Source organism: Salvelinus namaycush, chromosome 9, assembly GCF_016432855.1.
Source record: "Salvelinus namaycush isolate Seneca chromosome 9, SaNama_1.0, whole genome shotgun sequence".
NCBI lineage: Eukaryota > Metazoa > Chordata > Actinopteri > Salmoniformes > Salmonidae > Salvelinus > Salvelinus namaycush.
The window spans coordinates 23,731,328-23,875,506 of NC_052315.1; the positions used below are offsets into that span (position 1 = coordinate 23,731,328).

Consider the following 144,179-nt stretch of genomic DNA (forward strand, 5'->3'; position numbering starts at 1 on the left):
GGACCGTCGCTGAAGGCTCCGGACTGGGAACCCTCGCTGAAGGCTCTGGACTGGGAACCCTCGCTGAAGGCTCTGTGCCATGGATCATCACTGGAGGCTTCGTGCCATGGATCATCACTGGAGGCTTCGTGCCATGGATCATCACTGGAGGCTTCGTGCCATGGATCATCACTGGAGGCTCCGTGCCATGGATCATCACTGGAGGCTCCGTGCCATGGATCATCACTGGAGGCTCCGGGCCATGAATCATCACTGGAGGCTTCGGACCATGGATCATCACTGGAGGCTTCGTACGTGGAGCCGGAGCAGGTCTCACCGGACTGAGGAGACGTACTGGAAGCCTGGTGCGGGGAGCTGCCACAACACGTCCTGGCTGGATACCCACTCCAGCTCGGTGAGTGTGGAGAGCTGGCACGGGACGCACTGGGCTATGAAGGCGCACTGGAGGCATAGTGCGTAGAGCCGGCGCAGGATATGCTGGGCCGTGGAGGCGCACTGGAGATCTGGAGCGCAGAGCTGGCACAACACGTCCTGGCTGAATTCCCCCTGTAGCACGGCAAGCGCGGGGAGCTGGAACAGGCCGCACTGGGCTGTGCTGGCGAACTGGGGATACCGTGCGTAGAGCTGGCGCAGGATATCCTGGACCGAAGAGGAGGCCAGGAGCGCTGAGCCGGCACAATCCGTCCTGGCTGAATGCCCACTCTAGCACGGCAACTGCGGGGAGCGGGAACAGAGCGCACCGGGCTATGAATGCGTACTGGAGACACCGTGTGCATCACTGCATAACACGGTGCCTGACCAGTCACACGCTCCCCACAGTAAGCACGGGGAGTTGGCTCAGGTCTAAACCCTACCTCCGCCAAACTCCCCGTGTGCCCCCTCCCCCCCCAAACAAAATTGGGGGATGCCTCTCGTGCTTCCGTCGTTGCCTTGACTCCTCATATCGTCGCCGTTCCTCTTTCGCTGCCTCCGCCTGCTTCCATGGCAGGGTCTTGTCCCCTGCCATTACCTCCTCCCAGGTCCAGGATGTCCTCCACTCCCTTATCTCCCGGGCCCAGGATCCCTGCTCCTCCTGGCCACGCTGCTTGGTCATATTTTGGTGGGGTGTTCTGAAACGCTCGTCGTCGTAAGGAAGAGTGGACCAAAGCGCAGCGTGGAAAGTGTTCATGATCTTTATTGTCAAGACTCACTCAAACAAAAATAACGAATACAAAAACGAAAGCGAACAGTTCCGTCAGGCACAGAACTAAACGGAAAACACCCCACAAAACCCAAACGGAAAATGACAACTTACAGTGGGGCAAAAAAGTATTTAGTCAGCCACCAATTGTGCAAGTTCTCCCACTTAAAAAGATGAGAGAGGCCTGTAATTTTCATCATAGGTACACTTCAACTATGACAGACAAAATGAGAAAAAAGAATCCAGAAAATCACATTCTAGGATTTTTAATGAATTTATTTGCAAATTATGGTGGAAAATAAGTATTTGGTCACCTACAAACAAGCAAGATTTCTGGCTCTCACAGACCTGTAACTTCTTCTTTAAGAGGCTCCTCTGTCCTCCACTCGTTACCTGTATTAATGGCACCTGTTTGAACTTGTTATCAATATAAAAGACACCTGTCCACAACCTCAAACAGTCACACTCCAAACTCCACTATGGCCAAGACCAAAGAGCTGTCAAAGGACACCAGAAACAAAATTGTAGACCTGCACCAGGCTGGGAAGACTGAATCTGCAATAGGTAAGCAGCTTGGTTTGAAGAAATCAACTGTGGGAGCAATTATTAGGAAATGGAAGACATACAAGACCACTGATAATCTCCCTCGATCTGGGGCTCCACGCAAGATCTCACCCTGTGGGGTCAAAATGATCACAAGAACGGTGAGCAAAAATCCCAGAACCACACGGGGGGACCTAGTGAATGACCTGCAGAGAGCTGGGACCAAAGTAACAAAGCCTACCATCAGCAGGGGCATTGAAGATGAAATGTGGCTGGGTCTTTCAGCATGACAATGATCCCAAACACACCGCCCGGGCAACGAAGGAGTGGCTTCGTAAGATGCATTTCAAGGTCCTGGAGTGGCCTAGCCAGTCTCCAGATCTCAACCCCATAGAAAATCTTTGGAGGGAGTTGAAAGTCCATGTTGCCCAGCAACAGCCCCAAAACATCACTGCTCTAGAGGAGATCTGTATGGAGGAATGGGCCAAAATACCAGCAACAGTGTGTGAAAACCTTGTGAAGACCTACAGAAAACGTTTGACCTCTGTCATTGCCAACAAAGGGTATATAACAAAGTATTGAGATAAACTTTTGTTATTGACCAAATACTTATTTTCCACCATAATTTGCAAATAAATTCATTAAAAATCCTACAATGTGATTTTCTGGATTCTTTTTTCTCATTTTGTCTGTCATAGTTGAAGTGTACCTATGATGAAAATTACAGGCCTCTCTCATCTTTTTAAGTGGGAGAACTTGCACAATTGGTGGCTGACTAAATACTTTTTTGCCCCACTGTATATATGATCCCCAATCAGAGACAATGATAGACAGCTGCCTCTGATTGGGAACCAAACTAGGCAAAAACAACAAAGAAATAGACAACATAGAATGCCCACCCCAAGTCACACCCTGACCTAACCAAATAGAGAAATAAAACGGCTCTCTAAGGTCAGGGCGTGACAATAATAGAATTGTGTTATTTGACATGTCAAATTAAAAGCATATTTAACGCGTCAAATAGTGTTCATTGACGTGTATCTTTTTTGACACACAAAGACCCAAATGGGGTTCAATGTGCCTCACCCTAATAATTTGTTCTATTTTCACCTCTTAATTTCGCCTACTGTTCTAACTTGGTGGTGCACATGTAGCCTATAACCTGTTTTAGAGAAATGTTATCATTGAATATGTAAGAGCTTTCATTGTCTGCTTATACAGTGGGGAGAACAAGTATTTGATACACTGGCGATTTTGCAGGTTTTCCTACTTACAAAGCATGTAGAGGTCTGTAATTTTTATCATAGGTACACTTCAACTGTGAGAGACGGAATCTAAAACAAAAATCCAGAAAATCACATTGTATGATTTTAAGTAATTAATTTGCATTTTATTTAATTTTTTTACGGGCCCATGTTCTGAATTCTGTCGCTGCACATTTCAAAGTGCTGAACAAATAGTTATATCGACTACGTCCATCGTCACTCGCTCATTAATGTCTTAATGGAAATTACGGATTGCCTCTTATCCGCTTGTCGTCCCCTTATGCCATAGTTTGTACATCTCAATTCTCAGTAGAATCCACATTTGTGTTAAGCAAGTCAGCCATATCAGCTATGTTTTTTTAAAAGGCAGTAAATGAGGCTGAATGAACTGTTTCGCTGCCAGATAAGGCTCCGCTGATAGCCAGGTGTACCAGTAGGAAGGTATTTTTATTTATTTAATTTTATTTAACCTTTATTTAACTAGGCAAGTCAGTTAAGAACACATTCTTATTTACAATGACGACTGCTGTTGGGACTCTGCTGTTGGGACAGCTTTATGTAGGCCCCGCTTGTCACCGTTATAGTGCAATTAATGTTTTGTTTAGTGTTGTTTAGTGTAGTGTAGTGGGTTTTCTGGCATGCACTCCCCCCCACCCCCACCAAGATTTACATGCTAAAATTGCCACTGCACAGGCTATTTATTGAAATAGGAATATTAAGATTATTTGAAGTGTCACTCATGTGCTGCCCTGCTGTGTGCTGCCAGACTCCATTATTTAGGCTACTGTGTTCAAATAGGTTAAACCATAGTCTGTCACATCACGATGTCCTTACCATCAACGATGGCTGTCAAACATTGTCGATAGGCGATACTATCTTAATATCGCCCTGGTGTCAATAGACCCGAAGGCGAAAAGTTCAGAGATGCCATATAAAGAACATACAGTACCTGTGTAGCCAGGGCCTCAGAATGTGTACACCAAATCTGGGCATCTTTGAAAACGATATAGGGACTCTAGAGGAACCCTATCTGTGGAGGAAGGAAGGAATGTCCATATTATCATCTCTGGTGCTCTACACTGGCCAGCCTACTGAAACACAAGTAGTGTGAACTGAAAACACTAAGGGTGTTCAACAATCTGTTCAGAGCCTGTTCTTTGAAACAATTGGTTCATTAATCTTGTTAGTGTCACTATGCTCCACAGTGTGATTACAGGCTGCTAGCAGATTTTCACCAAGAACAGGAAGGAGACCTGGTAAAAACTTCCTGTTTTGGACTTGTACTTGCCCTGTAACAACCATGTTATCTGGGGAAATTCCATGCTCAACTTGGATAACGTGCTCTTTCCAAACAGATAGTAAAAGAACAGAATACAAAGAACAGCTAAATGTTGTGACTGTCTAGGACCTGGACTGGACACAGATGTGTTGCTAAGGGTCAACACAGTCTGAACTGAGGGCCAGTTAACTTTCACCCTCTTGATTTATAGATTGGTCATTGATTGGGATTGGTTTTAGCAACCCTAGTTGGTTTCCTTCAAACAATGTTATGGTCATTCAAGAATGGGTCATGGTCCTTGCGGTGTAACCTATAGGTGGAAGAACGTTTACACTTAACCTTCAAATCTGCAATTGCTTTTTTCAACACAACTTTTCCCATTGTTACAGCCCCAGTGCAGTCATAAACATGAGTTTTCTGAGTTTTATTTACATTTCTACACTGAGGTTGGAATAATACTGTGAAATTGTGAAAATTATGATAAGGCCCTTTTAGTGTGAGAGCTGTTTGAGAAGACCACCTGAAAATTCAGCCTGTTTTGGTGGGATGGAGTTTTGGCTTGCCTTGTGACATCACCAGGTGGTAAATTACTTAGGGTGTGTTCATAAATTCACTCTGGAGTGCCAGAGTGCGCACAAAGTGCGCTCTGGGCTTTCGTAAATTCAGAGCATTGTCAGATTGTCCATTGGTAAATTCAGAGTGTTTCACTCTCGGAGGATTCAGAGTGCACACAATGGATGCTCTGGCAGAGGAGCAGGGTTGATCTGCTAGCTACTTCCAGATACACTGTAAAACTCACACTGGCAGAGGTGGTTAGGCTGTTTTCATATTATCTAGACTAGAGTGTTGGTGACTAACTGTGCTGCTGGAAATAATAAAATTAGTTTTTTCCCCCAACGTTTATGGACACCAGTCATATTGAACGGGTGTTGCGCGTTTGTAAATGTATCAATTATTCTGTGCTCGGGCACACGCAGACGAGAGTGCTCTGAAATCGGAGTAGATACCCAGACTGAATTTATGCTACGCACCCTTTATAGACTTTTAAGAGTTTCAAACCTCTCTGCCAATAACAACTAGTTCAGTTCTCACCTCCCCACTCAGACCCCTCCCAGACAGTGTTGGCAAAATTCTTTCTTGAAAATTTGCTCTTTGCTAAGAAACATTTTTTGTGTCTTTTTGACCATTTTAATTGATAACAATCACATTAAGGTACTTAATTTTTACTCAGAAGTTATTTGATATCAAGATTTTTTTTAAACGGCTGTATTGGACCTTTTTAAGTTTCTCAGGCTTTTCTCAAGGTCCTGTCATTTTGTTCATTGCTGTAGCTGTGTGCAGCTGCTGTGAAGGTAATGAAACACAGAGTCCATGTGAAATGTCAGGTAGGTAGACCAGACATGACCTCAAACCTGGTGTTAGAGGAGAAACGGCTGATGGCTGAAGACCTGTGTCTTCCTTCTGCTCCCAGGAGCAGAGGTCACCTACCTACACCACTCATTATGGCTCTATGAGATTACTCCTGTTCAGTTTTGCATACATCCCTCTAATATGTCTCTCTCTCGTGCCTTTCTCTCTCCTTATTTGTCTCTCTCACCCCTATCATTCTCCCTTGTTTCTCTCCTATCTTTCCCAGGTCCTGAGTGATGTTCTGCTGGACCTGTACCGGGCCTTGAAGTGGGTGGTGCGGTCGGACACTGATGATGTCACAGTTCTCCATGCTCAGCTGGCTCTGGAGGAACTCGATGATGTCATGAGGAGGTTCATCTTCCCTGCGCAGAAGCTGGAAAAGAGGGTGGTTTTACAATGAGATTTCATGAACATGAACACAGCACACACACCAACCAACCAGTATTAGATCATCAAGGGGACCTTGGAAGTGTCTAGGAGTAAGGGATTGTTCAAACTGGGCACGACATTCCAACTTTTGTTCAGCTATTATATGATAGCTGAACTGTGCGTGAAACATGACTTTCTCAGCAAATTGGGCGCATCTCTTTCACAGTCTGTCTGAGGTGGTGACTGTTCACTTGGTAATTTTCTCCGTGTTTGCAGTACATGGAATTCCCCCCAGCCAGCCTGTGTCATGCTGTCTTTGTGACCAGAGGGGAAATTAAGAGTATTTTAAAACAATGACAGATCTAGGCCTTCGGCAGAGGCACCAAACTTTCCTTCTGGAAACAACACCTGCTTGTGCCTAGGAATCTTATAAACAGCATATTATTAGAGGTCAAAATGATTAGCTGATAACGTGTGTGCCTCTGAATAAAATCCCATTACAGTGAAATAAAATGAAGAGATATGAGTTTATTTTTGGTATGAACTAATGCATGTTCTGTTGTTTTTAGCAGTGTTCTTTGCAGTGACCTCAGGCTATTGTAGTTTGTTTTCTAGGCAGATAGCCCAATGGAGTCCCAGCTAGGGCTGTTGCGATGACCGTATTACTGCCATACCGGGGAGTTACTGCCATACCATGAAGGCAGTTAAATTCCATGTGACAGTTTAGTCACTGCTCTGATGCTGCTGCTGGTCATTAGTAGCCTACCAAACTTGCTAACTGCCTGGTACTCAGCACTCTATTGTCCCTCTAATCACTCTGACATCAATGCAAATGTATTCGAAAACCTAATCAAAAAATGTATTAGAGCCAATGATCTCATGTTGCGGGAGAAAAACAGAGTGATGGCCGCTAATAAAAAGATGAGGATCCCATCAGCTTTCTAAAGGCTAGGCATATGGTATTTATTTCTCAACTTTCCTAATATTAAGCACATTGCTTATATTTACAACAGGAATATAGCCTACCTGGTTGGCATGAAAATAAACCACAGGGCAAAGAGTCCTCCATTCACTATTTAAGTGCATAGACGACATGTATTTTTTCCGCTGCCCCTGTTTCGATACAGGTTGTTAGGTACTAACTAAACAGAGTAAAAACCCACAGACGATTATTAAAGCTCAAACCAAGTTTATTCACCCACTGGGTCACACAGCTGCATAAGACAGAACTGACCTCGGCCCAAATTCCTCACTTCTCCCCAACTCACAGCTGTTCTATTAACTTGTACCAGACTGTTGCCTTTCGCCTTTCCATAGGATACCTGGTTTCTAACAATAGACTAGAGCGTTGTTCTGACAGAATGTAAATGTTCTGCATTCCATTCTCTCTCCCTCAGTGACATGAATAAGGATATTTCATATTTTCAAGTTTATAAGTCAGAACCCATCAAGGTGCATGATAATAGTCCATTCTAAATCAAAACAAATGTCACACACAGTATTTAGTATATGTAAAGACAAGATTAAATCAAGAATAGTCTGATGGGTGACAATATTAGCCTATCACTTGTGAATTATATATTATCACTTGTGAATGATGCCCAGCGTATGAAACAATGCCTTTTTTGCGACTTTTTCAAATCATAGTTGCACACCTCATGTAGCCTAGCCTATCAGCCTAGTTTGTTTTAATAAGGTTTGTATCACAACGAAAGTGGCCAAATAACTATTTAAAATTAAGCATATTAATCCGCTTTACAAGGGGTGTAGAGCCTAACTGGCATACATAAGCAGCGCGTCAGTTTCAAGTTTGGGGAGATAATTTGCATATACTCCAGAATGTTATGTAGAGTGATCAGATGAATTGCAATTAATTGCAAAGTCCCTCTTTGCCATGGAAATGAACTGAATCCCCCAAAAACATTTCCACTGCATTTCAGCCCTGCCACAAAAGGACCAGCTGACATCATGTCAGTGATTCTCTCGTTAACACAGGTGTGAGTGTTGACAAGAACAAGGCTGGAGATCACTCTGTCATGCTGATTGAGTTCGAATAACAGACTGGAAGCTTCAAAAGGAGGGTGGTGCTTGGAATCATTGTTCTTCCTCTGTCAACCATGGTTACCTGCAAGGAAACACGTGCCTTCATCATTCCTTTGCACAAAAAGGGCTTTACAGGCAAGGATATTGCTGCCAGTAAGATTGCACCTAAATCAACCATTTATCGGATCATCAAGAACTTCAAGGAGAGTGGTTCAATTGTTGTGAAGAAGGCTTCAGGGCGCCCAAGAAAGTCCAGCAAGCGCCAAAACCATCTCCTAAAGTTGATTCAGCTGCGGGATTGGGGCACCACCAGTACAGAGCTTGCTCAGGAATGGCAGCAGGCAGGTGTGAGTGCATCTGCACACACAGTGAGGCGAATACTTTTGGAGGATGGCCTGGTGTCAAGAAGGGCAGCAAAGAAGCCACTTCTCTCCAGGAAAAACATCAGGGACAGACTGATATTCTGCAAAAGGTAAAGGGACTGGACTGCTGAGGACTGGGGTAAAGTCATTTTCTCTGATGAATCCCCTTTCCGATTGTTTGGGGCGTCCAGAAAAAAGCTTGTCCGGAGAAGACAAGGAGAGCGCTACCATCAGTCCTGTGTCATGCCAACACTAAATCATCCTGAGACCATTCATGTGTGGGGTTGCTTCTCAGCCAAGGGAGTGGGCTCACTCACAATTTTCCCTAAGAACACAGCCATGAATAAAGAATGGTACCAACACATCCTCCGAGAGCAACTTCTCCCAACCATCCAGGAACAGTTTGGTGACGAACAATGCCTTTTCCAGCATGATGGAGCACCTTGCCATAAGGCAAAAGTGATAACTAAGTGGCTCGTGGAACAAAACATCGATATTTTGGGTCCATGGCTAGGAAACTCCCCAGACCTTAATCCCATTGGGAACTTGTGGTCAATCCTCAAGAGGCAGGTGGACAAACATAAACCCACAAATTCTGACAAACTCCAAGCATTGATTATGCAAGAATGGACTGGCATCAGTCAGGATGTGGCCCAGAAGTTAATTGACAGCATGCCAGGGCGGATTGCAGAGGTCTTGAAAAAGAAGGGTCAACACTGCAAATATTGACTCTTTGCATCATCTTCATGTAATTGTCAATAAAAGCCTTTGACACTTATGCAATGCTTGTAATTATACTTCAGTATTCCATAGTAACATCTGACAAAAATATCTAAAGACACTGAAGCAGCAGACTTTGTGAAAATTAATATTTGTGTCATTCTCAAAACTTTTGGCCATGACTGTAGCCTGTGAGAACGACCCGATCACATGACAGAGAGTGGTGTGAGTCAGAGACTCTTGTGCAGCAGACTCAGGGATATGCAGCACAATGCAGCACTCCAGGCCGCAAAAGGCATGTCTTTTCTTAGGTTGCATTACGGCCACAAAGGGTTATCCCGCCATGACATTCGAGGCATTATCAAGTACTTGTCAAATTGTGAATTAGAGACTATTGGAGTATGTACAGCATGCTCAAAAAACAAAGCAGAGCTCATGCCTTTCAAGCACCTTTCTTCAAATCATCATTAGAGTCTCATCATGCAGCCTTACAATGCATTAAAAATCCAACCATATATACCGACGTTTGTAGAACAACTAAAGTTACATTTATAACTCTAAATTTAGCATATTGGAGTACCTATTTATTTGTTAACTGCTCAACACGAAATAGTCGCATGTGCGCACTCCCTCAAATAGTTTGGAGAAAATATAAATATTTTATTCAGCTTTGTAGGTGAAATTAAGAGGTGTAATAGACCAAATTATTAGGGTGAGGCACATGGGATACTAACATCTTACTAGACAACATACACTTAGTATTACTTTCTTAGCTACAGTATGCATATCTCCCTGGCATATTACGTAATTTATACAATACATTTTTGGACTCACATCGTTGTGCTCGGGTCACTTGAACAGGAAGGTGGCGCGGCGGTCCTCCGAGTTAACAGTTGTTTTGACAGCATGGCCAATGTTGAATGTTTATCACTTTAAACTTGGAAAAGATCCCCTTAATCCCGGATTTGGAATCACACAGCCATTGTTACTGATTCCTTCCAAACCATTCGTTGAATTTGAGATTTCCAACTTGTTGTGTTATGTCCAATGGCCGATGAGCACCAATATGTTTTATCTATAATTTCTCTTCATTATTTCTCTTCATATTTTTATTTATTTTATTTCACCTTTATTTAACCAGGTAGGCAAGTTGAGAACAAGTTCTCATTTACATTTACAATTGCGACCTGGCCAAGATAAAGCAAAGCAGTTTGACACATACAACAACACAGAGTTACACATGGAGTAAAACAAACATACATTCAATAATACAGTAGAAAAAAAACAAGTATATACAATGTGAGCAAATAAGGTGAGATAAGGGAGGTAAAGGCAAAAAAAGGCCATGGTGGCGAAGTAAATACAATATAGCAAGTAAAACACTGGAATGGTAGATTTGCAGTGGAAGAATGTGCAAAGTAAAGATAGAAATAATGGGGTGCAAAGGAGCTAAATAATTAAATAAATACAGTAGGGGGAGAGGTAGTTGTTTGGGCTAAATTATAGATGGGCTATGTACAGGTGCAGTTATCTGTGAGATACTCTGACAGCTGGTGCTTAAAGCTAGTGAGGGAGATAAGTGTTTCCAGTTTCAGAGATTTTTGTAGTTCATTCCAGTCATTGGCAGCAGAGAACTGGAAGGAGAGACGGCCAAAGGAAGAATTGGTTTTGGGGGTGACCAGAGAGATATACCTGCTGGAGCGCGTGCTACAGGTGGGTGCTGCTATGGTGACCAGTGAGCTGAGATAAGGGGGGACTTTACCTAGCAGGGTCTTGTAGATGACCTGGAGCCAGTGGGTTTGGCGACGAGTATGAAGCGAGGGCCAGCCGACGAGAGTGTACAGGTCGCAGTGGTGGGTAGTATATGGGGCTTTGGTGACAAAACGGATGGCACTGTGATAGACTGCATGCAATTTATTGAGTAGGGTATTGGAGGCTATTTTGTAAATGACATCGCCGAAGTCGAGGATTGGTAGGATAGTCAGTTTTACAAGGGTATGTTTGGCAGCATGAGTGAAGGATGCTTTGCAGCGAAATAGGAAGCCAATTCTAGATTTAACTTTGGATTGGAGATGTTTGATGTGAGTCTGGAAGGAGAGTTTACAGTCTAACCAGACACCTAGGTATTTGTAGTTGTCCACATATTCTAAGTCAGAACCGTCCAGAGTAGTGCTGTTGACCGGGCGGATAGGTGCAGGCAGCGATCGGTTGAAGAGCATGCATTTAGTTTTACTTGTATTTAAGAGCAATTGGAGGCCACGGAAGGAGAGTTGTATGGCATTGAAACTCGTCTGGAGGGTTGTTAACACAGTGTCCAAAGAAGGGCCAGAAGTATACAGAATGGTGTCGTCTGCGTAGAGGTGGATCAGAGACTCACCAGCAGCAAGAGCGACATCATTGATGTATACAGAGAAGAGAGTCGGTCCAAGAATTGAACACTGTGGCACCCCCATAGAGACTGCCAGAGGCCCGGACAACAGGCCCTCCGATTTGACACACTGTACTCTATCAGAGAAGTAGTTGGTGAACCAGGCGAGGCAATCATTTGAGAAACCAAGGCTATCGAGTCTGCCGATGAGGATGTGGTGATTGACAGAGTCGAAAGCCTTGGCCAGGTCAATGAATACGGCTGCACAGTATTGTTTCTTATCGATGGCGGTTAGGATATCCTTTAGGACCTTGAGCGTGGCTGAGGTGCACCCATGACCAGCTCTGAAACCAGATTGCATAGCGGAGAAGGTATGGTGGGATTCGAAATGGTCGGTAATCTGTTTGTTGACTTGGCTTTCGAAGACCTTAGAAAGGCAGTGTAGGATAGATATAGGTCTGTAGCAGTTTGGGTCAAGAGTGGCCCCCCCTTTGAAGAGGGGGATGACTGCAGCTGCTTTCCAATCTTTGGGAATCTCAGACGACACAAAAGAGAGGTTGAACAGGCTAGTAATAGGGGTTGCAACAATTTTGGCAGATCATTTTAGAAAGAAAGGGTCCAGATTGTCTTGCCCGGCTGATTTGTAGGGGTCCAGATTTTGCAGCTCTTTCAGAACATCAGCTGACTGGATTTGGGAGAAGGTGAAATGGGGAAGGCTTGGGCGAGTTGCTGTGGGGGGTGCAGTGCTGTTGACCGGGTTAGGGGTAGCCAGGTGGAAAGCATGGCCAGCCGTAGAAAAATGCTTATTGAAATTCTCAATTATAGTGGATTTATCGGTGGTGACAGTGTTTCCTGTCCTCAGTGCAGTGGGCAGCTGGGAGGAGGTGTTCTTATTCTCCATGGACTTTACAGTGTCCCAGAACTTTTTTGAGTTTGTGTTGCAGGAAGCAAATTTCTGCTTGAAAAAGCTAGCCTTGGCTTTTCTAACTGCCTGTGTATATTGGTTTCTAGCTTCCCTGAAAAGTTGCATATCACGGGGGCTGTTCGATGCTAATGCAGAACGCCATAGGATGTTTTTGTGTTGGTTAAGGGCAGTCAGGTCTGGAGAGAACCAAGGGCTATATCTGTTCCTGGTTCTAAATTTCTTGAATGGGGCATGCTTATTTAAGATGGTGAGGAAGGCATTTAAACAAAATATGTATATATATGACAAGGATTAAAAAGGATTTGCCAGTAGATTGTCAGTAGATTGTCGACTTGATTCATGACAATGACTGCTAGCTAATATTTTGAAAGTAAGATGATGACGTGATCAGTCCAATCAAAGCTACTGTACATATAACGTGATTTGATGTAATTTTATCTGTGGCCAATGAACTTGAGCCTTCTTGGAAGGGCACTTCTATGGCAGCAGCCGAAGGGATATAATTTTCAAGGTCTGCTCTTACACTTGGCAATGACATAAAGTCCCCGTGAGTTACAGAACAGTGAGCTAGTGACGATGCAACACTCCGTATTTCCACCACAGAAAGCACTGAGCTAGGCTGAAACACCTGCATTTTGGAGCTGCCTTACTCAAGAAAACAAAAAAGAGACCATGTTTGTATGTGGCTTTATTAACTCGATTATATATAATATTTTTACATTGTTTGCAAACTGATATGTGACACGTATTTATGCCAAAATAACATGCAAAACAGGCAAGCCCTCCCTAAAAATATATAGACATTTTTTTGTTATTATTTTTTGCTAAAAAGGTGGGGCTCAATGTGGGGCTCTGCCCCACCTGCCCTGAATGACGGGTCACCACTGGCCATTTGGCATAGCCGTATCAGGACCTAACATAAGCACAACTCAGAGTATCAGAGTATGTTATTCTTTTCTTCTGAAATAGACAACGTTTTCTTCAAGCATGATTCTTTAGACCTATATAAAATAAATAATGGATTTATTGTGAAGATGTAGAGGCTATATTACATGGATTTATTAGACTTTTTAAAATGGCTTGTAGGCTATGTATGGAAACCAGGTGATGCTAAATGTGTTAATGTTAAGTAATTACAGTGAAACCGACAGTTATTTGCTTGACAGTCACCGGCTGACAAAATTTTGTGACCGCCACAGCCCTAGTCCCAGCTGAAAATAGCACTGAAGCAGGGATTCAGAGCCACAAGGGACTAACCATGAACTCACCAGCACAGCACTTTTAGCTTCCAGAAACTATTACATAGGGAAGTAAAGTCACAATGTACTAACACATTCATGATCATACTCAAGGTCAGTTATTGTTAAACAATTTGCTAGTCATGCAAAGCTTGGAGTTGTAAGTTCATTAAATTGAGGACTAAACAGCAAATAATTTAGATATATGCATGCCATGGAGATTAATGTTTTCTTTATGGTCATGTTGTCGTGAGGCATTTCATCAAAGGGCAAAGTTGATCAAAATCAGATTTAGAAACCATAAAAATATACCTTATGGAACAGCGGGGATTGTGTAGAAAAAACACACAGGCACAGACACACATGCACATAAGACATAAACTCTACACAAAGTTCTACGTGTTGTATTGTAAATATGTGATAGTGGAGTAGTGGCCTAAGGGAACAAAGTAAATGTTTTGGGTAAAGTGTAATGAAATGTATTGTCATGTAATATTTTAAATGGTACAGTTGGAAGTTTACATACACCTCAGCCAAATACATTTAAACCCAGTTTATCACAATTCCTGACATTTAATCCTAGTAAAAATTCCCTGTCTTAGGTCAGTCAGGATCACCGCTTTATTTTAACAATGTGAAATGTCAGAATAATAGTTGAGAGAATTATTTATTTCAGCTTTTATTTCTTTCATCACATTCCCAGTGGGTCAGAGGTTTACATACACTCAATTAGTATTTGGTAGCATTGCCTTTAAATTGTTTAACAATTTTTTGGTAGCCTTCCAACGTTTTTGGTAGCCTTCCACAAGCTTCCCACAATAAGTTGGGTGAATTTTGGCCCATTCCTCCTGACAGAGCTGGTGTAACGGAGTCAGGTTTGAAGGCCTCCTTGCTCGCACACACTTTTTCAGTTCTGCCCACAAATATTCTATAGCATAAGGTCAGGGCTTTGTGATGGCCACTCCAATAACTTGACTTTGTTGTCCTTAAGCCATTTTGCCACAACTTTGGAAGTATGCTTGGGGTCATTGTCCATTTGGAAGTGTCATGCCCTGGCCATAGAGAGGCTTTTATTCTCTATTTTGGTTAGGCCAGGGTGTGACTAGGGTGGGCATTCTAGTTTCTTTATTTCTATGTTTTCTATTTCTTTGTGTTTGGCCGGGTGTGGTTCTCAATCAGAGGACGCTGTCTATCGTTGTCTCTGATTGGGAATCATATATTAGGCAGCCTTTTTTCCTTTCACATTTGTGGGTAGTTATCTTTGTTAGTGGCACTATAGCCCTTCTAAGATTCACGGTTGTTTCTTCGTTTCTTGTTTTGTTGGCGACATTTACAATAAAAAAATAAAATGTACGCTTACCACGCTGCACCTTGGTCTCCTTCCGACGACGGCCGTGACAGGAAGACCCATTTGCGACCAAGCTTTAACTTCCTGACTGATGTCTTGAGATGTTGCTTCAATATATCCACAAAATTTTCCTACCTCATGATGCCATCTATTTTGTGAAGTGCACCAGTCCCTCCTGCAGCAAAGCACCCCCACAACATGATGCTGCCACCCCCGTGCTTCATGGATGGGATGGTGTTCTTCGGGCTTGCAAGCCTCCCCCTTTTTCCTTCAAACATAACGATGGTCATTATGGACAAACAGTTCTATTTTTGTTTCATCAGACCAGGGGACATTTCTCCAAAAAGTATGGTCTTTGTCCCCATGTGCAGTTGCAAACCGTAGTCTGGCTTTTTTATGGCGGTTTTGGAGCAGTGGCTTCTTCCTTGCTGAGCAGACTTTCAGGTTATGTCAATATAGGACTCGTTTTACTGTGGATATACTGTAGATACATTTGTAACTCTGTCCTCCAGCATCTTCACAAGGTCCTTTGCTGTTGTTCTGGGATTGATTAGCACTTTTTGCACCAAAGTATGTTAATCTCTGGGAGACAGAGCGCGTCTCCTTCCTGAGCGGTATGATGGCTGCGTGGTCCCATGGTGTTTATACTTGCGTACTATTGTTTGTACAGATGAACGTGGTACCTTCAGGCATTTGGAAATTGCTCCCAAGGATGAACCAGACTTGTGGAGGTCTCCAATTTTTTTCTGAGGTCTTGGCTGATTTCTTTTGATTTTCCCATGATGGCAAGCAAAGAGGCACTGAGTTTGAAGGTAGGCCTTGAAATACATCCACAGGTACACCTCCAATTGACTCAAATGATGTCAATTAGCCTATCAGAAGCTTCTATAGCCATGACATAATTTTCGGGAATTTCCCAAGCTGTTTAAAAGCACAGTCAACTTAGTGTATGTAAACTTCTGACCCACTGGAATTGTGATACAGTGAATTATAAGTGAAATAATCTGTCTGTAAACAATTGTTGGAAAAATTACTTGTGTCATGCACAAAGTAGATGTCCTAACTGACTTGCCAAAACTATAGTTTGTTAACAAGAAATATGTGGAGTGGTTGAAAAATTAGTTTTAATGACTTTAACCTAAGTGTATGTAAACTTCCGACTTCAACTGTATATAACTGCCTTAATGTTGCGGGACCGCAGGAAGCTGCCTTAGCAGCAGCTAATGGTGATCCTTAATAAATACAAATTCAAAATTTGAGAATTAATACTATAATGAATTTGCATAACAGGGGATACAGTACCTTTATAAGAAACGTGCGGTTCACGTGAGTTACATTAGTGAACCCGGACACAGAAATTGCGGCAATGGTGTGTGTGCCAGCCAGCCAGGAACTGTGTCTCCTCAGCTTGACTGCCAAGGACATTCTTACAGTGAGAGAGATGCTCAGATACTGTGATGCTATGCTCTGTTTCTTCTTGGCTCACCACGTGACAGTTACCAACACTAACTGAAACACACAGCCAGCAAGGTGTCATACACAAAGTAGATGTCCTAACTGACTTGCCAAAACTATAGTTTGCTATCCATGAAATTGCTATCCATGAAATGGCTATTAATGTGTATGCTTTTGTGTGTATATATGTGTGTATATACAGTGCATTCGGAAAGTATTCAGACCCCTTCCCTTTTTCCACATTTTATTACGTTACAGCCTTATTCAAAAATTTATTAAATCCATTTTTCCCTCATCAATCTACACACAATACCCAATAGTGACAAAGCGAAAACAGGTTTTTAGAAAAGACATCTTTGCTCATTTATACTTTCATATGTATTCAGACATTTTGCTATGAGACCCAAAATTGAGCTCGGGTGTATCCTGTTTCCATTTATCATCCTTGAGATGTTTTTACAACTTGATTGGAGTCCACCTGTGATAAATTCAATTGATTGGATATGCTTTGGAAAGGTACACATCTGTCTGTATAAGGTCCCACAGTTGACAGTGCATGACAGAGCAAAAACCAAGCCATGAGGTCAAAGGAATTGTCCATAGAGCTCTGGGACAGGATTATGTTGAGGCAAATATCTGGGGAAAGGTACCAAAACATTTCTGCAGCATTGAAGGTCCCCAAGAACACAGTGGCCTCCATCATTCTTGGAATCAATTTGGAACCCTCAAGAGTAAAGTGTCTGAATACTTATGTAAATGTGATATTAGCTAACATTTCTAAAAACCTGCTTTTGCTTTGTGATGATGTAGTATTGTGTATAGATTGATAAGGGGAAAAAACAATGTAATCCATTTTAGAATAAGGCTGTAATGTAACAAAATGTGGAAAAGGTGAAGGGGTCTGAATATGTTACGAATGCACTGTGTGTACAGTGGGGTGAACAAGTATTTGATACACTGCCAATTTTGCAGGTTTTCCTACTTACAAAGCATGTAGAGGTCTGTAATTTTTTATCATAGTTACACTTCAACTGTGAGAGACGGAATCTAAAACTAAAATCCAGAAAATCACATTGTATGATTTTTAAGTAATTAATTTGCATTTTATTGCATGACATAAGTATTTGATCACCTACCAACCAGTAAGAATTCCGGCTCTCACAGACCTGTTAGTTTTTCTTTAAGAAGCCCTCCTGTTCTCCACTCATTACCTGTATTAACTGCACCTGTTTGAACTCGTTACCTGTATAAAAGACACCTGTCCACACACTCAATCAAACAGACTTCAACCTCTCCACAATGGCCAAGACCAGAGAGCTGTGTAAGGACATCAGGGATAAAATTGTAGACCTGCACAAGGCTGGGATGGGCTACAGGACAATAGGCAAGCAGCTTGGTGAGAAGGCAACAACTGTTGGCGCAATTATTAGAAAATGGAAGAAGTTCAAGATGACAGTCAATCACCCTCGGTCTGGGGCTCCATGCAAGATCTCACCTCGTGGGGCATCAATGATCATGAGGAAGGTGAGTGATCAGCCCAGAACTACACGGCAGGACCTGGTCAATGACCTGAAGAGAGCTGGGACCACAGTCTCAAAGAAAACCATTAGTAACACACTACGCCGTCATGGATTAAAATCCTGCAGCGCACGCAAGGTCCCCCTGCTCAAGCCAGCGCATGTCCAGGCCCGTCTGAAGTTTGCCAATGACCATCTGGATGATCCAGAGGAGGAATGGGAGAAGGTCATGTGGTCTGATGAGACAAAAATAGAGCTTTTTGGTCTAAACTCCACTCGCCGTGTTTGGAGGAAGAAGAAGGATGAGTACAACCCCAAGAACACCATCCCAACCGTGAAGCATGGAGGTGGAAACATCATTCTTTGGGGATGCTTTTCTGCAAAGGGGACAGGACGACTGCACCGTATTGAGGGGAGGATGGATGGGGCCATGTATCGCGAGATCTTGGCCAACAACCTCCTTCCCTCAGTAAGAGCATTGAAGATGGGTCGTGGCTGGGTCTTCCAGCATGACAACGACCCGAAACACACAGCCAGGGCAACTAAGGAGTGGCTCCGTAAGAAGCATCTCAAGGTCCTGGAGTGGCCTAGCCAGTCTCCAGACCTGAACCCAATAGAAAATCTTTGGAGGGAGCTGAAAGTCCGTATTGCCCAGCGACAGCCCCGAAACCTGAAGGATCTGGAGAAGGTCTGTATGGAGGAGTGGGCCAAAATACTTGCTGCAGTGTGTGCAAACCTGGACAAGAACTACAGGAAATGTATGACCTCTGTAATTGCAAACAAAGGTTTCTGTACCAAATATTAAGTTCTGCTTTTCTGATGTATCAAATACTTATGTCATGCAATAAAATGCAAATGAATTACTTAAAATTCATACAATGTGATTTTCTGGATTTTTGTTTTAGATTCCGTCTCTCACAGTTGAAGTGTACCTATGATAAAAATTACAGACCTCTACATGCTTTGTAAGTAGGAAAACCTGCAAAATCGGCAGTGTATCCAATACTTGTTCTCCCCACTGTATATATACAGTACCAGTCAACATTTTGGACACACCTACTCATTCTAGTTTATTTTTAATTTTTACTACATTGTAGATTAATAGTGCAGACATTAAAAGTAGCCACCCTTTGCCTTGATGACAGCTTTGCACACGCTTGACATTCTCTCAACCGGCTGCACTTGGAATGCTTTTCCAACAGTCTTGAAGGAGTTTCCACATATGCTGAGCACTTGTTGGCTGCTTTTCCTTCACTCTGCAGTCCAACTCATCCCAAACCATCTCAATTGGGTTGAGGTTGGGTGATTGTGGAGGCCAGGTCATCTGATGCAGCACTCCATCACTCTCCTTCTTGGTCAAATAGCCCTTACACAGCCTGGAGGTGTGTTGGGTCATTGTCCTAATAAAAAACAAATGAGAGTCCCACTAAGCGCAAACCAGATGGGATGGTGTATCGTTGCAGAATGCTGTGGTAGCCATGCTGGTTAAGTGTGCCTTGAATTCTAAATGAATCACTGACAGTGTCACCAGCAAAGCACCGCCACATCATCACACCTCCTCCGCCTCCACGCTTCAAGGTGGGAACCACACATAGCGGAGATCATCCGTTCACCTACTCTGCGTCTTGGCCCAATCAAGTCTCTTCTTATTATTGGTGTCCTTTAGTGGTGGTTTCTTTGCAGCAATTCGACCATGAAGGCCTGATTCACACAGTCTCCTCTGAACAGTTGATGTTGAGATGTGTCTGTTACTGTGTTATTTCATAGTTTTGATGTCTTCATTATTATTCTACAACGTAGAAAATAGTAAAAATATAGAAATGCCCTTGAATGAGTAGGTGTGTCCAAACTTTTGACTGGTACTGTTTATATATATATATATATATATATATATATATATATATATATATATATATATATATACACTGCTCAAAAAAATAAAGGGAACACTAAAATAACACATCCTAGATCTGAATGAATGAAATATTCTTATTAAATACTTTTTTCTTTACATAGTTGAATGTGCTGACAACAAAATCACACAAAAATTATCAATGGAATGGCAGTCAGGCTACCTCTGGCGAGCACATGGAGGGCTGTGCGGCCCCCCAAAGAAATGCCACCCCACACCATGACTGACCCACCGCCAAACCGGTCATGCTGGAGGATGTTGCAGGCAGCAGAACATTCTCCACGGCGTCTCCAGACTCTGTCACGTCTGTCACATGTGCTCATGTGCTCAGTGTGAACCTGCTTTCATCTGTGAAGAGCACAGGGCGCCAGTGGCGAATTTGCCAATCTTGGTGTTCTCTGGCAAATGCCAAACGTCCTGCACGGTGTTGGGCTGTAAGCACAACCCCCACCTGTGGACGTCGGGCCCTCATACCACCCTCATGGAGTCTGTTTCTGACCGTTTGAGCAGACACATGCACATTTGTGGCCTGCTGGAGGTCATTTTGCAGGGCTCTGGCAGTGCTCCACCTGCTCCTCCTTGCACAAAGGCGGAGGTAGCGGTCCTGCTGCTGGGTTGTTGCCCTCCTACGGCCTCCTCCACGTCTCCTGATGTACTGGCCTGTCTCCTGGTAGTGCCTCCATGCTCTGGACACTACGCTGACAGACACAGCAAACCTTCTTGCCACAGCTCGCATTGATGTGCCATCCTGGATGAGCTGCACTACCTGAGCCACTTGTGTGGGTTGTAGACTCCGTCTCATGCTACCACTAGAGTGAAAGCACCGCCAGCATTCAAAAGTGACCAAAACATCAGCCAGGAAGCATAGGAACTGAGAAGTGGTCTGTGGTCACCACCTGCAGAACTACTCCTTTATTGGGGGTGTCTTGCTAATTGCCTATAATTTCCACCTTTTGTCTATTCCATTTGCACAACAGCATGTGAAATGTATTGTCAATCAGTGTTGCTTCCTAAGTGGACAGTTTGATTTCACAGAAGTGTGATTGACTTGGAGTTACATTGTGTTGTCTAAGTGTTCCCTTTATTTTTTTGAGCAGTGTATATATATATATATATATATATATATATATATATATATATATATATATATATATATATATATATATATATATGATGTGTGTGTGTGTGTGTTATATGGTAATTGGTAACTTGTTGTTCAGGGTATGACTTGAGTAGTGTATTTGATTACAGCATGTATTGATTGTGTGTCAAAGCTTGCTGGAGTTTCTTTCTCTCCCTCACTCTACCAGCCTGTGTTGGACCTGCAGGCTGTCGGCAGCACCGGGAGAGGAGGGGTGGGTAAGTAAATAAGCCCATAAAGGATGCTTTGAGCCAGGCAGTGTGGAGGAGAGAAGAGGGGGTCTGTCTGAACAGTCCTGAGTCTTGTTGGAAGCTGGCTGCACTGCAGTGAGCTGGGACAGGGAGGGGGAGAGGACAGGAGAGGAGGGTGAGCTAGTGTGAGGGTAGAGGGGTCTTGAAGAGGAAAAGCAACGTCAGTCTGGGCAGCTATGCACCGAGCCAGGACAGTGTGACAGAGGAGAGGGGAGCAGGGATTTGGGCTGTGCTGCAGAGGGATGCAGAGAGGAGCTGCCACTGCAGTAGGAGAGAGAGCCTGAGACAGAGAGGGGAACTGAAGGACGGGCACCAGCCAGGAGGCTACAGAGATCCATTCTTAGACATCCAACCTCTACCACATCGTGGCCTGGCTACTTGCCCATGGGAGAGACCTGTGAGCAGGCATGGACTTCAGCCCAGATGGGCAAGATTCTGCCAGGACTAGGGATGGGATCAGATCATCTGCTATCCTCCTGTACATTTCTCCCTGCCTAACACCCTCAACTGCTGGCTGAGATACTGGGATCTGAGGGCCTTCATGCCCCAGGACAGTCCAGGTAGATAGAGGAGAGGGAAAGGAGGTGGGACAGGGGAGACAGAGGAGAAGGTGGAGGCGGTAGCTGTAGTTTTTGATGAGGGACTCCTAAATTAAGTGAGTTGGAATAAAGATGTAGTGTGATTGGGAAGCAGAACAAGGAGTGTGCTGTGCTGCAGAGTGTGGTGGAGTGGAGTGGGGCAGACCGGGAGCTGGGTGGACTGACAGACACACTGACGGAGCTGCAGGGGTAACTCCAGAGGGGAGACGGAGGCCGAGTTGTACTCTGGGTCAGGAAGGTACGGGACAATATATACTGTGTTTTATATGTGCATGTGTGCGAGGGAACATAAAACCATTGTAAAGGATGTCTTGTGTGAAGCAAATGTGTGTAGTGTTATGTAGAGAAAATTTGTTTCCTCTCTGTGCCAATGGCCAAAACAGGATATTGGTAGTAACATTTGGCTTAAAACAAACCTTCTCAGAATATATTAATGTTTATTGTATGTGAGTAGTAGAAATAGAGGGAGTATGTGGTGGGGTGAGAGTAAATCACATTCTGTTCATGGGTAGATGAATGTGTCTATGTGAGTGTTTTGTGTCAGGTTAGTATTTTAAGTGTGTGGTATAGGCTTCTGTATTTCGTGGCAGAGCACAGTGGTTAGTTCCCTGAGGCTGGTGCAATGTTAGAAAGACAGACCGACAGGAACTAACGCCTCAGAATTCCATTTGAAGATGTGACCTGTGCATGGAAAACGTTGCCTGTTTGACGTTCCATGGGATCACTGGTTGACTCCAGATTTGAAGGCCCTGTTGGGTTTTGTCAGCAGACTAAAACAGGCCTTAGGGGAAGTGGTGCTACTCTAGCTGCTCATACATTCTATTTGACTAACAGTCAGCCCCAGAGTGTACAGTTACCAGCAACCTCAGTCTGCCAGAGAAGGGCTTTAGCTCTGCAACCATACACCTCTTTGTATTGGGGAATGAGAGAGATGCCTTTCAATCACGAATAGATTCAATCATTCTAAAAAAAGTACACCCGTTCAAATAAGTGGATTTGTCTATTTCAGCCACACCCACTGCTGACATGTGTATAAAATCAAGCACACAGCCATGCAATCTCCATAGACAAATATTGGCAGTAGAATGGCCTTACTGAAGAGCTCAGTGACTTTCAACATGGCACGGTCATAGGATGCAACCTTTCCAACAAGTCAGTTTGTCAAATTTCTGCCCTGCTTTAGCTGCCCCGGTCAACTGTAAGTGCTGTTATTGTGAAGTGGAAATGTCTAGGAGCAACAACTGCTCAGCCGCGAAGAGGTAAACCACACAAGCTCACAGAACTGGACCACCGAGGGCTGAAGCACGTATGCCATAAAACTCGTCTGTCCTCGATTGCCACACTCACAACCAAACTCCCTCTGGAATCATCGTCAGCACAATAACTGTTTGTCGGGAGCTTCTTGAAATGGGTTTCCATGGCAGAGTAGCCGCACACAAGCCTAAGATCACATTGCACAATGCCAAGCTTCGGCTGGAGTGGTGCAAAGCTCGCCGCCCTTCTCTGGAGTAATGAATCACACTTCATTGTCTGGCAGTCCAACGGACAAATCTAGGTTTGGTGGATGCCAGGAGAACGCTACCTGCCTCAATGCATAGTGCCCACTGTAAAGTTTGGTGGAGGATAAATAATGGTCGGGGGCTGTTTTTCATGGTACAGGCTAGGCCCCTTTGTTCCAGTGAAGATACGTTTTTTTATTTTACCCCTTATTTCTCCCTAATTTCGTGATATCCAATTGGTAGTTACAGTCTTGTCCATTCGCTGCAACTCCCGTACGGACTCGGGAGAGGTGAAGGTCGAGACCCGTGCGTCCTCTAAAACACAACCCGGCCAAGCCGCACTGCTTCTTGACACAATGCTCGCTTAACCTGGAAGCCAGCCGCACCAATGTGTCAGAGGATACAACGTACAACTGGCGACCGTGTCAGCGTGCATGTGCCCGGCCCGCAGGAGTAGCTGGAGCACCATGGGAAAAGGACAACCCGGCCGGCCAAACCCTCCCCGAACCCGGGCGACGCTGGGCCAATTGTGCGCCGCCTCATGGATCTCCCAGTCGCGGCCGGCTGCGACACAGCCTGGGATTGAACCAGGATTTGTTGTGACGCAGCTAGCACCGAGATGCAGTGCCTTAGACCGATACGCCACTCGGGAGGCCCGTGAAAAGAAAGCTTAACGCTACAGCATACAATGACATTCTAGACGATTCTGTGCTTCCAACTTTGTGGCAACATTTTGGGGAAGGCCCTTTCCTGTTTCAGCATGACAATGCCCCCGTGCACAAAGCCCACACAGAAGGTCCACACAGAAGATTTGTCGAGATGGGTGTGAAAGAACTTGACTGGTCTGTACAGAGCCCTGACCTCAACCCCATCGAACACCTTTGGGATGAATTGGAACGCCGACTGCGAGCCAGGCCTATTCACCCAACATCAGTGCCCGACCTCACTAATGCTCTTGTGGCTGAATGGAAGCAAGTCCCCACAGCAATGTTCCAACATCTAGTGGAAAGCCTTCCCAGAAGAGTGGAGGCTGTTATAACACAAAGGGGGGACCAACATCTTATTAATGCCAATGATTTTGGAATGAGATGTTTGACGAGCAGGTGTCCACATACCTTTGGTCATGTAGTATATGTTGTGAGATTGAAAGAGAGCCTTCTAGTGGGGAATAGATGTGGATTGTTATACTGAAGATTAGATAATATAATATTCTTACTCCTGGTGACAATGTTTATATAGACATACTGTAAGCAGCTGATTCTTATTTTCATGGGAAGCAGAAAGATCTCTGGCCCACTGAGTTTATCATTGTAATTTGCAGACACTGTGCCCTGGCTCCAGAGCTTTGATTCACAGGCTTGGTGGAAAACTATGACTCATTAAAGCAAGGCTGTGGAAGTTACAGTTAGATTGATAAAGAGTCAAGTTTAAACCCAGCCAGCAGGAGACTCCACACACTTGCCCCATCGCTCTCCCCCTTCACACGGTCATCCACTCCCCCTCCTTTCATCTTTGGTTTCTCACCCCTCCCTTCCTCCCTCCTTCCCTTCTTCTGTAGTCACTGTAAAAGTGCCTGTCCCACAGCCAAAATGCTCATTCAGTCTGCACCAGCCTGCCATTACACCTGAGAATAAAGTCCATTCAGTCTGCTGGAGGGAGGCATTACACCTGAGAATACCTGCCTGGGACCCACCTGGGAATAGCTACCTGTGCCTGTGCTTGGATCTCACTTGAAAATACCTGCCAGCCTCTCCTCTGTGAATGCTGACTTGCAGCTCGCCTGAGAGCCGCTGAATTGCAAAGCAGATTCTTAATGTGAATGGGAAATCCAAGCCAGAGGAGATACATGTACTACACCAGGATATGTATGTTTAAGTAGCATGGACAAAGCTTTGATCATGAGATGATACCCTACTCCTCCAGGTGTGAGCCAGCTATCACATCTACCACCACAGTGAGTACTGGGCTTTGACCATTCACTACCATGGAGACTGACTACAGTATTGTTCAGATATAGCCTTAAGTGGTGATGAAGGGTTACCGTCTGTGCTGGTTAGTGCATTGTATAGTAGTGGAAAGGTCTCTCTCTCTCTCTTTCTTTTTGAGGAGATGTTAATTAGAGGGTTTAGTGCAGAAAGGTATGGTGGTTATAGAATTGATTTTGTGATCGTTTTGGCGGTGACATTTCAGAGGCTGGAATTCTATGGGTTTTTGCATCAGTGATCAGTGACACTGTTCAACTTCTCTACTTTTTCATGATGCCTTAAAAACAGCAACAACTAACGTTACTCTTCATTTTATTTATTTATTGTTTATTAATTGGCTGTGCAGTTGAACTTGGAAGTCCTAGTTTCTACCTGAAACATGATTTTTAGTCCATAGAGTTTGACATGGAGCCCCCTCTCTATTCTTTTCTAATCCTGACTGCTAACAGCCCCCCAATGAATGTGGCTCTCTAATTAGGGTCAAACAGACCCTGTCCCTATCTGTCTGCTTGCCTGTCATCTTCTCTATGCCCAGGGGGCATTTAGAGCATGCTGGCTGCCTCGCCCCTCTTATTGCCTCCCATGGTCCATGGATCATAGACTGGCCTTCAGAGGGGAATAGTTATGTGTTGTCAGTAGACACTGAATTAATCTGCACTCACTTTCCAAAAACAATTCTAGATACAATACCAGGCATGGTGGAATACATTTGGAATAATGTGATATCCTGGAAATTGAGTTTGGGTAGTGTACTACTTATTCTGGTGGTGTACCATATTTACTCTAATTACAAGTTGCTTAAATAAAATAAAATCTACATGTTATTCGTCACATACAAAGTTTAAAGTAGGTATAAAAGGTGCAGCGAAATGCTTATGTGCTAGCTCCCTCAACAATACAGTACATTAATCAATATAAATAACAATGAAAGAGTCAAGTCAAAAATAACAAGTATTAATTAAGAGAGGTAGTATGCATAGTAATAATGGACTTTATTTACACTGTATTTACAAATATAAAGTGGGTAGTGACTTGGTCACGCAGTAGAATAAGTAATATATACACCAAGGTTGACTGTGTGTGTGTGTTACAAGTTCCTTAGTGTATTATTATATTGAATGCGGGTCTCATAGAAACATGATGAGAGAATGTACTGTATGTGTGACAGTGCCAGGATGTAAATCCACTTTGTGAGTAGTTAGTTACATTTCTGCCAGTGTTTTCCAAAGAAGTGTATGTTATGATATGAGGGCTGTGAATGAGCGCCGTCTTTCTCCAGCCGAACCGAGAGGGGTGCACAGGGAGGTAATTTAATCAATGAAAGGGGGGGGATTGTTCTCCATTCTGGCCACTCCTGAGTGTCTGCCAAGCCCTGCCTCGCCTTTAATTAACGTCATTAACCTGGGAGGAGAGAGAGAGTCTGACTGAGTCTGAAGACTGCTGGAGATGCCAGACAGAAATTACTCTAGCCAGTTGTTTCTGTCTGTCAGGAAAATTAAGGCCAACTGATGAACTAGGCATCATTTCCAGAGATTGTTTAAAGGTTGTAAATGGCTATGTTGTTTCTCCATGTTTATTCTGCATTTTTTAGGTGATGTCTTTCACATTCTATCATTTGGAAAAATGTGGGTATTGCTTGAATCTTAATCTTTACTTTTCGACGTAGCCAAAAATCCCATTATTTTGTGTTATGAACAGTGGATAGCCTAGTTAGTGTATGTTTCAGAAGAGTACTGGTCGTTAAGGGTGTGACAGAAAAGACAGGAAATTACAATTACATTTACCGAAATAAGGGAGCAAATAAACATGTCTACACATGTAAACCTGTGAACTCATCATCTGCCTGCAGTTCCTAGGAGCTTATCAGGGCAAGCCTGTGTGAGCTAGCCCTGGGTGTTCTCTATCACTGTATAGACAACTACTGATGTGGGCAATATCAAATAGATTCACCACTAAACAAACCCAACCACATGTATTTATACATTTAAGGCCTGGTAAAAAAGGGTATTTGATGGATTCATATAAGGCATCTCAAAGTGTATTACCTGCTTTGGATTTTCTTAAACACATGTGGTTTCTTGTCTGCCTCCCTCCAAACCCAGCCTGAGCTCTGTCTGTCCTCCAACATTTCTGTCTGTCCCCATCCTGACTCCTTCCCCTCTCCTTTCCCCCCCAGATGCCCTCTCGCTGTAGGACTGTGCTGCATATCGTAACCACCACCCTCTTCGCCGCGGTGGTCCTGTTTGGGATCCTGCTGGCCTATGTGACTGGCTATCAGTTCATCCACACAGAGCAGCACCACCTGTCCTTCGGCCTTTACGGAGCCATCCTGTCCCTGCATCTTTTCCTCCAGAGCCTGTTTGCCTTCCTGGAGCACAGACACATGCGCAGCCCCGCCCGGCCCCAGCACCTGCGGCCCTCTGTGGCCCTGTGCATCGCAGCCTACCAGGAGGACCCAGACTACCTGAGGAAGTGCCTCTGCAGCGTGCGCCGCATCTCCTTTCCCAGCCTGAAGGTGGTGCTGGTGGTGGACGGGAACAGGCCAGAGGACCACTACATGATGGACATCTTCCAGGAGGTGATGGGTGGAGTGGACCAGGCTGGCAGCGTGGTGTGGAAGGGGAACTACCACAGTGACGGGGGTGGAGGGGTGGGCAGAGGGGGGACTGGAGCAGCGTCCCTGCATGCGCAGGAGGCTGCACGTGTGGCCAGGCTAGTGAGAGGCTGCCGCTACTCCTGTATCATGCAGGAGTGGGGAGGGAAGAGAGAGGTGATGTACACAGCCTTCAAAGCCCTGGGAGACTCTGTGGACTATATGCAGGTAAGTCTCTCTGTGTTTAAATTTTGCATCTCTCAACGGGTCCTCTGTCCTGCTTGATATATATAGGTAACCTTATCTCCTTGTGACTGAGTCTCCACAGACTTTGGCACAAGGCCTTGTATCGATGCTCTTCCATTACAGAGCCATATTCCAAAGCTGCGAACACACACACACACACACACGCGCACACATACATACGCACACAGAGGTAATCCCATTACTCAAAGGCCAGTCACGAACAGCATTTTATCCCCCTCCCAAGTGAGTACTCTTTTATACCCTCTCAAGTGTTACATATTATAGCAACTGATTGAAATGTCTGCATTTCTCCTGGGCTTGCATACTGTATACATAGAGCAATAATACAGTATATTACTGCATTGCCAGGGTCAATGTTCAGTTGTTCAGCTGGATCTCTTCTGTATGCTTCTTGAACACCTGTGTGCTGTCAGAAGTCTCTAATTTCTTCCAGCTAACTTGAGTGGCACCTGATGAAACACAGGGGACCTGAAACACCTGCTGTGGCCCTAAGCCTTCATCTTGGGTCTTTCGCAATCATTTATAAACACTTAATCACTCATTTATTAATGTAGACCACATCAGTGTGTATTGCACACATATCCTCCCTACAGCAATCATAGTAAGATCAATAGCTGATTGTGTGATGGGATAAGTCAATTAGATTAATCCACTGTCAAAGCCAATCCCATTACCACCAACTTGGCTCCATGTCAGTTGTATTATAAGGATGGAAATAATGCACCTGTGAATGTGTGGCTTTGCAGGTGTGTGATTCAGACACAGTTCTGGATCCAGCGTGCACCATAGAGATGCTGAAGATTCTAGAAGAGGATGCAAAGGTGGGCGGAGTAGGTGGAGATGTTCAGGTGAGAGACTTCTTTCTCCAAGAAGACCCTTCACATTGTTGTTATTGTCATCCTTTCTAAATGTACTTACTAGTTCTACTGAATCACCAGTAACAGTTTCTCCTCACTTGTCTCTGTTTCCCTTCAGATCCTGAATAAGTATGACTCGTGGATCTCCTTCCTGAGCAGTGTTCGTTACTGGATGGCCTTCAACGTGGAGCGGGCCTGCCAGTCCTACTTTGGCTGTGTGCAGTGTATCAGTGGTCCCCTGGGCATGTACCGCAACTCCCTGCTGCAGCAGTTCCTAGAGCCATGGTACCACCAGACCTTCCTGGGCAGCAAGTGCAGCTTTGGTGACGACCGCCACCTCACCAACCGCGTGCTGAGCTTCGGTTACAAGACCAAGTTCACGGCCCGCTCCAAGTGCCAGACTGAAACGCCAACGCGCTACCTCCGCTGGCTCAACCAGCAGACCCGCTGGAGCAAGTCCTACTTCAGAGAGTGGCTGTACAACGCCCTCTGGTTCCACAAGCACAGCCTTTGGATGACATACGAGTCTGTGGTGACGGGTTTCTTCCCCTTCTTCCTGGTTGCCACAGTGATCCACCTGTTCTACCGCGGGCGCCTGTGGAACATCCTTCTCTTCCTGTTGACAGTGCAACTGGTTGGCATAGTGAAGGCCACCTACGCCTGCTTCCTGAGGGGCAGTCTGGTCATGATCTTCATGTCTCTCTACTCCCTCCTCTACATGTCCAGCCTGCTGCCAGCCAAGATCTTTGCCCTGCTCACTATCAATAAGGCTGGCTGGGGCACATCAGGGCGGAGGAAGATTGTGGTGAACTTCATAGGGGCGGTGCCCGTCACGGTGTGGGGGGCTGTGCTGCTGGGTGGGGTTGCCTACACCATCTACTGTGAGACCCAGGAGCCCTTCAGTGAAACAGAGAAAGCGCTTCTCATCGCTGGGGTCATCCTGTACGCCTGCTACTGGCTCATTCTGCTGGTTCTCTACCTGGCTATAGTGGCCAAGCGCTGCAACAAGAGGGAGGAGCAGTACCACCTGCCGTACGCAGAGGCATAAGACATGGATCCTTGTTCAGTCCTTTGTGGTGCTGCTAGAACAACTGAGCCAGTCTGTGGCCCCACCACTCTGTCTCCATGGTGCTAAACCTCTGGGACCTATGGGGCATGAATGTGTTGTAGAATGACAATGGACGGACAGTTCTCACATTAACCTGGGAGACTTGGTTAAGTAGGTTACAAACCTTTTCTACAGTACAGAGTCCTCTACCAGTGGGCCTGGTGCTTACCATGGATATAAAGCACATTATCATACAGCCCGTTTGGTCATGGTGGGACAAGGTGTGGCCAGGATATACCAGAGATCATAAGAGCTATGACACGGTGTGTGTCAGTATGAAGCAATGTTGATATGTTACTTGATGCACTGAGCTGAGGGCCTTCTCTGCCTCAATCAGGAGACACAATGATCTACAGTTGTATTTTTGTAATACAATAATTGATAGACAATCTAACATTTATACAAACATAACTTACAAATATATTTGGTGCTGATGAACAGGCCCAGGGTAAACTTTTAGCTCGTAAGCTAATGGCTTGCAAGAGTATTGACACTCAATTGAATGAGTCAGTGAGTTTCTGTGGCCATTTTGTTCTATGGGTGCCAAATTGTATACACATTATACTGCAGTGTTCATTACAGGATGTACTTTTCCAAGTGAGGTTAATCCCTTATTAATTCCATCATGTAGACTATGACCAAAGAGCACTTGTTTTTTGACACGTCGTACCATTAATACAACACAAGTACTAACTCCATTGCTGTTATTAGTTGTAAATCCATAATGAGAAAATAAAAACATGAACCCCTTTTATCAAGGTCAGGTAGTATTAGTGTAGGTGCTACCATGTCTAAATTGACATGTGTTTTTTGTTTTTGGAGAATGGAGATAATGTCGTGGAAGTTTCCACTTGTGTGCTCTTTAAGTTGTGTTCATATTATTTTATTAAATGAGGATTGCATAACGTGAAACTTGAAAGTGCAAACAAGACACATAAAACAATTTTGTTTACAGACTTGCTCAGCCTCTATCTACCAATGGTGCAGTAGGTCAATTTGATGGTACAGTACATTTCCAGAGGTGATATAGATGTTCAAGTACAAACTTTGTCGGCCATCAGGAATATGTTTTGCAGTGTTGTCTTGGCTATGAATCAGAGTTTGCTGTTGTTGGGGCTCAAAACTGCAACCTCCACATCAGTTTCACAAGGCACAAGATTGTTTGCAATTCCTTAAATAAAGATACTTAATAGAAAATGACTCAAGTAAAAGTGAAAGTCACCTAGTAAAATACTACTTGAGTAAAAGTCTAAAAGTATTTAGTTTTAAATATACTTTAGTATCAAAAGTAAATGTAATTGCTAAAATATACTTAAGTATCAAAAGTAAAAGCAGAAGTATAAATAATTTCAAATTCCTTATATGAAGCAAACCAGACGGCACCATGTTCTTGTTTTTATTTATTTATGGTTAGCCAGGGGCACACTCCAACATGTAGACATCATTTACAAAGGAAACGTGTGTTTAATGAGTCCGCCAGATCAGAAGCAGTAGGGATGACCAGGGATGTTCTCTTGATTATTGCGTGAATTTCCCTTTGCTGCTAAGCATTCAAAATGTAACGAGTACTTTTTGGTGTCAGGAAAAATGTATGGAGTAAAAAGTACAATATTTTCTTTAGGAATGTAGTGAAGTGAAAGTAAAAGTTGTCAAAAATATAAATAGTAAAGTAAGGTACAGATTACCAAAAAAACTACTTAGGTAGTACTTTAAAGTATTTTTACTTAAGTACTTTACACCACTGATGGGGGCATAGCCATGGTAGCCAAAATATTAGCCTGCCCAGCATGATGGCCCTAAGCATGAGGGGATGTTAATTGTTAATTAACTCAGGAACCACACCTGTGTGGAAGCACCTGCTTTCAATATACTTTGCATCCCTCATTTACACAAGTGTTTCATTCAGTTACTTGTGGTCATTAATGGGTTTGGTTTTAGGCAGTACATTGGAAAACATGTTGGAGTCACAAGGCCATTAAGAGACGCCAGTCAGCCAGAGAGATTGTGTGTGGTGTGGGGTGGGGTGGCCAGACACAGAGGGGGAAATTTTGTACTGTGTGGCTGGATGAATTAGTCCCTTTAGCCATCATGGAGCAAAAAGGGTGGACATCTATGGTTACACTTCTATTTGCATGCCAAGAAGGGACCTCCCCCTTTCCCCTAAACACACACATAAACAGCCCCTAGGAGGCTAGGGAGGCTTGCAACCCCTTTGGTCCTCTTTAAGGAATAAGTACTGAATGCTGGAACACTGAACTTAGTGTTTAACATTGTGTACAGACAGCAAACTAATCTCTATTATTCATCTGTCTTAACATGTAGATGTGGCCTACCTTTCCCTTTCTACTCCTGAGGGTGTTTGTCAGGTGACTGTGTAATAAGACTCTCTATGCACATGTATGATGTATGTAAACTAGCAGCAGCATATCAGCAAGTAAAATTATGAGTATGTGTAAATTTATTTGGCGAATAAAGGTGATTTTGATTCTTCTGATTCTGACATAGATGTTGGGATTATGTGAAGAAATGAGAGGCAAGGACACCATATAGATGACTGTGACAGTGTTGTCTGACATTCGTTTGTATGGTGTGGAGATGTCAAATACAATCTTTGTTATAGCCTATCTATCAGGCTGAACATCTGCTTTCAGTCTACAATATTGTCATTAGCAATTTTGATTTCCTTGATACTGCCTGCCTCTGTTTGAAAACAAATCAATCGGTCTCATAATGCTGAGTGACTGTAGATGTCCAGCCATATTTTGTAAGCATATCTTACAATGAAAAAACCCAGTCTTATAATTGTTTTGAATATAATTATGTAACTATTCAATACGTCTGTGACTGAAAATCTATACCAGACTTTTCTAAGGCGTGTCTCAATGCCGCAGAACAACCGTTGAGCCTATCCAACAAACCTCTCAGCTCATACAACATTCAATGTTACATAAAGACAATTTTTCACAGTATATTGCAAAGTAATATATTTTGTGTATTGTATATATACAAAGATATTTTGAAGATGTACAATAATTGTGGGTTTAAGAATAGACCTATATTTAAAAGGAACTATGGGATTTGTACATTTCATGAAACAATAGCGGTTTACATTATTTTTTACAATGTGATGTAGTGAGCGCAATGATCTGTTATTCAGTGTAGTTTGTCTCTAGTGCTCAACATTGCTACACGGGTCTTTTTGTAGTTTCATGGATGAGACATCACTCATATCACCATCATCCCTATTATGATTTAGGGATGATGCTTCATGTAGACTTAGAACAGGCAGTTAGTTATAACTGTCATGTAAAAGTAATAAACCAAGATAGCATTTCTAATACAGTAGTAGGGTACAAAAAAACTCAGAATCATGCACCAGCATATGGCTATTGAAACAGAAAATACACATTTTATTGGTATGTAATTGTAACGTCCTGACCAGAGTTCTTATGTGTTTTGCTTGTTTAGTGTTGGTCAGGACGTGAGCTGGGTGGGAATTCTATGTTGTGTGTCTAGTTCGTCTGTTTCCTGTCTCTGTGTTTTGTCTGCACCAGATAGGACTGTTTCGGTTTGCCACATTTTGTTGTTTTGTAAAGTTGTAAGTGTTCACTGTTTTCGTTTAATTAAATATGTTGAGCACTGGCTACGCTGCGTGTTGGTCCGATCCCTGTTCCACCCTCTCTTCTCGTGAAGAGAGGGAAGGCTGCCGTTACAGTAATAGCAGAAAATAAAGTATTGTAACCACCTATGTATTTCATTATGTTTAAATATAAAAGGCAAGACATGTTGTTGGAAAAAGGTTTTGTATTTGAAATCAAAACAGTTATTTTTCCGACTTGTACAGCAGTTGAAAAAAAATGTATTTTTATCTGAATAAAAAAATATTCTCATTCGACTGTTGTGGCAATTTCTTCCCCATCTGAAAATAATCACTGTACAAATGTCATGTCAAGGCATTACTAAATCCTGTCATCTGATAAGTGCAACAATAAAGATATTTTAATAATACACCACAGCGTTTAGCAAATTCCAGCAGTGTAACCACTGACATAACAAAACAAATATGCACACAGCCTAGTTTCAGATGTCCCATAACCTCAAGCCAGAGGAGGGTGTCCCAAGCACAGTCTTGCAATGTGTGCTCCATACTTGTGGGTATGGAGTCATTAAGAGTGCAGCATGTCCTTTGCTCCCACAGAGGTGACCAGGGTCAAGGTCGTTAGGCACAAAACGGAAGAAAACAGACTGCAACAGGCACAAAACGGAAGAAAACAGACTGCAACAGGGACTATCTGAACTTGTCAATTTTTTTCCAGTTAAAAGTGTTTTGCGACAGTGAGCCCTATAATGCATATGACCAAGCACTTCACTACACTTTCTTGGGCACATTAGTGATGATGGGCTTTGGGCGAGTATTGAAGATGAGCTTCTTCTTGATGAGGGCGGAAATAGAGTAGGTGGTGGGGTTCTGCTGGTTGATTTCCATGGGAACCTTCTCCCCCTGTGGGAGGCCAGAGTGTTTCATCAGGACAGCGAAGGGCTTCTCCAGTTTGACCACCTTCCCATAGAGGATGTGGTGTCCCACAATGAGCACAGGTACACCCTGGGGAGGGGACACAGGTGAGCACAGTAAAGACAAGACACAACATCTCTGAGTGGAAAGAGGTAACAGAAGAGTGTACTAGCACTGCATTATAGTGCCATGTTGTCATGTGCCTCTTTGGTGTATAGCAGATCTCCCATCAGGTTCCCAGCCAATCCAGAGTTCTGCCTGGACATCATCTCCCCCTGGAGTTCAACCAGCAGCCACTCAGTAGGACCAGGACCATCCACACTGGACAGGGATGGATAGGGGAGTAGAAACAGATGTACTCACCAAATACATAGACATCAAACATTGTCACTAAACATTATGAAATTCATCTTTCATACACTACAGCTGACTGATTGCGAGTGTCAATGCTGTCAGTCTCTCAACAGATCGAACTCTGTTCATTACCATCTGACGAAATGAAATAGTTAGCTAGCTAGGGAAGTTATACTATCCTGAATGTTTTCATACTCTGCGACGAGACAGACAAAACTTCTCTGAATTGACCATGTATAAGAATTCAGATGATTGAGAAGTCTTACCTTGAAGTTTTAACAATTTGAACCATCGTGCTGCTCGCAGAAAGATAACTGAAACACTGACAGGGGAGGAGAAAAAGAGAGATGCAACACAGGCAATCAATGAAATATTGTTAGGTAAATATAGTCACGCATTAACGCTAATTCTGTCACTGACAAGTCCTGTTTGTTTTAAGCTGAAACATTTTAATTTAATTAATTTCATTATTCTTTTGGCCAAATTTCATATACACAAATGGAAATTTACAAAAAAACAACAACATTTTCTTACCCTACAAAAAGAAATTGAACTGTATTTTAAGACAATTAAATACTCTAACAAAAAAGCTGTTAGAATTATAAGTGTATGTATGTCCCTTAAGGTCCTTGTGTAATTGTAATGTGATATTGTACCCCCTAGCTCGATTGTCCATTGTATATAATCTATATATACTTGTGTTCCCTCATGTACTTTCTGTATTGATTTGTTGTTAATAAAAAAAAAATATATATATATATTTTTTAAGTCCTGTTTGTTTTCATGTTTTTCCCGCCAGGAAGATGTACCACCTTCATCCGGCGCACAGACGCGTCACTTGCATGTAGTGGTTTTGGTTTCCGGTTCAAAGGTGTCCAACGTGGTGTCTGCTGTAATTCAACGTGTGGACATAGGAATTAATATTTGGGAAAAGTGAAGGAAATACTAAAGAAAGGGACGATAAAAGTAAGCGTTTTCTTTAACTGTTTGTATGTGCATTATACATTGTTACATGTCAACAATATAATGATTTGCGCATAGGCAAGCGGTGTTCTTTCAGTGTCAAACGAGCAGCTAGCTAACCAGCCAAATGGTTTGCTAGCTAATTTAACGTTAACGTTAGCTAGCCAAGTAACGTAGCTAGTTAGTTAACTAACGTGAACTAATTAGCGAGCTATTTTTTTTAGTTACTAGATAGCCATTTTGTTGCTTACATGATTCAAATTATGACTTGCATCGCATTATGCCAGTTTAGTCGGTAGTTTACACACGGCACGAGGCTAGCTAACTGCATAACAATAATGACTTCCATGCAAAACTCTTAATCCTCTTAATTTTAGCATTTAATTGTTTTCTTAGATTAGCGACAATGGGGGAATTTAAAGTGCACCGGGTTCGATTTTTCGACTACATGCCAGCTGCCATCAGAGCTATGGCATTCAATGCCCACACAGAGAGATTGGCCCTGGGACGAATGGATGGGAGTGTGGAGATTTTCAACTTCGCAGACCACTATTTCCAGGAAAAGGTTAGTAACTCGTTTTATACATGTATGGTCTATTCAGAATGAAAATTAACATTATGCTTGATCGTTAGTCTACATTATAGCACACTTAAAAGGCTTTACACCTCCCTCCTTAGGACATTGTTGATGCTTATTGTTGATTAAAATTGTCGACAGAAATACACCCACGGTTGGTTGTCACACTTGCCATTAATTAACACTTGTTTTGGTATCTGCAGGTTATTCCAGGGAAGGACTCCCGGTCAATCGAGGCCCTGTGTTGGGTTGGAGGACGCCTGTTCAGTGCTGGCCTAAATGGAGAGGTCACAGAATATGATCTGGAAAGCCTGAGACCCAAGTACTCCCTGGAGGCATATGGGGGCCCCATTTGGACCATCACCAGCAATTCTCAGGGGGCACACTTAGCAGTCAGTCACCTCTCTGTAATAGTGTCCTTTCAAACATATTGGAATTTGTGTTTTTCATGCTGACTTTAGATGGAATTTAAATAATATTTTTTCCCCTAATCATGTTAGATCGGATGTGAAGATGGGACAGTGAAATTGTTTGAGGTACTTGAAGAGAGCATTCAGTTTGAGCGCAATCTGGACAGACAGAAAGGTGAGTGGAACAGAGTATCGATTCACTTGTCTAAAAATGTGTTCCTTCCTTACATTACAACCTTTCTTAATATGTTTTGGCATCCTTGCTGTCAATGGGGTTGCAGCTATGTTGACAACTGACATCTTCTAGTGCAGCTTAAACTGTGTAATCCTGTCTTTCAGGTCGCATCTTATCCATCTCCTGGCACCCCTCTGGCGCACAGATTGCTGCTGGCATGATGGACATGATCCGTGTCTTTGATGTCCCGACAGGTGAGTTAGGAACAGCCATGTGAAAATATTGTCAGACAGTTAGTAAGCTAACCACAGTGCATTTTTGATATGTTTCCAATTTTGGACTTGTTTGATCCTGACCTCCAGCGTTTGTTGATTCAGGTCGTGCTGTACAGAGGCTCCTGGTGGACCGGGGCTTTGGAGGCTCTAAGAGTCGGGAGACTGTAGTCTGGAGTGTAGTCTTCCTGTCAGACTTTACTATCATCAGCGGTGACTCTGCTGGGAAGGTCCAAGTCTGGGACGGACACACCGGCACGCTCGTCAAAACACACCTGGTGACCAAGTGGGATGTGCTGGCACTGTCTGTCTCCAAGGTGAGAAGGTGTTCACTGTGATGGACACTTGCCCTTTACCAATATTTTATCCTTCCTTCCAGATTGTTGCACTCTGTTTATTAGGAGGTGCTAGAGAATGTAGGTGTCTCTTTGATTGTCTGAATCCATATGTTGCAGGTGAATGTGATTTGTTTGACCCAACTAATGTGAATTCGTAGGATTGACTAGAGTGGAGCTTCCTTGTAGACTGGTCTGTGTGTGATTGACAGGATGAGAGCAGTGTGGTGGCAGGGACGTCAGAGGGTACTGTGATCCAGTTCCAGTTCATTGCTCCTACTCTGCAGCAGCAGGACAAGGAGTGGGTCAGAACCAGGACCTTCAAGAACCACACGCATGATGTCAGAGCCCTGGCTGAGATCGAGACCGCCATCGTCTCTGGAGGTCAATGCTAATGTTCAAATGGATAAGGGGGAAATGCTACTGTAGTACAACAAATGCTGCCCGATATTGACTGCATTACTAATTCTGGATACATTCTCTCCTCAGGTATGGATACCCAGCTTGTAGTGAGACCCCTCTTGGAGAAGTTTGATGAGAGGTCACATGCTTCGGCACTTCGCAAGATCCACTTTCCCCATGTGAGTACAGAACTAGTAGAAATTACTCTGGTATCAGAGCTGTTTCAAATAATGTTAATTGCATAGATTGTGAATAGTGAATTCAACAGAATGTTCATATTAACATTGAACAGATTGTTATAGAATTGCACTAAAAATCTTGATTTGATCCTGTTTGTACTGTTCTTTTCAGCGGAATCTAGTATTTTGTGCAAAGAAGGCAGGGCTACTGCTCTTCCAGTTCCCTGGCCAGCTGGAGCTGTGGAGACTGGGAGAGAGTGATGGACATGGTGAGAATCTCACTCACATGGATGGAAAGAGGGAGATGGGAGAAATACAGTCAATATCATGCACATTATTGTAGCGACTTTTCAAGCAAAGGGGAGTGATTATCACACCTGTCTAATGGGTATAGTTATTGTGTGCTGTATTTGACAACACATCTCTAACTTTCAGGCAAGCCAGGAGACAGCTTGCCTCTGAAGAGGAAACCTGAGAAACTCCTCCATCTCAAGAGAAAGGTAGGTATTTCTCCTGCATACAACTGTTTATCACCTCAATCTGTAGAACTATCCAAAATCACCTCACATTTGGGAATTTCATTTTAGCTGATCTAATGATACTATGCATTGAATTTGAGTGGCATAGTCTGAGTTTATGTAATGCTGAAGAAACCCTCCAACTGTAGTTTTGTTTTTCTGTTATGTTTGCCTTCAGGGTGAGGATCATATCTGCTGCAGTGCTCTGTCCTCCTGTGGAGGATGGCTAGCATACTCCACCATGTCCAGTGTACGTCTCTACAGGCTGCAGACGGACAATAACGACATCAGTATAACCAAGGTATTACCAAGTCCACTTTATCATGTTTGCTAAAGGGGTTTGCTGATTTGCTACACAAATCCAATTTCATTGTTGGACTAATTCATAAAATCCTGTTTAGTCTAGTTGAGTATCATTTGAGCTTGTTTAATCTGAAAATAGATTGTGTGCTTTCACTCTCCCAAGGGACAGTCAAATTTATAATCATTCAAATAGTCAAGCTGTGACTGGACAATAATTTCACAAATATTTAGACTAAGCATCCAGTAGATGGCACCATTTGTCAGTGCTTTAAAATGTCAATTTAAAATGCCAACATTGCTGGTTGAGCCCAGTCTTGTTCTCCTCGTACATTGTTCAGTAAGATAAGTATAACAAATCTCGGTCTCTCCCCCAGGTACCCAAGCTTCCAAAGGTCCTGCGCTCTGCTCACCAGCTGTGTTTCTCTTCAGACTCCTCCAAACTGTTTGCTGCTTCCAGCCAATCATCAGTCCTCGTTATTGCCCTTAGCCAATCTGAGTGCAAGTATGTGCACACCCTCAAGCCTAAGTCAGGTCAGTAGATCATCAGCGATATTGGTTATCTGACCTGTCAACTGGCAAACTGCAATGTTGATGTTCTTCACTGAAAAACCAAAGCTTTGTGCTGGATAACCTAATCTCTGTTTTTGGTAACATGGCCTCACTCTGCTGTTTCTTTTTCCAGGGTCCAGACAGCCCATTCACTTAATGACTAACAGTGTGGATGGAAAGTGGCTGTCGACAGCAAATAGTGACTGTGAGATCCACGTCTACAATGTACAGAAACTAAAGGTGAGTGGGTTTTCCACTGATCCAGTCAAGCTCTACACCTGTTCTGTAAGACTAAAAGTAACACTGTAAAAGTAGTGTAATCTGTTTCCAATGACAGCCTCACATGACCCTGTTCTTGTGTTCCAGCTCCACTGTATAGTACCTGTGTATGGTTCCTGTCCCAGTGCCATGGGGATCCACCCCACCACCAACAACCTGACCATGGTGCACGCTGACCAACAGGTTAACACCATGCCATCTCTCATACTGCCACTGCAGATATTATTATCTCTCAAGTATACTTTTAACAGGAGTGATCTTGTTGAAACTTGTGATTTCTGCTGTAAGTTTACGATTTAGTACTCTGACACGTGTAGATATGCTGACTGTTCTTTGGTCCATGTCTATAGATATTTGAGTACTCCATAGTGGAGAAGCAGTACACAGACTGGAGCCGAAAGCTTCAGAAGCAGGGGCTCCACAACTTGTGGTTGGACCGGGACACACCCGTCACCCACGTGACCTTCAACCCTAAAAATCCTGAACAGATCCTCTTGCACGACATGCACATGTTCTGCATCATCGACCAAAGTCTGGTAAGAAACCTGCATCTCTCCTACAGGCATCCTTCTTTTTTGTTTTTCTTTAAAGTGTTTAACCATCAATGTCCTTGTCATAATGGCCTTTAGCAGTCCTTCTCGGTTGAGCCTTTTCATCTATTAAAGGAACAGTGTTGGTTTAGTGGCTTAATATGGGTCATATTGACTATCATTAGAAACACCTGCTTTTACTGGCCTGTGAGGTTAACACTGTCACCCTCTACCCTTTCAGCCCCTCCCTGACCAGAAGACGCAGTTCTACAATCAGATGACCCTCAGAAGCCTATCAGAGCAGGGGAGGCCCAGTCACCTCCATGCTTTCAAAATATGTAAAACCTTCCAGGTGAGTGTCTGTTTGGGACAGATATCAGGATTCTGTTGGATATATCTTATATACAGTAGGATTGTAACAGTACACATATTCGTACCAAACTGTTCGATGGGGGACCTTGGTTCGTTCTCTGAACCCAAATGAATACATCCAAATAAAAACACTAGGCCTATAGCCTACGCTATGTTGTAGACCCATGCCTCAAGTAAATCTGAGCTGAAATTGTTTTTCAGGCTATTCTGTTGAAACAACAAGAGCCTGTGTATAATCAAAATTCTAATCTTAATTGGCATGTTTCAAACTGTCCTTTTGTGAGGCGCAGCCGGGAACTAATGTAGCTCTGTACGGTGGTGGGGGTGATGAACCAGGAGGAAGATTCTCCAGTTTGGGAACATTTTGACTTCCTAGTAGATTACAAGGATGATTGACAGAGAGTTGTGGATACAACGTTAACAGTATCAACAAGAATAGCCTATGCAGCTGCCAACACCTCAAATATGTTGACACATTTACGTCGACATCGCCCCAGTCTTCCAGAGCAAGGAAACGCAAAGAAACAACACATCGTCTCCCCTCTGCGTTCAAGCAGTTGATTTTGACCGGTCCGAAGAAATTACAAAATCGATAGGTAGGCTATATTTAAGCAATAAGACACGAGGGGGTGTGGTATAAGGCCAATATACCACGGATAAAGGCTGTTCTTATGCGCAACGCCGAGTGCCTGGATACAGCCCTTAGCCCTGGTATATTGGCCATATACCTCAAACCCCCGAGGTGCCTTATTGCTATTATAAACTGGTTACCAACGTAATTAGAGCAATAAAAAAAATGTTTTGTCATGCTCATGGTATACAGTCTGATATACCACAGCTGTCAGCCAATCAGCATTCAGGGCTCGAACCACCCAGTTTATAATTATATTTTATTTTACAGTCTTTGGTTTATAGCCACAGATATGTACCTATTCTCTGTGGTTAAGAATAGGGGTTTCAGCACCTTGTAAAAGTGCTGAAGCCACGTTACCAGCTTCCCCCTTGCACCAAATTCAGCAAACCAAAGCCAAAGTTTTCAACGAATTGGCCAATGCTGTGTTGCGCTTAACATTGACCGCCCATCACATTACTGTGGAGTGGGAGATGTACTGTGCTACAGACACGCCTCCTTTTATGAGAGTCACAAGAGCACATCTGGCACTGAGAAGAGGCGGTGTCAGTCATGGTGCGTTTGTAACCAAGTGGGAATTTACCACATACGACTGGGAAGAATCCACTCGAACGGCTCTCCAACTGGTAATTATTAGTAGGGAAACTCGTTTATCATGCTGAGCACCCACCTCTCCCACATGGTGACCTCTGACGTCACCTACTAAGGAAATTGCCTCGTAACAGCATTTTCGGCTGTTATCTGCAACAACAAAACATTATTTATAAAAGGCTATCTGTTTTTTGAACTCTTTAATTTGTTTTCAAGCATGAAGCTGTACTTTTAGTTTATGGTTGATGCAGCTGGTTGGCCATTAGCCAATCAGTGTTTCTCAATGAGGTCAAATCACATGAATGCATCCAACTGGTATTTACGGCTTCACAACTAGTAAATATTAGAGGTCGGCCGATTATGATTTTCCAACGCCGATACCGATTATTGGAGGACCAAAATAAGCCGATGCCGATTAATCGCATGATTTTTATATATATATTTGTAATAATGACAATTACAACAATACTGACAACAATGAACACTTATTTTAACTTAATATAATACATCAATAAAATCAATTTAGTCTCAAATAAATAATGAAACATGTTCAATTTGGTTTAAATAATGCAAAAACAAAGTGTTGGAGAAGAAAGTAAAAGTGCAATATGTGCCATGTAAAAAGCTAACGTTTAAGTTCCTTGCTCAGAACATATGAAAGCTGGTGGTTCCTTTTAACATGAGTCTTCAATTTTCCCAGGTAAGAAGTTTTAGGTTGTAGTTATTATAGGACTATTTCGCTCTATACCATTTGTATTTCATATACCTTTGACTATTGGTTGTTCTAATAGGTACTTTAGTATTGCCAGCCTAATCCCGGGAGTTGATAGGCTTGAAGTCATAAACAGCGCAATGCTTGAAGCACAGCGAAGAGCTGCTGACTCACGCAGTAAAGTGCTGTTTGAATGAAAGCTTACGAGCCTGCTGCTGCCTTCCACCGCTCAGTCAGACTGCTCTATCAAATCATAGACTTAATTATAATATAATAACACACAGAAGTACGAGCCTTAAGTCATTAATATGGTCAAATCCGGAAACTATCATTTCGAAAACAAAACGTTTATTCTTTCAGTGAAATACGGAACCGTTCCGTATTTTATCTAACGGGTGGCATCCATAAGTCTAAATATTGCTGTTACGTTGCACAACCTTCAATGTTATGTCATAATTACATACAATTCTGGCAAATTAGTTCGCAACGAGTCAGGAGACCCAAACTGTTGCATATACCCTGACTCTGCGTGCAATGAACGCAAGAGAAGTGACACAATTTCCCTAGTTTAATATTACCTGCTAACATGAATTTCTTAACTAAATATGCAGGTAAAAAAATATATACTTCTGTGTACTGATTTTAAGAAAGGCATTGATGTTTATGGTTAGGCGCAAATGCGCTTTTGTTAAATCATCCCCCGTTTGGCGAAGTTGGCTGTCTTTGTTAAGAAGAAATGGTCTTCACACAGTTCGCAACGAGCCAGGCCGCCCAAACTGCTGCATATACCCTGACTTTATTGCACAGAACGCAAGAGAAGTGACACAATTTCCCTAGTTAAAAGAAATTAATGTTAGCGGGCAATATTAACTAAATATGCAGGTTTAAAAAATATATACTTGTGTATTGATTTTAAGAAACGCGTTGATGTTTATGGTTAGGTACACATAGGTGCAACGACAGTGCTTTCGCGAATGCGCTTAAATCACCCGTTTGGTGAAGTAGGCTGTGATTCAATGATAAATTAACAGGCACCGCATCGATTATATGCAACGCAGGACAAGCTAGATTAACTAGTAATATCATCAACCATGTGTAGTTAACTAGTGATTATGTTAAGATTGATTGTTTTTTATAAGATATGTTTAATGCTAGCTAGCACCTTACCGTGGCTCCTTGCTGCACTCGCATAACAGGTAGTCAGCCTGCCACGCAGTCTCCTCGTGGAGTGCAATGTAAACGACCACGATCGGTGTCCAAAAATGCAGATTACCGATTTGTTATGAAAACTTGAAATCGACCCTAATTAATCGCCATTCCGATTAATCAATCAACCTCTATTACAAATGCAGCTTCAGAGTGGAAACTTTGAGGCCCAACATACCAGTCCTGTCACAACAGACAATGCCAGGAACATTGCTGAACAATGTGAATGGCATTTCATTTTCCTGCTGTACCGAAACCGAACCGTGACACCAAAACCGCAATACGTACCGAACCGTGGGTTTGGTGAGCCGTTAGACCCCTAATATACAATGAGATGTTTAGATTCTATAAATGTGATAATGGGTCAAATCAGTTTCTCTTTCCTCTGATGTGTTTCCTGTGTAGGACTTGCTTTCTGTGAGTCTGCTGGATGACCAGTCTCTGGTGATGGTGGAGCGCCCCCTCCTGGCCATCACATCCCAGCTACCTGCTCCCGTCAGACAGAAAAAGTTTGCTACATAAACAATAGGGAGAGGTGTGTTTTTTGTTTGTCTGTGGCTGCCCTTCGATTCTTTATCCTTCTCCCCGAAGTGGGTACACATTCATTGCATTTTAAAAGATTGCGACTGCTGTGACCAGTTGCACATTTCAGGAGCAGGGAAGGGAATCGGAGCACAGCCTGTCTCTCTACACCCCTGACCCATGATTTGTAAAGACTGTTTTATACAGTAATAAATAAAATATTTACTGTAATGTACAGACTGTTTTGTCATTTTTCGCAAGGTAATTACCTAAAATTGGCAAGGACAGTCAAGGTTTAGGTTTCAGTGTAAAGTTTGTTTCAGGGTTAAGTCTACAATAATGTAAATAGCAGACCATTCCTCAAACATACAGTTTATTTGTAATACACAAAGCAACATTACAGCACCAGTTTGACATTTGGATATTACTGTCTCCCTCATAGAAAATGGTTACATGTTGTTCATACCTCTAGCTTATTAGTTGTGGAATTCAGTCGTGTAGACCAGCTTATTGTTCTTTTAGAAGAGACAGCCTTAGAACTGAGCACCATTTGATGTACTAAAATCCAGATATGGATATTCCTAACCACTCACACCTGTCTTTCTGTCATACTAATGTTCATTTTTGGACTGACTGAGTGAATATACTGAATGGAATATGTACAGTCGATACAAACACTTTGAACAGCTGCTGTGTGTGGATGATGGGGTCATACTGGTATAAGGCCCAGCTTGCTCTCCCACCATGATTGACATGTAAGCAGAGTGTGTTGTTGGTTCTGGGTGTGTTTATGGGATCTTCATCCTGCTGGCCTGAATGGTGAGAGGGCCAACAGCAGCACACAGTCCTTATTTTCACTTATTTCTATGAGATACGTGTGTGTCTGGTTGTAGGGGGTTTCAGTGCATCTACTTTGATATTGTGTATAGAAAAAAGCCTCTTTTGTTTTGCGGTTTGAGACCGATCAAGAAAGGGGCTTTGTGTCTTGTTCATTTCTCCTTTTCAACCATAACACCATTACGTCTTACCCATGACTAAACCAAAGCATGTGTCTGTGTGTGTAAATCTGTCAAAGTATTGTTTAAAACCCTGCCTGTACCATTATTACAACCAAAGGAGTATGCCAGTTTGAGAAGAGGTAGGAACTGAAGGCTTGGTTTCCTCCTTTCCCCAGGCCAGACATGGGAAGTGTAAAGCGCCGTGAGGTTGTCTGGTTGTTCTGTGTTCCGTTGTCAAGAGAGGTATGATATGTGGGCTCTGATAGCTGAGGTTCTGTGTTGAGGTATCTGAAGATCTGAGGAGAGACAGTTTTGAAGAGACTACCAGCTTTTTACTATCTGTCAGATAGAAATGGTTATTATAGATTGTTATATTGACCTTTGATAGCTCAGTCATAGCAAACTATAGGCTATATTCTGTCCTCTTGTTTATTTTCCTAAATGGCATCCCAATAACACCTACCTCATCCCATGTGTTTGTGGTGGTGTTTCTCATTGGCCACTGCATTATTTGAGCTGCTTCCAATTCCTATAGTGGAGAAATGACAGGCATGTTCATGTAAAAGAGACCCTAGCAGTGTAATTATGGAGTATACAGGACAGTTGATCACCACACTTACCCAAGTAATCCTTATAGTCCTTGTAGGACTTTTGCCTCATGGGACGTCCATCTAGATGAGAAATAGCACCTCTAGTTCGTGATTATGCCAGTTTTTAGAACTAAATTAAATGTCTGACAATCGGACCTTACCAGAGTTGCCACGAGACTTGATGCACTGTCCCCGATTGGGGATGCCAGCGGCGGGGTTTCCTTGGTTGATGATGTGGCACTCATAGCCTGTGGGACAGTGCAGGGGCTCGTCACCATCCTCTGTGGTGCTGCAGGCCTCCGCTGGAGAGCAGGGGACACACAGGTCAGAGGTAAACTAAACACACACACTGATGGTGTAGCGTTCAGGTCCGTTTTAATGGTGATGTTCGAGGCTACTCACCCTGCAGTACCTCATCTGGACCATCTAGAAGCCAGCCATTCCCTCCCAGCCACCGAGGCTTGGGTTGAACCAGCCAGTCCAGCACTGGTCAACACAAACACATCATTGGTAAGTTTGAGCCTAATGATATCATCAGTATTTTACTGCATATCCTGGTACCAATGGTTAGAACCATGCCCATGCTTTGTATGACCATGCGTGCGGTCATATGGGTCGATAAGTGTGGTTTTGTGTACTGTCATCTAGATCAGTGGCGCTTACCTGGTGGGGGCTGCACTGACTCCAGACAGGCGTAGATGCAGCCGTTATAGCAGCAGCGCTTGTGGCGCTCACACTCTGAGTCAGAGCGGCAGCCGGGCACCTCGCAGGCCTGCTCCGGCAGCATCTGAGGTGGGGGTGGGCAGCGGTCATTCTTCTGGTGCTGCGTGGATTGGGACTGCTGGTTTGGATACTCATAGTCCTTAGAGGAGATAACAGAATGACTGTGTTTGAACAGAAATGTGCAGTCTACTATCCTGAGGCTGAAACATAGAGAGACCTGGTCATTTTCAACATAGTAGGTGATTGCTGGAGTCTTTGAACATACAGTAGGCCTACAAAGATGAATTGTGACGTGTGCTTGTCCTAACACCTTTGACCAGCAGGTGGCGGTAATGTATTTTTGTAACATACTTGTTGCAACATTTTCCATCGGCTTCTGTTTGTTAAGGTATCATGCCCATTAGTAAACACCTTGACCTTCACTCTAAACACGTAGAGCGATGAAGAACTGAAGGCTAAGAATTTGTTCTTAACTGACTTGCCTAGTTAAATAAAAAAAATAAAAGTCAAGGGGGAAACATTTTTTTTATTTTTTAACCTTTATTTAACTAGGCAGGTCAGTTAAGAACAGATTCTTATTTTCAATGACGGCCTAGGAACAGAATGTGAATGTGATACAGGAAAATATGATTGTGTCAAACACACATTCTCCACCTCACCTGAACAGTGGTGGTCTGTGATTTTCTCTAAAGGAGCTTGTGACACACTTACATAATCAGTTCTGTAATACAGCCATGGTTATACTTACTGCTTTGCTCGGTTCAATAAACTTCAACTATTTCCATGCACCTATGGTGTGAACTACTTCTTGGAGGATTTCATAGGTCAAACACTGGTTTATTCAGGTTTGTTATCACTGTATGTGATGTGCTTATAACCATAGAGCTAAGGAGGTAGCGTTTGTGGGTCTTTCCTAATATTTTCCAAGTTATATTCCATAGAGGAGCTGCTCTGGCACAGCAACAGTTACAGTTAGGTCCGGTTTCCAGTTGCAGTTGAGCTAGCCTACTGTACAGGGCCAACCACAGTCTCATTCTGAGGGGCTCACTCTGACTCTGCCAACACTAATCAGAATGCGAATGTTCCATGTAGTCTGGCCAATGTTAACCAAAGCCCATCTTTATCATGGAGCTCCAGACCAGACACTGTAATTTCAAGTTCACATCCGACGTGGATGCCCTGCCGGCCCGGGTAAGGTGTCCCTTTCCCCCTGACAGAGAGACTGTGCCAGGGGCCCTCTGAGAGTTTTTCCCCCTCTCACTAATTAGATAATGGGCTTGCACGTGATCGTTAAAACTGCGCTGTTTATTTGGCAGGTTAAGCGACTGCTCTTCCAAAACAACCATAAAAACGAAAGTAAATGTTTGACACCGAATGCATGTTTGTAATAAACCCACAAATAATTTGCTCTGTCAACTGCCAGCCTGGTGGGTGGGGTGCTAGGTCTTACCATGGCTCAGTGACTGGATCAACTTGTAGCTTTTGCGTGGCAACACACGAGTGCACTACTCAGTGTGACTTCAGTAAAAGTAACACAGTGCTGACTTGGTTAGGTTATTGATCCTGATTTTACGCTAATTGACCATGTCTTAGTAACACTTCCAGATTTTTCATGTGCTTTACAGTGATTCTATTTCCTCAAAATGAAGCTTTTGACCTTATCAGAGCTTGCCTAGCTACCCATCCACATCGCTCTGGCCATACAACACACCAACTAACGTTTCTATGGAGCGATCGATAGAGCAACAGAGTTAAATTCAGGATGAGTCATCAGGGCTCTCTTCATTCAAAGATTTCATGCTTTTAGCAGCTGTGGTCCACATTGGCCAGATTGGATCCATCATCTGTCAGATCTTCTGACTGTCTCCTGAGGGTTTCTAGGCCGAGCTATATTAGCCTATCCTACAGTATCTCAAAGAGAAGCCAATCACATGTCACAATGCTGTTGGGTCTACAAAAGGATTCTAATCATGTTTACAACTTTACAGGTAATGATTATGGGAGGCGAAGTAGGCCATTCACTTTCATCCTCATGTCACCCTGTATCTTTACAAGTGCAGTTCAGACAACTCCAGGTTTAAAGTACAAGAGTGAGGCTGATTATCCATGTGTTTGGACAACGTGAGCTACAGTGACCATGGTTCATTATCTGCCCAGTTCCCATGGTTTCTCCTCAGATCTCAGTAGCAGAGGAAGTAGAATATCCGGTTCCTGTCTATCAGTCTGAATGCCAAGCTGCCCTACCATGTCCTGTACTGTGCCGTGCTGCATGTGTCTGTTTGATGTTCAGTCCCACATTGTTTATTTACAGTCATTGGTCTCTTCCTGCTGGGCCACAGAGATGCCGGCAGACCTGTTATATTGATTTGTTCCAGGGCAGGGATTTCAAAGCTGAGCGATTCAGCAGTGTGGGCTAAAGCCATCAGAGACCTTATTTGGCTGCAGACTGTGATGTAAACTGTAATCAGGCCATTGACGTCTGTACTGTATCTAGTCCTTAGATCAGACACATCCTGATTCCTACTACTCCAGGAAGCACACCACTCAGCTTCTCCAGTGAAACGATGTGCAATGTGATAGTCGTACACCCCAAATAGATGTATGGATTGCACTGATTATTTAATGATAGTCATACTTATGCATTGACCATGTTATTTAGATCCGTATCTCTTCTGTAATACAACAGCATCCATTCTCCACCCTCCTTTCCATTCTGAGATCCCCTGTGCTTAGAAAGTTCTCCAGACCAGCCTTGCTCTAGCACCAGTTCATGTTGCAAGGGTAGAGCTAAAGGGTAGAGCTGCCGCTTTCAAGGTGCGGGACTCTAACCCGGAAGCTTACAAGAAATCCCGCTATGCCCTGCGATGAACCATCAAACAGGCAAAGCGTCAATACAGGGCTAAGTTTGAATCAAACTACACCGGCTCTGACGCTCGTCTTATGTGGCAGGGCTTGCAAACTATTGCAGACTACAAAGGGAAGCACAGCCGCGAGCTGCCCAGTGACACGAGCCTACCAGACGAGCTAAGTCACTTCTATGCTCGCTTCGAGGCAAGCAAAACTGAGGCATGCATGAGAGCATCAGCTGTACAGGATGACTGTGTGATCACGCTCTCCATAGCCGACGTGAGTAAGACCTTTAAACAGGTCAACATACACAAGGCTGCGGGGCCAGACGGATTACCAGGACGTGTGCTCCGGGCATGTGCTGACCAACTGGCAGGTGTCTTCACTGACATTTTCAACATGTTCCTGATTGAGTCTGTAATACCAACATGTTTCAAGCAGACCACCATAGTCCCCTGTGCCCAAGAACACAAAGGCAACCTGCCTAAATGACTACAGACCCGTAGCACTCACGTCCGTAGGCACTCCATTGCTGTTATTAGTTGTAAATCCATAATGAGAAAATAAAAACATGAACCCCTTTTATCAAGGTCAGGTAGTATTAGTGTAGGTGCTACCATGTCTAAATTGACATGTGTTTTTTGTTTTTGGAGAATGGAGATAATGTCGTGGAAGTTTCCACTTGTGTGCTCTTTAAGTTGTGTTCATATTATTTTATTAAATGAGGATTGCATAACGTGAAACTTGAAAGTGCAAACAAGACACATAAAACAATTTTGTTTACAGACTTGCTCAGCCTCTATCTACCAATGGTGCAGTAGGTCAATTTGATGGTACAGTACATTTCCAGAGGTGATATAGATGTTCAAGTACAAACTTTGTCGGCCATCAGGAATATGTTTTGCAGTGTTGTCTTGGCTATGAATCAGAGTTTGCTGTTGTTGGGGCTCAAAACTGCAACCTCCACATCAGTTTCACAAGGCACAAGATTGTTTGCAATTCCTTAAATAAAGATACTTAATAGAAAATGACTCAAGTAAAAGTGAAAGTCACCTAGTAAAATACTACTTGAGTAAAAGTCTAAAAGTATTTAGTTTTAAATATACTTTAGTATCAAAAGTAAATGTAATTGCTAAAATATACTTAAGTATCAAAAGTAAAAGCAGAAGTATAAATAATTTCAAATTCCTTATATGAAGCAAACCAGACGGCACCATGTTCTTGTTTTTATTTATTTATGGTTAGCCAGGGGCACACTCCAACATGTAGACATCATTTACAAAGGAAACGTGTGTTTAATGAGTCCGCCAGATCAGAAGCAGTAGGGATGACCAGGGATGTTCTCTTGATTATTGCGTGAATTTCCCTTTGCTGCTAAGCATTCAAAATGTAACGAGTACTTTTTGGTGTCAGGAAAAATGTATGGAGTAAAAAGTACAATATTTTCTTTAGGAATGTAGTGAAGTGAAAGTAAAAGTTGTCAAAAATATAAATAGTAAAGTAAGGTACAGATTACCAAAAAAACTACTTAGGTAGTACTTTAAAGTATTTTTACTTAAGTACTTTACACCACTGATGGGGGCATAGCCATGGTAGCCAAAATATTAGCCTGCCCAGCATGATGGCCCTAAGCATGAGGGATGTTAATTGTTAATTAACTCAGGAACCACACCTGTGTGGAAGCACCTGCTTTCAATATACTTTGCATCCCTCATTTACACAAGTGTTTCATTCAGTTACTTGTGGTCATTAATGGGTTTGGTTTTAGGCAGTACATTGGAAAACATGTTGGAGTCACAAGGCCATTAAGAGACGCCAGTCAGCCAGAGAGATTGTGTGTGGTGTGGGGTGGGGTGGCCAGACACAGAGGGGGAAATTTTGTACTGTGTGGCTGGATGAATTAGTCCCTTTAGCCATCATGGAGCAAAAAGGGTGGACATCTATGGTTACACTTCTATTTGCATGCCAAGAAGGGACCTCCCCCTTTCCCCTAAACACACACATAAACAGCCCCTAGGAGGCTAGGGAGGCTTGCAACCCCTTTGGTCCTCTTTAAGGAATAAGTACTGAATGCTGGAACACTGAACTTAGTGTTTAACATTGTGTACAGACAGCAAACTAATCTCTATTATTCATCTGTCTTAACATGTAGATGTGGCCTACCTTTCCCTTTCTACTCCTGAGGGTGTTTGTCAGGTGACTGTGTAATAAGACTCTCTATGCACATGTATGATGTATGTAAACTAGCAGCAGCATATCAGCAAGTAAAATTATGAGTATGTGTAAATTTATTTGGCGAATAAAGGTGATTTTGATTCTTCTGATTCTGACATAGATGTTGGGATTATGTGAAGAAATGAGAGGCAAGGACACCATATAGATGACTGTGACAGTGTTGTCTGACATTCGTTTGTATGGTGTGGAGATGTCAAATACAATCTTTGTTATAGCCTATCTATCAGGCTGAACATCTGCTTTCAGTCTACAATATTGTCATTAGCAATTTTGATTTCCTTGATACTGCCTGCCTCTGTTTGAAAACAAATCAATCGGTCTCATAATGCTGAGTGACTGTAGATGTCCAGCCATATTTTGTAAGCATATCTTACAATGAAAAAACCCAGTCTTATAATTGTTTTGAATATAATTATGTAACTATTCAATACGTCTGTGACTGAAAATCTATACCAGACTTTTCTAAGGCGTGTCTCAATGCCGCAGAACAACCGTTGAGCCTATCCAACAAACCTCTCAGCTCATACAACATTCAATGTTACATAAAGACAATTTTTCACAGTATATTGCAAAGTAATATATTTTGTGTATTGTATATATACAAAGATATTTTGAAGATGTACAATAATTGTGGGTTTAAGAATAGACCTATATTTAAAGGAACTATGGGATTTGTACATTTCATGAAACAATAGCGGTTTACATTATTTTTTACAATGTGATGTAGTGAGCGCAATGATCTGTTATTCAGTGTAGTTTGTCTCTAGTGCTCAACATTGCTACACGGGTCTTTTTGTAGTTTCATGGATGAGACATCACTCATATCACCATCATCCCTATTATGATTTAGGGATGATGCTTCATGTAGACTTAGAACAGGCAGTTAGTTATAACTGTCATGTAAAAGTAATAAACCAAGATAGCATTTCTAATACAGTAGTAGGGTACAAAAAAACTCAGAATCATGCACCAGCATATGGCTATTGAAACAGAAAATACACATTTTATTGGTATGTAATTGTAACGTCCTGACCAGAGTTCTTATGTGTTTTGCTTGTTTAGTGTTGGTCAGGACGTGAGCTGGGTGGGAATTCTATGTTGTGTGTCTAGTTCGTCTGTTTCCTGTCTCTGTGTTTTGTCTGCACCAGATAGGACTGTTTTCGGTTTGCCACATTTTGTTGTTTTGTAAAGTTGTAAGTGTTCACTGTTTTCGTTTAATTAAATATGTTGAGCACTGGCTACGCTGCGTGTTGGTCCGATCCCTGTTCCACCCTCTCTTCTCGTGAAGAGAGGGAAGGCTGCCGTTACAGTAATAGCAGAAAATAAAGTATTGTAACCACCTATGTATTTCATTATGTTTAAATATAAAAGGCAAGACATGTTGTTGGAAAAAGGTTTTGTATTTGAAATCAAAACAGTTATTTTTCCGACTTGTACAGCAGTTGAAAAAAAATGTATTTTTATCTGAATAAAAAAATATTCTCATTCGACTGTTGTGGCAATTTCTTCCCCATCTGAAAATAATCACTGTACAAATGTCATGTCAAGGCATTACTAAATCCTGTCATCTGATAAGTGCAACAATAAAGATATTTTAATAATACACCACAGCGTTTAGCAAATTCCAGCAGTGTAACCACTGACATAACAAAACAAATATGCACACAGCCTAGTTTCAGATGTCCCATAACCTCAAGCCAGAGGAGGGTGTCCCAAGCACAGTCTTGCAATGTGTGCTCCATACTTGTGGGTATGGAGTCATTAAGAGTGCAGCATGTCCTTTGCTCCCACAGAGGTGACCAGGGTCAAGGTCGTTAGGCACAAACGGAAGAAAACAGACTGCAACAGGCACAAAACGGAAGAAAACAGACTGCAACAGGGACTATCTGAACTTGTCAATTTTTTTCCAGTTAAAAGTGTTTTGCGACAGTGAGCCCTATAATGCATATGACCAAGCACTTCACTACACTTTCTTGGGCACATTAGTGATGATGGGCTTTGGGCGAGTATTGAAGATGAGCTTCTTCTTGATGAGGCGGAAATAGAGTAGGTGGTGGGGTTCTGCTGGTTGATTTCCATGGGAACCTTCTCCCCTGTGGGAGGCCAGAGTGTTTCATCAGGACAGCGAAGGGCTTCTCCAGTTTGACCACCTTCCCATAGAGGATGTGGTGTCCCACAATGAGCACAGGTACACCCTGGGAGGGGACACAGGTGAGCACAGTAAAGACAAGACACAACATCTCTGAGTGGAAAGAGGTAACAGAAGAGTGTACTAGCACTGCATTATAGTGCCATGTTGTCATGTGCCTCTTTGGTGTATAGCAGATCTCCCATCAGGTTCCCAGCCAATCCAGAGTTCTGCCTGGACATCATCTCCCCCTGGAGTTCAACCAGCAGCCACTCAGTAGGACCAGGACCATCCACACTGGACAGGGATGGATAGGGGAGTAGAAACAGATGTACTCACCAAATACATAGACATCAAACATTGTCACTAAACATTATGAAATTCATCTTTCATACACTACAGCTGACTGATGCGAGTGTCAATGCTGTCAGTCTCTCAACAGATCGAACTCTGTTCATTACCATCTGACGAAATGAAATAGTTAGCTAGCTAGGGAAGTTATACTATCCTGAATGTTTTCATACTCTGCGACGAGACAGACAAAACTTCTCTGAATTGACCATGTATAAGAATTCAGATGATTGAGAAGTCTTACCTTGAAGTTTTAACAATTTGAACCATCGTGCTGCTCGCAGAAAGATAACTGAAACACTGACAGGGGAGGAGAAAAGAGAGATGCAACACAGGCAATCAATGAAATATTGTTAGGTAAATATAGTCACGCATTAACGCTAATTCTGTCACTGACAAGTCCTGTTTGTTTTAAGCTGAAACATTTTAATTTAATTAATTTCATTATTCTTTTGGCCAAATTTCATATACACAAATGGAATTTACAAAAAAACAACAACATTTTCTACCCTACAAAAAGAAATTGAACTGTATTTTAAGACAATTAAATACTCTAACAAAAAGCTGTTAGAATTATAAGTGTATGTATGTCCCTTAAGGTCCTTGTGTAATTGTAATGTGATATTGTACCCCCTAGCTCGATTGTCCATTGTATATAATCTATATATACTTGTGTTCCCTCATGTACTTTCTGTATTGATTTGTTGTTAATAAAAAATATATATATATATATATTTTTTAAGTCCTGTTTGTTTTCATGTTTTCCCGCCAGGAAGATGTACCACCTTCATCCGGCGCACAGACGCGTCACTTGCATGTAGTGGTTTTGGTTTCCGGTTCAAAGGTGTCCAACGTGGTGTCTGCTGTAATTCAACGTGTGGACATAGGAATTAATATTTGGGAAAAGTGAAGGAAATACTAAAGAAAGGGACGATAAAGTAAGCGTTTTCTTTAACTGTTTGTATGTGCATTATACATTGTTACATGTCAACAATATAATGATTTGCGCATAGGCAAGCGGTGTTCTTTCAGTGTCAAACGAGCAGCTAGCTAACCAGCCAAATGGTTTGCTAGCTAATTTAACGTTAACGTTAGCTAGCCAAGTAACGTAGCTAGTTAGTTAACTAACGTGAACTAATTAGCGAGCTATTTTTTTTAGTTACTAGATAGCCATTTTGTTGCTTACATGATTCAAATTATGACTTGCATCGCATTATGCCAGTTTAGTCGGTAGTTTACACACGGCACGAGGCTAGCTAACTGCATAACAATAATGACTTCCATGCAAAACTCTTAATCCTCCTTAATTTTAGCATTTAATTGTTTTCTTAGATTAGCGACAATGGGGGAATTTAAAGTGCACCGGGTTCGATTTTTCGACTACATGCCAGCTGCCATCAGAGCTATGGCATTCAATGCCCACACAGAGAGATTGGCCCTGGGACGAATGGATGGGAGTGTGGAGATTTTCAACTTCGCAGACCACTATTTCCAGGAAAAGGTTAGTAACTCGTTTATACATGTATGGTCTATTCAGAATGAAAATTAACATTATGCTTGATCGTTAGTCTACATTATAGCACACTTAAAAGGCTTTACACCTCCCTCCTTAGGACATTGTTGATGCTTATTGTTGATTAAAATTGTCGACAGAAATACACCCACGGTTGGTTGTCACACTTGCCATTAATTAACACTTGTTTTGGTATCTGCAGGTTATTCCAGGGAAGGACTCCCGGTCAATCGAGGCCCTGTGTTGGGTTGGAGGACGCCTGTTCAGTGCTGGCCTAAATGGAGAGGTCACAGAATATGATCTGGAAAGCCTGAGACCCAAGTACTCCCTGGAGGCATATGGGGGCCCCATTTGGACCATCACCAGCAATTCTCAGGGGGCACACTTAGCAGTCAGTCACCTCTCTGTAATAGTGTCCTTTCAAACATATTGGAATTTGTGTTTTTCATGCTGACTTTAGATGGAATTTAAATAATATTTTTTCCCCTAATCATGTTAGATCGGATGTGAAGATGGGACAGTGAAATTGTTTGAGGTACTTGAAGAGAGCATTCAGTTTGAGCGCAATCTGGACAGACAGAAAGGTGAGTGGAACAGAGTATCGATTCACTTGTCTAAAAATGTGTTCCTTCCTTACATTACAACCTTTCTTAATATGTTTTGGCATCCTTGCTGTCAATGGGGTTGCAGCTATGTTGACAACTGACATCTTCTAGTGCAGCTTAAACTGTGTAATCCTGTCTTTCAGGTCGCATCTTATCCATCTCCTGGCACCCCCTCTGGCGCACAGATTGCTGCTGGCATGATGGACATGATCCGTGTCTTTGATGTCCCGACAGGTGAGTTAGGAACAGCCATGTGAAATATTGTCAGACAGTTAGTAAGCTAACCACAGTGCATTTTTGATATGTTTCCAATTTTGGACTTGTTTGATCCTGACCTCCAGCGTTTGTTGATTCAGGTCGTGCTGTACAGAGGCTCCTGGTGGACCGGGGCTTTGGAGGCTCTAAGAGTCGGGAGACTGTAGTCTGGAGTGTAGTCTTCCTGTCAGACTTTACTATCATCAGCGGTGACTCTGCTGGGAAGGTCCAAGTCTGGGACGGACACACCGGCACGCTCGTCAAAACACACCTGGTGACCAAGTGGGATGTGCTGGCACTGTCTGTCTCCAAGGTGAGAAGGTGTTCACTGTGATGGACACTTGCCCTTTACCAATATTTTATCCTTCCTTCCAGATTGTTGCACTCTGTTTATTAGGAGGTGCTAGAGAATGTAGGTGTCTCTTTGATTGTCTGAATCCATATGTTGCAGGTGAATGTGATTTGTTTGACCCAACTAATGTGAATTCGTAGGATTGACTAGAGTGGAGCTTCCTTGTAGACTGGTCTGTGTGTGATTGACAGGATGAGAGCAGTGTGGTGGCAGGGACGTCAGAGGGTACTGTGATCCAGTTCCAGTTCATTGCTCCTACTCTGCAGCAGCAGGACAAGGAGTGGGTCAGAACCAGGACCTTCAAGAACCACACGCATGATGTCAGAGCCCTGGCTGAGATCGAGACCGCCATCGTCTCTGGAGGTCAATGCTAATGTTCAAATGGATAAGGGGGAAATGCTACTGTAGTACAACAAATGCTGCCCGATATTGACTGCATTACTAATTCTGGATACATTCTCTCCTCAGGTATGGATACCCAGCTTGTAGTGAGACCCCTCTTGGAGAAGTTTGATGAGAGGTCACATGCTTCGGCACTTCGCAAGATCCACTTTCCCCATGTGAGTACAGAACTAGTAGAAATTACTCTGGTATCAGAGCTGTTTCAAATAATGTTAATTGCATAGATTGTGAATAGTGAATTCAACAGAATGTTCATATTAACATTGAACAGATTGTTATAGAATTGCACTAAAAATCTTGATTTGATCCTGTTTGTACTGTTCTTTTCAGCGGAATCTAGTATTTTGTGCAAAGAAGGCAGGGCTACTGCTCTTCCAGTTCCCTGGCCAGCTGGAGCTGTGGAGACTGGGAGAGAGTGATGGACATGGTGAGAATCTCACTCACATGGATGGAAAGAGGGAGATGGGAGAAATACAGTCAATATCATGCACATTATTGTAGCGACTTTTCAAGCAAAGGGGAGTGATTATCACACCTGTCTAATGGGTATAGTTATTGTGTGCTGTATTTGACAACACATCTCTAACTTTCAGGCAAGCCAGGAGACAGCTTGCCTCTGAAGAGGAAACCTGAGAAACTCCTCCATCTCAAGAGAAAGGTAGGTATTTCTCCTGCATACAACTGTTTATCACCTCAATCTGTAGAACTATCCAAAATCACCTCACATTTGGGAATTTCATTTTAGCCTGATCTAATGATACTATGCATTGAATTTGAGTGGCATAGTCTGAGTTTATGTAATGCTGAAGAAACCCTCCAACTGTAGTTTTGTTTTTCTGTTATGTTTGCCTTCAGGGTGAGGATCATATCTGCTGCAGTGCTCTGTCCTCCTGTGGAGGATGGCTAGCATACTCCACCATGTCCAGTGTACGTCTCTACAGGCTGCAGACGGACAATAACGACATCAGTATAACCAAGGTATTACCAAGTCCACTTTATCATGTTTGCTAAAGGGGTTTGCTGATTTGCTACACAAATCCAATTTCATTGTTGGACTAATTCATAAAATCCTGTTTAGTCTAGTTGAGTATCATTTGAGCTTGTTTAATCTGAAAATAGATTGTGTGCTTTCACTCTCCCAAGGGACAGTCAAATTTATAATCATTCAAATAGTCAAGCTGTGACTGGACAATAATTTCACAAATATTTAGACTAAGCATCCAGTAGATGGCACCATTTGTCAGTGCTTTAAAATGTCAATTTAAAATGCCAACATTGCTGGTTGAGCCCAGTCTTGTTCTCCTCGTACATTGTTCAGTAAGATAAGTATAACAAATCTCGGTCTCTCCCCCAGGTACCCAAGCTTCCAAAGGTCCTGCGCTCTGCTCACCAGCTGTGTTTCTCTTCAGACTCCTCCAAACTGTTTGCTGCTTCCAGCCAATCATCAGTCCTCGTTATTGCCCTTAGCCAATCTGAGTGCAAGTATGTGCACACCCTCAAGCCTAAGTCAGGTCAGTAGATCATCAGCGATATTGGTTATCTGACCTGTCAACTGGCAAACTGCAATGTTGATGTTCTTCACTGAAAAACCAAAGCTTTGTGCTGGATAACCTAATCTCTGTTTTTGGTAACATGGCCTCACTCTGCTGTTTCTTTTTCCAGGGTCCAGACAGCCCATTCACTTAATGACTAACAGTGTGGATGGGAAGTGGCTGTCGACAGCAAATAGTGACTGTGAGATCCACGTCTACAATGTACAGAAACTAAAGGTGAGTGGGTTTTCCACTGATCCAGTCAAGCTCTACACCTGTTTCTGTAAGACTAAAAGTAACACTGTAAAAGTAGTGTAATCTGTTCCAATGACAGCCTCACATGACCCTGTTCTTGTGTTCCAGCTCCACTGTATAGTACCTGTGTATGGTTCCTGTCCCAGTGCCATGGGATCCACCCCACCACCAACAACCTGACCATGGTGCACGCTGACCAACAGGTTAACACCATGCCATCTCTCATACTGCCACTGCAGATATTAGTATCTCTCAAGTATACTTTTAACAGGAGTGATCTTGTTGAAACTTGTGATTTCTGCTGTAAGTTTACGATTTAGTACTCTGACACGTGTAGATATGCTGACTGTTCTTTGGTCCATGTCTATAGATATTTGAGTACTCCATAGTGGAGAAGCAGTACACAGACTGGAGCGAAAGCTTCAGAAGCAGGGGCTCCACAACTTGTGGTTGGACCGGGACCACACCGTCACCCACGTGACCTTCAACCCTAAAAATCCTGAACAGATCCTCTTGCACGACATGCACATGTTCTGCATCATCGACCAAAGTCTGGTAAGAAACCTGCATCTCTCCTACAGGCATCCTTCTTTTTTGTTTTTCTTTAAAGTGTTTAACCATCAATGTCCTTGTCATAATGGCCTTTAGCAGTCCTTCTCGGTTGAGCCTTTTCATCTATTAAAGGAACAGTGTTGGTTTAGTGGCTTAATATGGGTCATATTGACTATCATTAGAAACACCTGCTTTTACTGCCTGTGAGGTTAACACTGTCACCCTCTACCCTTTTCAGCCCCTCCTGACCAGAAGACGCAGTTCTACAATCAGAGACCCTCAGAAGCCTATCAGAGCAGGGGAGGCCCAGTCACCTCCATGCTTTCAAAATATGTAAAACCTTCCAGGTGAGTGTCTGTTTGGGACAGATATCAGGATTCTGTTGGATATATCTTATATACAGTAGGATTGTAACAGTACACATATTCGTACCAAACTGTTCGATGGGGGACCTTGGTTCGTTCTCTGAACCCAAATGAATACATCCAAATAAAAACACTAGGCCTATAGCCTACGCTATGTTGTAGACCCATGCCTCAAGTAAATCTGAGCTGAAATTGTTTTTCAGGCTATTCTGTTGAAACAACAAGAGCCTATGTATAATCAAAATTCTAATCTTAATTGGCATGTTTCAAACTGTCCTTTTGTGAGGCGCAAGCCGGGAACTAATGTAGCTCTGTACGGTGGTGGGGGTGATGAACCAGGAGGAAGATTCTCCAGTTTGGGAACATTTTGACTTCCTAGTAGATTACAAGGATGATTGACAGAGAGTTGTGGATACAACGTTAACAGTATCAACAAGAATAGCCTATGCAGCTGCCAACACCTCAAATATGTTGACACATTTACGTCGACATCGCCCCAGTCTTCCAGAGCAAGGAAACGCAAAGAAACAACACATCGTCTCCCCTCTGCGTTCAAGCAGTTGATTTTGACCGGTCCGAAGAAATTACAAAATCGATAGGTAGGCTATATTTAAGCAATAAGACACGAGGGGGTGTGGTATAAGGCCAATATACCACGGATAAAGGCTGTTCTTATGCGCAACGCCGAGTGCCTGGATACAGCCCTTAGCCCTGGTATATTGGCCATATACCTCAAACCCCCGAGGTGCCTTATTGCTATTATAAACTGGTTACCAACGTAATTAGAGCAATAAAAAAATGTTTTGTCATGCTCATGGTATACAGTCTGATATACCACAGCTGTCAGCCAATCAGCATTCAGGGCTCGAACCACCCAGTTTATAATTATATTTTATTTTACAGTCTTTGGTTTATAGCCACAGATATGTACCTATTCTCTGTGGTTAAGAATAGGGTTTCAGCACCTTGTAAAAGTGCTGAAGCCACGTTACCAGCTTCCCCCTTGCACCAAATTCAGCAAACCAAAGCCAAAGTTTTCAACGAATTGGCCAATGCTGTGTTGCGCTTAACATTGACCGCCCATCACATTACTGTGGAGTGGGAGATGTACTGTGCTACAGACACGCCTCCTTTTATGAGAGTCACAAGAGCACATCTGGCACTGAGAAGAGGCGGTGTCAGTCATGGTGCGTTTGTAACCAAGTGGGAATTTACCACATACGACTGGGAAGAATCCACTCGAACGGCTCTCCAACTGGTAATTATTAGTAGGGAAACTCGTTTATCATGCTGAGCACCCACCTCTCCCACATGGTGACCTCTGACGTCACCTACTAAGGAAATTGCCTCGTAACAGCATTTTCGGCTGTTATCTGCAACAACAAAACATTATTTATAAAAGGCTATCTGTTTTTTGAACTCTTTAATTTGTTTTCAAGCATGAAGCTGTACTTTTAGTTTATGGTTGATGCAGCTGGTTGGCCATTAGCCAATCAGTGTTTCTCAATGAGGTCAAATCACATGAATGCATCCAACTGGTATTTACGGCTTCACAACTAGTAAATATTAGAGGTCGGCCGATTATGATTTTCCAACGCCGATACCGATTATTGGAGGACCAAAATAAGCCGATGCCGATTAATCGCATGATTTTTATATATATATTTGTAATAATGACAATTACAACAATACTGACAACAATGAACACTTATTTTAACTTAATATAATACATCAATAAAATCAATTTAGTCTCAAATAAATAATGAAACATGTTCAATTTGGTTTAAATAATGCAAAAACAAAGTGTTGGAGAAGAAAGTAAAAGTGCAATATGTGCCATGTAAAAAGCTAACGTTTAAGTTCCTTGCTCAGAACATATGAAAGCTGGTGGTTCCTTTTAACATGAGTCTTCAATTTTCCCAGGTAAGAAGTTTTAGGTTGTAGTTATTATAGGACTATTTCGCTCTATACCATTTGTATTTCATATACCTTTGACTATTGGTTGTTCTAATAGGTACTTTAGTATTGCCAGCCTAATCCCGGGAGTTGATAGGCTTGAAGTCATAAACAGCGCAATGCTTGAAGCACAGCGAAGAGCTGCTGACTCACGCAGTAAAGTGCTGTTTGAATGAAAGCTTACGAGCCTGCTGCTGCCTTCCACCGCTCAGTCAGACTGCTCTATCAAATCATAGACTTAATTATAATATAATAACACACAGAAGTACGAGCCTTAAGTCATTAATATGGTCAAATCCGGAAAACTATCATTTCGAAAACAAAACGTTTATTCTTTCAGTGAAATACGGAACCGTTCCGTATTTTATCTAACGGGTGGCATCCATAAGTCTAAATATTGCTGTTACGTTGCACAACCTTCAATGTTATGTCATAATTACATACAATTCTGGCAAATTAGTTCGCAACGAGTCAGGAGACCCAAACTGTTGCATATACCCTGACTCTGCGTGCAATGAACGCAAGAGAAGTGACACAATTTCCCTAGTTTAATATTACCTGCTAACATGAATTTCTTAACTAAATATGCAGGTAAAAAAATATATACTTCTGTGTACTGATTTAAGAAAGGCATTGATGTTTATGGTTAGGCGCAAATGCGCTTTTGTTAAATCATCCCCCGTTTGGCGAAGTTGGCTGTCTTTGTTAAGAAGAAATGGTCTTCACACAGTTCGCAACGAGCCAGGCCGCCCAAACTGCTGCATATACCCTGACTTTATTGCACAGAACGCAAGAGAAGTGACACAATTTCCCTAGTTAAAAGAAATTAATGTTAGCGGGCAATATTAACTAAATATGCAGGTTTAAAAAATATATACTTGTGTATTGATTTTAAGAAACGCGTTGATGTTTATGGTTAGGTACACATAGGTGCAACGACAGTGCTTTCGCGAATGCGCTTAAATCACCCGTTTGGTGAAGTAGGCTGTGATTCAATGATAAATTAACAGGCACCGCATCGATTATATGCAACGCAGGACAAGCTAGATTAACTAGTAATATCATCAACCATGTGTAGTTAACTAGTGATTATGTTAAGATTGATTGTTTTTTATAAGATATGTTTAATGCTAGCTAGCACCTTACCGTGGCTCCTTGCTGCACTCGCATAACAGGTAGTCAGCCTGCCACGCAGTCTCCTCGTGGAGTGCAATGTAAACGACCACGATCGGTGTCCAAAAATGCAGATTACCGATTTGTTATGAAAACTTGAAATCGACCCTAATTAATCGCCATTCGATTAATCAATCAACCTCTATTACAAATGCAGCTTCAGAGTGGAAACTTTGAGGCCCAACATACCAGTCCCTGTCACAACAGACAATGCCAGGAACATTGCTGAACAATGTGAATGGCATTTCATTTTCCTGCTGTACCGAAACCGAACCGTGACACCAAAACCGCAATACGTACCGAACCGTGGGTTTGTGAGCCGTTAGACCCCTAATATACAATGAGATGTTTAGATTCTATAAATGTGATAATGGAGTCAAATCAGTTTCTCTTTCCTCTGATGTGTTTCCTGTGTAGGACTTGCTTTCTGTGAGTCTGCTGGATGACCAGTCTCTGGTGATGGGGAGCGCCCCCTCCTGGCCATCACATCCCAGCTACCTGCTCCCGTCAGACAGAAAAAGTTTGCTACATAAACAATAGGGAGAGGGTGTTTTTTGTTTGTCTGTGGCTGCCCTTCGATTCTTTATCCTTCTCCCCGAAGTGGGTACACATTCATTGCATTTTAAAAGATTGCGACTGCTGTGACCAGTTGCACATTTCAGGAGCAGGGAAGGGAATCGGAGCACAGCCTGTCTCTCTACACCCCTGACCCATGATTTGTAAAGACTGTTTTATACAGTAATAAATAAAATATTTACTGTAATGTACAGACTGTTTTGTCATTTTTCGCAAGGTAATTACCTAAAATTGGCAAGGACAGTCAAGGTTTAGGTTTCAGTGTAAAGTTTGTTTCAGGGTTAAGTCTACAATAATGTAAATAGCAGACCATTCCTCAAACATACAGTTTATTTGTAATACACAAAGCAACATTACAGCACCAGTTTGACATTTGGATATTACTGTCTCCCTCATAGAAAATGGTTACATGTTGTTCATACCTCTAGCTTATTAGTTGTGGAATTCAGTCGTGTAGACCAGCTTATTGTTCTTTTAGAAGAGACAGCCTTAGAACTGAGCACCATTTGATGTACTAAAATCCAGATATGGATATTCCTAACCACTCACACCTGTCTTTCTGTCATACTAATGTTCATTTTTGGACTGACTGAGTGAATATACTGAATGGAATATGTACAGTCGATACAAACACTTTGAACAGCTGCTGTGTGTGGATGATGGGGTCATACTGGTATAAGGCCCAGCTTGCTCTCCCACCATGATTGACATGTAAGCAGAGTGTGTTGTTGGTTCTGGGTGTGTTTATGGGATCTTCATCCTGCTGGCCTGAATGGTGAGAGGGCCAACAGCAGCACACAGTCCTTATTTTCACTTATTTCTATGAGATACGTGTGTGTCTGGTTGTAGGGGGTTTCAGTGCATCTACTTTGATATTGTGTATAGAAAAAAAGCCTCTTTTGTTTTGCGGTTTGAGACCGATCAAGAAAGGGGCTTTGTGTCTTGTTCATTTCTCCTTTTCAACCATAACACCATTACGTCTTACCCATGACTAAACCAAAGCATGTGTCTGTGTGTGTAAATCTGTCAAAGTATTGTTTAAAACCCTGCCTGTACCATTATTACAACCAAAGGAGTATGCCAGTTTGAGAAGAGGTAGGAACTGAAGGCTTGGTTTCCTCCTTTCCCCAGGCCAGACATGGGAAGTGTAAAGCGCCGTGAGGTTGTCTGGTTGTTCTGTGTTCCGTTGTCAAGAGAGGTATGATATGTGGGCTCTGATAGCTGAGGTTCTGTGTTGAGGTATCTGAAGATCTGAGGAGAGACAGTTTTGAAGAGACTACCAGCTTTTTACTATCTGTCAGATAGAAATGGTTATTATAGATTGTTATATTGACCTTTGATAGCTCAGTCATAGCAAACTATAGGCTATATTCTGTCCTCTTGTTTATTTTCCTAAATGGCATCCCAATAACACCTACCTCATCCCATGTGTTTGTGGTGGTGTTTCTCATTGGCCACTGCATTATTTGAGCTGCTTCCAATTCCTATAGTGGAGAAATGACAGGCATGTTCATGTAAAAGAGACCCTAGCAGTGTAATTATGGAGTATACAGGACAGTTGATCACCACACTTACCCAAGTAATCCTTATAGTCCTTGTAGGACTTTTGCCTCATGGGACGTCCATCTAGATGAGAAATAGCACCTCTAGTTCGTGATTATGCCAGTTTTTAGAACTAAATTAAATGTCTGACAATCGGACCTTACCAGAGTTGCCACGAGACTTGATGCACTGTCCCCGATTGGGGATGCCAGCGGCGGGGTTTCCTTGGTTGATGATGTGGCACTCATAGCCTGTGGGACAGTGCAGGGGCTCGTCACCATCCTCTGTGGTGCTGCAGGCCTCCGCTGGAGAGCAGGGGACACACAGGTCAGAGGTAAACTAAACACACACACTGATGGTGTAGCGTTCAGGTCCGTTTTAATGGTGATGTTCGAGGCTACTCACCCTGCAGTACCTCATCTGGACCATCTAGAAGCCAGCCATTCCCTCCCAGCCACCGAGGCTTGGGTTGAACCAGCCAGTCCAGCACTGGTCAACACAAACACATCATTGGTAAGTTTGAGCCTAATGATATCATCAGTATTTTACTGCATATCCTGGTACCAATGGTTAGAACCATGCCCATGCTTTGTATGACCATGCGTGCGGTCATATGGGTCGATAAGTGTGGTTTTGTGTACTGTCATCTAGATCAGTGGCGCTTACCTGGTGGGGGCTGCACTGACTCCAGACAGGCGTAGATGCAGCCGTTATAGCAGCAGCGCTTGTGGCGCTCACACTCTGAGTCAGAGCGGCAGCCGGGCACCTCGCAGGCCTGCTCCGGCAGCATCTGAGGTGGGGGTGGGCAGCGGTCATTCTTCTGGTGCTGCGTGGATTGGGACTGCTGGTTTGGATACTCATAGTCCTTAGAGGAGATAACAGAATGACTGTGTTTGAACAGAAATGTGCAGTCTACTATCCTGAGGCTGAAACATAGAGAGACCTGGTCATTTTCAACATAGTAGGTGATTGCTGGAGTCTTTGAACATACAGTAGGCCTACAAAGATGAATTGTGACGTGTGCTTGTCCTAACACCTTTGACCAGCAGGTGGCGGTAATGTATTTTTGTAACATACTTGTTGCAACATTTTCCATCGGCTTCTGTTTGTTAAGGTATCATGCCCATTAGTAAACACCTTGACCTTCACTCTAAACACGTAGAGCGATGAAGAACTGAAGGCTAAGAATTTGTTCTTAACTGACTTGCCTAGTTAAATAAAAAAAATAAAAGTCAAGGGGGAAACATTTTTTTTATTTTTTAACCTTTATTTAACTAGGCAGGTCAGTTAAGAACAGATTCTTATTTTCAATGACGGCCTAGGAACAGAATGTGAATGTGATACAGGAAAATATGATTGTGTCAAACACACATTCTCCACCTCACCTGAACAGTGGTGGTCTGTGATTTTCTCTAAAGGAGCTTGTGACACACTTACATAATCAGTTCTGTAATACAGCCATGGTTATACTTACTGCTTTGCTCGGTTCAATAAACTTCAACTATTTCCATGCACCTATGGTGTGAACTACTTCTTGGAGGATTTCATAGGTCAAACACTGGTTTATTCAGGTTTGTTATCACTGTATGTGATGTGCTTATAACCATAGAGCTAAGGAGGTAGCGTTTGTGGGTCTTTCCTAATATTTTCCAAGTTATATTCCATAGAGGAGCTGCTCTGGCACAGCAACAGTTACAGTTAGGTCCGGTTTCCAGTTGCAGTTGAGCTAGCCTACTGTACAGGGCCAACCACAGTCTCATTCTGAGGGGCTCACTCTGACTCTGCCAACACTAATCAGAATGCGAATGTTCCATGTAGTCTGGCCAATGTTAACCAAAGCCCATCTTTATCATGGAGCTCCAGACCAGACACTGTAATTTCAAGTTCACATCCGACGTGGATGCCCTGCCGGCCCGGGTAAGGTGTCCCTTTCCCCCTGACAGAGAGACTGTGCCAGGGGCCCTCTGAGAGTTTTTCCCCCTCTCACTAATTAGATAATGGGCTTGCACGTGATCGTTAAAACTGCGCTGTTTATTTGGCAGGTTAAGCGACTGCTCTTCCAAAACAACCATAAAAACGAAAGTAAATGTTTGACACCGAATGCATGTTTGTAATAAACCCACAAATAATTTGCTCTGTCAACTGCCAGCCTGGTGGTGGGGTGCTAGGTCTTACCATGGCTCAGTGACTGGATCAACTTGTAGCTTTTGCGTGGCAACACACGAGTGCACTACTCAGTGTGACTTCAGTAAAAGTAACACAGTGCTGACTTGGTTAGGTTATTGATCCTGATTTTACGCTAATTGACCATGTCTTAGTAACACTTCCAGATTTTTCATGTGCTTTACAGTGATTCTATTTCCTCAAAATGAAGCTTTTGACCTTATCAGAGCTTGCCTAGCTACCCATCCACATCGCTCTGGCCATACAACACACCAACTAACGTTTCTATGGAGCGATCGATAGAGCAACAGAGTTAAATTCAGGATGAGTCATCAGGGCTCTCTTCATTCAAAGATTTCATGCTTTTAGCAGCTGTGGTCCACATTGGCCAGATTGGATCCATCATCTGTCAGATCTTCTGACTGTCTCCTGAGGGTTTCTAGGCCGAGCTATATTAGCCTATCCTACAGTATCTCAAAGAGAAGCCAATCACATGTCACAATGCTGTTGGGTCTACAAAAGGATTCTAATCATGTTTACAACTTTACAGGTAATGATTATGGGAGGCGAAGTAGGCCATTCACTTTCATCCTCATGTCACCCTGTATCTTTACAAGTGCAGTTCAGACAACTCCAGGTTTAAAGTACAAGAGTGAGGCTGATTATCCATGTGTTTGGACAACGTGAGCTACAGTGACCATGGTTCATTATCTGCCCAGTTCCCATGGTTTCTCCTCAGATCTCAGTAGCAGAGGAAGTAGAATATCCGGTTCCTGTCTATCAGTCTGAATGCCAAGCTGCCCTACCATGTCCTGTACTGTGCCGTGCTGCATGTGTCTGTTTGATGTTCAGTCCCACATTGTTTATTTACAGTCATTGGTCTCTTCCTGGGGCCACAGAGATGCCGGCAGACCTGTTATATTGATTTGTTCCAGGGCAGGGATTTCAAAGCTGAGCGATTCAGCAGTGTGGGCTAAAGCCATCAGAGACCTTATTTGGCTGCAGACTGTGATGTAAACTGTAATCAGGCCATTGACGTCTGTACTGTATCTAGTCCTTAGATCAGACACATCCTGATTCCTACTACTCCAGGAAGCACACCACTCAGCTTCTCCAGTGAAACGATGTGCAATGTGATAGTCGTACACCCCAAATAGATGTATGGATTGCACTGATTATTTAATGATAGTCATACTTATGCATTGACCATGTTATTTAGATCCGTATCTCTTCTGTAATACAACAGCATCCATTCTCCACCCTCCTTTCCATTCTGAGATCCCCTGTGCTTAGAAAGTTCTCCAGACCAGCCTTGCTCTAGCACCAGTTCATGTTGCAAGGGTAGAGCTAAAGGGTAGAGCTGCCGCTTTCAAGGTGCGGGACTCTAACCCGGAAGCTTACAAGAAATCCCGCTATGCCCTGCGATGAACCATCAAACAGGCAAAGCGTCAATACAGGGCTAAGTTTGAATCAAACTACACCGGCTCTGACGCTCGTCTTATGTGGCAGGGCTTGCAAACTATTGCAGACTACAAAGGGAAGCACAGCCGCGAGCTGCCCAGTGACACGAGCCTACCAGACGAGCTAAGTCACTTCTATGCTCGCTTCGAGGCAAGCAAAACTGAGGCATGCATGAGAGCATCAGCTGTACAGGATGACTGTGTGATCACGCTCTCCATAGCCGACGTGAGTAAGACCTTTAAACAGGTCAACATACACAAGGCTGCGGGGCCAGACGGATTACCAGGACGTGTGCTCCGGGCATGTGCTGACCAACTGGCAGGTGTCTTCACTGACATTTTCAACATGTTCCTGATTGAGTCTGTAATACCAACATGTTTCAAGCAGACCACCCCTGTGCCCAAGAACACAAAGGCAACCTGCCTAAATGACTACAGACCCGTAGCACTCACGTCCGTAGGCACTCCATTGCTGTTATTAGTTGTAAATCCATAATGAGAAAATAAAAACATGAACCCCTTTTATCAAGGTCAGGTAGTATTAGTGTAGGTGCTACCATGTCTAAATTGACATGTGTTTTTGTTTTTGGAGAATGGAGATAATGTCGTGGAAGTTTCCACTTGTGTGCTCTTTAAGTTGTGTTCATATTATTTTATTAAATGAGGATTGCATAACGTGAAACTTGAAAGTGCAAACAAGACACATAAAACAATTTTGTTTACAGACTTGCTCAGCCTCTATCTACCAATGGTGCAGTAGGTCAATTTGATGGTACAGTACATTTCCAGAGGTGATATAGATGTTCAAGTACAAACTTTGTCGGCCATCAGGAATATGTTTTGCAGTGTTGTCTTGGCTATGAATCAGAGTTTGCTGTTGTTGGGGCTCAAAACTGCAACCTCCACATCAGTTTCACAAGGCACAAGATTGTTTGCAATTCCTTAAATAAAGATACTTAATAGAAAATGACTCAAGTAAAAGTGAAAGTCACCTAGTAAAATACTACTTGAGTAAAAGTCTAAAAGTATTTAGTTTTAAATATACTTTAGTATCAAAAGTAAATGTAATTGCTAAAATATACTTAAGTATCAAAAGTAAAAGCAGAAGTATAAATAATTTCAAATTCCTTATATGAAGCAAACCAGACGGCACCATGTTCTTGTTTTTATTTATTTATGGTTAGCCAGGGGCACACTCCAACATGTAGACATCATTTACAAAGGAAACGTGTGTTTAATGAGTCCGCCAGATCAGAAGCAGTAGGGATGACCAGGGATGTTCTCTTGATTATTGCGTGAATTTCCCTTTGCTGCTAAGCATTCAAAATGTAACGAGTACTTTTTGGTGTCAGGAAAAATGTATGGAGTAAAAAGTACAATATTTTCTTTAGGAATGTAGTGAAGTGAAAGTAAAAGTTGTCAAAAATATAAATAGTAAAGTAAGGTACAGATTACCAAAAAAACTACTTAGGTAGTACTTTAAAGTATTTTTACTTAAGTACTTTACACCACTGATGGGGGCATAGCCATGGTAGCCAAAATATTAGCCTGCCCAGCATGATGGCCCTAAGCATGAGGGGATGTTAATTGTTAATTAACTCAGGAACCACACCTGTGTGGAAGCACCTGCTTTCAATATACTTTGCATCCCTCATTTACACAAGTGTTTCATTCAGTTACTTGTGGTCATTAATGGGTTTGGTTTTAGGCAGTACATTGGAAAACATGTTGGAGTCACAAGGCCATTAAGAGACGCCAGTCAGCCAGAGAGATTGTGTGTGGTGTGGGGTGGGGTGGCCAGACACAGAGGGGGAAATTTTGTACTGTGTGGCTGGATGAATTAGTCCCTTTAGCCATCATGGAGCAAAAAGGGTGGACATCTATGGTTACACTTCTATTTGCATGCCAAGAAGGGACCTCCCCCTTTCCCCTAAACACACACATAAACAGCCCCTAGGAGGCTAGGGAGGCTTGCAACCCCTTTGGTCCTCTTTAAGGAATAAGTACTGAATGCTGGAACACTGAACTTAGTGTTTAACATTGTGTACAGACAGCAAACTAATCTCTATTATTCATCTGTCTTAACATGTAGATGTGGCCTACCTTTCCCTTTCTACTCCTGAGGGTGTTTGTCAGGTGACTGTGTAATAAGACTCTCTATGCACATGTATGATGTATGTAAACTAGCAGCAGCATATCAGCAAGTAAAATTATGAGTATGTGTAAATTTATTTGGCGAATAAAGGTGATTTTGATTCTTCTGATTCTGACATAGATGTTGGGATTATGTGAAGAAATGAGAGGCAAGGACACCATATAGATGACTGTGACAGTGTTGTCTGACATTCGTTTGTATGGTGTGGAGATGTCAAATACAATCTTTGTTATAGCCTATCTATCAGGCTGAACATCTGCTTTCAGTCTACAATATTGTCATTAGCAATTTTGATTTCCTTGATACTGCCTGCCTCTGTTTGAAAACAAATCAATCGGTCTCATAATGCTGAGTGACTGTAGATGTCCAGCCATATTTTGTAAGCATATCTTACAATGAAAAAACCCAGTCTTATAATTGTTTTGAATATAATTATGTAACTATTCAATACGTCTGTGACTGAAAATCTATACCAGACTTTTCTAAGGCGTGTCTCAATGCCGCAGAACAACCGTTGAGCCTATCCAACAAACCTCTCAGCTCATACAACATTCAATGTTACATAAAGACAATTTTTCACAGTATATTGCAAAGTAATATATTTTGTGTATTGTATATATACAAAGATATTTTGAAGATGTACAATAATTGTGGGTTTAAGAATAGACCTATATTTAAAAGGAACTATGGGATTTGTACATTTCATGAAACAATAGCGGTTTACATTATTTTTTACAATGTGATGTAGTGAGCGCAATGATCTGTTATTCAGTGTAGTTTGTCTCTAGTGCTCAACATTGCTACACGGGTCTTTTTGTAGTTTCATGGATGAGACATCACTCATATCACCATCATCCCTATTATGATTTAGGGATGATGCTTCATGTAGACTTAGAACAGGCAGTTAGTTATAACTGTCATGTAAAAGTAATAAACCAAGATAGCATTTCTAATACAGTAGTAGGGTACAAAAAAACTCAGAATCATGCACCAGCATATGGCTATTGAAACAGAAAATACACATTTTATTGGTATGTAATTGTAACGTCCTGACCAGAGTTCTTATGTGTTTTGCTTGTTTAGTGTTGGTCAGGACGTGAGCTGGGTGGGAATTCTATGTTGTGTGTCTAGTTCGTCTGTTTCCTGTCTCTGTGTTTTGTCTGCACCAGATAGGACTGTTTCGGTTTGCCACATTTTGTTGTTTTGTAAAGTTGTAAGTGTTCACTGTTTTCGTTTAATTAAATATGTTGAGCACTGGCTACGCTGCGTGTTGGTCCGATCCCTGTTCCACCCTCTCTTCTCGTGAAGAGAGGGAAGGCTGCCGTTACAGTAATAGCAGAAAATAAAGTATTGTAACCACCTATGTATTTCATTATGTTTAAATATAAAAGGCAAGACATGTTGTTGGAAAAAGGTTTTGTATTTGAAATCAAAACAGTTATTTTTCCGACTTGTACAGCAGTTGAAAAAAAATGTATTTTTATCTGAATAAAAAAATATTCTCATTCGACTGTTGTGGCAATTTCTTCCCCATCTGAAAATAATCACTGTACAAATGTCATGTCAAGGCATTACTAAATCCTGTCATCTGATAAGTGCAACAATAAAGATATTTTAATAATACACCACAGCGTTTAGCAAATTCCAGCAGTGTAACCACTGACATAACAAAACAAATATGCACACAGCCTAGTTTCAGATGTCCCATAACCTCAAGCCAGAGGAAGGGTGTCCCAAGCACAGTCTTGCAATGTGTGCTCCATACTTGTGGGTATGAGTCATTAAGAGTGCAGCATGTCCTTTGCTCCCACAGAGGTGACCAGGGTCAAGGTCGTTAGGCACAAAACGAAGAAAAAGACTGCAACAGGCAACAACGGAAAGAAAACAGACTGCAACAGGGACTATCTGAACTTGTCAATTTTTTTTCCAGTTAAAAGTGTTTGCGACCAGTGAGCCCTATAATGCATATGACCAAGCACTTCACTACACTTTCTTGGCACATTAGTGATGATGGGCTTTGGGCGAGTATTGAAGATGAGCTTCTTCTTGATGAGGGCGGAAATAGAGTAGGTGGTGGGGTTCTGCTGGTTGATTTCCATGGAACCTTCTCCCCCTGTGGAGAGGCCAGAGTGTTTCATCAGGACAGCGAAGGGCTTCTCCAGTTTGACCACCTTCCATAGAGGATGTGGTTGTCCCACAATGAGCACAGGTACACCCTGGGGAGGGGACACAGGTGAGCACAGTAAAGACAAGACACAACATCTCTGAGTGGAAAGAGGTAACAGAAGAGTGTACTAAGCACTGCATTATAGTGCCATGTTGTCATGTGCCCTCTTTGGTGTATAGCAGATCTCCCATCAGGTTCCCAGCCAATCCAGAGTTCTGCCTGGACATCATCTCCCCCTGGAGTTCAACCAGCAGCCACTCAGTAGGACCAGGACCATCCACACTGGACAGGGATGGATAGGGAGTAGAAACAGATGTACTCACCAAATACATAGACATCAAACATTGTCACTAAACATTATGAAATTCATCTTTCATACACTACAGCTGACTGATTGCGAGTGTCAATGCTGTCAGTCTCTCAACAGATCGAACTCTGTTCATTACCATCTGACGAAATGAATAGGTTAGCTAGCTAGGGAAGTATATACTATCCTGAATGTTTTCATACTCTGCGACGAGACAGACAAAACTTCTCTGAATTGACCATGTATAAGAATTCAGATGATTGAGAAGTCTTACCTTGAAGTTTTACAATTTGAACCATCGTGCTGCTCGCAGAAAGATAACTGAAACACTGACAGGGGAGGAGAAAAAGAGAGATGCAAAACACAGGCAATCCATGAAATCATTGTTAGGTAAATATAGTCACGCATTAACGCTAATTCTGTCACTGACAAGTCCTGTTTGTTTTAAGCTGAAACATTTTAATTTAATTAATTTCATTATTCCTTTTGGCCAAATTTCATATACACAAATGGAAATTTACAAAAAAACAACAACATTTTCTTACCCTACAAAAAGAAATTGAACTGTATTTTAAGGACAATTAAATACTCTAACAAAAAAGCTGTAGAATTATAAGTGTATGTATGTCCCTTAAGGTCCTTGTGTAATTGTAATGTGATATTGTACCCCCTAGCTCGATTGTCCATTGTATATAATCTATATATACTTGTGTTCCCTCATGTACTTTCTGTATTGATTTGTTGTTAATAAAAAATATATATATATATATATTTTTTAAGTCCTGTTTGTTTTCATGTTTTTCCCGCCAGGAAGATGTACCACCTTCATCCGGCGCACAGACGCGTCACTTGCATGTAGTGGTTTTGGTTTCCGGTTCAAAGGTGTCCAACGTGGTGTCTGCTGTAATTCAACGCGTGGACATAGGAATTAATATTTGGGAAAAGTGAAGGAAATACTAAAGAAAGGGACGATAAAAGTAAGCGTTTTCTTTAACTGTTTGTATGGTGCATTACTACATTGTTACATGTCAACAATATAATGATTTGCGCATAGGCAAGCGGTGTTCTTTCAGTGTCAAACGAGCAGCTAGCTAACAGCCAAATGGTTTGCTAGCCTAATTTAACGTTAACGTTAGCTAGCCAAGTAACGTAGCTAGTTAGTTAACTAACGTGAACTAATTAGCGAGCTATTTTTTTTTAGTTACTAGATAGCCATTTGTTGCTTACATGATTCAAATTATGACTTGCATCGCATTATGCCAGTTTAGTCGGTAGTTTACACACGGCACGAGGCTAGCTAACTGCATAACAATAATGACTTCCATGCAAACTCTTAATCCTCTTAATTTTAGCATTTAATTGTTTTCTTAGATTAGCGACAATGGGGGAATTTAAAGTGCACCGGGTTCGATTTTTCGACTACATGCCAGCTGCCATCAGAGCTATGGCATTCAATGCCCACACAGAGAGATTGGCCCTGGGACGAATGGATGGGAGTGTGGAGATTTTCAACTTCGCAGACCACTATTTCCAGGAAAAAGGTTAGTAACTCGTTTTATACATGTATGGTCTATTCAGAATGAAAATTAACATTATGCTTGATCGTTAGTCTACATTATAGCACACTTAAAAGGCTTTACACTCCCTCCTTAGGACATTGTGTGATGCTTATTGTTGATTAAAATTGTCGACAGAAATACACCCACGGTTGGTTGTCACACTTGCCATTAATTAACACTTGTTTTTGGTATCTGCAGGTTATTCCCAGGGAAGGACTCCCGGTCATCGAGGCCCTGTGTTGGGTTGGAGGACGCCTGTTCAGTGCTGGCCTAAATGGAGAGGTCACAGAATATGATCTGGAAAGCCTGAGACCCAAGTACTCCCTGGAGGCATATGGGGGCCCCATTTGGACCATCACCAGCAATTCTCAGGGGGCACACTTAGCAGTCAGTCACCTCTCTGTAATAGTGTCCTTTCAAACATATTGGAATTTGTGTTTTCATGCTGACTTTAGATGGAATTTAAATAATATTTTTTCCCCTAATCATGTTAGATCGGATGTGAAGATGGGACAGTGAAATTGTTTGAGGTACTTGAAGAGAGCATTCAGTTTGAGCGCAATCTGGACAGACAGAAAGGTGAGTGGAACAGAGTATCGATTCACTTGTCTAAAAATGTGTTCCTTCCTTACATTACAACCTTTCTTAATATGTTTTTGGCATCCTTGCTGTCAATGGGGTTGCAGCTATGTTGACAACTGACATCTTCTAGTGCAGCTTAAACTGTGTAATCCTGTCTTTCAGGTCGCATCTTATCCATCTCCTGGCACCCCTCTGGCGCACAGATTGCTGCTTGGCATGATGGACATGATCCGTGTCTTGATGTCCCGACAGGTGAGTTAGGAACAGCCATGTGAAAATATTGTCAGACAGTTAGTAAGCTAACCACAGTGCATTTTTGATATGTTTCCAATTTTGGACTTGTTTGATCCTGACCTCCAGCGTTTGTTGATTCAGGTCGTGCCTGTACAGAGGCTCCTGGTGGACCGGGGCTTTGGAGGCTCTAAGAGTCGGGAGACTGTAGTCTGGAGTGTAGTCTTCCTGTCAGACTTTACTATCATCAGCGGTGACTCTGCTGGGAAGTCCAAGTCTGGGACGGACACACCGGCACGCTCGTCAAAACACACCTGGTGACCAAGTGGGATGTGCTGGCACTGTCTGTCTCCAAGGTGAGAAGGTGTTCACTGTGATGGACACTTGCCCTTTACCAATATTTATCCTTCCTTCCAGATTGTTGCACTCTGTTTATTAGGAGGTGCTAGAGAATGTAGGTGTCTCTTTGATTGTCTGAATCCATATGTTGCAGGTGAATGTGATTTGTTTGACCCAACTAATGTGAATTCGTAGGATTGACTAGAGTGGAGCTTCCTTGTAGACTGGTCTGTGTGTGATTGACAGGATGAGAGCAGTGTGGTGGCAGGGACGTCAGAGGGTACTGTGATCCAGTTCCAGTTCATGCTCCTACTCTGCAGCAGCAGGACAAGGAGTGGGTCAGAACCAGGACCTTCAAGAACCACACGCATGATGTCAGAGCCCTGGCTGAGATCGAGACCGCCATCGTCTCTGGAGGTCAATGCTAATGTTCAAATGGTAATAGGGGGAAATGCTACTGTAGTACAACAAATGCTGCCCGATATTGACTGCATTACTAATTCTGGATACATTCCTCTCCTCAGGTATGGATACCCAGCTTGTAGTGAGACCCCTCTTGGAGAAGTTTGATGAGAGGTCACATGCTTCGGCACTTCGCAAGATCACTTTTCCCCATGTGAGTACAGAACTAGTAGAAATTACTCTGGTATCAGAGCTGTTTCAAATAATGTTAATTGCATAGATTTGGAATAGTGAATTCAACAGAATGTTCATATTAACATTGAACAGATTGTTATAGAATTGCACTAAAAATCTTGATTTGATCCTGTTTGTACTGTTCTTTTCAGCGGAATCTAGTATTTTGTGCAAAGAAGGCAGGGCTACTGCTCTTCCAGTTCCCTGGCCAGCTGGAGCTGTGGAGACTGGGAGAGAGTGATGGACATGGTGAGAATCTCACTCACATGGATGGAAAGAGGGAGATGGGAGAAATACAGTCAATATCATGCACATTATTGTAGCGACTTTTCAAGCAAAGGGGAGTGATTATCACACCTGTCTAATGGGTATAGTTATTGTGTGCTGTATTTGACAACACATCTCTAACTTTCAGGCAAGCCAGGAGACAGCTTGCCTCTGAAGAGGAAACTGAGAAACTCCTCATCTCAAGAGAAGGTAGGTATTTCTCCTGCATACAACTGTTTATCACCTCAATCTGTAGAACTATCCAAAATCACCTCACATTTGGGAATTTCATTTTAGCTGATCTAATGATACTATGCATTGAATTTGAGTGGCATAGTCTGAGTTTATGTAATGCTGAAGAACCCCTCCAACTGTAGTTTTGTTTTTCTGTTATGTTTGCCTTCAGGGTGAGGATCATATCTGCTGCAGTGCTCTGTCCTCCTGTGGAGGATGGCTAGCATACTCCACCATGTCCAGTGTACGTCTCTACAGGCTGCAGACGGACAATAACGACATCAGTATAACCAAGGTATTACCAAGTCCACTTTATCATGTTTGCTAAAGGGGTTTGCTGATTTGCTACACAAATCCAATTTCATTGTTGGACTAATTCATAAAATCCCTGTTTAGTCTAGTTGAGTATCATTTGAGCTTGTTTAATCTGAAAATAGATTGTGTGCTTTCACTCTCCCAAGGGACAGTCAAATTTATAATCATTCAAATAGTCAAGCTGTGACTGGACAATAATTTCACAAATATTTAGACTAAGCATCCAGTAGATGGCACCATTTGTCAGTGCTTTAAAATGTCAATTTAAAATGCCAACATTGCTGGTTGAGCCCAGTCTTGTTCTCCTCGTACATTGTTCAGTAAGATAAGTATAACAAATCTCGGTCTCTCCCCCAGGTACCCAAGCTTCCAAAGGTCCTGCGCTCTGCTCACCAGCTGTGTTTCTCTTCAGACTCCTCCAAACTGTTTGCTGCTTCCAGCCAATCATCAGTCCTCGTTATTGCCCTTAGCCAATCTGAGTGCAAGTATGTGCACACCCTCAAGCCTAAGTCAGGTCAGTAGATCATCAGCGATATTGGTTATCTGACCTGTCAACTGGCAAACTGCAATGTTGATGTTCTTCACTGAAAAACCAAAGCTTTGTGCTGGATAACCTAATCTCTGTTTTTGGTAACATGGCCTCACTCTGCTGTTTCTTTTTCCAGGGTCCAGACAGCCCATTCACTTAATGACTAACAGTGTGGATGGAAGTGGCTGTCGACAGCAAATAGTGACTGTGAGATCACGTCTACAATGTACAGAAACTAAAGGTGAGTGGGTTTTCCACTGATCCAGTCAAGCTCTACACCTGTTCTGTAAGACTAAAAGTAACACTGTAAAAGTAGTGTAATCTGTTTCAATGACAGCCTCACATGACCTGTTCTTGTGTTCCAGCTCCACTGTATAGTACCTGTGTATGGTTCCTGTCCCAGTGCCATGGGGATCCACCCCACCACCAACAACCTGACCATGGTGCACGCTGACCAACAGGTTAACACCATGCCATCTCTCATACTGCCACTGCAGATATTAGTATCTCTCAAGTATACTTTTAACAGGAGTGATCTTGTTGAAACTTGTGATTTCTGCTGTAAGTTTACGATTTAGTACTCTGACACGTGTAGATATGCTGACTGTTCTTTGGTCCATGTCTATAGATATTTGAGTACTCCATAGTGGAGAAGCAGTACACAGACTGGAGCCGAAAGCTTCAGAAGCAGGGGCTCCACAACTTGTGGTTGGACCGGGGACACACCCGTCACCCACGTGACCTTCAACCCTAAAATCCTGAACAGATCCTCTTGCACGACATGCACATGTTCTGCATCATCGACCAAAGTCTGGTAAGAAACCTGCATCTCTCCTACAGGCATCCTTCTTTTTTGTTTTCTTTAAAGTGTTTAACCATCAATGTCCTTGTCATAATGGCCTTTAGCAGTCCTTCTCGGTTGAGCCTTTTCATCTATTAAAGGAACAGTGTTGGTTAGTGGCTTAATATGGGTCATATTGACTATCATTAGAAACACCTGCTTTTACTGGCCTGTGAGGTTAACACTGTCACCCTCTACCCTTTCAGCCCTCCCTGACCAGAAGACGCAGTTCTACAATCAGATGACCCTCAGAAGCTATCAGAGCAGGGGAGGCCCAGTCACCTCCATGCTTTCAAAATATGTAAAACCTTCCAGGTGAGTGTCTGTTTGGACAGATATCAGGATTCTGTTGGATATATCTTATATACAGTAGGATTGTAACAGTACACATATTCGTACCAAACTGTTCGATGGGGGACCTTGGTTCGTTCTCTGAACCCAAATGAATACATCCAAATAAAAACACTAGGCCTATAGCCTACGCTATGTTGTAGACCCATGCCTCAAGTAAATCTGAGCTGAAATTGTTTTTTCAGGCTATTCTGTTGAAACAACAAGAGCCTATGTATAATCAAATCTAATCTTAATTGGCATGTTTCAAACTGTCCTTTTGTGAGGCGCAGCCGGGAACTAATGTAGCTCTGTACGGTGGTGGGGGTGATGAACCAGGAGGAAGATTCTCCAGTTTGGGAACATTTTGACTTCCTAGTAGATTACAAGGATGATTGACAGAGAGTTGTGGATACAACGTTAACAGTATCAACAAGAATAGCCTATGCAGCTGCCAACACCTCAAATATGTTGACACATTTACGTCGACATCGCCCCAGTCTTCCAGAGCAAGGAAACGCAAAGAAACAACACATCGTCTCCCCTCTGCGTTCAAGCAGTTGATTTTGACCGGTCCGAAGAAATTACAAAATCGATAGGTAGGCTATATTTAAGCAATAAGACACGATGGGGGTGTGGTATAAGGCCAATATACCACGGATAAAGGCTGTTCTATGCGCAACGCCGAGTGCCTGGATACAGCCCTTAGCCCTGGTATATTGGCCATATACCTCAAACCCCCGAGGTGCCTTATTGCTATTATAAACTGGTTACCAACGTAATTAGAGCAATAAAAAAAATGTTTTGTCATGCTCATGGTATACAGTCTGATATACCACAGCTGTCAGCCAATCAGCATTCAGGGCTCGAACCACCCAGTTTATAATTATATTTTATTTTACAGTCTTTGGTTTATAGCCACAGATATGTACCTATTCTCTGTGGTTAAGAATAGGGGTTTCAGCACCTTGTAAAAGTGCTGAAGCCACGTTACCAGCTTCCCCCTTGCACCAAATTCAGCAAACCAAAGCCAAAGTTTTCAACGAATTGGCCAATGCTGTGTTGCGCTTAACATTGACCGCCCATCACATTACTGTGGAGTGGGAGATGTACTGTGCTACAGATACGCCCCCTTTATGAGAGTCACAAGAGCACATCTGGCACTGAGAAGAGGCGGTTGTCAGTCATGGTGCGTTTGTAACCAAGTGGAATTTACCACATACGACTGGGAAGAATCCACTCGAACGGCTCTCCAACTGGTAATTATTAGTAGGGAAACTCGTTTATCATGCTGAGCACCCACCTCTCCCACATGGTGACCTCTGACGTCACCTACTAAGGAAATTGCCTCGTAACAGCATTTTCGGCTGTTATCTGCAACAACAAAAACATTATTTATAAAAGGCTATCTGTTTTTTGAACTCTTTAATTTGTTTTCAAGCATGAAGCTGTACTTTTAGTTTATGGTTGATGCAGCCTGGTTGGCCATTAGCCAATCAGTGTTTCTCAATGAGGTCAAATCACATGAATGCATCCAACTGGTATTTACGGCTTCACAACTAGTAAATATTAGAGGTCGGCCGATTATGATTTTCCAACGCCGATACGATTATTGGAGGACCAAAATAAGCGATGCCGATTAATCGCATGATTTTTATATATATATTTGTAATAATGACAATTACAACAATACTGACAACAATGAACACTTATTTAACTTAATATAATACATCAATAAAATCAATTTAGTCTCAAATAAATAATGAAACATGTTCAATTGGTTTAAATAATGCAAAAACAAAGTGTTGGAGAAGAAAGTAAAAGTGCAATATGTGCCATGTAAAAAGCTAACGTTTAAGTTCCTTGCTCAGAACATATGAAAGCTGGTGGTTCCTTTTAACATGAGTCTTCAATTTTCCCAGGTAAGAAGTTTTAGGTTGTAGTTATTATAGGACTATTCGCTCTATACCATTTGTATTTCATATACCTTTGACTATTGGTTGTTCTAATAGGTACTTTAGTATTGCCAGCCTAATCCCGGGAGTTGATAGGCTTGAAGTCATAAACAGCGCAATGCTTGAAGCACAGCGAAGAGCTGCTGACTCACGCAGTAAAGTGCTGTTTGAATGAAAGCTTACGAGCCTGCTGCTGCCTTCCACCGCTCAGTCAGACTGCTCTATCAAATCATAGACTTAATTATAATATAATAACACACAGAAGTACGAGCCTTAAGTCATTAATATGGTCAAATCCGGAAACTATCATTTCGAAAACAAAACGTTTATTCTTTCAGTGAAATACGGAAACCGTTCCGTATTTTATCTAACGGGTGGCATCCATAAGTCTAAATATTGCTGTTACGTTGCACAACCTTCAATGTTATGTCATAATTACATACAATTCTGGCAAATTAGTTCGCAACGAGTCAGGAGACCCAAACTGTTGCATATACCCTGACTCTGCGTGCAATGAACGCAAGAGAAGTGACACAATTTCCCTAGTTTAATATTACCTGCTAACATGAATTTCTTAACTAAATATGCAGGTAAAAAAAATATACTTCTGTGTACTGATTTAAGAAAGGCATTGATGTTTATGGTTAGGCGCAAATGCGCTTTTGTTAAATCATCCCCCGTTTGGCGAAGTTGGCTGTCTTTGTTAGAAGAAATGGTCTTCACACAGTTCGCAACGAGCCAGGCCGCCCAAAACTGCTGCATATACCCTGACTTTATTGCACAGAACGCAAGAGAAGTGACACAATTTCCCTAGTTAAAAGAAATTAATGGTTAGCGGGCAATATTAACTAAATATGCAGGTTTAAAAAATATATACTTGTGTATTGATTTTAAGAAACGCGTTGATGTTTATGGTTAGGTACACATAGGTGCAACGACAGTGCTTTCGCGAATGCGCTTAAATCACCCGTTTGGTGAAGTAGGCTGTGATTCAATGATAAATTAACAGGCACCGCATCGATTATATGCAACGCAGGACAAGCTAGATTAACTAGTAATATCATCAACCATGTGTAGTTAACTAGTGATTATGTTAAGATTGATTGTTTTTTATAAGATATGTTAATGCTAGCTAGCACCTTACCGTGGCTCCCTTGCTGCACTCGCATAACAGGTAGTCAGCCTGCACGCAGTCTCCTCGTGGAGTGCAATGTAAACGACCACGATCGGTGTCCAAAATGCAGATTACCGATTTGTTATGAAAACTTGAAATCGACCCTAATAATCGCCATTCCGATTAATCAATCAACCTCTATTACAAATGCAGCTTCAGAGTGGAAACTTTGAGGCCCAACATACCAGTCCCTGTCACAACAGACAATGCCAGGAACAGTTGCTGAACAATGTGAATGGCATTTCATTTTCCTGCTGTACCGAAACCGAACCGTGACAACCAAAACCGCAATACGTACCGAACGTGGGTTTGGTGAGCCGTTAGACCCCTAATATACAATGAGTATGTTTAGATTCTATAAATGTGATAATGGGTCAATCAGTTTCTCTTTCCTCTGAGTGTTTCCTGTGTAGGACTTGCTTTCTGTGAGTCTGCCTGGATGACCAGTCTCTGGTGATGGTGGAGCGCCCCCTCCTGGCCATCACATCCCAGCTACCTTGCTCCCGTCAGACAGAAAAAGTTTGCTACATAAACAATAGGGAGAGGTGTGTTTTTTGTTTTGTCTGTGGCTGCCCTTCGATTTCTTTATCCTTCTCCCCGAAGTGGGGTACACATTCATTGCATTTTAAAAGATTGCGACTGCTGTGACAGTTGCACATTTCAGGAGCAGGGAAGGGAATCGGAAGCACAGCCTGTCTCTCTACACCCCTGACCCATGATTTGTAAAGACTGTTTTATACAGTAATAAATAAAATATTTACTGTAATGTACAGACTGTTTTGTCATTTTTCGCAAGGTAATTACCTAAAATTGGCCAAGGACAGTCAAGGTTTAGGTTTCGTGTAAAGTTTGTTTCAGGTTAAGTCTACAATAATGTAAATAGCAGACCATTCCTCAAACATACAGTTTATTTGTAATACACAAAGCAACATTACAGCACCAGTTTGACATTTGGATATTACTGTCTCCCCTCATAGAAAATGGTTACATGTTGTTCATACCTCTAGCTTATTAGTTGTGGAATTCAGTCGTGTAGACCAGCTTATTGTTCTTTTAGAAGAGACAGCCTTAGAACTGAGCACCATTTGGATTGTACTAAAATCCAGATATGGATATTCCTAACCACTCCACACCTGTCTTTCTGTCATACTAATGTTTCATTTTTGGACTGACTGAGTGAATATACTGAATGGAATATGTACAGTCGATACAAACACTTTTGAACAGCCTGCTGTGTGTGGTATGATGGGGGTCATACTGGTATTAAGGCCCAGCTTGCTCTCCCACCATGATTGACATGTAAGCAGAGTGTGTTGTTGGTTCTGGGTGTGTTTATGGGATCTTCATCCTGGCTGGCCTGAATGGTGAGAGGGCCAACAGCAGCACACAGTCCTTATTTTCACTTATTTCTATGAGATACGTGTGTGTCTGGTTGTAGGGGGTTTCAGTGCATCTACTTTGATATTGTGTATAGAACAAAAGCCTCTTTTGTTTTGCGGTTTGAGACCGATCAAGAAAGGGGCTTTGTGTCTTGTTCATTTCTCCTTTTCAACCATAACACCATTACGTCTTACCATGACTCAACCAAAGCATGTGTCTGGTGTGGTAAATCTTGTCAAAGTATTGTTTAAAACCCTGCCTGTACCATTATTACAACCAAAGGAGTATGCCAGTTTGAGAAGAGGTAGGAACTGAAGGCTTGGTTTTTCCTCCTTTCCCCAGGCCAGACATGGGAAGTGTAAAGCGCCGTGAGGTTGTCTGGTTGTTCTGTTGTTCCGTTGTCAAGAGAGGTATGATATGTGGGCTCTGATAGCTGAGGTTCTGTGTTGAGGTATCTGAAGATCTGAGGGAGGAGACAGTTTTTGAAGAGACTACCAGCTTTTTTACTATCTGTCAGATAGAAATGGTTATTATAGATTGTTATATGACCTTGATAGCTCAGTCATAGCAAACTATAGGGCTATATTCTGTCCTCTTGTTTATTTTTCCTAAATGGCATCCAATAACACCTACCTCCATCCCATGTGTTTGTGGTGGTTGTTTCTCATTGGCCACTGCATTATTTGAGCTGCTTCCAATTCCTATAGTGGAGAAATGACAGGCATGTTCATGTAAAAGAGACCCTAGCAGTGTAATTATGGAGTATACAGGACAGTTGATCACCACACTTACCCAAGTAATCCTTATAGTCCTTGTAGGACTTTTGCCTCATGGGACGTCCATCTAGATGAGAAATAGCACCTCTAGTTCGTGATTATGCCAGTTTTTAGAACTAAATTAAATGTCTGACAATCGGACCTTACCAGAGTTGCCACGAGACTTGATGCACTGTCCCCGATTGGGGATGCCAGCGGCGGGGTTTCCTTGGTTGATGATGTGGCACTCATAGCCTGTGGGACAGTGCAGGGGCTCGTCACCATTCCTCTGTGGTGCTGCAGGCCTCCGCTGGAGAGCAGGGGACACACAGGTCAGAGGTAAACTAAACACACACACTGATGGTTGTAGCGTTCAGGTCCGTTTTAATGGTGATGTTCGAGGCTACTCACCCTGCAGTACCTCATCTGGACACATCTAGAAGTCCAGCCATTCCCTCCCAGCCACCGAGGCTTGGGTTAACCAGCCAGTCCAGCACTGGTCAACACAAACACATCATTGGTAAGTTTGAGCCTAATGATATCATCAGTATTTTACTGCATATCCTGGTACCAATGGTTAGAACCATGCCCATGCGTTGTATGACCATGCGTGCGGTCATATGGGTCGATAAGTGTGGTTTTGTGTACTGTCATCTAGATCAGTGGCGCTTACCTGGTGGGTGGGCTGCACTGACTCCAGACAGGCGTAGATGCAGCCGTTTATAGCAGCAGCGCTTGTGGCGCTCACACTCTGAGTCAGAGCGGCAGCCGGGCACCTCGCAGGCCTGCTCCGGCAGCATCTGAGGTGGGGGTGGGCAGCGGTCATTCTTCTGGTGCTGCGTGGATTGGGACTGCTGGTTTGGATACTCATAGTCCTTAGAGGAGATAACAGAATGACTGTGTTTGAACAGAAATGTGCAGTCTACTATCCTGAGGCTGAAACATAGAGAGACCTGGTCATTTTCAACATAGTAGGTGATTGCTGGAGTCTTTGAACATACAGTAGGCCTACAAAGATGAATTGTGACGTGTGCTTGTCCTAACACCTTTGACCAGCAGGTGGCGGTAATGTATTTTTGTAACATACTTGTTGCAACATTTTCCATCGGCTTCTGTTTGTTAAGGTATCATGCCCATTAGTAAACACCTTGACCTTCACTCTAAACACGTAGAGCGATGAAGAACTGAAGGCTAAGAATTTGTTCTTAACTGACTTGCCTAGTTAAATAAAAAAAATAAAAGTCAAGGGGGAAACATTTTTTTTATTTTTAACCTTTATTTAACTAGGCAGGTCAGTTAAGAACAGATTCTTATTTTCAATGACGGCCTAGGAACAGAATGTGAATGTGATACAGGAAAATATGATTGTGTCAAACACACATTCTCCACCTCACCTGAACAGTGGTGGTCTGTGATTTTCTCTAAAGGAGCTTGTGACACACTTACATAATCAGTTCTGTAATACAGCCATGGTTATACTTACTGCTTTGCTCGGTTCAATAAACTTCAACTATTTCCATGCACCTATGGTGTGAACTACTTCTTGGAGGATTTCATAGGTCAAACACTGGTTTATTCAGGTTTGTTATCACTGTATGTGATGTGCTTATAACCATAGAGCTAAGGAGGTAGCGTTTGTGGGTCTTTCCTAATATTTTTCCAAGTTATATTCCATAGAGGAGCTGCTCTGGCACAGCAACAGTTACAGTTAGGTCCGGTTTCCAGTTGCAGTTGAGCTAGCCTACTGTACAGGGCCAACCACAGTCTCATTCTGAGGGGCTCACTCTGACTCTGCCAACACTAATCAGAATGCGAATGTTCCATGTAGTCTGGCCAATGTTAACCAAAGCCCATCTTTATCATGGAGCTCCAGACCAGACACTGTAATTTCAAGTTCACATCCGACGTGGATGCCCTGCCGGCCCGGGTAAGGTGTCCCTTTCCCCCTGACAGAGAGACTGTGCCAGGGGCCCTCTGAGAGTTTTTCCCCCTCTCACTAATTAGATAATGGGCTTGCACGTGATCGTTAAAACTGCGCTGTTTATTTGGCAGGTTAGCGACTGCTCTTCCAAAACAACCATAAAAACGAAAGTAAATGTTTGACACCGAATGCATGTTTGTAATAACCCACAAATAATTTGCTCTGTCAACTGCCAGCCTGGTGGGTGGGGTGCTAGGTCCTTACCATGGCTCAGTGACTGGATCAACTTGTAGCTTTTGCGTGGCAACACACGAGTGCACTACTCAGTGTGACTTCAGTAAAAGTAACACAGTGCTGACTTGGTTAGGTTATTGATCCTGATTTTACGCTAATTGACCATGTCTTAGTAACACTTCCAGATTTTTCATGTGCTTTACAGTGATTCTATTTCCTCAAAATGAAGCTTTTTGACCTTATCAGAGCTTGCCTAGCTACCCATCCACATCGCTCTGGCCATACAACACACCAACTAACGTTTCTATGGAGCGATCGATAGAGCAACAGAGTTAAATTCAGGATGAGTCATCAGGGCTCTCTTCATTCAAAGATTTCATGCTTTTTAGCAGCTGTGGTCCACATTGGCCAGATTGGATCCATCATCTGTCAGATCTTCTGACTGTCTCCTGAGGGTTTCTAGGCCGAGCTATATTAGCCTATCCTACAGTATCTCAAAGAGAAGCCAATCACATGTCACAATGCTGTTGGGTCTACAAAAGGATTCTAATCATGTTTACAACTTTACAGGTAATGATTATGGGAGGCGAAGTAGGCCATTCACTTTCATCCTCATGTCACCCTGTATCTTTACAAGTGCAGTTCAGACAACTCCAGGTTTAAAGTACAAGAGTGAGGCTGATTATCCATGTGTTTGGACAACGTGAGCTACAGTGACCATGGTTCATTATCTGCCCAGTTCCCATGGTTTCTCCTCAGATCTCAGTAGCAGAGGAAGTAGAATATCCGGTTCCTGTCTATCAGTCTGAATGCCAAGCTGCCCTACCATGTCCTGTACTGTGCCGTGCTGCATGTGTCTGTTTGATGTTCAGTCCCACATTGTTTATTTACAGTCATTGGTCTCTTCCTGCTGGGCCACAGAGATGCCGGCAGACCTGTTATATTGATTTGTTCCAGGGCAGGGATTTCAAAGCTGAGCGATTCAGCAGTGTGGGCTAAAGCCATCAGAGACCTTATTTGGCTGCAGACTGTGATGTAAACTGTAATCAGGCCATTGACGTCTGTACTGTATCTAGTCCTTAGATCAGACACATCCTGATTCCTACTACTCCAGGAAGCACACCACTCAGCTTCTCCAGTGAAACGATGTGCAATGTGATAGTCGTACACCCCAAATAGATGTATGGATTGCACTGATTATTTAATGATAGTCATACTTATGCATTGACCATGTTATTTAGATCCGTATCTCTTCTGTAATACAACAGCATCCATTCTCCACCCTCCTTTCCATTCTGAGATCCCTGTGCTTAGAAAGTTCTCCAGACCAGCCTTGCTCTAGCACCAGTTCATGTTGCAAGGGTAGAGCTAAAGGGTAGAGCTGCCGCTTTCAAGGTGCGGGACTCTAACCCGGAAGCTTACAAGAAATCCCGCTATGCCCTGCGATGAACCATCAAACAGGCAAAGCGTCAATACAGGGCTAAGTTTGAATCAAACTACACCGGCTCTGACGCTCGTCTTATGTGGCAGGGCTTGCAAACTATTGCAGACTACAAAGGGAAGCACAGCCGCGAGCTGCCCAGTGACACGAGCCTACCAGACGAGCTAAGTCACTTCTATGCTCGCTTCGAGGCAAGCAAAACTGAGGCATGCATGAGAGCATCAGCTGTACAGGATGACTGTGTGATCACGCTCTCCATAGCCGACGTGAGTAAGACCTTTAAACAGGTCAACATACACAAGGCTGCGGGGCCAGACGGATTACCAGGACGTGTGCTCCGGGCATGTGCTGACCAACTGGCAGGTGTCTTCACTGACATTTTCAACATGTTCCTGATTGAGTCTGTAATACCAACATGTTTCAAGCAGACCACCATAGTCCCTGTGCCCAAGAACACAAAGGCAACCTGCCTAAATGACTACAGACCCGTAGCACTCACGTCCGTAGGCACTCCATTGCTGTTATTAGTTGTAAATCCATAATGAGAAAATAAAAACATGAACCCCTTTTATCAAGGTCAGGTAGTATTAGTGTAGGTGCTACCATGTCTAAATTGACATGTGTTTTTTGTTTTTGGAGAATGGAGATAATGTCGTGGAAGTTTCCACTTGTGTGCTCTTTAAGTTGTGTTCATATTATTTTATTAAATGAGGATTGCATAACGTGAAACTTGAAAGTGCAAACAAGACACATAAAACAATTTTGTTTACAGACTTGCTCAGCCTCTATCTACCAATGGTGCAGTAGGTCAATTTGATGGTACAGTACATTTCCAGAGGTGATATAGATGTTCAAGTACAAACTTTGTCGGCCATCAGGAATATGTTTTGCAGTGTTGTCTTGGCTATGAATCAGAGTTTGCTGTTGTTGGGGCTCAAAACTGCAACCTCCACATCAGTTTCACAAGGCACAAGATTGTTTGCAATTCCTTAAATAAAGATACTTAATAGAAAATGACTCAAGTAAAAGTGAAAGTCACCTAGTAAAATACTACTTGAGTAAAAGTCTAAAAGTATTTAGTTTTAAATATACTTTAGTATCAAAAGTAAATGTAATTGCTAAAATATACTTAAGTATCAAAAGTAAAAGCAGAAGTATAAATAATTTCAAATTCCTTATATGAAGCAAACCAGACGGCACCATGTTCTTGTTTTTATTTATTTATGGTTAGCCAGGGGCACACTCCAACATGTAGACATCATTTACAAAGGAAACGTGTGTTTAATGAGTCCGCCAGATCAGAAGCAGTAGGGATGACCAGGGATGTTCTCTTGATTATTGCGTGAATTTCCCTTTGCTGCTAAGCATTCAAAATGTAACGAGTACTTTTTGGTGTCAGGAAAAATGTATGGAGTAAAAAGTACAATATTTTCTTTAGGAATGTAGTGAAGTGAAAGTAAAAGTTGTCAAAAATATAAATAGTAAAGTAAGGTACAGATTACCAAAAAAACTACTTAGGTAGTACTTTAAAGTATTTTTACTTAAGTACTTTACACCACTGATGGGGGCATAGCCATGGTAGCCAAAATATTAGCCTGCCCAGCATGATGGCCCTAAGCATGAGGGGATGTTAATTGTTAATTAACTCAGGAACCACACCTGTGTGGAAGCACCTGCTTTCAATATACTTTGCATCCCTCATTTACACAAGTGTTTCATTCAGTTACTTGTGGTCATTAATGGGTTTGGTTTTAGGCAGTACATTGGAAAACATGTTGGAGTCACAAGGCCATTAAGAGACGCCAGTCAGCCAGAGAGATTGTGTGTGGTGTGGGGTGGGGTGGCCAGACACAGAGGGGGAAATTTTGTACTGTGTGGCTGGATGAATTAGTCCCTTTAGCCATCATGGAGCAAAAAGGGTGGACATCTATGGTTACACTTCTATTTGCATGCCAAGAAGGGACCTCCCCCTTTCCCCTAAACACACACATAAACAGCCCCTAGGAGGCTAGGGAGGCTTGCAACCCTTTGGTCCTCTTTAAGGAATAAGTACTGAATGCTGGAACACTGAACTTAGTGTTTAACATTGTGTACAGACAGCAAACTAATCTCTATTATTCATCTGTCTTAACATGTAGATGTGGCCTACCTTTCCCTTTCTACTCCTGAGGGTGTTTGTCAGGTGACTGTGTAATAAGACTCTCTATGCACATGTATGATGTATGTAAACTAGCAGCAGCATATCAGCAAGTAAAATTATGAGTATGTGTAAATTTATTTGGCGAATAAAGGTGATTTTGATTCTTCTGATTCTGACATAGATGTTGGGATTATGTGAAGAAATGAGAGGCAAGGACACCATATAGATGACTGTGACAGTGTTGTCTGACATTCGTTTGTATGGTGTGGAGATGTCAAATACAATCTTTGTTATAGCCTATCTATCAGGCTGAACATCTGCTTTCAGTCTACAATATTGTCATTAGCAATTTTGATTTCCTTGATACTGCCTGCCTCTGTTTGAAAACAAATCAATCGGTCTCATAATGCTGAGTGACTGTAGATGTCCAGCCATATTTTGTAAGCATATCTTACAATGAAAAAACCCAGTCTTATAATTGTTTTGAATATAATTATGTAACTATTCAATACGTCTGTGACTGAAAATCTATACCAGACTTTTCTAAGGCGTGTCTCAATGCCGCAGAACAACCGTTGAGCCTATCCAACAAACCTCTCAGCTCATACAACATTCAATGTTACATAAAGACAATTTTCACAGTATATTGCAAAGTAATATATTTTGTGTATTGTATATATACAAAGATATTTTGAAGATGTACAATAATTGTGGGTTTAAGAATAGACCTATATTTAAAAGGAACTATGGGATTTGTACATTTCATGAAACAATAGCGGTTTACATTATTTTTACAATGTGATGTAGTGAGCGCAATGATCTGTTATTCAGTGTAGTTTGTCTCTAGTGCTCAACATTGCTACACGGGTCTTTTTGTAGTTTCATGGATGAGACATCACTCATATCACCATCATCCCTATTATGATTTAGGGATGATGCTTCATGTAGACTTAGAACAGGCAGTTAGTTATAACTGTCATGTAAAAGTAATAAACCAAGATAGCATTTCTAATACAGTAGTAGGGTACAAAAAAACTCAGAATCATGCACCAGCATATGGCTATTGAAACAGAAAATACACATTTTATTGGTATGTAATTGTAACGTCCTGACCAGAGTTCTTATGTGTTTTGCTTGTTTAGTGTTGGTCAGGACGTGAGCTGGGTGGGAATTCTATGTTGTGTGTCTAGTTCGTCTGTTTCCTGTCTCTGTGTTTTGTCTGCACCAGATAGGACTGTTTCGGTTTGCCACATTTTGTTGTTTTGTAAAGTTGTAAGTGTTCACTGTTTTCGTTTAATTAAATATGTTGAGCACTGGCTACGCTGCGTGTTGGTCCGATCCCTGTTCCACCCTCTCTTCTCGTGAAGAGAGGGAAGGCTGCCGTTACAGTAATAGCAGAAAATAAAGTATTGTAACCACCTATGTATTTCATTATGTTTAAATATAAAAGGCAAGACATGTTGTTGGAAAAAGGTTTTGTATTTGAAATCAAAACAGTTATTTTTCCGACTTGTACAGCAGTTGAAAAAAAATGTATTTTTATCTGAATAAAAAAAATATTCTCATTCGACTGTTGTGGCAATTTCTTCCCCATCTGAAAATAATCACTGTACAAATGTCATGTCAAGGCATTACTAAATCCTGTCATCTGATAAGTGCAACAATAAAGATATTTTAATAATACACCACAGCGTTTAGCAAATTCCAGCAGTGTAACCACTGACATAACAAAACAAATATGCACACAGCCTAGTTTCAGATGTCCCATAACCTCAAGCCAGAGGAGGGTGTCCCAAGCACAGTCTTGCAATGTGTGCTCCATACTTGTGGGTATGGAGTCATTAAGAGTGCAGCATGTCCTTTGCTCCCACAGAGGTGACCAGGGTCAAGGTCGTTAGGCACAAAACGGAAGAAAACAGACTGCAACAGGCACAAAACGGAAGAAAACAGACTGCAACAGGGACTATCTGAACTTGTCAATTTTTTTCCAGTTAAAAGTGTTTTGCGACAGTGAGCCCTATAATGCATATGACCAAGCACTTCACTACACTTTCTTGGGCACATTAGTGATGATGGGCTTTGGGCGAGTATTGAAGATGAGCTTCTTCTTGATGAGGGCGGAAATAGAGTAGGTGGTGGGGTTCTGCTGGTTGATTTCCATGGGAACCTTCTCCCCCTGTGGGAGGCCAGAGTGTTTCATCAGGACAGCGAAGGGCTTCTCCAGTTTGACCACCTTCCCATAGAGGATGTGGTGTCCCACAATGAGCACAGGTACACCCTGGGGAGGGGACACAGGTGAGCACAGTAAAGACAAGACACAACATCTCTGAGTGGAAAGAGGTAACAGAAGAGTGTACTAGCACTGCATTATAGTGCCATGTTGTCATGTGCCTCTTTGGTGTATAGCAGATCTCCCATCAGGTTCCCAGCCAATCCAGAGTTCTGCCTGGACATCATCTCCCCCTGGAGTTCAACCAGCAGCCACTCAGTAGGACCAGGACCATCCACACTGGACAGGGATGGATAGGGGAGTAGAAACAGATGTACTCACCAAATACATAGACATCAAACATTGTCACTAAACATTATGAAATTCATCTTTCATACACTACAGCTGACTGATTGCGAGTGTCAATGCTGTCAGTCTCTCAACAGATCGAACTCTGTTCATTACCATCTGACGAAATGAAATAGTTAGCTAGCTAGGGAAGTTATACTATCCTGAATGTTTTCATACTCTGCGACGAGACAGACAAAACTTCTCTGAATTGACCATGTATAAGAATTCAGATGATTGAGAAGTCTTACCTTGAAGTTTTAACAATTTGAACCATCGTGCTGCTCGCAGAAAGATAACTGAAACACTGACAGGGGAGGAGAAAAAGAGAGATGCAACACAGGCAATCAATGAAATATTGTTAGGTAAATATAGTCACGCATTAACGCTAATTCTGTCACTGACAAGTCCTGTTTGTTTTAAGCTGAAACATTTTAATTTAATTAATTTCATTATTCTTTTGGCCAAATTTCATATACACAAATGGAAATTTACAAAAAAACAACAACATTTTCTTACCCTACAAAAAGAAATTGAACTGTATTTTAAGACAATTAAATACTCTAACAAAAAAGCTGTTAGAATTATAAGTGTATGTATGTCCCTTAAGGTCCTTGTGTAATTGTAATGTGATATTGTACCCCCTAGCTCGATTGTCCATTGTATATAATCTATATATACTTGTGTTCCCTCATGTACTTTCTGTATTGATTTGTTGTTAATAAAAAATATATATATATATATATTTTTTAAGTCCTGTTTGTTTTCATGTTTTTCCCGCCAGGAAGATGTACCACCTTCATCCGGCGCACAGACGCGTCACTTGCATGTAGTGGTTTTGGTTTCCGGTTCAAAGGTGTCCAACGTGGTGTCTGCTGTAATTCAACGTGTGGACATAGGAATTAATATTTGGGAAAAGTGAAGGAAATACTAAAGAAAGGGACGATAAAAGTAAGCGTTTTCTTTAACTGTTTGTATGTGCATTATACATTGTTACATGTCAACAATATAATGATTTGCGCATAGGCAAGCGGTGTTCTTTCAGTGTCAAACGAGCAGCTAGCTAACCAGCCAAATGGTTTGCTAGCTAATTTAACGTTAACGTTAGCTAGCCAAGTAACGTAGCTAGTTAGTTAACTAACGTGAACTAATTAGCGAGCTATTTTTTTTAGTTACTAGATAGCCATTTTGTTGCTTACATGATTCAAATTATGACTTGCATCGCATTATGCCAGTTTAGTCGGTAGTTTACACACGGCACGAGGCTAGCTAACTGCATAACAATAATGACTTCCATGCAAAACTCTTAATCCTCTTAATTTTAGCATTTAATTGTTTTCTTAGATTAGCGACAATGGGGGAATTTAAAGTGCACCGGGTTCGATTTTTCGACTACATGCCAGCTGCCATCAGAGCTATGGCATTCAATGCCCACACAGAGAGATTGGCCCTGGGACGAATGGATGGGAGTGTGGAGATTTTCAACTTCGCAGACCACTATTTCCAGGAAAAGGTTAGTAACTCGTTTTATACATGTATGGTCTATTCAGAATGAAAATTAACATTATGCTTGATCGTTAGTCTACATTATAGCACACTTAAAAGGCTTTACACCTCCCTCCTTAGGACATTGTTGATGCTTATTGTTGATTAAAATTGTCGACAGAAATACACCCACGGTTGGTTGTCACACTTGCCATTAATTAACACTTGTTTTGGTATCTGCAGGTTATTCCAGGGAAGGACTCCCGGTCAATCGAGGCCCTGTGTTGGGTTGGAGGACGCCTGTTCAGTGCTGGCCTAAATGGAGAGGTCACAGAATATGATCTGGAAAGCCTGAGACCCAAGTACTCCCTGGAGGCATATGGGGGCCCCATTTGGACCATCACCAGCAATTCTCAGGGGGCACACTTAGCAGTCAGTCACCTCTCTGTAATAGTGTCCTTTCAAACATATTGGAATTTGTGTTTTTCATGCTGACTTTAGATGGAATTTAAATAATATTTTTTCCCCTAATCATGTTAGATCGGATGTGAAGATGGGACAGTGAAATTGTTTGAGGTACTTGAAGAGAGCATTCAGTTTGAGCGCAATCTGGACAGACAGAAAGGTGAGTGGAACAGAGTATCGATTCACTTGTCTAAAAATGTGTTCCTTCCTTACATTACAACCTTTCTTAATATGTTTTGGCATCCTTGCTGTCAATGGGGTTGCAGCTATGTTGACAACTGACATCTTCTAGTGCAGCTTAAACTGTGTAATCCTGTCTTTCAGGTCGCATCTTATCCATCTCCTGGCACCCCTCTGGCGCACAGATTGCTGCTGGCATGATGGACATGATCCGTGTCTTTGATGTCCCGACAGGTGAGTTAGGAACAGCCATGTGAAAATATTGTCAGACAGTTAGTAAGCTAACCACAGTGCATTTTTGATATGTTTCCAATTTTGGACTTGTTTGATCCTGACCTCCAGCGTTTGTTGATTCAGGTCGTGCTGTACAGAGGCTCCTGGTGGACCGGGGCTTTGGAGGCTCTAAGAGTCGGGAGACTGTAGTCTGGAGTGTAGTCTTCCTGTCAGACTTTACTATCATCAGCGGTGACTCTGCTGGGAAGGTCCAAGTCTGGGACGGACACACCGGCACGCTCGTCAAAACACACCTGGTGACCAAGTGGGATGTGCTGGCACTGTCTGTCTCCAAGGTGAGAAGGTGTTCACTGTGATGGACACTTGCCCTTTACCAATATTTTATCCTTCCTTCCAGATTGTTGCACTCTGTTTATTAGGAGGTGCTAGAGAATGTAGGTGTCTCTTTGATTGTCTGAATCCATATGTTGCAGGTGAATGTGATTTGTTTGACCCAACTAATGTGAATTCGTAGGATTGACTAGAGTGGAGCTTCCTTGTAGACTGGTCTGTGTGTGATTGACAGGATGAGAGCAGTGTGGTGGCAGGGACGTCAGAGGGTACTGTGATCCAGTTCCAGTTCATTGCTCCTACTCTGCAGCAGCAGGACAAGGAGTGGGTCAGAACCAGGACCTTCAAGAACCACACGCATGATGTCAGAGCCCTGGCTGAGATCGAGACCGCCATCGTCTCTGGAGGTCAATGCTAATGTTCAAATGGATAAGGGGGAAATGCTACTGTAGTACAACAAATGCTGCCCGATATTGACTGCATTACTAATTCTGGATACATTCTCTCCTCAGGTATGGATACCCAGCTTGTAGTGAGACCCCTCTTGGAGAAGTTTGATGAGAGGTCACATGCTTCGGCACTTCGCAAGATCCACTTTCCCCATGTGAGTACAGAACTAGTAGAAATTACTCTGGTATCAGAGCTGTTTCAAATAATGTTAATTGCATAGATTGTGAATAGTGAATTCAACAGAATGTTCATATTAACATTGAACAGATTGTTATAGAATTGCACTAAAAATCTTGATTTGATCCTGTTTGTACTGTTCTTTTCAGCGGAATCTAGTATTTTGTGCAAAGAAGGCAGGGCTACTGCTCTTCCAGTTCCCTGGCCAGCTGGAGCTGTGGAGACTGGGAGAGAGTGATGGACATGGTGAGAATCTCACTCACATGGATGGAAAGAGGGAGATGGGAGAAATACAGTCAATATCATGCACATTATTGTAGCGACTTTTCAAGCAAAGGGGAGTGATTATCACACCTGTCTAATGGGTATAGTTATTGTGTGCTGTATTTGACAACACATCTCTAACTTTCAGGCAAGCCAGGAGACAGCTTGCCTCTGAAGAGGAAACCTGAGAAACTCCTCCATCTCAAGAGAAAGGTAGGTATTTCTCCTGCATACAACTGTTTATCACCTCAATCTGTAGAACTATCCAAAATCACCTCACATTTGGGAATTTCATTTTAGCTGATCTAATGATACTATGCATTGAATTTGAGTGGCATAGTCTGAGTTTATGTAATGCTGAAGAAACCCTCCAACTGTAGTTTTGTTTTTCTGTTATGTTTGCCTTCAGGGTGAGGATCATATCTGCTGCAGTGCTCTGTCCTCCTGTGGAGGATGGCTAGCATACTCCACCATGTCCAGTGTACGTCTCTACAGGCTGCAGACGGACAATAACGACATCAGTATAACCAAGGTATTACCAAGTCCACTTTATCATGTTTGCTAAAGGGGTTTGCTGATTTGCTACACAAATCCAATTTCATTGTTGGACTAATTCATAAAATCCTGTTTAGTCTAGTTGAGTATCATTTGAGCTTGTTTAATCTGAAAATAGATTGTGTGCTTTCACTCTCCCAAGGGACAGTCAAATTTATAATCATTCAAATAGTCAAGCTGTGACTGGACAATAATTTCACAAATATTTAGACTAAGCATCCAGTAGATGGCACCATTTGTCAGTGCTTTAAAATGTCAATTTAAAATGCCAACATTGCTGGTTGAGCCCAGTCTTGTTCTCCTCGTACATTGTTCAGTAAGATAAGTATAACAAATCTCGGTCTCTCCCCCAGGTACCCAAGCTTCCAAAGGTCCTGCGCTCTGCTCACCAGCTGTGTTTCTCTTCAGACTCCTCCAAACTGTTTGCTGCTTCCAGCCAATCATCAGTCCTCGTTATTGCCCTTAGCCAATCTGAGTGCAAGTATGTGCACACCCTCAAGCCTAAGTCAGGTCAGTAGATCATCAGCGATATTGGTTATCTGACCTGTCAACTGGCAAACTGCAATGTTGATGTTCTTCACTGAAAAACCAAAGCTTTGTGCTGGATAACCTAATCTCTGTTTTTGGTAACATGGCCTCACTCTGCTGTTTCTTTTTCCAGGGTCCAGACAGCCCATTCACTTAATGACTAACAGTGTGGATGGGAAGTGGCTGTCGACAGCAAATAGTGACTGTGAGATCCACGTCTACAATGTACAGAAACTAAAGGTGAGTGGGTTTTCCACTGATCCAGTCAAGCTCTACACCTGTTCTGTAAGACTAAAAGTAACACTGTAAAAGTAGTGTAATCTGTTTCCAATGACAGCCTCACATGACCCTGTTCTTGTGTTCCAGCTCCACTGTATAGTACCTGTGTATGGTTCCTGTCCCAGTGCCATGGGGATCCACCCCACCACCAACAACCTGACCATGGTGCACGCTGACCAACAGGTTAACACCATGCCATCTCTCATACTGCCACTGCAGATATTAGTATCTCTCAAGTATACTTTTAACAGGAGTGATCTTGTTGAAACTTGTGATTTCTGCTGTAAGTTTACGATTTAGTACTCTGACACGTGTAGATATGCTGACTGTTCTTTGGTCCATGTCTATAGATATTTGAGTACTCCATAGTGGAGAAGCAGTACACAGACTGGAGCCGAAAGCTTCAGAAGCAGGGGCTCCACAACTTGTGGTTGGACCGGGACACACCCGTCACCCACGTGACCTTCAACCCTAAAAATCCTGAACAGATCCTCTTGCACGACATGCACATGTTCTGCATCATCGACCAAAGTCTGGTAAGAAACCTGCATCTCTCCTACAGGCATCCTTCTTTTTTGTTTTTCTTTAAAGTGTTTAACCATCAATGTCCTTGTCATAATGGCCTTTAGCAGTCCTTCTCGGTTGAGCCTTTTCATCTATTAAAGGAACAGTGTTGGTTTAGTGGCTTAATATGGGTCATATTGACTATCATTAGAAACACCTGCTTTTACTGGCCTGTGAGGTTAACACTGTCACCCTCTACCCTTTCAGCCCCTCCCTGACCAGAAGACGCAGTTCTACAATCAGATGACCCTCAGAAGCCTATCAGAGCAGGGGAGGCCCAGTCACCTCCATGCTTTCAAAATATGTAAAACCTTCCAGGTGAGTGTCTGTTTGGGACAGATATCAGGATTCTGTTGGATATATCTTATATACAGTAGGATTGTAACAGTACACATATTCGTACCAAACTGTTCGATGGGGGACCTTGGTTCGTTCTCTGAACCCAAATGAATACATCCAAATAAAAACACTAGGCCTATAGCCTACGCTATGTTGTAGACCCATGCCTCAAGTAAATCTGAGCTGAAATTGTTTTTCAGGCTATTCTGTTGAAACAACAAGAGCCTATGTATAATCAAAATTCTAATCTTAATTGGCATGTTTCAAACTGTCCTTTTGTGAGGCGCAGCCGGGAACTAATGTAGCTCTGTACGGTGGTGGGGGTGATGAACCAGGAGGAAGATTCTCCAGTTTGGGAACATTTTGACTTCCTAGTAGATTACAAGGATGATTGACAGAGAGTTGTGGATACAACGTTAACAGTATCAACAAGAATAGCCTATGCAGCTGCCAACACCTCAAATATGTTGACACATTTACGTCGACATCGCCCCAGTCTTCCAGAGCAAGGAAACGCAAAGAAACAACACATCGTCTCCCCTCTGCGTTCAAGCAGTTGATTTTGACCGGTCCGAAGAAATTACAAAATCGATAGGTAGGCTATATTTAAGCAATAAGACACGAGGGGGTGTGGTATAAGGCCAATATACCACGGATAAAGGCTGTTCTTATGCGCAACGCCGAGTGCCTGGATACAGCCCTTAGCCCTGGTATATTGGCCATATACCTCAAACCCCCGAGGTGCCTTATTGCTATTATAAACTGGTTACCAACGTAATTAGAGCAATAAAAAAAATGTTTTGTCATGCTCATGGTATACAGTCTGATATACCACAGCTGTCAGCCAATCAGCATTCAGGGCTCGAACCACCCAGTTTATAATTATATTTTATTTTACAGTCTTTGGTTTATAGCCACAGATATGTACCTATTCTCTGTGGTTAAGAATAGGGGTTTCAGCACCTTGTAAAAGTGCTGAAGCCACGTTACCAGCTTCCCCCTTGCACCAAATTCAGCAAACCAAAGCCAAAGTTTTCAACGAATTGGCCAATGCTGTGTTGCGCTTAACATTGACCGCCCATCACATTACTGTGGAGTGGGAGATGTACTGTGCTACAGACACGCCTCCTTTTATGAGAGTCACAAGAGCACATCTGGCACTGAGAAGAGGCGGTGTCAGTCATGGTGCGTTTGTAACCAAGTGGGAATTTACCACATACGACTGGGAAGAATCCACTCGAACGGCTCTCCAACTGGTAATTATTAGTAGGGAAACTCGTTTATCATGCTGAGCACCCACCTCTCCCACATGGTGACCTCTGACGTCACCTACTAAGGAAATTGCCTCGTAACAGCATTTTCGGCTGTTATCTGCAACAACAAAACATTATTTATAAAAGGCTATCTGTTTTTTGAACTCTTTAATTTGTTTTCAAGCATGAAGCTGTACTTTTAGTTTATGGTTGATGCAGCTGGTTGGCCATTAGCCAATCAGTGTTTCTCAATGAGGTCAAATCACATGAATGCATCCAACTGGTATTTACGGCTTCACAACTAGTAAATATTAGAGGTCGGCCGATTATGATTTTCCAACGCCGATACCGATTATTGGAGGACCAAAATAAGCCGATGCCGATTAATCGCATGATTTTTATATATATATTTGTAATAATGACAATTACAACAATACTGACAACAATGAACACTTATTTTAACTTAATATAATACATCAATAAAATCAATTTAGTCTCAAATAAATAATGAAACATGTTCAATTTGGTTTAAATAATGCAAAAACAAAGTGTTGGAGAAGAAAGTAAAAGTGCAATATGTGCCATGTAAAAAGCTAACGTTTAAGTTCCTTGCTCAGAACATATGAAAGCTGGTGGTTCCTTTTAACATGAGTCTTCAATTTTCCCAGGTAAGAAGTTTTAGGTTGTAGTTATTATAGGACTATTTCGCTCTATACCATTTGTATTTCATATACCTTTGACTATTGGTTGTTCTAATAGGTACTTTAGTATTGCCAGCCTAATCCCGGGAGTTGATAGGCTTGAAGTCATAAACAGCGCAATGCTTGAAGCACAGCGAAGAGCTGCTGACTCACGCAGTAAAGTGCTGTTTGAATGAAAGCTTACGAGCCTGCTGCTGCCTTCCACCGCTCAGTCAGACTGCTCTATCAAATCATAGACTTAATTATAATATAATAACACACAGAAGTACGAGCCTTAAGTCATTAATATGGTCAAATCCGGAAACTATCATTTCGAAAACAAAACGTTTATTCTTTCAGTGAAATACGGAACCGTTCCGTATTTTATCTAACGGGTGGCATCCATAAGTCTAAATATTGCTGTTACGTTGCACAACCTTCAATGTTATGTCATAATTACATACAATTCTGGCAAATTAGTTCGCAACGAGTCAGGAGACCCAAACTGTTGCATATACCCTGACTCTGCGTGCAATGAACGCAAGAGAAGTGACACAATTTCCCTAGTTTAATATTACCTGCTAACATGAATTTCTTAACTAAATATGCAGGTAAAAAAATATATACTTCTGTGTACTGATTTTAAGAAAGGCATTGATGTTTATGGTTAGGCGCAAATGCGCTTTTGTTAAATCATCCCCCGTTTGGCGAAGTTGGCTGTCTTTGTTAAGAAGAAATGGTCTTCACACAGTTCGCAACGAGCCAGGCCGCCCAAACTGCTGCATATACCCTGACTTTATTGCACAGAACGCAAGAGAAGTGACACAATTTCCCTAGTTAAAAGAAATTAATGTTAGCGGGCAATATTAACTAAATATGCAGGTTTAAAAAATATATACTTGTGTATTGATTTTAAGAAACGCGTTGATGTTTATGGTTAGGTACACATAGGTGCAACGACAGTGCTTTCGCGAATGCGCTTAAATCACCCGTTTGGTGAAGTAGGCTGTGATTCAATGATAAATTAACAGGCACCGCATCGATTATATGCAACGCAGGACAAGCTAGATTAACTAGTAATATCATCAACCATGTGTAGTTAACTAGTGATTATGTTAAGATTGATTGTTTTTTATAAGATATGTTTAATGCTAGCTAGCACCTTACCGTGGCTCCTTGCTGCACTCGCATAACAGGTAGTCAGCCTGCCACGCAGTCTCCTCGTGGAGTGCAATGTAAACGACCACGATCGGTGTCCAAAAATGCAGATTACCGATTTGTTATGAAAACTTGAAATCGACCCTAATTAATCGCCATTCCGATTAATCAATCAACCTCTATTACAAATGCAGCTTCAGAGTGGAAACTTTGAGGCCCAACATACCAGTCCTGTCACAACAGACAATGCCAGGAACATTGCTGAACAATGTGAATGGCATTTCATTTTCCTGCTGTACCGAAACCGAACCGTGACACCAAAACCGCAATACGTACCGAACCGTGGGTTTGGTGAGCCGTTAGACCCCTAATATACAATGAGATGTTTAGATTCTATAAATGTGATAATGGGTCAAATCAGTTTCTCTTTCCTCTGATGTGTTTCCTGTGTAGGACTTGCTTTCTGTGAGTCTGCTGGATGACCAGTCTCTGGTGATGGTGGAGCGCCCCCTCCTGGCCATCACATCCCAGCTACCTGCTCCCGTCAGACAGAAAAAGTTTGCTACATAAACAATAGGGAGAGGTGTGTTTTTTGTTTGTCTGTGGCTGCCCTTCGATTCTTTATCCTTCTCCCCGAAGTGGGTACACATTCATTGCATTTTAAAAGATTGCGACTGCTGTGACCAGTTGCACATTTCAGGAGCAGGGAAGGGAATCGGAGCACAGCCTGTCTCTCTACACCCCTGACCCATGATTTGTAAAGACTGTTTTATACAGTAATAAATAAAATATTTACTGTAATGTACAGACTGTTTTGTCATTTTTCGCAAGGTAATTACCTAAAATTGGCAAGGACAGTCAAGGTTTAGGTTTCAGTGTAAAGTTTGTTTCAGGGTTAAGTCTACAATAATGTAAATAGCAGACCATTCCTCAAACATACAGTTTATTTGTAATACACAAAGCAACATTACAGCACCAGTTTGACATTTGGATATTACTGTCTCCCTCATAGAAAATGGTTACATGTTGTTCATACCTCTAGCTTATTAGTTGTGGAATTCAGTCGTGTAGACCAGCTTATTGTTCTTTTAGAAGAGACAGCCTTAGAACTGAGCACCATTTGATGTACTAAAATCCAGATATGGATATTCCTAACCACTCACACCTGTCTTTCTGTCATACTAATGTTCATTTTTGGACTGACTGAGTGAATATACTGAATGGAATATGTACAGTCGATACAAACACTTTGAACAGCTGCTGTGTGTGGATGATGGGGTCATACTGGTATAAGGCCCAGCTTGCTCTCCCACCATGATTGACATGTAAGCAGAGTGTGTTGTTGGTTCTGGGTGTGTTTATGGGATCTTCATCCTGCTGGCCTGAATGGTGAGAGGGCCAACAGCAGCACACAGTCCTTATTTTCACTTATTTCTATGAGATACGTGTGTGTCTGGTTGTAGGGGGTTTCAGTGCATCTACTTTGATATTGTGTATAGAAAAAAAGCCTCTTTTGTTTTGCGGTTTGAGACCGATCAAGAAAGGGGCTTTGTGTCTTGTTCATTTCTCCTTTTCAACCATAACACCATTACGTCTTACCCATGACTAAACCAAAGCATGTGTCTGTGTGTGTAAATCTGTCAAAGTATTGTTTAAAACCCTGCCTGTACCATTATTACAACCAAAGGAGTATGCCAGTTTGAGAAGAGGTAGGAACTGAAGGCTTGGTTTCCTCCTTTCCCCAGGCCAGACATGGGAAGTGTAAAGCGCCGTGAGGTTGTCTGGTTGTTCTGTGTTCCGTTGTCAAGAGAGGTATGATATGTGGGCTCTGATAGCTGAGGTTCTGTGTTGAGGTATCTGAAGATCTGAGGAGAGACAGTTTTGAAGAGACTACCAGCTTTTTACTATCTGTCAGATAGAAATGGTTATTATAGATTGTTATATTGACCTTTGATAGCTCAGTCATAGCAAACTATAGGCTATATTCTGTCCTCTTGTTTATTTTCCTAAATGGCATCCCAATAACACCTACCTCATCCCATGTGTTTGTGGTGGTGTTTCTCATTGGCCACTGCATTATTTGAGCTGCTTCCAATTCCTATAGTGGAGAAATGACAGGCATGTTCATGTAAAAGAGACCCTAGCAGTGTAATTATGGAGTATACAGGACAGTTGATCACCACACTTACCCAAGTAATCCTTATAGTCCTTGTAGGACTTTTGCCTCATGGGACGTCCATCTAGATGAGAAATAGCACCTCTAGTTCGTGATTATGCCAGTTTTTAGAACTAAATTAAATGTCTGACAATCGGACCTTACCAGAGTTGCCACGAGACTTGATGCACTGTCCCCGATTGGGGATGCCAGCGGCGGGGTTTCCTTGGTTGATGATGTGGCACTCATAGCCTGTGGGACAGTGCAGGGGCTCGTCACCATCCTCTGTGGTGCTGCAGGCCTCCGCTGGAGAGCAGGGGACACACAGGTCAGAGGTAAACTAAACACACACACTGATGGTGTAGCGTTCAGGTCCGTTTTAATGGTGATGTTCGAGGCTACTCACCCTGCAGTACCTCATCTGGACCATCTAGAAGCCAGCCATTCCCTCCCAGCCACCGAGGCTTGGGTTGAACCAGCCAGTCCAGCACTGGTCAACACAAACACATCATTGGTAAGTTTGAGCCTAATGATATCATCAGTATTTTACTGCATATCCTGGTACCAATGGTTAGAACCATGCCCATGCTTTGTATGACCATGCGTGCGGTCATATGGGTCGATAAGTGTGGTTTTGTGTACTGTCATCTAGATCAGTGGCGCTTACCTGGTGGGGGCTGCACTGACTCCAGACAGGCGTAGATGCAGCCGTTATAGCAGCAGCGCTTGTGGCGCTCACACTCTGAGTCAGAGCGGCAGCCGGGCACCTCGCAGGCCTGCTCCGGCAGCATCTGAGGTGGGGGTGGGCAGCGGTCATTCTTCTGGTGCTGCGTGGATTGGGACTGCTGGTTTGGATACTCATAGTCCTTAGAGGAGATAACAGAATGACTGTGTTTGAACAGAAATGTGCAGTCTACTATCCTGAGGCTGAAACATAGAGAGACCTGGTCATTTTCAACATAGTAGGTGATTGCTGGAGTCTTTGAACATACAGTAGGCCTACAAAGATGAATTGTGACGTGTGCTTGTCCTAACACCTTTGACCAGCAGGTGGCGGTAATGTATTTTTGTAACATACTTGTTGCAACATTTTCCATCGGCTTCTGTTTGTTAAGGTATCATGCCCATTAGTAAACACCTTGACCTTCACTCTAAACACGTAGAGCGATGAAGAACTGAAGGCTAAGAATTTGTTCTTAACTGACTTGCCTAGTTAAATAAAAAAAATAAAAGTCAAGGGGGAAACATTTTTTTTATTTTTTAACCTTTATTTAACTAGGCAGGTCAGTTAAGAACAGATTCTTATTTTCAATGACGGCCTAGGAACAGAATGTGAATGTGATACAGGAAAATATGATTGTGTCAAACACACATTCTCCACCTCACCTGAACAGTGGTGGTCTGTGATTTTCTCTAAAGGAGCTTGTGACACACTTACATAATCAGTTCTGTAATACAGCCATGGTTATACTTACTGCTTTGCTCGGTTCAATAAACTTCAACTATTTCCATGCACCTATGGTGTGAACTACTTCTTGGAGGATTTCATAGGTCAAACACTGGTTTATTCAGGTTTGTTATCACTGTATGTGATGTGCTTATAACCATAGAGCTAAGGAGGTAGCGTTTGTGGGTCTTTCCTAATATTTTCCAAGTTATATTCCATAGAGGAGCTGCTCTGGCACAGCAACAGTTACAGTTAGGTCCGGTTTCCAGTTGCAGTTGAGCTAGCCTACTGTACAGGGCCAACCACAGTCTCATTCTGAGGGGCTCACTCTGACTCTGCCAACACTAATCAGAATGCGAATGTTCCATGTAGTCTGGCCAATGTTAACCAAAGCCCATCTTTATCATGGAGCTCCAGACCAGACACTGTAATTTCAAGTTCACATCCGACGTGGATGCCCTGCCGGCCCGGGTAAGGTGTCCCTTTCCCCCTGACAGAGAGACTGTGCCAGGGGCCCTCTGAGAGTTTTTCCCCCTCTCACTAATTAGATAATGGGCTTGCACGTGATCGTTAAAACTGCGCTGTTTATTTGGCAGGTTAAGCGACTGCTCTTCCAAAACAACCATAAAAACGAAAGTAAATGTTTGACACCGAATGCATGTTTGTAATAAACCCACAAATAATTTGCTCTGTCAACTGCCAGCCTGGTGGGTGGGGTGCTAGGTCTTACCATGGCTCAGTGACTGGATCAACTTGTAGCTTTTGCGTGGCAACACACGAGTGCACTACTCAGTGTGACTTCAGTAAAAGTAACACAGTGCTGACTTGGTTAGGTTATTGATCCTGATTTTACGCTAATTGACCATGTCTTAGTAACACTTCCAGATTTTTCATGTGCTTTACAGTGATTCTATTTCCTCAAAATGAAGCTTTTGACCTTATCAGAGCTTGCCTAGCTACCCATCCACATCGCTCTGGCCATACAACACACCAACTAACGTTTCTATGGAGCGATCGATAGAGCAACAGAGTTAAATTCAGGATGAGTCATCAGGGCTCTCTTCATTCAAAGATTTCATGCTTTTAGCAGCTGTGGTCCACATTGGCCAGATTGGATCCATCATCTGTCAGATCTTCTGACTGTCTCCTGAGGGTTTCTAGGCCGAGCTATATTAGCCTATCCTACAGTATCTCAAAGAGAAGCCAATCACATGTCACAATGCTGTTGGGTCTACAAAAGGATTCTAATCATGTTTACAACTTTACAGGTAATGATTATGGGAGGCGAAGTAGGCCATTCACTTTCATCCTCATGTCACCCTGTATCTTTACAAGTGCAGTTCAGACAACTCCAGGTTTAAAGTACAAGAGTGAGGCTGATTATCCATGTGTTTGGACAACGTGAGCTACAGTGACCATGGTTCATTATCTGCCCAGTTCCCATGGTTTCTCCTCAGATCTCAGTAGCAGAGGAAGTAGAATATCCGGTTCCTGTCTATCAGTCTGAATGCCAAGCTGCCCTACCATGTCCTGTACTGTGCCGTGCTGCATGTGTCTGTTTGATGTTCAGTCCCACATTGTTTATTTACAGTCATTGGTCTCTTCCTGCTGGGCCACAGAGATGCCGGCAGACCTGTTATATTGATTTGTTCCAGGGCAGGGATTTCAAAGCTGAGCGATTCAGCAGTGTGGGCTAAAGCCATCAGAGACCTTATTTGGCTGCAGACTGTGATGTAAACTGTAATCAGGCCATTGACGTCTGTACTGTATCTAGTCCTTAGATCAGACACATCCTGATTCCTACTACTCCAGGAAGCACACCACTCAGCTTCTCCAGTGAAACGATGTGCAATGTGATAGTCGTACACCCCAAATAGATGTATGGATTGCACTGATTATTTAATGATAGTCATACTTATGCATTGACCATGTTATTTAGATCCGTATCTCTTCTGTAATACAACAGCATCCATTCTCCACCCTCCTTTCCATTCTGAGATCCCCTGTGCTTAGAAAGTTCTCCAGACCAGCCTTGCTCTAGCACCAGTTCATGTTGCAAGGGTAGAGCTAAAGGGTAGAGCTGCCGCTTTCAAGGTGCGGGACTCTAACCCGGAAGCTTACAAGAAATCCCGCTATGCCCTGCGATGAACCATCAAACAGGCAAAGCGTCAATACAGGGCTAAGTTTGAATCAAACTACACCGGCTCTGACGCTCGTCTTATGTGGCAGGGCTTGCAAACTATTGCAGACTACAAAGGGAAGCACAGCCGCGAGCTGCCCAGTGACACGAGCCTACCAGACGAGCTAAGTCACTTCTATGCTCGCTTCGAGGCAAGCAAAACTGAGGCATGCATGAGAGCATCAGCTGTACAGGATGACTGTGTGATCACGCTCTCCATAGCCGACGTGAGTAAGACCTTTAAACAGGTCAACATACACAAGGCTGCGGGGCCAGACGGATTACCAGGACGTGTGCTCCGGGCATGTGCTGACCAACTGGCAGGTGTCTTCACTGACATTTTCAACATGTTCCTGATTGAGTCTGTAATACCAACATGTTTCAAGCAGACCACCATAGTCCCTGTGCCCAAGAACACAAAGGCAACCTGCCTAAATGACTACAGACCCGTAGCACTCACGTCCGTAGGCATGAAGTGCTTTGAAAGGTTGGTAATGGCTCACATCAACACCATTATCCCAGAATCCCTAGAACCACTCCAAGTTGCATACTGCCCAAACAGTGATGCAATCTCTATTGCAGTCCACACTGCCCTTTCCCACCTAGACAAAAGGAACACTTATGTGAGAATGCTATTTATTGACTCAAACTCAGCGTTCAACAACATACTACCCTCAAAGCTCATCACTAAGCTAAGGATCCTGGGACTGAACACCTCCCTCTGCAACTGGATCCTGGACTTTCTGACGGGCCGCCCCCAGGTGGTGAGGGTAAGTAGCAACACATCTGCCACGCTGATCCTCAACACTGGAGCTCCCCAGGGGTGCATGCTCAGTCCCCTCCTGTACTCCCTGTTCACCCACGACTGCATGGCCAGGCACGACTCCAACACATTAAGTTTGCAGACGACACAACAATGGTAGGCCTGATCACTGACAACGACAAGACAGCCTATAGGGAGTAAGTCAGAGACCTGGCCAGGTGGTGCCAGAATAACAACCTATCCCTCAACGTAACCAAGACTAAGGAGATTATTATGGACTACAGGAAAAGGAGGACCGAGCACGCCCCCATTCTCATCGACGGGGCTGTAGTGGAGCAGGTTGAGAGCTTCAAGTTCCTTGGTGTCCACATCAACAACAAACTAGAATGGTCCAAACACACCAAGACAGTCGTGAAGAGGGCACGACAAAGCCTATTCCCCCTCGGGAGACTATAAAGATTTGGCATGAGTCCTGAGATCCTCAAAAGGTTCTACAGCTGCAACATCGAGAGCATCCTGACTGCTTGCATCACTGCCTGGTACGGCAATTGCTCGGCCTCTGACCGCAAGGCACTACAGAGAGTAGTGCGTACGGCCCAGTACATCACTGGGGCTAAGCTGACATCCAGGACCTCTACACCAGGTGGTGTCAGAGGAAGGCCCTAAAAATTGTCAAAGACCCCAGACACCCCAGTCATAGACTGTTCTCTCTACTACCGCATGGCAAGTGGTACCGGAGTGCCAAGTCAAGGACAAAAAGGCTTCTCAACAGTTTTTACCCCCAAACCATTAGACTCCTGAACAGGTAATCAAATGGCTACCCAGACTATATGCATTGTGTGCCCCCCAACCCCTATTTTTACGCTGCTGCTACTCTGTTTATCATATATACATAGTCACTTTAACCTGTTTGGGCTGCAAGGGGCAGTATTGAGTAGCCAGATAAAAGGTGTCCATTTCAAACGGCCTCGTACTCAATTCTTGCTCGTACAATATGCATATTATTATTACTATTGGATAGAAAACACTATCTAGTTTCTAAAACCGTTTGAATTATTTCTCTGAGTGAAACAGAACTCATTCTGCAGCACATTTCCTGACCAGGAAGTGGAATGTCTGAAATCGATGCTCTGTTCTTCTTCCTGCCTATAAATGGGCACAAGACCTATTAGTATACATGCACGTCATACACCTTCCTCTGGGTGTCAAGAGGCTGTGAGAGAAGAAATTAGGTGATTATCTTGGTCTGAGATGGAACACATCATCTTGGAATGACGTGTCCACCATTTTCGGTACTCTGAAGAGCGCGAGCTGGACAGTGGGGTTGCCTTTTGTTTAGCTGCCGTAATAGGCGACTACAATCTCCGGCTTTGATTTTATTTGATACATGTCACCATATCATCGTAAAGTATGTTTTTTCAATATAGTTTCATCAGATTATTGAAATTTTTTCGGGAGTTTTGCCGTGTTCCGTTCTCTTCCGTTTGTTGACATGGAGAGTGTCGTGCCACCCGGCTAGCGCGCTTGCTAAATGAAGAGGGAAAGTTGCCGTTCTGAATCCAAACAACGACTGTTCTGGACAAAGGACACCTTGTCCAACAGTCTGATGAAAGATCAGCAAAAGTAAGACCCATTTTATGATGTTATTTCATATATCTGTCGTAGTCGCCGGCGCCCAAGTGTTTCTGGCTATTGTGCTAAGCTAATATAACGCTACATTTTTTTTCCGCTGTAAAACACTTAATAAATCGGAAATATTGGCTGGAATCACAAGATGCCTGTCTTTCATTTGCTGTACACTATGTATTTTTCAGAAATGTTTTATGATGAGTAATTAGGTATTTGACGTTGGTGTCTGTAATTATTATGGCTGCTTTCGGTGCAATTTCTGACTGTAGCTGCAATGTAAACTATGATTTATACCTGAAATATGCACATTTTTCTAACAAAACATATGCTATACAATAAATATGTTATCAGACTGTCATCTGATGAAGTTGTTTCTTGGTTAGTGGCTATTTATATCTTTATTTGGTCGAATTTGTGATAGCTACTGATGGAGTAAAAAACTGATGGAGTAAAAAAAGTGGTGTCTTTTGCTAACGTGGTTAGCTTATAGATTTACATATTGTGTCTTCCCTGTAAAACATTTTAAAAATCGGACATGTTGGCTGGATTCACAAGATGTGTACCTTTCATATGCTGTATTGGACTTGTTAATGTGTGAAAGTTAAATATTTAAAAAAAATATCTTTTGAATTTCGCGCCCTGCACTTTGAGCTGGCTGTTGTCATAAGTGTACCGACGTCGGGCTGCAGCCATAAGAAGTTAACTATACATTCATGTACATACCACCTCAATTGTGCCGACCAACCAGTGCTCCCGCACATTGGCTAACCGGGTTATCTGCATTGTGTCCCACCCGCCACCCCCTCTTTCACGCTACTGCTACTCTCTGTTCATCATATATGCATAGTCACTTTAACCATATCTACATGTACATACTACCTCAATCAGCCTGACTAACCGGTGTCTGTATGTAGCCTCGCTACTTCTATAGCCTCGCTATTGTATATAGCCTGTCTTTTTACTGTTGTTTTATTTCTTTACTTACCTATTGTTAACCTAATACCTTTTTTGCACTATTGGTTAGAGCCTGTAAGTAAGCATTTCACTGTAAGGTCTACACCTGTTGTATTCAGCGCACGTGACAAATAAACTTTGATTTGATTTCCTGCCATGACACTGACTGACTGGCTGAGAGGCTGACTGAGTCACTTACTGGCTGACTGACTGGCTAACTGATTGACTGACAGCTGGCGAGTTTTGACTTTAATGTATAAAAGGATGGAATGTAACCAGACATGCTATTTTTTAATAGTTAGACTGAGACATATCACCCATGCAGGTGACTGCCTGCTTCTGCACTAACTGTTTTACCATGGTGTTTTATCTTGATGGATGTTTGGACTATCACATGTTTATTATATCACCAGAGAGCAGTGGGGGTGCTTCTCCAGCCTGCTCTCAGCGGGGAGTTGATAATCCTGTGGGTGTGTACAATGTCATGACGTTGCCCTCTTTGGGTACAGCGAGTACCATCCCCCTCTCTCTGTCTCCTACAACTAGGCTGCTGTGGTCAGAGAGGTCGTAAATTCCTGCAGGAGATTATCTCCTCATGGCCATAGAGACAGAGTGAATTTTCATAGAGAACAAAGGAATTTCTTCTACCTCACAGAACTTGAGGTTTGAACAACATTTATGTTCCAGAGAAGGTATAAAAGATCGGTGAAGAATCCAGCTACGAACTGGTCCGTTTGTTACAACTTGGTGAAACTCATGGGAGACAATAGGACGACATTACCATAACGCTGTTTATATAATAGCCTCAGATATGAGGTTTACATCTAATTGTTGTATAAGATGAATGAGTGAGGATGATACTGTTTGTAAAATTGTGTAATGTGATTTTGTACTGTTTAATGAAGGAAACTCTAATTCCCTTTTGAGTTTAACTAAACTTTGACAATTTTTCGACAGACCATGTTTTCTCTCAATCACGAGAGGACAAAGGTTGCAGACCAGCTTACCTCGATAAAGAGAGGGCCAATGTTTGAGACGATTGCTGAATCTTTTAACCATACCACGTGGTTAAACTTTTAGACACCGACAGAATAAGAACAAGTCTTTGATATTAATTACTAGTCTGCAGCTAGGAATTCGGTATCATATATATATATATATATATATATATATATATATATATATATATATATATATATATATATATATATATATATATATATATATATATATATATATATATATATATATATATATATATATAGAGAGAGAGAGAGAGAGAGAGAGCCAACAGAAACGAACTTTTCAGCAGAGATCCCGACGACACACTGAGCGTAAATATATATATTGATTGCAATTGTTCCCGAATGAGCGAGTGTTCATGTGCAAAGGATTAGCATTTCAATTGTTATAATTATCAACTGTGTGTTGTCTTATCTCAGTCGACCCCCACTTCCCTTTTGTACGACAAGCCGCTATGCCGGTTTAGCCCACTAGGGAATCTCCGTTATCATTTCCTTGTAACTATCAACTGTTTGTTTATGCATTTCTGTGAATTACTTAGTTAGTAAATAAATTATTTAAGACAATTGATGTATGGATGACTCATAGTGAAGACTGTGTTCGTGCAGATAACCAACAATTTACAACATTTGGAATGAGACTAACGTGAGGTAAAGTAAATAATTAATTAATTCGAAGACTAATTGATCAGATATAAAATATCTGAAAAGTTATATTAGGAAAATTATAATTTTGTAATCTGAATATTTTCCTTTGTGCCCCGACTTCCTAGTTAATTACAGTTACATGATTAATCAGTTTAATCACGTAATACTAATTACAGAGAATCTTTGATAAAAACAAAAAGTCTTAATTTAATCGTAGTAAGGACACGACAACAGTAATGTCCAGACCATCCTCAAATTATATAATCTGACTGGGATTGACGTTCATAACTCCTATCGAAGCCTCAGTGGGCTAAGTGTATTAACTCTGACCTACACAGAAGTTTACTCAAACCAAGTATGAAACAGACTTTACCACCTGTGGATTTCTTCCAGAATATTTTTTTACTGTATGCCAAGGCCATATTATGTTTTGTATTTGTTATGCATATTTTTTTTCTCCTATTTATATAGCGAGTGGTATTTACTGGCTACACTAGAGGGATTATAACCTGTATTGAGTGCAGCCATCTTGGAATAGCCTAGTAAATTAATTTGGCTGACATACTGGAATGAGCAAAATTAGGATGCCTCTTCCAATCTTGTTCGTTCTGATGTCTCAGCACAGAAACAGCCCAATCCCATGGGATTAATGTCCTTATTGCTACCATTGATATGGAGCTGTAGCTATGAGATGGTAAATATAGATGTGAGAATCACCTGGGGAGGACATAAAAGTCCTGAGAGGCCGAGGCAGATGGACCAGAAACAGAACAGGAATGCCTCATTGAGAATGTTGTTCATTGACAACAGCTCAGCGTTCAACACCACAATGCCATTCCAAGCTCGTCACTATGCTCGGGACCCTGGTACTGAACGCCTCCCTCTGCAACTGGATCCTGGGCAATAAAGATAAAACACCAGGTGTCATTTTAGATTCTGAGCTCAATTTTGAATCACATATTATGAATGTGACCAAAATAACTTTTTACCACCTGAGGAACATTGCCACGGTGAGGCTGTTTCTATCTCAGGCTGACAGAAAGACTCATCCATGCTTTTATTACAAGCAGTCTTGACTACTGTAATGCTCTCCTGCCATTGGTAAACTACAAAACAAACAGAATGCTGCATCACGGGTACTGACCAAGACCAGCTAGAGAGCACACATTACACCGGATTTAACGTCTCTGCACTGGCTGCCTGTGAGTTTTAGAATTCAGTTTAAGATTGTCCTATTGGTTTTTAAATCAATCCACTATTGTGCACCAATACATGTCAGACATGCTTTTAAGTTATGTACCCAGTAGGTCCCTCAGGTCCTCTGGCACTGGCCAATTAACTATCCAAAAGCCTAGGACCAAGAAGTATGGAGAGGCAGCCTTTAGTTACTATGCCCCCAGCCTCTGGAATAGCCTGCCAGAGAACCTGAGGGGGCTGAAACTGTGGACATATTTAAAAGAGATCTTAAAACACACCTTTTCAGCTTTGCTTTTCCTTAGCGTGCTTTTTTCAGTTTTTGTTATTCTTTAGTTTTTTTATTCCCTTGTGTTTGTTGTATAGTAAATATTTCTGTTTTTATTTTCATTTATTATTATTTTTTTGCGAAGCGCATTGCGTTGCATTCATGTCTGAAATGTGCTATATAAATAAAGTTTGGTTTGATGATTTGGGCACTGCAGCGGTGCATGCTTAGTCCCCTCCTGTACTCCGTTCCCAAAACTGCGTGGCGGCGCACGACTCCAACACCATCATTGCGTTTTCTGATGACACAACAGTCATCAGACGATCAGACGATGAGACAGCCTATAGGGAAGATGTCAGTGACTTGGCAGTGTGGTGCCAGGACACCAATCTTTCCCTCAATGTCAGCAAGACAAAGGAGCTGATCGTGGACTACAGAAAACGGAGGGCTGAGCACGCCACCATCCACATCGACAGGGCTGTAGTGGAGCGAGTCGAGAGCTTCAAGTTCCTCGGTGTCAACATCACTAAGGATTTTTAAAATTAATTTTAATTTAATTAAAGTTTTTATTTAACTAGGCAAGTCAGTTAAGAACAAATTCTTATTTACAATGACGGCCTACCAAAAGGCCTCCTGCAGGAGCAGGGGCTGGGATTAAAAAATTATTAAATAAAAATATAGGACAAAACACACATCACGACAAGAAAGACAACACAACACCACATAAAGAGAGACCTAAGACAACAACAGCATGGCAGCAACACATGACAACACAGCATGGTAGCATCCCAACATGACAACAACATGGTAGCAACACAACATGGCAGCAGCACAACATGGTAGCAGCACAAAACAGGGTACAAACATTATTGGGCACAGACAACAGCACAAAGGGCAAGAAGGTAGAGACAACAATACATCACGCAAAGCAGCCACAACTGTCAGTAATTGTCCATGATTGAGTCTTTGAATGAAGAGATTGAGATAAAATTGTCCAGTTGGAGTGTTTGTTGCAGCTCGTTCCAGTCGCGATCTGCAGCGAACTGAAAAGACGAGCGAGCCAAGGATGTGTGTGCTTTGGGGACCTTAAACAGAATCTGACTGGCAGAATGGGAGTTGTATGTGAAGGATGATGGCTGGAGTAGATATCTCAGATAGGGGGGAGTGAGGCCTAAGAGGGTTTTATAAATAAGCATCAACCAGTGGGTCTTGCGACGGGTAAACAGAGATGACCAGTTTACAGAGGAGTATACAATGCAGTGATGTGTCCTGTAAGGAGCATTGGTGGCAATCTGACGTCTCCATAATTTAGCATGGGTAAGATGGTCATCGGAATCAGGGTTAGTTTGGCAGCTGGGGAGAAAGAGGAGCGATTACGATAGAGGAAACCAAGTCTAGATTTAACCTTAGCCTGCAGCTTTGATATGTGCTGAGAGAAGGACATTGTACCGTCTAGCCATACTCCAAAGTATTTGTATGAGGTGACTACCTCAAGCTCTAAACCCTCAAAGGTAATAATCACAACTGTGGAGAGAGGGGCAGTCTTCTTACCAAACCACATGACCTTTGTTTTGGAGGTGTTCAGAACAAGGTTCAGGGCAGAGAAAGCTTGTTGGACACTAAGAAAGGTTTGTTGTAGAGCGTTTAACACAAAATCCGGGGAGGGGCCAGCTGAGTATAAGACTGTATCATCTGCATATAAATGGATGACAGAGCTACCTACTGCCTGAGCTATGTTGTTGATGTAAATTGAGAAGAGCGTGGGGCCTAGGATCGAGCCTTTGGGTACACCCTTGGTGACAGGCAGTGGCTGAGACAGCAGATGTTCTGACTTTTTACACTGCACTCATTGAGAGAGGTAGTTAGCAAACCAGGCCAAAGACCCCTCAGAGACACCAATACTCCTCAGCCAGCCCACAAGAATGGAATGGTCTACCATATCAAAATCTTTGGCCAAGTCAATAAAAATAACAGCACAACATTGCTAAGAATCAAGAATCAATTAACATGGTCCACACACACCAACAGTTGTGAAAAGGCACTACAACGCCTCTTCTCCCTCAGATCCTCAAAAATGTATACAGCTGCACAATTAAGAGCATCTTCACTGGCTGCATCACCGCTTGGTAAGGCAACCTATTGGTAAGGCAACTGCTTGGCATCCGACCGCAAGGCGCTACAGAGGGTAGTGCCTATGGCCCAGTACATCACTGAGGCTGAGCTCCCTAACATCCAGGACCTCTTTAGCAGGCGGTGTAAAAATTGTCAAAAACTGTTCTCTCTGCTACCGCACGGCAAGTGGTACCGATGCACCAAGTCAAGGAACCAACAGGACCCTGAGAACAGCTTCTACCCCCAAGCCATAAGACTGCTAAATAGTTCACCAAATAGCTACAGAGACTATCTGCATTGACCCCCCTTTGCACTAACTCTTTTGACTCATCACAAACGCTGTTGCTACTGCTTATTATTTATCCTGTCGCCTTATCACTTTACCCCTACTGTACCTTAACCCCTACCACTTTACCCCTACCTATACCTTATAATTTTACCCCTACTGTACCTTTACCCCTACTTATACCTTATCACTTTACCCCTTCCTATACCTTATCACTTTACCCCTTCCTATACCTTATCACTTTACTCCTACCTATACCTTATCACTTTATGCCTACGTACCTTTACCCCTATCACTTTACCCCTACCTAAGCTTTTCACTGTCAGCCTACACCTTTTGTTTACAAAGCATGTGACAAATAAAATTAGATTTGATGTCCAGACACATGTCAGGATCAGAGAGTATCCCCCTAGATGTGATACAAAAACAGGTGTGTGTTACTAAGCAGTGGAAGCTGTGGTTATTGTAATGTTCTCCCCATGCTAGCAGATTGTTGGCATGTTTTTGGCTGTGCTGCCCAGCTGCTCATTCTGCTTTGCTGCTCTGGAGGGAAAAAGAGAGCTCCATCCTGTGCGCCTCTACATCCGTTCTCTCTGCCTCCCATCTCTCTCTCCACCGCTGTCTCTGTCTGCTGCTCTTACTACAGAAACCCCTCTGTGACAATGGCCATGCTCTGTTTCTCTGTGTTCAGTCTTCTGCATGACCGTCCGTCACTCCTCTACTCCTCACACAGCCAGGACAGAGTGGAGAGGACAACAGGGGACTACACAGCATTCATGAAACCATGGTGCTGCTATTGCTAAAACCTCCAAACTACACCCCTCTGCCATCCTGCTAAAACAGTGTATGTATTGTATGTCCACCAGCTTTACCTTCTCTCTTTCGCACGCACGCACGCACGCACGCACGCACGCACGCACGCACGCACGCACGCACGCACGCAAACACACACACACACACACACACACACACACACACACACACACACACACACACACACACACACACACACACACACACACACACACACACACACACACACACACACACACTTAGAGGGTATTGCTGCAGTGAAGGTACTCATATCAGGTCTAAACCCCACCTTTTGGTTAAGCCCTCTCTTTCTGATCCGCCGGGCACCTCCTGACCCACAGGACAGCACCAGCATGCAGAGCACCAACATCAGGGGCATCCGGATGTGACAGCCAGGCATGGTCCTAACACTTCACTCCTCCTGCACTCCTCACTCTGTTTCTTCTCTCTTCTTCTGTCACTCTCTGTATTCCTTACTGTATCCTTCTTCCTTGGAGTTTAGAAAATGTTCTCTCCTTTTCTTCAACACTGTGGTGTTCAGTCCAGTGCTTGGTATTCCTTAATGGGCTGGTGTTGAGGCAGTGGCTCCCGTGCTTGTGAAGCCAGCGATTACACAAGCTCTGCTATAGGACAATTATTTTTATCCGTCTGAGCAGAGGAAACTGCAGGGGAAATAAGAAGAGAGGAAAGGAGGAGAAAGAATGAATAGAGCCACTGTGGAGGGAAAAGAAAGAGGGAGATAGTTAGGGGAGTCAAGGAGGGAAAGCCAGCTGTCTGTGCATTAGTTATTCTGAGGAGAAGGTTAAATCGGTCTGCTGGCACGGCAAGCACATGTCTGCCTTTCACTGAGAGAGAGGGAAGGAGAAAGCGAGCGGGAGAAGGAGGAGGGAGCTCAAAGGAGGGAGGGGAAGAGAGAGAGAAAGATTTTCAGTATACTGTAAAGGGGTTACTGAATTTAGTCAAATCTGAATTTCATATTACAGTATTAACTATGTATGCATACATTTTACATAATGACTAACTTGTGGGAATAGGAAATGCATGATATACTGAAAGAAAGTCACTGGGAGCGCCATGACTATGCATTCCTGAATATGTTGTATGTTGAGAGGATAATGTAGGCATTCAACCAGAAAGAATAAAAGCATGTTGCGTGATCCAGAGTAGGGGCCACTCGTCTGTGAAATAGCATGTTCCCTCTCAAACTAGGACATATCCCCTCACCCTTCTCACTCCCTAAATCCCCTCAACCCCCTGGCCCCCTCATTCCCGTATCCTGCATTGAAAGGGGGAAGAATGCTAAGCCTGTACAAATCTTTGTCATTATTAGTTTTACAGGAGCAAGGCTTATGTCACAATGGGGCCCTAGCTATAGTAACACAAAAGAGAGAGAGAGAGAGAGAATAGAGCAAGGGAGAGACATGCCTGTCTGTCCCCAGCGGAGCCTGGATGAGGTATAAGTTGGGAAAAGTTGCTTAAAGACATGGCAAAAATCACCCCTGATGATGGAATGATGTGATGTTTCCTGCCAGGAATTGGGTACTGCATTGGCTCGATAGCACAGGTAATGTGATACAGTAGCTACAGTAATAACAGCAGAAACCAAAGACTATGGAGCTATGAACTACAACTATGGTAACATAACTCAGAGAGGCATAATGCATGCAATATTTGGAGCTCAGATCAGCACGTGATGAAACTCTTTAGAGCACATGTGTCAAACTCATTCCATGGAGGGCCAAGTGTCTGCGGGTTATCGTTCCTCCCTTGTACTTGATTGATGAATTAAGGTAATTTATTAGTAAGGAACTCCCCTCAGGCCTTAATTGAAAGAAAGAAAAAAAAAACAGCAGACACTATGCCCTCCATGGAATGAGTTTGACACCCCTGCTTTAGGGAATGGTTGTGTCATGTTGGTTTTTGGTATATGCCCATTATTATATCCCCATAATACAGCAGGGGTAGAGTTGTTGAGTGGTGTTTATAGGACTGTTGATTATAGCCAGTCTATATACAGCTCAGTATTAGACGTGGCTGTGCTCCATGCAGATAGCAGTCAGTCTAATTTCTACACTGTGGGGTTAGGGGGTCACCCATCACTGTCACTGCGACCCCAGACTGCCCCACCTTCCCCACACACCCCTCTCCCCCCGTGGGACAGCTGCAGCCTCCTGCACGCCTGGATGCCTGGCACTCCCTCCCCTGGAGCCAACAGCTGCATGGAGCTACAAAACACACATCCCTGTGTCCAGTCCACCCACCAGCCTAATCCCCAGTACACCAGCACAACACTTTGTCATGATCCTCCCATTCTACAGCAAGGACACTGAGGAACTTGACTCAGAGAAGCTTGACACGAAGCCTGGGTGCCTCTTCACATGAAACAGGACCTGACTATGTTGTGTGTCTCTGTGTTTGTTACAACAAGCTCTCACAGTCTCATGTCAGAATTAAACGTTCATCCATGTTTCTCAAACGTCAAATCTAAAAGTTGTTCCAAACATCAAATTTTGAAGTGTTTTAGCAGGTTAAGTTTAGGCATTAACTCTGAATTTTTAAGGTTAGGGTTAAGTTTAGTCATGGGCATTAACTCCGAATGATTAAGGTTTGGGATAGGCTTAGAACAAAAATCTAAAAAACAACTTTCTATCACTGGATTTGAACATTCAACTTTTGGGACCAGAGCTAGATGCTTACACCCAGCTACCATCAGTGGTGTAAAGTACTTAAGTAAAAATACTTTAAAGCACTACTTCATGCGTTTTTGGGGGTATCTGTACTTCACTTTACTATTTATATTTTTGACACCTTGTCCTTTTTACTCCATACATTTGACACCCAAAAGTAGTTGTTACATTTTGAATGCTTAGCAGGACAGAAAATAGACCAATTCACACACTTATCAAGATAACATGCCTGGTCATCCCTACTGCCTCTGATCTGTCACTGTTAGACTCACTAAACACAAATGCTTTGTTTGTAAACTATGTCTGAGTGTTCGAGTGTGCCCCTGGCTATCCTTAAATAAATCAAAAACAAGAAAATTGTACCATCTGGTTTTCTTAAAAGGATTTTTAAAAATGATTGTACATTTACTTGTGATACTTCAGTATATTTAAAACCAAATAATTTTAGACAAGTAGTATTTTACTGGGTGGCTTTCACTTTTACTTGAGTCATTTTCTACTTTTACTCAAGTATGACAATTGGGTACTTTTTCCACCACTGGCTACCATCCCTGTCAACAACACCCTAGCAAAACAGAAACCTACTTGAAGGTAACAGCACTCACTGTTGCCCCTGGGGTCCGGTTTCTATGTCATCTCCCTACATCCTCAGACATGAACGACGAATACTGACTTGTATCACGGTGACCTGGCTGATTGTTATAAATTCTTATAGCATCTTGTTGCACACTATGATTGTCGCCTATATGTCCTTTGGGGCAGTGGGCTGTTTGAATGTAGTGTGACCATATTGGTTTTCCTAACACCAGTCTTTCCCACGCAGTGTAGAGAGATACTGCAAACAGATTCGGTGACGCACGCACACGCACACACACACACACACACACACACACACAACCTGACCTGTACCTTCTATTTTGGAGTCTGGTGAGAGTTTTTATATAATCCAAGCATCACATTCCTTTGATCTGAGGCAGTGTTCTCTGGAGATTGGGAAGTTTCTGTTAGAGGAGAGAGGGCTTTCTGCACACATCACATGCTTCTTTCCAACCATGGTGGATAGCAGATCTCAGCTGCTCTAATGCAGGCCAGCTGGACAGTGGAGGCTCCTCAGAGGAGGAAGGGGAGTACCACCCTTTTTAGATAAAACTCTACCAAATATATTCACGTTACCAAATAATTGATTAAAACACACTGTTTTGCAATGAAGACAGTAGCCTCAGTAGCACTCTGTAGGGTAACACCATGGTGTAGCTGTAGGACAGATAGCTTCTGCCCTCCTCTGGTACATTGACTTCAATACAAAACCTAGGAGGTTCATGGTTCTCACTCCCTTCCTTAGACTTACACAGTAATTATGACAACTTCCGAGGACTTCCTCCAACCTATCAGAGCTCTTGCAGCATGAACTGACATGTTGTCCACCCAATCAAAGGATCAGAGAATGAATCTAGTACTGAAAGCATAGGCTGCAGCTATCTAGCACTGCAGTGCATAAAATGTGGTGAGTAGTTGACTCAAAGAGAGAGAAAGACAATAGTTGAACAGTTTTGAACAAAGACATTTCTTCCTAAATTAAGGAGAAGCAAGAGAGAGCGAGCGAGTGAGCTATATTTAGTTGTATTTTTTAAAACTTTCACATAGCTGGCAAATGCAGCTAGCTAGTTTAGCCTACTCAAAGACCCGGCTCAAACTGAGAGGGATGCTGTGTTAGCTAGCTGGCTATGGCTATCCAACACTGGAACTCTTCCAAGTCAAGGTAAACTTTTATTAATTGATTGACACCAGGGCCCGCCAGTGTAACTGCTAAACTGCTTTCTTTCAGTACACTGTGCTGCATGATTGTAGCGGGTTTACTAACGTGTTAGTTCTAATAGTTCTAGTTAACTATGACGTACCAACGGTTAGCGGTCGTGATATGAAGGTTTGGCTTGGAAAGGTTTTTTTCGCCTGATCACAGACAGCTGATGTGTTGTGCACTGAAATCCACAAGCGAAGCAAAAAGCTTAGAAGATGAGAGCGTGTAGATAATTGCAAGAAGGAATTATATATACAATGAGCAAAGTGATTCTGCTGTTTTAATGTCGATTCTATTAAAGTGAACTGTTTACGTGTGATCAGGGGTGTATTCATTCCACCGATTCTGTTGAGAAATGTTTCTTAAATGGAAGCAAACGGAACGGAGATAAACATACCTGAATTTGACCAATATAACTCTAATTTGCAACTGTTGGGCTAATTATTACACCCTAGATCAGCTAGATGCAGGCAAGAGTGTGCTGGCGGTATTGAATTTGTCACTGTCTGTCACCTTGATCCCTCAAAATTCTCTCAACCTGTGCATTTACGTTGTAAACTTTAATTGTAGCGACCTCATGATGGGAACAGGAACAATTCAAGTATCATGTAGTAGCCTAAACCTATCAATGTTACATTGAGCTGGGTGAATGGAACATCAATGACATGCTCATGAAAAATATTATCATCCTCCCTCATCTTAAACGGCACCAACCGCCACTGCAGCTGGACCATGGTGGACAGCCATGTCACACAGCATTTGGGACCTGAGTAGGGTGATAATGAGACTGAGGAGGAAGAGGGAGATTCTGATTAAATCAAATCAAATTTTATTTGTCACATACATATGGTTAGCAGATGTTAATGCGAGTGTAGCGAAATGCTTGTGCTTCTAGTTCCGACCATGCAGTAATATCTAACAAGTAATCTAACCTAACAATTTCACAACAGCTACCTTATACACACAAGTGTAAAGGAATGAATAAGAATATGTACATAAAAATATATGAATGAGTGATGGCTGAACGGCATAGGCAAGATGCAGTAGATGGTATAGAGTACAGTATATACATATGAGATGAGTAATGTAGGGTATGTAAACATTGTATAAAGTGGCATTGTTTAAAGTGACTAGTGATACATTTATTACATCAAGATGGCAAGATGCAGTAGATGGTATATAGTACAGTATATACATATGAGATGAGTAATGTAGGGTATGTAAACATTAAATAAAGTGGCATTGTTTAAAGTGGCTAGTGATACATTTATTACATCCATTTTTCCATTATTAAAGTGGCTAGAGATGAGTCAGTATGTTGGCAGCAGCCACTCAATGTTAGTGATGGCTGTTTAACAGTCTGATGGCCTTGAGATAGAAGCTATTTTTCAGTCTCTCGGTCCCCGCTTTGATGCACCTGTACTGACCTCGCCTTCTGGATGATAGCAGGGTGAACAGGCAGTGGCTCGGGTGGTTGTTGTCCTTGATGATCTTTTTGGCCTTCCTGTGACATCGGGTGGTGTAGGTGTCCTGGAGGGCAGGTAGTTTGCCCCCGGTGATGTGTTGTGCAGACCTCACTACCCTCTGGAGAGCCTTTATGTTATGGGTTATGGGCGGAGCAGTTGCCGTACCAGGCGGTGATACAGCCCGACAGGATGCTCTCGATTGTGCATCTGTAAAAGTTTGTCAGTTTTTTTGAGTACAAGCCGAATTTCTTCAGCCTCCTGAGGTTGAAGAGGCGCTGCTGGGCCTTCTTCACCACGCTGTCTGTGTGGGTGGACCATTTCAGTTTGTCCGTGAGGTGTATGCCGAGGAACTTAAAACTTTCCACCCTCTCCACTACTGTCCCGTCGTTGTGGATAGGGGGCTGCTCCCTCTGCTCTTTCCTGAAGTCCACGATCATCTCCTTTGTTTTGTTGACATTGAGTGTGAGGTTATTTTCCTGACACCACACTCCGAGGGCCCTCACCTCCTCCCTGTAGGCCATCTCGTCGTTGTTGGTAATCAAGCCTACCACTGTAGTGTCGTCTGCAAATTTGATGATTGAGTTGGAGGCGTGCATGGCCACGCAGTCATGGGTGAACAGGGAGTACAGGAGAGGGCTGAGAACGCACCCTTGTGGGGCTCCAGTGTTGAGGATCAGCGGGGTGGAGATGTTGTTACCTACCCTCACCACCTGGGGGGCGGCCCGTCAGGAAGTCCAGGACCCAGATGCACAGGGCGGGGTCGAGACCCAGGGTCTCGAGCTTAATGATGAGTTTGGAGGGTACTATGGTGTTAAATGCTGAGCTGTAGTCGATGAACAGCATTCTTACATAGGTATTCCTCTTGTCCAGATGGGTTAGGGCAGTGTGCAGTGTGATTGCGATTGCGTCGTCTGTGGACCTATTGGGGCGGTAAGAAAATTGGAGTGGGTCTAGAGTGTCAAGTAGGGTGGAGGTGATATGGTCCTTGACTATTCTCTCAAAGCACTTCATGATGACGGAAGTGAGTGCTACGGGGCGGTAGTCATTTAGCTCAGTTACCTTAGCTTTCTTGGGAACAGGAACAATGGTGGGCCTCTTGAAGCATGTGGGAACAGCAGACTGGGATAAGGATTGATATAATATGTCCGTAAACACACCAGCCAGCTGGTCTGCGCATGCTCTGAGGATGTGGCTGGGGATGTCGTCTGGGCCTGCAGCCTTGCGAGGGTTAACATGTTTAAATGTTTTACTCACGTTGGCTGCAGTGAAGGAGAGCCCGCAGGTTTTGGTAGTGGGCCGTGTCAGTGGCACTGTATTGTCCTCAAAGCGAGCAAAGAAGTTGTTTAGTCTGTCTGGGAGCAAGACATCGTGGTCCACGATGGGGCTGATTTTTCTTTTGTAGTCCGTGATTGACTGTAGACCCTGCCACATACCTCTCGTGTCTGAGCCGTTGAATTGCGACTCTAGTTTGTCTCTATACTGACGCTTAGCTTGTTTGATTGCCTCGCGGAGGGAATAGCTACACTGTTTGTATTCGGTCATGTTTCCGGTCACCTTGCCCTGATTAAAAGCAGTGGTTTGCGCTTTCAGTTTTGCGTGAATGCTGCCATCAATCCTCGGTTTCTGGTTCGGGAATGTTTTAATAGACGCTGTGGGTACAACACCACCAATGCACTTGCTAAAAAACTCCCTCACAGAATCAGCGTATTCATCAATGTTGTTTTTCGACGCTATGCGGAACATATCCCAGTCCACGTGATCGAAGCAATCTTGAAGCGTCGAATCCGATTGGTCGGACCAGCATTGAACAGACCTGAGCACGGGTGCTTCCTGTTTTAGTTTCTGTCTATATGCTGGGAGCAACAAAATTGAGTCGTGGTCAGCTTTTCCTAAAGGAGGGCGGGGGAGGGCCTTATATGCGTCGCGGAAGTTAGAATAACAATGATCCAGGGTTTTGCCAGCCTGGGTTGCCAGCCCGGTGCGCGATGTGCCAGTCTACGGAGCCTGACCAGAAGACCGCTCCGTCTGCCCCTTCTACTGGGCTGGGATCCGATCCATTGTCCTGGGTGGTGGGCCAAACAGAGGATCCGCTTCGGGAAAGTCGTATTCCTGGTCGTAATGTTGGTGAGTTGACGTTGCTCTTATATCCAATAGTTCCTCCCGACTGTATGTAATAAAACTTAAGATGTCCTGGGGAAACAATGTAAGAAATAACACATAAAAAAACTAAATACTGCATAGTTTCCTAGGAACGCGAAGCGAGGCGGCCATCTCTGTCGGCGCCGGAATGTTTATGATGAAGGGAGGATGTTAAAGCAGACCCCAGTGCATTTGCCCATCAGAACAACATTTCATCACATAATACCATCTGGGAAAGACTGGATTCAATGTGTGGGACTTGTATGTACATGTGTGTTTTGCCTGTGTCTGTGTGTGGCAAGATGTGTATGTTTTTTCACTTAATGTGTAACATCAGCCAGGTCTGGCATGCTGTGACCCTCCATTGTGTCAGTGGGGCAGCAGGGGGCAGGAAGTAGTCTCATTAATGTTCCCCAAATTGGAGACCCAATCAGGGCAGTCCTCACTGGGTCAGGGATCAGCAATGACAAACTGGTAAACCAATCAGCTTCCATTACAGTCCCTTACATTAACTGTACTGTTTTCACATGGGCTTTTAAGTTGGTAATGGAAAAATGATTTGTGCACAAATCTCTTACTCTCCTCCAGATATTGAGCTACCGAGTGGCGCAGCGGTCTAAGGCACTGCATCTCAGTGCTAGAGGCGTCACTACAGACTCTGGTTTGATTCCAGGCTGTATCACTACCGGCCATGATTGGGAGTCCCATAGGTCGGCGCACAATTGGCCCAGTGTCATCCGGGTTAGGGTTTGGCCGGGGTAGGCCGTCATTGTAAATAAGAATTTGTTCTGAACTGACTTGACTAGTTAAATAAAAATACAGATGCATGGTTTATAGTATACTCTATTGTGTGCTTATGTTAAAGGTTATGTGCATACACAAGTGTTTGTTTGTCTAAGGATGTTTTAATTTCTATATACTTATGTGTGTGAGTGAGTATGTGGGGATGGTATATACATGTGACTGTATGCATGCGTGTGAGTGAGTGAGTGAGTGAGTGGGTGGGCGGGGGGGGGTGGTCTCGGAAACACAAAAGCACTGATGAGCCTGAGTAGTGCAGCTGTTTGAAGCTGCAGACTGACACTGGCTGAGAGAAAGGAAGGTGCAGATTAGTGAGATAGGAGGGGAGGGAGGCAGGTGTGGACAGACAAGGTGTGGCGCTCAGAGACTAAACACATCTGTTTGGCTCCTGTCTCACTGCAATCACTGCTTCAAGAGGCAGCTTGAGATTTTCCAGATAGACAAAACACTCTGAGAACCTGGGAGAATGTTCCAAAGCCAAGCAACTATCCTGCACCATTCCCGGAAAGTTGTGCGAAGGTTGTATGAAAAATAGCCATAGTACAACCACGCTCTCATCCAGGTTCTCAGAACGTTTGTGCTAGTTGGGAAATCTCAGGCTGCGTCTTGAAGCAGGGATTGCAGCGAGACAGCCACTCCTTGTCTGTCCACACCTGCCCCAATCCCCTTCTATCTCACTAATTTGCACCTTCCTTTCTCTCAGCCAGTGCCGGGGTCACCCAGAACAGGCAAAATGTTCACTTCCGTTCTCAGAATGTTTAAAAAACGTTCAGTTTTACCGCTCAGGACGAATGGGAAACCTAAAACGTGAGTTCCAACAACTTCCAAGGAACAAAAAGTGCTACCTGGGTTTGAACTTGAGCTAGAATAAATATATATTCCACTGAAACAATGATTTATGGACTGGAATGGTTGTACAACATCATGGGTAAACTCAAATAATTGTTTTTCAAATTGAAAGATTTGCTTTCGGTTGACCACACTGGCCAAGAACTTGGCTTTAAAGATTGTTAAGTTTTCAGTCTTTATTCACTTTGAGTCTAGGATTTTGAACTGTACACTTTTGAGTTTTACTTTTGATTTAAATTGGATAAAATTACCATCATGTTCACTTCACACTTTCCCTCCTGTTTAGAACTTTTCCCCCAAGTTCACTAACAAAAGACGCTATAGCAGGTCTTAACTGCTCATCTGGGAGGCTCTTCGTGCTTGTAGCTGCTCATTATCCTAACCCCCTGGAGCTGGCCCAATCACAACTCATTAAGGCCATTTTCCCCTGATCTCCCCCAATCAGTGCCGCTCTGCCACCCCTAGAAACTAGAGGGAGCCATCCACACTGGGCTGGGGGATTATCCTGTCCCCCCTCTAACCTAGACCTCTATCTACCGTTTTCACCCTCCACCTCCCTTTCTGCCCCCCTATTTCCCTCCATCATTTCCCCCTTTCCTCTCGTCTCCCTCCTCTTACCAACTTCTCTCTCAGTGACTTTACTTCTTTGTCTGTTCCTTACTTTTCCCTCATTCCTCAAGCCTCACTTGGACCCTCCTTTTCCTTCCGTCTCTCTGCCTCCAGCTGTCCCTCTCTCCCCTTACGCATATAGCCGGGGGCCCTTTGAACTCAGGTAGCTGCCTGGAATTCTACAAGGTGACCCCTGAAATCAAGGTCAAAGCAAACATTTAAACCCGCTGTTAGTATAGTGACCGTCTGCCTAGGTGTCCAACTGTGAGGCCAAAGTGAAGGGGGGTTGGGTTGGGGGTGTGGTAGGTACTGGGGGAGAACGTGAGGGGAGGTGGATCTGGGAGTTTTTTAGGACATCAAAGGATTTCCTGTCTTCCTGCTTTATAAGAGTTTAAGTCTGAGGCCACATGTCCCACTTTCCCAACATATTATTATCTCCTGTCTCTCTGTAAAGAAGTCTTGTAGGTGAGAACTTTATTTATTTATTTATTACTTTTTACTGTCCCTGCAGCGTAACTTGAAGCATATGTGCTATGCTATATCTTTCAGTGGCTGTATACACTCAAGCCGGATTTCCACAGTTATCTTAATTTTCCGTATACTGTACCATTTGTTCCAGTATAGCAATTAGGGCTTGTGTATTTGAATGGAGGAAATATGATGCTCAGAAAGGTTTTCACATGTGGGACCTTAAAGAATGTTAGCCGTTTTTCAACATGTATTTTTTACAATGCATACAATATGCTCAAACAAGTAAGAGAGATCTGGGTTTAGATAGTTCAGACTGGAAAGTGATCAAAAGATGAAACATCCACTTACAACAGAGAATAGGAGTTTTAGTTCCATGGGACGGAAATCCTGTGGTAATTTGTTTCTTTGATCTGGTAGTCCTCTGTAAGATAATAGGTTGGCTCTTCCCTTGGGAGCCAACCATCATACACATACGGGGCTCTCAGTGTGTGTGTGTGTGTGTGTGTGTGTGTGTGTGTGTGTGTGTGTGTGTGTGTGTGTGTGTGTGTGTGTGTGTGTGTGTGTGTGTGTGTGTGTGTGTGTGTGTGTGTGTGTGTGTGTGTGTGTGTGTGTGTGTGTGTGTGTGTGTGTGGTGGGAGATTCCTGGGCCAGTGTTTATGGAACAGCTTACTTTGGCTATACCTCAGTTTGTAGTTTATTATTCCAGATTTATGGAAGGTGACATGTTTATTAATGCTTTTTTGTGTTATTCCAGGGCTCTACTTCTGTAGAGTTTACGTATCTGTGATGCATATTTTGCACAAAACATTTCAGAGCTGAGAAAACAAAGACCCCTTTTTTTTCTCTGGCATTCCCAATGATAAAGAACAATTTAATTTCTTACCTTTGTGAGCAATGTTTCACAGTAGCCTACACAATCTAATTTCCCCTTATGATGGCAGTGAGTTAATGTGTTTTTAATGTGTAGTTGTTCAGCTGTAGCTTTTACTACTGCAAAGGTTATTCCCTCTATTGCAACTGATCCACAAAATGATTTACAACTGATAAACTCATTATCTAAATCATGTGAGTTAGTGCCAGCTCCAGCAATAAATATATTCTGACATGATTCCACTGAGTTTAGCCATAGAATCTGCTTTAAAATACCTCTAAGCTCCACTAGAGGGAGTAAGTGTTGGCATTATCAAACCTGTCCCAGCTATTTGAATGTGTGGGTATCAGATGCACTGCACATGTCCTTCAAAGCATTGTTGTGGACGAATTAACCTTATTTTGGTCATTATCCCATTTTATTCTTAGTAGTGAATCAAAAGTGAATCACTGCATAGTTGTTGTGATACTTCACGCCACCTGGAAGTGTTTAGGGGCTATTTCCTTATTAGCTCATTTAAACTCCTGGCAGAACAGAGGTGACTGCCAGTGCTGTAAGGCAGTAGTTAAGCAGAAAGTTTAGAACATAAATCTGGAATGTGATTGTCACTATTCTGTTGAGGTTCTTGACTGGTGAGGCCTTTCCTCTCCTGTCTCTTCAGCACTTTTGTGCTCAGGAAGTTCCTTAGGACTTAGCCCCACCTGGTTCCTCTCCATCTCATTCTTCCACCTACAGTTACACATTCTCTAGGGTTTTCTCGTCTGGGCAAAAGGCAGTACTCCATCCTCTTTTCTCTCTGTCCTCTCTTCTCCGTGACCTGGAAATCGATAAGTGGTGGAGTAGTTGAGGAGTGTGTTAAGAATGCCTTTGCTGTTTTTATTTTTACCCAATGCTGTGAGTGCAGTTGTTCACAAGGTTTGTGAAGATTCATAGTCTATGAAACATAATTTTACATTCATACAAAGAGCTGGAGCGAAGCGTATGTGTTAGAAGAGGAAGTCAATGGAGAGGAAACCCATCCCAGAAAAATAAATGTATCATGAGACCAATAGCCCATGAAATTAACACAACTGTAAAGCATAATGAAATATATTTGTGACCGTCTATGAAAATAGTATCTCTGTATATGAATGTTAGTTAAAGCTCCAATCTACAGGATGATGACCTTTCATGGAAGATATATAATCCCCCGGTGGATAGCTACACAAGGAGATGTTCAGTTAAAACCAGAACATGGTTACAGTAATCACACAAGGTGCATTACTCAAGGTTACATGTTCTGTAAGTGAATGCCTTTTGCAATTATAGAGACAATGTCCTAGAGAATACCCTTGAGCTAATGGCAGAGGGGCTCACCTGCGATGGGTGGCCCCAAGAGGCCCCCTCTGCTGTGGATGAGCACGAAGAAGCAGAGGGCGGTCCCCAGCCGCTGCACGCCCACCACCTTAGCCAGCACAGTGATGTGGATGGAGACGGTGGCTCCGAACACCAGGCCATAGGCTGCACTCAGGGAAGGAGGAGGCCAGGGGACACTGTATATGAGGCAAACCATATGCCAGATTTTGTCCATGAGTTTTAAGTGCTTACATATACAATTGTTTAGTGCATATCCAACCCTTGTAATTTAGGTACAGTTACAGTATAAATATAAGGAGATGACAATTAGGCTACTGGAGATGAGCATTACAGGTAACATTTTATGAGGTTTATTTAATTGAATTCACTTGAACAATGTTGCTTGCAAAATTATTGCAGTTGTTCCCATACTGTAGATAGAGCAGCTATTTACTGTCTACGTATCGTTGACCCTGGATAAGCTAGCGACTGGGCTAACACAGCTAACCTTTTAGGTCAATAATATGCTGCTTTTTTGAAATGTTGTTGGCTTCATAATCCTGAGAAAAAGTAGCTGATTTCTGCCATGGAACCTCCCCAGGCTTCCCCCCAGCTAGGGTAGCCTGGATCACGATGAGGCTACCCTGTCTAAAGCTGTTAATTACAACTGTATACTGACACCTGGTGGTCAATATCTCAAGAGACTGACAAACATAAACTGACATAAACATGTACTGGAAATAAGAATACTAGTAATAGTCAAAGAAAAGTCCAGAAGGTTTGGAGCCTTTATTTTGGTCCACTATTGAATTGAATAATACTGGTTTAACTCATTCAGATTTCACTGAAAAGACACTCAGATTTCATTCTAAGGACCATGTTCTCACCTCTAAAGTGGATGGTTGCCACAGTGATGGATGTAATCCAGGAGGTTCCTGTTGCCGTGGTCTCAAAGTGGATCGCCACATAGAAAACTCTGAAGGCCTTGATCACCTCAAAGGTCAGCCCAAACACCAGGAAGCAGGCAAGCATGATGAACCCTCCATAGCCTCCATCATGGGGTCCCAATGTAGGCCACTGCTACTCCCGCACAGTCCCACTCTTCACTGGGGAGTCCATCTCTAACCTCAGGCTGACAGGCTCCTCTCAAGCATCTATGCTAAGATACAATAATAGATAAGATAATATCTAATTTGTTCTTATATCTGCTACACCTAGCCCATCACGTTGAAACAGGTGATTGTTATGACTCCAGTTACATCCACATGACAGTGATCTCAGTGCTATTACATGGTTAACTTGACCTTAGTTTAATCACTTAATACCTCACCCATAATATATTTTCCTGATAAAAATACTAAGAATTTTAGAAAATCTACTTTTTCTCCCATGTTTAAATATCAGTAGGGCTGAAAAGACAGTTGGCGGGGAGCTCATCTTGACTGACAGTTCTTTGAAACTCCTATGTCAAGCAATGACGCAATAAGATCATCTCAAGCAAATTTGTTCATACAAAAGTAACGCTAACATTCAAATTGTATGAAACATCCAATCCTGTCATTAATTACATCATGGTTTCACAAATTATTTGTTAATCCAAATGTTTGGTTATTGTAATAGAATCAATATAAACAAAACACAGGCTGTATAATTTAGCTGTAGCCAAAATGGAATGGTCAACACTGTTCAATCAAGCTAGCGCTAGTTAATCTTGAACAATTGTACTTGAAACTGGACAAGGAGAGGTCTGGGTTTACTTAAGTATATTCATTGACTGCCAGTGCCAGACCATGTACATAAACCACAAGTCATGACTCTCCATGATGTCAATAATTATGTATACATCTCCCGTTTGGCATGTCTCTTCTGTTGCGGTTTGCAGCAGCACTGACAGATGTGTTGAGATGACAACTGGGTCTGAGTTCGGAGTGGAACTTCCCCCACTTTTTTTGCTGTCTGAAGACCTACAGGTAACTGCCAAAATAAAGTGTCTTAATATGGCGTTGGGCCACCACGAGCCAGAACAGCTTCAATGCACCATGGCATAGTTTCTATGAGTGTTTGGAACTCTATTGGAGGGATTCAGCACCATTCTTCCACGAGAAAATCCAACATTTGGTGTTTTGTTGATGGAAAACGCTGTCTCAGGCACCGCTCCAGAATCTCCCATAAGTCTAGTGACTGACACACACACTATGCTCCTTTGAGACCCCTCTTTCAAAGTCACTGAGATCTCTTCTTCTAGCCATGGTAGCCAAAATAATTGGCAACTGGACAGTTTTATACATGACCCTATGCATGATGGGATGTTAATTGCTTAATTAACCAAGGAACCACACCTATGTGGAAGCACTTTCTTTCAATATACTTTGTATCCCTAATTTACTCAAGTGTTTCCTTTATTTTGGCAGTTACCTGTTTCTGGACAGTAACTAGCTAACACCAGACACAGATGAATGGGGACACCTGTAATTGTATTTGCCATCACCCTGCAGTCACATTTTGGCTAGCTATGTAAACCACACCTCTTAATTTGAAGAACCATGATTTTCACTGTTCAGGACCTTTATGGTTCAGGACCTTTATGGCAGCCCAATTATGATATTCGTTTCACTAATTGTTTTTTTGACCAATCAGATCAGCTCTTTTGCCCATATTTGGGCAAAAAATTTGAATTATGCTGCCTATGCAAATGCAGCCTATGTAATCTACACTGTAATAAAACAGATTTGTGGAGTGCTGTCATCAGGACAGCATTATTATTCCCATCTGAAATAGTTGCCAGCTTCCTGCACTGCAGAGATATTGCCCACACTTTATCTAAATATCTGAAATAGTAGACTGGTGCAACAGGTGTTATAAGAGAACATACACCAGTCTGAGATGGTCTCTGACCTGCCGTTACCACAGTGGTCCAGTTTTGTATATATATACGCTAGCGTTCAAAAGTTTGGGGTCACTTAGAAATGTCCTTGTTTTTGAAAGAAAAGCAAATCTTTCGTCCATTAAAATAACATCAAATTGATTAGAAATACAGTATAGACATTGTTAATGTTGTATATGACTATTGTAGCTGGAAACGCCTGAGCTGAGCTGGATAGTTTTAAGTTTCTGGTGGTACATATCACTGACAAACTGAAAATGTGGTGAAGAAAGCGCAGCAGCGCCTCTGATTCAGAGAGGTTGGGTTAAATACAGAAGACACATTTCAGTTGATGGCATTCAGTTGTACAACTGACTAGGTATCCCCCTTTCCCCTTTCTTCAAACTCAGGAGGCTGAAGAAATTTGGCTTTGCACCTAAAACCCTCACAACATTTACAGATGCAAAATTGAGAGCCTCCTGTCGGGCTGTATCACCGCCTGGTACGGCAACTGCACCGCCCATAACCGCAGGGCTCTCCAGAGGGTGGTGCGGTCTGCACAACGCATCACCGGGGGAACACTACCTGCCCTCCAGGACACTTACAGCACCCGATGCCACAGGATGGCCAAAAAGATAATCAAGGACAACAACCACCCGAGCCACTATCATCCAGAAGGCGAGGTCAGTACAGGTGGATCAAAGCTGGGACCAAAAGACTGAAAAACAGCTTCTATCTCAAGGCCATTAGACTGTTAAATATTCATCACTAGCACAGAGAGGCTGCTGCCTACATAGAGACTTGAAATCATTGCCACTTTAATAAATGGAACACTAGTCGTTTTAATAATGTCACTTTAATAATGTTTATACATCTTGCTTTACTCATCTCATATGTATATACTGTATTCTATACTATCCATTGCATCTTAGCCTATGCCGCTCTGACGTTGCTCATCCGCATGTTTATATCTTCTTATTCCATTCCTTTACTTAGATTTGTGTGTATTAGGTATTTATTGTGAAATTGTTAGATATTACTTGTTAGATATTGCTGCACTCTCGGAACTAGTAGCACAATCATTTTGCTACACTCGCAATGACATCTGCTAAACACGTGTATGTGACCAATACAATTTGATTTGATTTGAGTAAAGGGTTTCAATACTAATGTAAATGTGATATTACCATTTACATTTTTTACACATTTGCAAAATTGTCTAAAAACCAATTTTTGCTTTGTCATTATGGGTTATTGTGTTGTAAATTGACGAGGAAAAAAACGATAGAATAATGCTGTAATGTAACAAAATGTAGATAAAGTCAAGGGGTCTGTGTACTTTCCAAATGCACTGTACAGTTAAAGTCGGAAGTTTACATACACCTTAGCCAAATACATTTAAACTCAGTTTTTCACAATTCCTGACATTTAATCCTAGTAAAAATCCCCTGTTTTAGGTCAGTTAGGATCACCACTTTATTTTAAGAATGTGAAATGTCAGAATAATAGTAGAGATAATGATTTATTTCAGCTTTTATTTCTTTCATCACATTCCCAGTGGGTCAGAAGTTTACATACACTCAGTTAGTATTTGGTAGCACTGACTTTAAAATGTTTAACTTGGGTCAAATGTTTCGGGTAGCCTTCCACAAGCTTCCCACAATAAGTTGGGTGAAGTTTGGCCCATTCCTCCTGACAGAGCTGTTGTAACTGAGTCAGATTTTGTAGGCCTCCTTGCGTGCACACGCTTTTTCAGTTCTGCCCACAAATTATCTATAGGATTGAGGTCAGGGCTTTGTGATGGCCACTCCAATACCTTGACTGTGTTGTCCTTAAGCCATTTTGCCACAACTTGGAAGTATGCTTGGGGTCCTTGTCCATTTGGAAGACTCATTTGCGACCAAGCTTTAACTTCCTGACTGATGTCTTGAGATGTTGCTTCAATATATCCACATAATTTTCCTCCCTCATGATGCCATCTATTTTGTGAAGTGCACCAGTTCCTCCTGCAGCAAAGTTCCCCCACAACATGATGCTGCCACCCCCGTGCTTCACGGTTGGGATGGTGTTCTTCGGCTTGCAAGCCTCCCCCTTTTTCCTCCAAACATAACGATGGTCATTATGGCCAAACAGTTCTATTTTTCTTTCATCAGACCAGAGGACATTTCTCCAAAAAGTATGATCTAAAACAGGGGATTTTTACTAGGATTAAATGTCAGGAATTGTGAAAAACTGAGTTTAAATGTATGTGGCTAAGGTGTATGTAAACTTCCGACTTCAATTGTATGTTTAGCTTTTCAATCAGAAAAATAAACAGTTTTTTCTAGTGTTTTTCCAAAGTTAGCTGGCTAACTCATTGATCCTATTTTGTAGTATACCCCTCAGTTGCAAAGTAACCATGCAACATTTCAATTAAAGTCAATCTCACATTCTATTCTAATGTGTGATTGAGAAATCCCTCTTCAAGCACATTACTATCTGGTTGTCGGGCAGAACCATATCTGACCTTAAGTCAAAACACTTACCCAACGTTCTACTCTAAGTTAAAAAGGCAATTTCGGCTGAGTTACTGGGAGCACTTACTGTAGGCCTACAGTTGTGAGACCAGCTATATTTTATCACAGATTACACTCCTGAATCGTCCTAATGCTGTTGAGTCAGAGGCCTGTATGGGATCATTGGATTTCTGCTTCCCCTAGGGGTTTTACCTGTACCTCAGCAGTTGAGACTATTGTATCTAACCTGTGTTGAGCACAGCTGGTCAGCAGAGACGCTGAGCTAATGTTATACGGGTGTGTTATATTTCACTATAGGTTTCACCAACTCTGAGTTGTAATTCAGAAATGAAAGGTGAGATGATATGGTTTACCATTTAATTGTGGCCTTTGAAAAGCCAACATCTGTGTTTTGCTGTTTGTGTGTGTCTTATTGTTATATGCATGTAACATAAAGTATCTGGATTTAATTGATATATGCAGAAATCAATGAATCCTTCACACTTTGCCTTTCCCTTAATAAATCTCACTGCCACCAACCTAATCAAAATAGTGTTGAAAATGTACATTCAATCCCTTGGCTTTTCCTCTTTTATATAGAATACAGTAGCAGAAGTTTCCATAATAAATATTAATTGACTTAGGATGGTAAACTCCTAGGGAGATAAAGTAGATTCTCACATGACAAACAGTATGTGAGAAGCAAGTAAACACAGTCTGGGCTCCATGGAATTAGCACATCATTAATGTGAAAAAGTGGAGAGTTTATTAGGCCTGTTGCTAGTCAGTCAGATCCATGTGAAGTAAAACTATGAAAACAGAAATGAATTCTCTTCACATTTCAACTGAGAACATTTTCTGCAACAACATTATTAGTCTTGAAAACAAAGTGTTTGGTAAGATAATCAAATCAAATCAAATCAACGTTTATTTGTCACGTGCGCCGAATAAAACAGGTGTAGACCTTACAGTGAAATGCTTACTTACAGGCTTTAACCAATGGTGCGAAGAAAAAAAAGAAGGTATGTGTGTGTGTGTTTGTGTGTGTGTAGGTAAGTAAAGAAATTAAACAACAGTAAAAAGACATTTGAAAATAACAGTAGCAAGGCTATATACAGACACCTGTTAGTCAGGCTTATTGAGGTAGTATGTACATGTAGGTATCGTTAAAGTGACTATGCATATATGATGAACAGAGAGTAGCAGAAGTGTAAAAAGAGGGGTTGGCGGGTGGTGGGACACAATGCAGATAGCCCGGTTAGCCAATGTGCGGGAGCACTGGTTGGTCGGGCCAATTTAGGTAGTATGTACATGAATGTATAGTTAAAGTGACTATGCATATAAGATAAACAGAGAGTAGCAGCAGCGTAAAAGAGGGGTTGGGGGGGCACACAATGCAAATAGTCCGGGTAACCATTTGGTTACCTGTTCAGGAGTCTAATGGCTTGGGGGTAAAAACTGTTGAGAAGCCTTTTTGTCCTAGACTTGGCACTCCGGTACTGCTTGCCATGCGGTAGTAGAGAGAACAGTCTATGACTGGGGTGGCTGGGGTCTTTGACAATTTTTAGGGCCTTCCTCTGACACCGCCTGGTGATGTACTGGGCCGTACGCACTACCCTCTGAAGTGCCTTGCAGTCAGAGGCCGAGCAATTGCCGTACCAGGCAGTGATGCAACCGGTCAGGATGCTCTCGATGTTGCAGCTGTAGAACCTTTTTTTTACATTTTTTATTTTATTTTATCCCCTTTTCTCCCCAATTTTCGTGGTATCCAATCGTTAGTAATTACTATCTTGTCTCATCGCTACAACTCCCGTACGGGCTCGGGAGAGACGAAGGTCGAAAGCCACGCGTCCTCCGAAGCACAACCCAACCAAGCCGCACTGCTTCTTAACACAGCGCGCCTCCAACCCGGAAGCCAGCCGCACCAATGTGTCGGAGGAAACACCGTGCACCTGGCCCCCTTGGTTAGCGCGCACTGCGCCCGGCCCGCCACAGGAGTCGCTGGAGCGCGATGAGACAAGGATATCCCTACCGGCCAAACCCTCCCTAACCCGGACGACGCTAGCCCAATTGTGCGTCGCCCCACGGACCTCCCGGTCGCGGCCGGCTGCGACAGAGCCTGGGCGCGAACCCAGAGACTCTGGTGGCGCAGCTAGCACTGCGATGCAGTGCCCTAGACCACTGCGCCACCCGGGAGGCCCCAGCTGTAGAACCTTTTGAGGATCTCAGGACCAAATCTTTATAGTTTCCCGAGGATAAATAGGCTTTGTCGTGCCCTCTTCACGACTGTCTTGGTGTGTTTGGACCAATCTAGTTTGTTGTTGATGTGGATACCAAGGAATTTGAGGCACCTAATCTGCTCCACTACAGCCCCGTCGATGAGAATGGGGACGTGCTCGGTGCTCCTTTTCCTGTAGTCCACAATCATCTCCTTAGTCTTGGTTACGTTGAGGGATAGGTTGTTAATCTGGCACCACCCGGCCAGGTCTCTGAGAGTCAGTGATGAAAGTACATTTGGTAATGGCTGCACATTTGGTAATGGCTGCACATCCAATGGTTTGCCTCTTCTGTAACATAGGGGAGTCCTCTCAACAGCAAAACAAAAAGTATGTGATGGCTTATCTCCTTCAGCACTGTAAGAGCAATGAGATTTATGTCACTTGTATCACATAGTGAGAGGGATCTCTGTAATGCCATGTGGGCCTCTGTGAACTCAGCACTCCTGCTTTAACAAGTCAGGTGTATCGAGAATATACAGCCACTGAAGACCTTAGGGCAGTCAGGGGTGGTTAAAATGCATTATCACATCTCCTGCTCTTCTAAGTGTTGGATCCCTACATGGGCTATAACCTGCTGTCAGGACAGTATTAGTGCTTTGCCTTGCTATGTTGACGAGGATGTTCCAGTTCCTCTAATGAGCAGCTACAGAGACACGGATGCTGTTTAGGCAAGGTAATTAAGATCCACTTAGGAGTATTGATTACAGATAATACCACAGTGCTGTTCTACAAGAAGTCACTTTAGTGATTGGCGATTGCTCTAGTCTAAAGTAATGTAGTGCCATCTCTACCTGTGTTTAAAACAGAACTGTAAAACATTTAAATTGTTTCAACCAGAATGTGAGCTGGCAATTTCACAGCAGGCCTATGGATTGATTGGGTCACTGTTATATTGGCACATTCGATGAATGAGTCAGGGCTGGGGTCAATTCCATTTCAATTCCAATCAATTCAGAAAGTAAACCAAATTCCAATTCCAAATGTTCCTCATTGAAAAGTAGTGAGGTGAATTTTTGTGTACTTCCTGAATTGACTGGAATTTAAATTAAGTTGACCCCAACCCTGGAATGAGTTTATTTGGTATTTGTCTTCCTTGCTTCGCAGTATGGTTTATCTGGAGTGGGGGCTTGTTTTAGTCTGGTTAACATCTAACTCGAAGTCCTCCTTTCCAGACCAGGAGAGGGGGGTTGTGAGGTGGTGTTGTAGGAAGGAAGGGAGCATTTTTCTAATCTGGCCCCAAGAGAACATATAGCTTTTACTGGGATGAGAAAGTTTCTATTTTCAGTATTGATTTATGAAGCTTTTGCTGCATATTTAGTTTTTGTCAAACTTTTGCAATGTTCCACTGTCACATATTTGACTTAACCCGCTGAACCGGACTAGCACTGAAATAGCATAATTTCTCACTCCAAGCGATTCTGGTAACAAAATATTTTATGTAGTGTTATTATTCAGGATGAAGGATTTGGTCTCCTCCAAATTCTTGTAAAAGTAATTCTGGAATCTTCTATGTTTTGGGTTTAAAGCTTAGAATACAAAATTACAAATCAAATCTTCTTTATCCAAAGCTGGTTCCCGAGTTGGACAGTAATTTAGGAAGGAACAGATCCTGCCGCCTGTATTATGGCAACAGATCTTCACATATTACATAATGTTCAGTGGCGACCTGTCATTCAGGGCAGGTGGGGCAGAGCCAAACTTGTTTAAAGCTGCATGCTTTCTTGAGTACGGGAGCTTCAAAATGCAGGTGTTTCAGCCTAGCTCAGTGGTTTCTGTGGTGGTGGGGCAGCCAGCAGAAAATATAAAGTGCAGGGGTTGGTAATGTTCTCTAGTTGCGCCGTGATTGCCTCAGTGTTCTGTCACTCATGGGGACACTACGTCACCGCAGAATCTACAGGGAGAGCTTAAAAATTCAAGCCCCTTGGGTGCTTCCATAGATTTACATTAGAACTGCCCATCCGAGAAAGCTCAAGGTCATTGGCCACAGATAAAATGATGTCAAATCACGTTATATCTTTCGTAGCTCTACCTCCACTCTATCTTAGCTAATGTAGCAAGCTAGACAAGCAGTCATTATCATGAATCAAGTCGACAACCTACTGGCAAATCCTTTTCAGTCCTTGTTATATGAAGATATATTTTTTATAAACGTATCGGTGCTCATCGGCCATTGGACATAAACATTACACAACAACTTGGAAATCGCAAAGTCAACAATGAGTGGTTTGGAAGGAATCAGTGGCTAACTACAAGTGTTGCAACGCAATCACTAGCCTGCTATTCAGTGGAGAAGGTGTGTGGTCCAAGTCTAGGTTTAAGGGTCTCTTTTCCAAGCTTAAAAGGATAAACATTCACATGCAACACCATCGGCCAGAAAAGGTTGAATACATTGGCCATGCTGTCAATCCAGCATGACAACTGGAAACTCGTAACTGGGAAATCTCAGACTTCAGTAAGTTCAAGAGAACTTGGAACTCTGAGAAAAATGAGCTCTGACTGGGAAAATACGTTGTGAACGGTTATCCACCTGGGAATTCCAAGTTGGGAACTCGGGCATCTTTCTAGAGCTCCGACCTGAAGATCACTGATGTCATGATTCAACCTTGTTTTTTTTAGTTCCCAGTTGTCTTGAAAGCACCATAAATCTAGAGAATGACAGACTTTAATGACAAAGTTTGATGACAAAATCTGCCCACAAGAAGGACTGCCACACCACCTTTCTGTTCAAATGAGCACAGCACAACAAGGTGAGTCCAAAAATGTTTATGCTGCTGCATAAATTATGTAATATGACAGGGAGATATGTATACTGTAGCTATGAAAGAAGTGCATGTTGTTTAGTAAGCTGTTAGTAGCCCATGTGCCTCACCCTAATAATCTGTTTCGCTGCCAGACAAGGCTCCATTGATAGCCAGGCCCTAAAAGTTTGTGGGCACCGTTCTTCATCGTTATAGTGCAATTAATATATTGTTTAGTGTTGTGTAGCGGCTTTGCTGGCATGCATCAAACATTTTTGGGGGAGTTTGCCCCACCAAGATTTGCATGCTAAAATCTCCACTGTTAATGTTACACATGTGGCTTCATAGTCATTTCGTTTTGGCAGAAAAGCTTGTTTTGTAATGGTGATGGACAGTAAATAAGACATCTCAACTTGTGGTCAGTATGATAAAAGATTGATAGTGGTGAGACGTTATTGAATTATGTATCTTTGGTGGGGGGTACCTCTGCTGAACAATACAGTAGAATAATAGTGGTCATATACAGGACGAACCCTGAATAATGGATTCATCATGTTGGTAAATCCCAGGATCTCCTGGTGAATGTGGTGGAGGATAGGGTATATACACTGCTCAAAAAAATAAAGGGAACACTTAAACAACACAATGTAACTCCAAGTCAATCACACTTCTGTGAAATCAAACTGTCCACTTAGGAAGCAACACTGATTGACAATAAATTTCACATGCTGTTGTGCAAATGGAATAGACAAAAGGTGGAAATTATAGGCAATTAGCAAGACACCCCCAAAAAAGGAGTGATTCTGCAGGTGGTGACCACAGACCACTTCTCAGTTCCTATGCTTCCTGGCTGATGTTTTGGTCACTTTTGAATGCTGGCGGTGCTCTCACTCTAGTGGTAGCATGAGACGGAGTCTACAACCCACACAAGTGGCTCAGGTAGTGCAGTTCATCCAGGATGGCACATCAATGCGAGCTGTGGCAAAAAGGTTTGCTGTGTCTGTCAGCGTAGTGTCCAGAGCATGGAGGCGCTACCAGGAGACAGGCCAGTACATCAGGAGACGTGGAGGAGGCCGTAGGAGGGCAACAACCCAGCAGCAGGACCGCTACCTCCGCCTTTGTGCAAGGAGGTGCACTGCCAGCGCCCTGCAAAATGACCTCCAGCAGGCCACAAATGTGCATGTGTCAGCATATGGTCTCACAAGGGGTCTGAGGATCTCATCTCGGTACCTAATGGCAGTCAGGCTACCTCTGGCGAGCACATGGAGGGCTGTGTGGCCCCACAAAGAAATGCCACCCCACACCATGACTGACCCATCGCCAAACCGGTCATGCTGGAGGATGTTGCAGGCAGCAGAACGTTCTCCACGGCGTCTCCAGACTCTGTCACGTCTGTCACATGTGCTCATGTGCTCAGTGTGAACCTGCTTTCATCTGTGAAGAGCACAGGGCGCCAGTGGCGAATTTGCCAATCTTGGTGTTCTCTGGCAAATGCCAAACGTCCTGCACGTGTTGGGCTGTAAGCACAACCCCCACCTGTGGACGTCGGGCCCTCATACCACCCTCATGGAGTCTGTTTCTGACCGTTTGAGCAGACACACGCACATTTGTGGCCTGCTGGAGGTCATTTTGCAGGGCGCTGGCAGTGCACCTCCTTGCACAAAGGCGGAGGTAGCGGTCCTGCTGCTGGGTTGTTGCCCTCCTACGGCCTCCTCCACGTCTCCTGATGTACTGGCCTGTCTCCTGGTAGCGCCTCCATGCTCTGGACACTACGCTGACAGACACAGCAAACCTTTTTGCCACAGCTCGCATTGATGTGCCATCCTGGATGAACTGCACTACCTGAGCCACTTGTGTGGGTTGTAGACTCCGTCTCATGCTACCACTAGAGTGAGAGCACCGCCAGCATTCAAAAGTGACCAAAACATCAGCCAGGAAGCATAGGAACTGAGAAGTGGTCTGTGGTCACCACCTGCAGAATCACTCCTTTTTTGGGGGTGTCTTGCTAATTGCCTATAATTTCCACCTTTTGTCTATTCCATTTGCACAACAGCATGTGAAATTTATTGTCAATCAGTGTTGCTTCCTAAGTGGACAGTTTGATTTCACAGAAGTGTGATTGACTTGGAGTTACATTGTGTTGTTTAAGTGTTCCCTTTATTTTTTTGAGCAGTGTACTATACTACAGGACCTGTGATGGTGTCTGGTTGTCTGTATGTGTGCTACTGGGGAGCTCTGTTTTATTCCCCTTACAGTGTTCATTATTTAGTACTGTTGGTTGTTTTCTGTATCCAGATACCGTGTGATGGTGATGCTGCTGCTGTTTAGTTCTCATGGGATCAAAAATGCATGTTTTAGCACTGTGTTACTGCAAGATCACACCAATCAACACTTCATCATATGTTGTTTTTGTTTAAGATAATATCAGCAGTCTCTTTATGAACTTCGTCGTTGAATCAGCAGAGTAAACTTGTCTGTTATTACATTATTCCTACATATCTGTTTGGGTTTAATTTGTCCGCTCTGCTTACTAAGAGCCCTATTCAATCATTAATCTACACATTCATTAGTATAGCGCACAAGAGGGATCATGTTTTTGACACCTGAAACCCACTAAGCATCTTTGATTAAATGGGTCTAATTTCTCTCCTGTGCACAAGTCAATATCAGTCAGCTTCCTTCTCCTTCAAAGAAAAAAAAGACATTTAAAATATATTGTTATATACATTTTGAAATATTTCAAATTGGCCAAATAAAGTATTTAAAACAATTTATTTAATACATTTTAAATACATTCTAACATCTATTACGGTACATATTTAAAATGTATATATACATGTATGTCAACTGTATATCACAATATATGTTAAATGCATAAAACATTTATTTAATGTATATACTGAACAAAAAATATAAACGCACCATCCAAAATTATATTTTTCTGTCTGCGGTTGTGAGGACGGTTGGACGTATTGCCAAATTCTCTAAGATGACATTGGAGGCAGCTTATGGTAGAGAAATGAACATTCAGTTCTCTGGCAACAGCTCTGGTGGGCATTCCTGCAGTCAGCATGCCAATTGAGACATTTGTGGTATTGTGTTGTGTGACAAAACTGCA

General features: G+C 42.7%; 8 protein-coding genes and 3 pseudogenes across 8 annotated transcripts; 4 read left to right on the top strand and 7 right to left on the bottom strand.

Moving 5' to 3' along the window:
• The first annotated feature begins 27,585 nt into the window (after positions 1-27,585).
• LOC120053438 (hyaluronan synthase 3-like) lies at positions 27,586-30,174 on the top strand. Its single transcript, XM_039000562.1, has 3 exons — positions 27,586-28,230; positions 29,016-29,117; positions 29,245-30,174. Exons 1-3 carry the CDS (start codon positions 27,586-27,588, stop codon positions 30,172-30,174), a joined length of 1,677 nt encoding a protein of 558 aa, XP_038856490.1.
• A 3,879-nt stretch (positions 30,175-34,053) lies between these two features.
• LOC120053439 (chromosome transmission fidelity protein 8 homolog) lies at positions 34,054-35,554 on the bottom strand. The gene is made up of 3 exons (XM_039000564.1): positions 35,368-35,554; positions 34,951-35,068; positions 34,054-34,837 (listed from the first exon to the last, which is right to left on the bottom strand). The coding sequence occupies exons 1-3, from the start codon at positions 35,391-35,393 to the stop codon at positions 34,604-34,606; spliced, it is 378 nt and encodes a 125-aa protein (XP_038856492.1). The 5' UTR covers positions 35,394-35,554; the 3' UTR covers positions 34,054-34,603.
• A 417-nt stretch (positions 35,555-35,971) lies between these two features.
• On the top strand, positions 35,972-44,862 carry LOC120053875 (U3 small nucleolar RNA-associated protein 4 homolog). The gene is made up of 17 exons (XM_039001156.1): positions 35,972-36,067; positions 36,461-36,629; positions 36,845-37,033; positions 37,142-37,226; positions 37,391-37,480; positions 37,604-37,815; positions 38,046-38,217; positions 38,323-38,414; positions 38,587-38,683; positions 38,850-38,914; positions 39,111-39,233; positions 39,610-39,766; positions 39,918-40,024; positions 40,151-40,246; positions 40,414-40,599; positions 40,835-40,945; positions 44,511-44,862. The coding sequence occupies exons 2-17, from the start codon at positions 36,471-36,473 to the stop codon at positions 44,625-44,627; spliced, it is 2,058 nt and encodes a 685-aa protein (XP_038857084.1). The 5' UTR covers positions 35,972-36,067; positions 36,461-36,470; the 3' UTR covers positions 44,628-44,862.
• A 1,227-nt stretch (positions 44,863-46,089) lies between these two features.
• On the bottom strand, positions 46,090-50,315 carry LOC120053202 (WAP four-disulfide core domain protein 1-like). Its single transcript, XM_039000361.1, has 6 exons — positions 50,299-50,315; positions 46,879-47,138; positions 46,618-46,701; positions 46,377-46,517; positions 46,242-46,296; positions 46,090-46,144 (listed from the first exon to the last, which is right to left on the bottom strand). The coding sequence occupies exons 1-6, from the start codon at positions 50,313-50,315 to the stop codon at positions 46,090-46,092; spliced, it is 612 nt and encodes a 203-aa protein (XP_038856289.1).
• A 3,547-nt stretch (positions 50,316-53,862) lies between these two features.
• On the bottom strand, positions 53,863-54,794 carry LOC120053440 (annotated as a pseudogene).
• Positions 54,795-55,837: 1,043 nt separating this feature from the next.
• On the top strand, positions 55,838-79,275 carry LOC120053203 (annotated as a pseudogene).
• LOC120053565 (WAP four-disulfide core domain protein 1-like) lies at positions 65,455-69,670 on the bottom strand. The gene is made up of 6 exons (XM_039000696.1): positions 69,654-69,670; positions 66,244-66,503; positions 65,983-66,066; positions 65,742-65,882; positions 65,607-65,661; positions 65,455-65,509 (listed from the first exon to the last, which is right to left on the bottom strand). The coding sequence occupies exons 1-6, from the start codon at positions 69,668-69,670 to the stop codon at positions 65,455-65,457; spliced, it is 612 nt and encodes a 203-aa protein (XP_038856624.1).
• LOC120053566 (chromosome transmission fidelity protein 8 homolog) lies at positions 73,137-74,237 on the bottom strand. Its single transcript, XM_039000697.1, has 5 exons — positions 74,234-74,237; positions 74,104-74,158; positions 73,692-73,804; positions 73,343-73,576; positions 73,137-73,213 (listed from the first exon to the last, which is right to left on the bottom strand). The coding sequence occupies exons 1-5, from the start codon at positions 74,235-74,237 to the stop codon at positions 73,137-73,139; spliced, it is 483 nt and encodes a 160-aa protein (XP_038856625.1).
• A 5,555-nt stretch (positions 79,276-84,830) lies between the features above and the next one.
• LOC120053205 lies at positions 84,831-89,068 on the bottom strand (annotated as a pseudogene).
• Positions 89,069-94,104: 5,036 nt separating this feature from the next.
• Positions 94,105-102,995, top strand: LOC120053876 (U3 small nucleolar RNA-associated protein 4 homolog). The gene is made up of 17 exons (XM_039001157.1): positions 94,105-94,200; positions 94,594-94,762; positions 94,978-95,166; positions 95,275-95,359; positions 95,524-95,613; positions 95,737-95,948; positions 96,179-96,350; positions 96,456-96,547; positions 96,720-96,816; positions 96,983-97,047; positions 97,244-97,366; positions 97,743-97,899; positions 98,051-98,157; positions 98,284-98,379; positions 98,547-98,732; positions 98,968-99,078; positions 102,644-102,995. The coding sequence occupies exons 2-17, from the start codon at positions 94,604-94,606 to the stop codon at positions 102,758-102,760; spliced, it is 2,058 nt and encodes a 685-aa protein (XP_038857085.1). The 5' UTR covers positions 94,105-94,200; positions 94,594-94,603; the 3' UTR covers positions 102,761-102,995.
• A 1,228-nt stretch (positions 102,996-104,223) lies between these two features.
• On the bottom strand, positions 104,224-119,881 carry LOC120053206 (WAP four-disulfide core domain protein 1-like). The gene is made up of 6 exons (XM_039000362.1): positions 119,754-119,881; positions 105,013-105,272; positions 104,752-104,835; positions 104,511-104,651; positions 104,376-104,430; positions 104,224-104,278 (listed from the first exon to the last, which is right to left on the bottom strand). Exons 1-6 carry the CDS (start codon positions 119,879-119,881, stop codon positions 104,224-104,226), a joined length of 723 nt encoding a protein of 240 aa, XP_038856290.1.
• Positions 119,882-144,179: the final 24,298 nt, after the last annotated feature.

Coding starts and splice junctions, on each gene's coding strand:
- LOC120053875 (XM_039001156.1), top strand. CDS start 36,471: ATGGGGGAATTTAAAGTGCACCGGGTTCGATTTTTCGACTACATGCCA. Junction 39,234..39,609: donor ACGACATCAGTATAACCAAG/GTATTACCAAGT, acceptor TCTCTCCCCCAG/GTACCCAAGCTTCCAAAGGT. Junction 40,946..44,510: donor AAATATGTAAAACCTTCCAG/GTGAGTGTCTGT, acceptor TTTCCTGTGTAG/GACTTGCTTTCTGTGAGTCT.
- LOC120053438 (XM_039000562.1), top strand. CDS start 27,586: ATGCCCTCTCGCTGTAGGACTGTGCTGCATATCGTAACCACCACCCTC. Junction 28,231..29,015: donor ACTCTGTGGACTATATGCAG/GTAAGTCTCTCT, acceptor GTGGCTTTGCAG/GTGTGTGATTCAGACACAGT. Junction 29,118..29,244: donor GAGTAGGTGGAGATGTTCAG/GTGAGAGACTTC, acceptor GTTTCCCTTCAG/ATCCTGAATAAGTATGACTC.
- LOC120053202 (XM_039000361.1), bottom strand. Junction 46,297..46,376: donor CAAGTCTCGTGGCAACTCTG/GTAAGGTCCGAT, acceptor TTTCTCATCTAG/ATGGACGTCCCATGAGGCAA. Junction 46,145..46,241: donor TATAAGGATTACTTGGGTAA/GTGTGGTGATCA, acceptor AGGAATTGGAAG/CAGCTCAAATAATGCAGTGG.
- LOC120053439 (XM_039000564.1), bottom strand. CDS start 35,393: ATGGTTCAAATTGTTAAAACTTCAAG. Junction 35,069..35,367: donor CAAATTGTTAAAACTTCAAG/GTAAGACTTCTC, acceptor ATCCCTGTCCAG/TGTGGATGGTCCTGGTCCTA. Junction 34,838..34,950: donor ATCTGCTATACACCAAAGAG/GCACATGACAAC, acceptor TCCCCTCCCCAG/GGTGTACCTGTGCTCATTGT.
- LOC120053565 (XM_039000696.1), bottom strand. Junction 65,883..65,982: donor TCCAGATGAGGTACTGCAGG/GTGAGTAGCCTC, acceptor CCTGCTCTCCAG/CGGAGGCCTGCAGCACCACA. Junction 65,662..65,741: donor CAAGTCTCGTGGCAACTCTG/GTAAGGTCCGAT, acceptor TTTCTCATCTAG/ATGGACGTCCCATGAGGCAA.
- LOC120053206 (XM_039000362.1), bottom strand. CDS start 119,881: ATGCAGCTGTTGGCTCCAGGGGAGGGAGTGCCAGGCATCCAGGCGTGC. Junction 105,273..119,753: donor GGTCGCAGTGACAGTGATGG/GTGACCCCCTAA, acceptor TCTATGTTTCAG/CCTCAGGATAGTAGACTGCA. Junction 104,279..104,375: donor TATAAGGATTACTTGGGTAA/GTGTGGTGATCA, acceptor AGGAATTGGAAG/CAGCTCAAATAATGCAGTGG.
- LOC120053566 (XM_039000697.1), bottom strand. Junction 73,805..74,103: donor TCAAATTGTAAAACTTCAAG/GTAAGACTTCTC, acceptor ATCCCTGTCCAG/TGTGGATGGTCCTGGTCCTA. Junction 73,577..73,691: donor GGGAGATCTGCTATACACCA/AAGAGGGCACAT, acceptor CTGTGTCCCCTC/CCCAGGGTGTACCTGTGCTC.
- LOC120053876 (XM_039001157.1), top strand. CDS start 94,604: ATGGGGGAATTTAAAGTGCACCGGGTTCGATTTTTCGACTACATGCCA. Junction 95,360..95,523: donor CAATCTGGACAGACAGAAAG/GTGAGTGGAACA, acceptor CCTGTCTTTCAG/GTCGCATCTTATCCATCTCC. Junction 95,949..96,178: donor TGGCACTGTCTGTCTCCAAG/GTGAGAAGGTGT, acceptor TGTGATTGACAG/GATGAGAGCAGTGTGGTGGC.